At 50.2% G+C, this 124,606-nt stretch overlaps 13 protein-coding genes and 1 pseudogene across 13 annotated transcripts; 3 read left to right on the forward strand and 11 right to left on the reverse strand.

Annotated features, from left to right (window-relative positions):
• Positions 1 to 26,669: 26,669 nt before the first annotated feature.
• LOC147665892 (histone H4) lies at positions 26,670 to 27,087 on the reverse strand. The gene has a single exon (XM_086949411.1). The coding sequence runs from the start codon at positions 27,049 to 27,051 to the stop codon at positions 26,740 to 26,742; it is 312 nt and encodes a 103-aa protein (XP_086805537.1). The 5' UTR covers positions 27,052 to 27,087; the 3' UTR covers positions 26,670 to 26,739.
• Positions 27,088 to 29,406: 2,319 nt separating this feature from the next.
• On the forward strand, positions 29,407 to 29,955 carry LOC147665893 (histone H2B 1.2-like). The gene has a single exon (XM_086949412.1). It carries the CDS (start codon positions 29,410 to 29,412, stop codon positions 29,905 to 29,907), a length of 498 nt encoding a protein of 165 aa, XP_086805538.1. The 5' UTR covers positions 29,407 to 29,409; the 3' UTR covers positions 29,908 to 29,955.
• Positions 29,956 to 30,930: 975 nt separating this feature from the next.
• On the reverse strand, positions 30,931 to 31,385 carry LOC147665894 (histone H3). Its single transcript, XM_086949413.1, has one exon. It carries the CDS (start codon positions 31,359 to 31,361, stop codon positions 30,951 to 30,953), a length of 411 nt encoding a protein of 136 aa, XP_086805539.1. The 5' UTR covers positions 31,362 to 31,385; the 3' UTR covers positions 30,931 to 30,950.
• A 763-nt stretch (positions 31,386 to 32,148) lies between these two features.
• LOC147665895 (histone H1.01-like) lies at positions 32,149 to 32,964 on the reverse strand. The gene has a single exon (XM_086949414.1). It carries the CDS (start codon positions 32,942 to 32,944, stop codon positions 32,297 to 32,299), a length of 648 nt encoding a protein of 215 aa, XP_086805540.1. The 5' UTR covers positions 32,945 to 32,964; the 3' UTR covers positions 32,149 to 32,296.
• A 22,298-nt stretch (positions 32,965 to 55,262) lies between these two features.
• Positions 55,263 to 55,683, reverse strand: LOC147665896 (histone H4). The gene has a single exon (XM_086949415.1). It carries the CDS (start codon positions 55,645 to 55,647, stop codon positions 55,336 to 55,338), a length of 312 nt encoding a protein of 103 aa, XP_086805541.1. The 5' UTR covers positions 55,648 to 55,683; the 3' UTR covers positions 55,263 to 55,335.
• Positions 55,684 to 57,394: 1,711 nt separating this feature from the next.
• On the reverse strand, positions 57,395 to 57,845 carry LOC147665897 (histone H2A type 2-C-like). Its single transcript, XM_086949416.1, has one exon. The coding sequence runs from the start codon at positions 57,791 to 57,793 to the stop codon at positions 57,395 to 57,397; it is 399 nt and encodes a 132-aa protein (XP_086805542.1). The 5' UTR covers positions 57,794 to 57,845.
• Positions 57,846 to 58,004: 159 nt separating this feature from the next.
• On the forward strand, positions 58,005 to 58,479 carry LOC147665898 (histone H2B 1.2-like; annotated as a pseudogene).
• Positions 58,480 to 59,502: 1,023 nt separating this feature from the next.
• LOC147665899 (histone H3) lies at positions 59,503 to 59,957 on the reverse strand. Its single transcript, XM_086949417.1, has one exon. The coding sequence runs from the start codon at positions 59,931 to 59,933 to the stop codon at positions 59,523 to 59,525; it is 411 nt and encodes a 136-aa protein (XP_086805543.1). The 5' UTR covers positions 59,934 to 59,957; the 3' UTR covers positions 59,503 to 59,522.
• A 763-nt stretch (positions 59,958 to 60,720) lies between these two features.
• Positions 60,721 to 61,536, reverse strand: LOC147665900 (histone H1.01-like). Its single transcript, XM_086949418.1, has one exon. The coding sequence runs from the start codon at positions 61,514 to 61,516 to the stop codon at positions 60,869 to 60,871; it is 648 nt and encodes a 215-aa protein (XP_086805544.1). The 5' UTR covers positions 61,517 to 61,536; the 3' UTR covers positions 60,721 to 60,868.
• A 22,782-nt stretch (positions 61,537 to 84,318) lies between these two features.
• On the reverse strand, positions 84,319 to 84,729 carry LOC147665901 (histone H4). The gene has a single exon (XM_086949426.1). The coding sequence runs from the start codon at positions 84,691 to 84,693 to the stop codon at positions 84,382 to 84,384; it is 312 nt and encodes a 103-aa protein (XP_086805552.1). The 5' UTR covers positions 84,694 to 84,729; the 3' UTR covers positions 84,319 to 84,381.
• A 1,711-nt stretch (positions 84,730 to 86,440) lies between these two features.
• On the reverse strand, positions 86,441 to 86,891 carry LOC147665902 (histone H2A type 2-C-like). Its single transcript, XM_086949428.1, has one exon. It carries the CDS (start codon positions 86,837 to 86,839, stop codon positions 86,441 to 86,443), a length of 399 nt encoding a protein of 132 aa, XP_086805554.1. The 5' UTR covers positions 86,840 to 86,891.
• A 159-nt stretch (positions 86,892 to 87,050) lies between these two features.
• LOC147665903 (histone H2B 1.2-like) lies at positions 87,051 to 87,599 on the forward strand. Its single transcript, XM_086949427.1, has one exon. The coding sequence runs from the start codon at positions 87,054 to 87,056 to the stop codon at positions 87,549 to 87,551; it is 498 nt and encodes a 165-aa protein (XP_086805553.1). The 5' UTR covers positions 87,051 to 87,053; the 3' UTR covers positions 87,552 to 87,599.
• A 975-nt stretch (positions 87,600 to 88,574) lies between these two features.
• LOC147665904 (histone H3) lies at positions 88,575 to 89,029 on the reverse strand. Its single transcript, XM_086949419.1, has one exon. It carries the CDS (start codon positions 89,003 to 89,005, stop codon positions 88,595 to 88,597), a length of 411 nt encoding a protein of 136 aa, XP_086805545.1. The 5' UTR covers positions 89,006 to 89,029; the 3' UTR covers positions 88,575 to 88,594.
• Positions 89,030 to 89,792: 763 nt separating this feature from the next.
• Positions 89,793 to 90,608, reverse strand: LOC147665905 (histone H1.01-like). The gene has a single exon (XM_086949420.1). The coding sequence runs from the start codon at positions 90,586 to 90,588 to the stop codon at positions 89,941 to 89,943; it is 648 nt and encodes a 215-aa protein (XP_086805546.1). The 5' UTR covers positions 90,589 to 90,608; the 3' UTR covers positions 89,793 to 89,940.
• Positions 90,609 to 124,606: the final 33,998 nt, after the last annotated feature.

Genomic DNA, 124,606 nt, shown 5'->3' on the forward strand with positions numbered 1-124,606 from the left:
CAAGATTCATAAAAACTGCTGCCTGGAGGCTGGAGGTAGGCCCAAGGCCTTGCACGACTACCCTGATACTGTGAAGAGGTTGAAAACACTTTATTGGGCATGTGAAGTGTTTTGCTTTCACATCTCCAGCCAGGGGGATAACCTGAAATCTTACCCTGCGCTGGGCTCCTTAACCCTGGGCAGAAGGTGTGACTTCTTCCCCTTAAAGCTTGACACCACCAAATGTCACAGGTATCAGTAAAACTTGTGCCTGGAGGCTGGAAGTAGGCCCAAGGCCTTGCAGGCCTTTCCTGATACTGCGAATGGGTGGAATACACTTTACTGGGCATGTGAGGTGTGTTGCTTTAACACCTCCAGCCAGGGGTGACATCTGAAATCTTACCCTGCGCGGAGCTCCATAACCCTGGGTAGAAGGTACAACTTCATCCCCTTGAAGCTTAACACCTCCAAATGTCACAAGATTCATTACAACTGCTGCCTGGAGGCTGGAGGTAGGCCCAAGGCCTTGCAGACCTTTCCCTGTAACTGTAAATGGGTTACGTACACTTTGTGGTGTCTGTAATGTGTTGGTTATTCACACCTCCAGCCAGGGGTGACATCTGAAATCTTACCCTGCGCGGAGCTCCATAACCCTGGGTAGAAGGGACAACTTCATCCCCTTGAAGGTTAACACCTCCAAGTGGCACAATAATCAGTAAAACTGTTGCCTGGAGGCTGTAAGTAGTGACAAGGCCTTGCAGACCTTTCCCTGTAACTGTAAAGGGGTTAAATACACGTTGTGGTGTCTGTAATGTGTTGGTTATTCACACAACCAGGCAGGGATGATACCTGAAATCTTACCCTGCGTGGAGCTCCATATCCCTGGGTAGAAGGGACAACTTCATCCCCTTGAAGCTTTACACCTCCAAATGTCACAAGATTCTTTAAAACTGCTGCCTGGAGGCTGGAGGTAGGCCCAAGGCCTTGCAGACCTTTCCCTGTAACTGTACAGGGGTTAAATACACTCTGTTGTGTATGTGATTTGTTGGGTTTTCACACATCTAGGCAGGGGTGATACCTGCAATCTTACCCTGCGCGGAGCTCCATAACCCTGGGTAGAAGGTACAACTTCATCCCCTGGAAGCTTAACACCTACAATTGTCACAAGTATCAGTAAAACCGGTGCCTGGATGCTGGAAGTAGGCCCAAGGCCTTGCACGACTACCCTGATACTGTGAAGGGGTGGAATACACTTTATTGGGCATGTGAAGTGTTTTGCTTTCACATCTCCAGCCAGGGGTGAAACCTGAAAACGTACCCTGCGCTGAGCTCCATAACCCTGGGTAGAAGATGTGACTTCTTCCCCTTAAAGCTTGACACCACCAAATGTCACAGGTATCAGTAAAACTTGTGACTGGAGGCTGGAAGTAGGCCCAAGGCCTTGCAGGCCTTTCCTGATACTGTGAATGGGTGGAATACACTTTACTGGGCATGTGAGGTGTTTTGCTTTAACACCTCCAGCCAGGGGTGACACCTAAAATCTTACCGTGCGCGGAGCTCCATAACCCTGGGTAGAATGTACAACTTCATCCCCTTGAAGCTTAACACCTCCAAATGTCACAAGTATCAGTAAAACTGGTGCCTGGATGCTGGAAGTAGGCCTAATGCCATGCAGGCCTTTTACTGTAACTGTACAGGGGTTAAACACACTCTGTTGTGTATGTGATTTGTTGGGTTTTCGCACATCTAGGCAGGGGTGATACCTGCAATCTTACCCTGCGCGGAGCTCCATAACCCTGGGCAGAAGGTACAACTTCACCCCCTTGAAGATTAACACCTCCAAATGTCGCAAGATTCATGAAAACTACTGCCTGGAGGCTGGAGGTAGGCCAAAGGCCTTGCAGACCTTTCCCTGTAACTGTAAAGGGGTTAAATACACGTTGTGGTGTCTGAGATGTGTTGGTTATTCACACATCCAGGCAGGGGTGATACCTGAAATCTTACCCTGCGTGGAGATCCATATCCCTGGGTAGAAGGGACAACTTCATCCCCTTGAAGCTTTACACCTCCAAATGTCACAAGATTCTTTAAAACTGCTGCCTGGAGGCTGGAGGTAGGCCCAAGGCCTTGCAGACCTTTCCCTGTAACTGTACAGGGGTTAAATACACTCTGTTGTGTATGTGATTTGTTGGGTTTTCACACATCTAGGCAGGGGTGATACCTGCAATCTTACCCTGCGCGGAGCTCCATAACCCTGGGTAGAAGGTACAACTTCATCCCCTGGAAGCTTAACACCTACAATTGTCACAAGTATCAGTAAAACCGGTGCCTGGATGCTGGAAGTAGGCCCAAGGCCTTGCACAACTACCCTGATACTGTGAAGGGGTGGAATACACTTTATTCGGCATGTGAAGTGTTTTGCTTTCACATCTCCAGCCAGGGGTGAAACCTGAAAACCTACCTTGCGCTGAGCTCCATAACCCTGGGCAGACGATGTGACTTCTTCCCCTTAAAGCTTGACACCACCAAATGTCACAGGTATCAGTAAAACTTGTGCCTGGAGGCTGGAAGTAGGCCCAAGGCCTTGCAGGCCTTTCCTGATACTGCAAATGGGTGGAATACACTTTACCGGGCTTGTGAGATGTTTTGCTTTAACACCTCCAGCCAGGGGTGACATCTGAAATCTTACCCTGCGCGGAGCTCCATAACCCTGGGTAGAAGGGACAACTTCATCCCCTTGAAGGTTAACACCTCCAAGTGGCACAATAATCAGTAAAACTGTTGCCTGGAGGCTGTAAGTAGTGACAAGGCCTTGCAGACCTTTCCCTGTAACTGTAAAGGGGTTAAATACACGTTGTGGTGTCTGTAATGTGTTGGTTATTCACACAACCAGGCAGGGATGATACCTGAAATCTTACCCTGCGTGGAGCTCCATATCCCTGGGTAGAAGGGACAACTTCATCCCCTTGAAGCTTTACACCTCCAAATGTCACAAGATTCTTTAAAACTGCTGCCTGGAGGCTGGAGGTAGGCCCAAGGCCTTGCAGACCTTTCCCTGTAACTGTACAGGGGTTAAATACACTCTGTTGTGTATGTGATTTGTTGGGTTTTCACACATCTAGGCAGGGGTGATACCTGCAATCTTACCCTGCGCGGAGCTCCATAACCCTGGGTAGAAGGTACAACTTCATCCCCTGGAAGCTTAACACCTACAATTGTCACAAGTATCAGTAAAACCGGTGCCTGGATGCTGGAAGTAGGCCCAAGGCCTTGCACGACTACCCTGATACTGTGAAGGGGTGGAATACACTTTATTGGGCATGTGAAGTGTTTTGCTTTCACATCTCCAGCCAGGGGTGAAACCTGAAAACGTACCCTGCGCTGAGCTCCATAACCCTGGGTAGAAGATGTGACTTCTTCCCCTTAAAGCTTGACACCACCAAATGTCACAGGTATCAGTAAAACTTGTGACTGGAGGCTGGAAGTAGGCCCAAGGCCTTGCAGGCCTTTCCTGATACTGTGAATGGGTGGAATACACTTTACTGGGCATGTGAGGTGTTTTGCTTTAACACCTCCAGCCAGGGGTGACACCTAAAATCTTACCGTGCGCGGAGCTCCATAACCCTGGGTAGAATGTACAACTTCATCCCCTTGAAGCTTAACACCTCCAAATGTCACAAGTATCAGTAAAACTGGTGCCTGGATGCTGGAAGTAGGCCTAATGCCATGCAGGCCTTTTACTGTAACTGTACAGGGGTTAAACACACTCTGTTGTGTATGTGATTTGTTGGGTTTTCGCACATCTAGGCAGGGGTGATACCTGCAATCTTACCCTGCGCGGAGCTCCATAACCCTGGGCAGAAGGTACAACTTCACCCCCTTGAAGATTAACACCTCCAAATGTCGCAAGATTCATGAAAACTACTGGCTGGAGGTAGGCCAAAGGCCTTGCAGACCTTTCCCTGTAACTGTAAAGGGGTTAAATACACGTTGTGGTGTCTGAGATGTGTTGGTTATTCACACATCCAGGCAGGGGTGATACCTGAAATCTTACCCTGCGTGGAGCTCCATATCCCTGGGTAGAAGGGACAACTTCATCCCCTTGAAGCTTTACACCTCCAAATGTCACAAGATTCTTTAAAACTGCTGCCTGGAGGCTGGAGGTAGGCCCAAGGCCTTGCAGACCTTTCCCTGTAACTGTACAGGGGTTAAATACACTCTGTTGTGTATGTGATTTGTTGGGTTTTCACACATCTAGGCAGGGGTGATACCTGCAATCTTACCCTGCGCGGAGCTCCATAACCCTGGGTAGAAGGTACAACTTCATCCCCTGGAAGCTTAACACCTACAATTGTCACAAGTATCAGTAAAACCGGTGCCTGGATGCTGGAAGTAGGCCCAAGGCCTTGCACGACTACCCTGATACTGTGAAGGGGTGGAATACACTTTATTGGGCATGTGAAGTGTTTTGCTTTCACATCTCCAGCCAGGGGTGAAACCTGAAAACCTACCCTGCGCTGAGCTCCATAACCCTGGGCAGACAATGTGACTTCTTCCCCTTAAAGCTTGACACCACCAAATGTCACAGGTATCAGTAAAACTTGTGCCTGGAGGCTGGAAGTAGGCCCAAGGCCTTGCAGGCCTTTCCTGATACTGCAAATGGGTGGAATACACTTTACCGGGCTTGTGAGATGTTTTGCTTTAACACCTCCAGCCAGGGGTGACATCTGAAATCTTACCCTGCGCGGAGCTCCATAACCCTGGGTAGAAGGGACAACTTCATCCCCTTGAAGGTTAACACCTCCAAGTGGCACAATAATCAGTAAAACTGTTGCCTGGAGGCTGTAAGTAGTGACACGGCCTTGCAGACCTTTCCCTGTAACTGTAAAGGGGTTAAATACACTTTGTGGTTTCTGTAATGTGTTGGTTATTCTCACATCCAGGCAGGGGTGATACCTGAAATCTTACCCTGCGCGGAGCTCCGTAACCCTGGGTAGAAGGTACAACTTCATCCCCTTGAAGCTTAACACCTCCAAATGTCACAAGTATCAGTAAAACTGGTGCCTGGATGCAGGGAGTAGGCCCAGGGCCTTGCAGGCCTTTTCCTGGAACTGCAAAGGAGATAAATACACTTTGCTGAGTATGTAAAGTGCTTTCTTTTCAAACGTGCAGCTAGGGGTGACATCTGAAATCTTACCCTGCGCGGAGCTCCATAACCCTGGGTAGAAGGTACAACTTCATCCCCTTGAAGCTTAACACCTCCAAATGTCACAAGATTTATTAAAACTGCTGCCTGGAGGCAGGCCCAAGGCCTTGCAGACCTTTCCCTGTAACTGTAAAGGGGTTACGTACACTTTGTGGTGTCTGTAATGTGTTGGTTATTCACACATCCAGCTAGGGGTGATACCTGCAATCTTACCCTGCGCGGAGCTCCATAACCCTGGGTAGAAGGTACAACTTCATCCCCTGGAAGCTTAACACCTACAATTGTCACAAGTATCAGTAAAACCGGTGCCTGGATGCTGGAAGTAGGCCCAAGGCCTTGCACGACTACCCTGATACTGTGAAGGGGTGGAATACACTTTATTGGGCATGTGAAGTGTTTTGCTTTCACATCTCCAGCCAGGGGTGAAACCTGAAAACCTACCCTGCGCTGAGCTCCATAACCCCGGGCAGAAGATGTGACTTCTTCCCCTTAAAGCTTGACACCACCAAATGTCACAGGTATCAGTAAAACTTGTGCCTGGAGGCTGGAAGTAGGCCCAAGGCCTTGCAGGCCTTTCCTGATACTGCAAATGGGTGGAATACACTTTACTGGGCTTGTGAGATGTTTTGCTTTAACACCTCCAGCCAGGGGTGACATCTGAAATCTTACCCTGCGCGGAGCACCATAACCCTGGGTAGAAGGGACACCTTCATCCCCTTGAAGGTTAACACCTCCAAGTGGCACAATAATTAGTAAAACTGTTGCCTGGAGGCTGTAAGTAGTGACAAGGCCTTGCAGACCTTTCCCTGCAACTGTAAAGGGGTTAAATACACTTTGTGGTGTCTGTAATGTGTTGGTTATTCTCACATCCAGGCAGGGGTGATACCTGAAATCTTGCCCTGCGCGGAGCTCCGTAACCCTGGGTAGAAGGGACACCTTCATCCCCTTGAAGGTTAACACCTCCAAGTGGCACAATAATTAGTAAAACTGTTGCCTGGAGGCTGTAAGTAGTGACAAGGCCTTGCAGACCTTTCCCTGCAACTGTAAAGGGGTTAAATACACTTTGTGGTGTCTGTAATGTGTTGGTTATTCTCACATCCAGGCAGGGGTGATACCTGAAATCTTGCCCTGCGCGGAGCTCCGTAACCCTGGGTAGAAGGTACAACTTCATCCCCTTGAAGCTTAACACCTCCAAATGTCACAAGTATCAGTAAAACTGGTGCCTGGATGCAGGAAGTAGGCCCAGGGCCTTGCAGGCCTTTTCCTGGAACTGCAAAGGAGATAAATACACTTTGCTGAGTGTGTAAAGTGCTTTCTTTTCAAACGTGCAGCTAGGGGTGACATCTAAAATCTTACCCTGCGCGGAGCTCCATAACCCTGGGTAGAAGGTACAATTTCATCCCCTTGAAGCTTAACACCTCCAAATGTCACAAGATTCATTAAAACTGCTGCCTGGAGGCTGGAGGTAGGCCTAAGGCCTTGCAGACCTTTCCCTGTAACTGTAAAGGGGTTACATACACTTTGTGGTGTCTGTAATGTGTTGGTTATTCACACATCCAGCTAGGGGTGACATCTGAAATCTTACCCTGCGCGGAGCTCCATAACCCTGGGTAGAAGGTACAACTTCATCCCCTTGAAGGTTAACACCTCCAAGTGGCACAATAATCAGTAAAACTGTTGCCTGGAGGCTGTAAGTAGTGACAAGGCCTTGCAGGCCTTTTCCTGGAACTGCAAAGGAGTTAAATACACTTTGCTGAGTTTGTGAAGTGCTTTGATTTCAAACCTCCAGCCAGGGGCAAAATCTGAAATCTTACCCTGCGCGGAGTTTCATAACCCTGGGTAGAAGGTACAACTTCATCCCCTTGAAGCTTAACACCTCCCAATGTCACAAGTATCAGTATAACTGCTGCTTGGAGGCTGGAGGTAGGACCAAGGCCTTGCAGGCCTTTCCCTGTAACTGTAAAGGGGTTAAATACACTTTGTGGTGTCTGAGATGTGATGGTTTTTCACACATCCAGGCAGGGGGGATACCTGAAATCTGACCCTGCGCGGAGCTCCATAACCCTGGGTAGAAGGTACAACTTCATCCCCTTGAAGCTTTACACCTCCAAATGTCACAAGATTCTTTAAAACTGCTGCCTGGAGGCTGGAGGTAGGCCCAAGGCCTTGCAGACCTTTCCCTGTAACTGTACAGGGGTTAAATACACTCTGTTGTGTATGTGATTTGTTGGGTTTTCACACATCTAGGCAGGGGTGATACCTGCAATCTTACCCTGCGCGGAGCTCCATAACCCTGGGTAGAAGGTACAACTTCATCCCCTGGAAGCTTAACACCTACAATTGTCACAAGTATCAGTAAAACCGGTGCCTGGATGCTGGAAGTAGGCCCAAGGCCTTGCACGACTACCCTGATACTGTGAAGGGGTGGAATACACTTTATTGGGCATGTGAAGTGTTTTGCTTTCACATCTCCAGCCAGGGGTGAAACCTGAAAACTTACCCTGCGCTGAGCTCCATAACCCTGGGTAGAAGATGTGACTTCTTCCCCTTAAAGCTTGACACCACCAAATGTCACAGGTATCAGTAAAACTTGTGCCTGGAGGCTGGAAGTAGGCCCAAGGCCTTGCAGGCCTTTCCTGATACTGTGAATGGGTGGAATACACTTTACTGGGCATGTGAGGTGTTTTGCTTTAACACCTCCAGCCAGGGGTGACACCTAAAATCTTACCCTGCGCGGAGCTCCATAACCCTGGGTAGAATGTACAACTTCATCCCCTTGAAGCTTAACACCTCCAAATTTCACAAGTATCAGTAAAACTGGTGCCTGGATGCTGGAAGCAGGCCCAGGGCCTTGCAGGCCTTTTCCTGTTACTCTAAAGGAGTTAAATAAACTTTGCTGAGTATGTAAAGTGCTTTGTTTTCATACCTCCATCTAGGGGTAAAATCTGAAATCTTACCCTCTGCGGAGCTCCATAACCCTGGGTAGAAGGTACAACTTCATCCCCTAGGAGCTTAACACCTCCAATTGTCACAAGTATCAGTAAAACTGGTGCCTGGATGCTGGAAGTAGGCCTAATGCCATGCAGGCCTTTTCCTGTAATGGTACCGGGGTTAAACACACTCTGGTGTGTATGTGATTTGTTGGGTTTACGCACATCTAGGCAGGGGTGATACCTGCAATCTTACCCTGCGCGGAGCTCCATAACCCTGGGCAGAAGGTACAACTTCACCCCCTTGAAGATTAACACCTCCAAATGTCGCAAGATTCATGAAAACTGCTGCCTGGAGGCTGGAGGTAGGCCCAAGGCCTTGCAGACCTTTCCCTGTAACTGTAAAGGTGTTAAATACACTTTGTGGTGTCTGAGATGTGTTGGTTATTCACACATCCAGGCAGGGGTGATACCTGACATCTTACCCTCCGTGGAGCTCCATACCCCTGGGTAGAAGGTACACCTTCATCCCCTTGAAGGTTAACACCTCCAAATGTCACAAGTATCAGTAAAACTGGTGCCTGGATGCTGGAAGTAGGCCCAAGGCCTTGCGGGCCTTTTCCTGTTACTGCAAAGGAGTTAAAAACACTTTGCTGAGTATGTGAAATGCTTTGTTTTCAAACGTGCAGCTAGGGGTGAATTCTGGAATGTTACCCTGTGCGGAGCTTCATAACTCTGGGTGGAAGGTACAACTTCATCCCCTTGAAGCTTAACACCTCCAAATGTCACAAGATTCATTAAAATTGCTGCTTGGAGGCTGGAGGTGGGCCCAAGGCCTTGCAGACCTTTCCCTGTAACTGTAAAAGGGTTAAATACAGTCTGTGGTGTCTGAGATGTGTTGGTTATTCACACATCCAGGCAGGGGTGATTCCTGAAATCTTACCCTGCGGGGAGCTCCGTAACCCTGGGTAGAAGGTACAACTTCATCCCCTTGAAGGTTAACACCTCAAAATGTCACAAGTATCAGTAAAACTGGTGCCTGGATGCTGGAAGTAGGCCCAAGGCCTTGCAGGCCTTTTCCTGTAACTGCAAAGGAGTTAACTACACTTTGCTGAGTATATGAAGTCGTTTGTTTTCAAACCTCCATCTAGGGGTGAAATCTGAAATCTTACCCTGCGCGGAGCTCCATAACCCTGGGTAGAAGGTACAACTTCATCCCCTTGAAGCTTAACACCTCCAAATGTCACAGGACTCACTAAAACTGCTGCCTGGAGGCTGGGGGTAGGCCCAAGGCCTTGCAGACCTTTCCCTGTAACTGTACAGGGGTTAAATACACTCTGTTGTGTATGTGACTAGTTGGGTTTTCACACATCTAGGCAGGGGTGATACCTGCAATCTTACCCTGCGCGGAGCTCCATAACCCTGGGCAGAAGGTACAACTTCACCCCCTTGAAGATTAACACCTCCAAATGTCGCAAGATTCATGAAAACTACTGCCTGGAGGCTGGAGGTAGGCCAAAGGCCTTGCAGACCTTTCCCTGTAACTGTAAAGGGGTTAAATACACGTTGTGGTGTCTGAGATGTGTTGGTTATTCACACATCCAGGCAGGGGTGATACCTGAAATCTTACCCTGCGTGGAGCTCCAAATCCCTGGGTAGAAGGGACAACTTCATCCCCTTGAAGCTTTACACCTCCAAATGTCACAAGATTCTTTAAAACTGCTGCCTGGAGGCTGGAGGTAGGCCCAAGGCCTTGCAGACCTTTCCCTGTAACTGTACAGGGGTAAATACACTCTGTTGTGTATGTGATTTGTTGGGTTTTCACACATCTAGGCAGGGGTGATACCTGCAATCTTACCCTGCCCGGAGCTCCATAACCCTGGGTAGAAGGTACAACTTTATCCCCTTGAAGCTTAACACCTCCAAATTTCACAAGTATCTGTAAAACTGGTGCCTGGATGCTGGAGGTAGGCCCAGGGCCTTGCAGGCCTTTTCCTGTTACTCTAAAGGAGTTAAATACACTTTGCTGACTATGTAAAGTGCTTTGTTTTCATACCTCCATCTAGGGGTGAAATCTGAAATCTTGCCCTGCGCGGAGCTCCATAACCCTGGGTAGAAGGTACAACGTCATCCCCTTGAAGCTTAACACCTCCAAATGTCACAAGATTCATTAAAATTGCTGCTTGGAGGCTGGAGGTGGGCCCAAGGCCTTGCAGACCTTTCCCTGTAACTGTAAAAGGGTTAAATACACTCTGTGGTGTCTGAGATGTGTTGGTTATTCACACATCCAGGCAGGGGTGATTCCTGAAATCTTACCCTGCGGGGAGCTCCATAACCCTGGGTAGAAGGTACAACTTCATCCCCCTTGAAGCTTAACACCTCCACGTGTCACAAGATTCATGAAAACTGCTGCCTGGAGGCTGGAGGTAGGCCCAAGGCCTCGCAGACCTTTCCCTGTAACCGTACAGGGGTTAAATACACTCTGTTGTGTATGTTATTTGTTGGGTTTCACACATCTAGGCAGGGTTGATACCTGCAATCTCACCCTGCGCGGAGCTCCATACGGTGGGTAGAAGGTACAACTTCATCCCCTTGAAGCTGAACACCTCCAAATGTCACAAGTATCACAACAACAGGTGCCTGGATGCTGGAAACAGGCACAAGGTCATGCAGGCCTTGTCCTGATACTGTAAAGGAGTGAAATACACTTTGTTGGGTATGGTAAGTGTTTTATTTTCACATCTCCATCCTGGGGTGCAACCTGAAATCTTACCCTGCGCAGAGCTCCATAAACCTGGGTAGAAGGTACAACTTCATCCCCTTGAAGCTGAACACCTCCAAATGTCTCAAGTATCACAAAAACAGGTGCCTGGAGGATGGAAACAGGCACAAGGCCATGCAGGCCTTGTCATGATACTGTAAAGGAGTGAAATACACTTTGTCGTGTATGGTTGGTGTTCTATTTTCACACCTCCAGTTTGGGGTTAAACCTGAAATCTTACCCTGCGCGGAGCTCCATAACCCTGGGTAGAAGGTGGGACTTCATCCCCTTGAAGCTGAACACACTCCAAATGTCTCAAGTATCACAAAAACAGGTGCCTGGAGGCTGGAAACAGGCACAAGGCCTTGCAGGCCTTTTTCTGATACTGTGAAGTGGTGAAATACACAATATTGGGCTTGTGAAGTGTTTTGCTTTAAAACATCCAGCTAGGGGTGAAACTTAAAATCTTACCCTGCGCTGAGATCCATAACCCTGGGTAGAAGGTGCGACTTCATCCCCGTGAAGTTGAAAACCACCAAATGTCACAGGTATCCGTAAAACTGGTGCCTGGATGCTGGAAGTAGGCCCAAGGCCTTGCAGGACTACCCCAATACTGTCAAGGGGTGAAAAACACTTTATTGGGCATGTGAAGTGTTTTTCTTTAACACCTTCAGCCAGGGGTGAAACCTGAAAACTTACCCTGCACTGAGCTCCATAACCCTGTGTAGAAGGTGTGACTTCCTTCCCTTGAAGCTTAACACCACCAAATGTCACAGATATCAGTAACATTGGTGCCTGTTGTCTGGAAGTAGGCCCAAGGCCTAGCAGACCTTTTCCGGTTACTGCAAAGGAGTTCAATACACTTTGCTGAGTATGTAAAGTGCTTTCTTTTCAAACGTGCAGCTAGGGGTGAAATCTGCAATCTTACCCTTCGCGGAGCTCCATAACCCTGGGTAGATGGAGTGACTTCCTCCCCTTGAAGCTTAACACCTCCAAATGTCACAAGATTCATAAAAACTGCTGCCTGGAGGCTGGAGGTAGGCCCAAGGCCTTGCACGACTACCCTGATACTGTGAAGAGGTTGAAAACACTTTATTGGGCATGTGAAGTGTTTTGCTTTCACATCTCCAGCCAGGGGGATAACCTGAAATCTTACCCTGCGCTGGGCTCCTTAACCCTGGGCAGAAGGTGTGACTTCTTCCCCTTAAAGCTTGACACCACCAAATGTCACAGGTATCAGTAAAACTTGTGCCTGGAGGCTGGAAGTAGGCCCAAGGCCTTGCAGGCCTTTCCTGATACTGCGAATGGGTGGAATACACTTTACTGGGCATGTGAGGTGTGTTGCTTTAACACCTCCAGCCAGGGGTGACATCTGAAATCTTACCCTGCGCGGAGCTCCATAACCCTGGGTAGAAGGTACAACTTCATCCCCTTGAAGCTTAACACCTCCAAATGTCACAAGATTCATTACAACTGCTGCCTGGAGGCTGGAGGTAGGCCCAAGGCCTTGCAGACCTTTCCCTGTAACTGTAAATGGGTTACGTACACTTTGTGGTGTCTGTAATGTGTTGGTTATTCACACCTCCAGCCAGGGGTGACATCTGAAATCTTACCCTGCGCGGAGCTCCATAACCCTGGGTAGAAGGGACAACTTCATCCCCTTGAAGGTTAACACCTCCAAGTGGCACAATAATCAGTAAAACTGTTGCCTGGAGGCTGTAAGTAGTGACAAGGCCTTGCAGACCTTTCCCTGTAACTGTAAAGGGGTTAAATACACGTTGTGGTGTCTGTAATGTGTTGGTTATTCACACAACCAGGCAGGGATGATACCTGAAATCTTACCCTGCGTGGAGCTCCATATCCCTGGGTAGAAGGGACAACTTCATCCCCTTGAAGCTTTACACCTCCAAATGTCACAAGATTCTTTAAAACTGCTGCCTGGAGGCTGGAGGTAGGCCCAAGGCCTTGCAGACCTTTCCCTGTAACTGTACAGGGGTTAAATACACTCTGTTGTGTATGTGATTTGTTGGGTTTTCACACATCTAGGCAGGGGTGATACCTGCAATCTTACCCTGCGCGGAGCTCCATAACCCTGGGTAGAAGGTACAACTTCATCCCCTGGAAGCTTAACACCTACAATTGTCACAAGTATCAGTAAAACCGGTGCCTGGATGCTGGAAGTAGGCCCAAGGCCTTGCACGACTACCCTGATACTGTGAAGGGGTGGAATACACTTTATTGGGCATGTGAAGTGTTTTGCTTTCACATCTCCAGCCAGGGGTGAAACCTGAAAACGTACCCTGCGCTGAGCTCCATAACCCTGGGTAGAAGATGTGACTTCTTCCCCTTAAAGCTTGACACCACCAAATGTCACAGGTATCAGTAAAACTTGTGACTGGAGGCTGGAAGTAGGCCCAAGGCCTTGCAGGCCTTTCCTGATACTGTGAATGGGTGGAATACACTTTACTGGGCATGTGAGGTGTTTTGCTTTAACACCTCCAGCCAGGGGTGACACCTAAAATCTTACCGTGCGCGGAGCTCCATAACCCTGGGTAGAATGTACAACTTCATCCCCTTGTAGCTTAACACCTCCAAATGTCACAAGTATCAGTAAAACTGGTGCCTGGATGCTGGAAGTAGGCCTAATGCCATGCAGGCCTTTTACTGTAACTGTACAGGGGTTAAACACACTCTGTTGTGTATGTGATTTGTTGGGTTTTCGCACATCTAGGCAGGGGTGATACCTGCAATCTTACCCTGCGCGGAGCTCCATAACCCTGGGCAGAAGGTACAACTTCACCCCCTTGAAGATTAACACCTCCAAATGTCGCAAGATTCATGAAAACTACTGCCTGGAGGCTGGAGGTAGGCCAAAGGCCTTGCAGACCTTTCCCTGTAACTGTAAAGGGGTTAAATACACGTTGTGGTGTCTGAGATGTGTTGGTTATTCACACATCCAGGCAGGGGTGATACCTGAAATCTTACCCTGCGTGGAGATCCATATCCCTGGGTAGAAGGGACAACTTCATCCCCTTGAAGCTTTACACCTCCAAATGTCACAAGATTCTTTAAAACTGCTGCCTGGAGGCTGGAGGTAGGCCCAAGGCCTTGCAGACCTTTCCCTGTAACTGTACAGGGGTTAAATACACTCTGTTGTGTATGTGATTTGTTGGGTTTTCACACATCTAGGCAGGGGTGATACCTGCAATCTTACCCTGCGCGGAGCTCCATAACCCTGGGTAGAAGGTACAACTTCATCCCCTGGAAGCTTAACACCTACAATTGTCACAAGTATCAGTAAAACCGGTGCCTGGATGCTGGAAGTAGGCCCAAGGCCTTGCACAACTACCCTGATACTGTGAAGGGGTGGAATACACTTTATTCGGCATGTGAAGTGTTTTGCTTTCACATCTCCAGCCAGGGGTGAAACCTGAAAACCTACCTTGCGCTGAGCTCCATAACCCTGGGCAGACGATGTGACTTCTTCCCCTTAAAGCTTGACACCACCAAATGTCACAGGTATCAGTAAAACTTGTGCCTGGAGGCTGGAAGTAGGCCCAAGGCCTTGCAGGCCTTTCCTGATACTGCAAATGGGTGGAATACACTTTACCGGGCTTGTGAGATGTTTTGCTTTAACACCTCCAGCCAGGGGTGACATCTGAAATCTTACCCTGCGCGGAGCTCCATAACCCTGGGTAGAAGGGACAACTTCATCCCCTTGAAGGTTAACACCTCCAAGTGGCACAATAATCAGTAAAACTGTTGCCTGGAGGCTGTAAGTAGTGACAAGGCCTTGCAGACCTTTCCCTGTAACTGTAAAGGGGTTAAATACACGTTGTGGTGTCTGTAATGTGTTGGTTATTCACACAACCAGGCAGGGATGATACCTGAAATCTTACCCTGCGTGGAGCTCCATATCCCTGGGTAGAAGGGACAACTTCATCCCCTTGAAGCTTTACACCTCCAAATGTCACAAGATTCTTTAAAACTGCTGCCTGGAGGCTGGAGGTAGGCCCAAGGCCTTGCAGACCTTTCCCTGTAACTGTACAGGGGTTAAATACACTCTGTTGTGTATGTGATTTGTTGGGTTTTCACACATCTAGGCAGGGGTGATACCTGCAATCTTACCCTGCGCGGAGCTCCATAACCCTGGGTAGAAGGTACAACTTCATCCCCTGGAAGCTTAACACCTACAATTGTCACAAGTATCAGTAAAACCGGTGCCTGGATGCTGGAAGTAGGCCCAAGGCCTTGCACGACTACCCTGATACTGTGAAGGGGTGGAATACACTTTATTGGGCATGTGAAGTGTTTTGCTTTCACATCTCCAGCCAGGGGTGAAACCTGAAAACGTACCCTGCGCTGAGCTCCATAACCCTGGGTAGAAGATGTGACTTCTTCCCCTTAAAGCTTGACACCACCAAATGTCACAGGTATCAGTAAAACTTGTGACTGGAGGCTGGAAGTAGGCCCAAGGCCTTGCAGGCCTTTCCTGATACTGTGAATGGGTGGAATACACTTTACTGGGCATGTGAGGTGTTTTGCTTTAACACCTCCAGCCAGGGGTGACACCTAAAATCTTACCGTGCGCGGAGCTCCATAACCCTGGGTAGAATGTACAACTTCATCCCCTTGAAGCTTAACACCTCCAAATGTCACAAGTATCAGTAAAACTGGTGCCTGGATGCTGGAAGTAGGCCTAATGCCATGCAGGCCTTTTACTGTAACTGTACAGGGGTTAAACACACTCTGTTGTGTATGTGATTTGTTGGGTTTTCGCACATCTAGGCAGGGGTGATACCTGCAATCTTACCCTGCGCGGAGCTCCATAACCCTGGGCAGAAGGTACAACTTCACCCCCTTGAAGATTAACACCTCCAAATGTCGCAAGATTCATGAAAACTACTGGCTGGAGGTAGGCCAAAGGCCTTGCAGACCTTTCCCTGTAACTGTAAAGGGGTTAAATACACGTTGTGGTGTCTGAGATGTGTTGGTTATTCACACATCCAGGCAGGGGTGATACCTGAAATCTTACCCTGCGTGGAGCTCCATATCCCTGGGTAGAAGGGACAACTTCATCCCCTTGAAGCTTTACACCTCCAAATGTCACAAGATTCTTTAAAACTGCTGCCTGGAGGCTGGAGGTAGGCCCAAGGCCTTGCAGACCTTTCCCTGTAACTGTACAGGGGTTAAATACACTCTGTTGTGTATGTGATTTGTTGGGTTTTCACACATCTAGGCAGGGGTGATACCTGCAATCTTACCCTGCGCGGAGCTCCATAACCCTGGGTAGAAGGTACAACTTCATCCCCTGGAAGCTTAACACCTACAATTGTCACAAGTATCAGTAAAACCGGTGCCTGGATGCTGGAAGTAGGCCCAAGGCCTTGCACGACTACCCTGATACTGTGAAGGGGTGGAATACACTTTATTGGGCATGTGAAGTGTTTTGCTTTCACATCTCCAGCCAGGGGTGAAACCTGAAAACCTACCCTGCGCTGAGCTCCATAACCCTGGGCAGACAATGTGACTTCTTCCCCTTAAAGCTTGACACCACCAAATGTCACAGGTATCAGTAAAACTTGTGCCTGGAGGCTGGAAGTAGGCCCAAGGCCTTGCAGGCCTTTCCTGATACTGCAAATGGGTGGAATACACTTTACCGGGCTTGTGAGATGTTTTGCTTTAACACCTCCAGCCAGGGGTGACATCTGAAATCTTACCCTGCGCGGAGCTCCATAACCCTGGGTAGAAGGGACAACTTCATCCCCTTGAAGGTTAACACCTCCAAGTGGCACAATAATCAGTAAAACTGTTGCCTGGAGGCTGTAAGTAGTGACACGGCCTTGCAGACCTTTCCCTGTAACTGTAAAGGGGTTAAATACACTTTGTGGTTTCTGTAATGTGTTGGTTATTCTCACATCCAGGCAGGGGTGATACCTGAAATCTTACCCTGCGCGGAGCTCCGTAACCCTGGGTAGAAGGTACAACTTCATCCCCTTGAAGCTTAACACCTCCAAATGTCACAAGTATCAGTAAAACTGGTGCCTGGATGCAGGGAGTAGGCCCAGGGCCTTGCAGGCCTTTTCCTGGAACTGCAAAGGAGATAAATACACTTTGCTGAGTATGTAAAGTGCTTTCTTTTCAAACGTGCAGCTAGGGGTGACATCTGAAATCTTACCCTGCGCGGAGCTCCATAACCCTGGGTAGAAGGTACAACTTCATCCCCTTGAAGCTTAACACCTCCAAATGTCACAAGATTTATTAAAACTGCTGCCTGGAGGCAGGCCCAAGGCCTTGCAGACCTTTCCCTGTAACTGTAAAGGGGTTACGTACACTTTGTGGTGTCTGTAATGTGTTGGTTATTCACACATCCAGCTAGGGGTGATACCTGCAATCTTACCCTGCGCGGAGCTCCATAACCCTGGGTAGAAGGTACAACTTCATCCCCTGGAAGCTTAACACCTACAATTGTCACAAGTATCAGTAAAACCGGTGCCTGGATGCTGGAAGTAGGCCCAAGGCCTTGCACGACTACCCTGATACTGTGAAGGGGTGGAATACACTTTATTGGGCATGTGAAGTGTTTTGCTTTCACATCTCCAGCCAGGGGTGAAACCTGAAAACCTACCCTGCGCTGAGCTCCATAACCCCGGGCAGAAGATGTGACTTCTTCCCCTTAAAGCTTGACACCACCAAATGTCACAGGTATCAGTAAAACTTGTGCCTGGAGGCTGGAAGTAGGCCCAAGGCCTTGCAGGCCTTTCCTGATACTGCAAATGGGTGGAATACACTTTACTGGGCTTGTGAGATGTTTTGCTTTAACACCTCCAGCCAGGGGTGACATCTGAAATCTTACCCTGCGCGGAGCACCATAACCCTGGGTAGAAGGGACACCTTCATCCCCTTGAAGGTTAACACCTCCAAGTGGCACAATAATTAGTAAAACTGTTGCCTGGAGGCTGTAAGTAGTGACAAGGCCTTGCAGACCTTTCCCTGCAACTGTAAAGGGGTTAAATACACTTTGTGGTGTCTGTAATGTGTTGGTTATTCTCACATCCAGGCAGGGGTGATACCTGAAATCTTGCCCTGCGCGGAGCTCCGTAACCCTGGGTAGAAGGGACACCTTCATCCCCTTGAAGGTTAACACCTCCAAGTGGCACAATAATTAGTAAAACTGTTGCCTGGAGGCTGTAAGTAGTGACAAGGCCTTGCAGACCTTTCCCTGCAACTGTAAAGGGGTTAAATACACTTTGTGGTGTCTGTAATGTGTTGGTTATTCTCACATCCAGGCAGGGGTGATACCTGAAATCTTGCCCTGCGCGGAGCTCCGTAACCCTGGGTAGAAGGTACAACTTCATCCCCTTGAAGCTTAACACCTCCAAATGTCACAAGTATCAGTAAAACTGGTGCCTGGATGCAGGAAGTAGGCCCAGGGCCTTGCAGGCCTTTTCCTGGAACTGCAAAGGAGATAAATACACTTTGCTGAGTGTGTAAAGTGCTTTCTTTTCAAACGTGCAGCTAGGGGTGACATCTAAAATCTTACCCTGCGCGGAGCTCCATAACCCTGGGTAGAAGGTACAATTTCATCCCCTTGAAGCTTAACACCTCCAAATGTCACAAGATTCATTAAAACTGCTGCCTGGAGGCTGGAGGTAGGCCTAAGGCCTTGCAGACCTTTCCCTGTAACTGTAAAGGGGTTACATACACTTTGTGGTGTCTGTAATGTGTTGGTTATTCACACATCCAGCTAGGGGTGACATCTGAAATCTTACCCTGCGCGGAGCTCCATAACCCTGGGTAGAAGGTACAACTTCATCCCCTTGAAGGTTAACACCTCCAAGTGGCACAATAATCAGTAAAACTGTTGCCTGGAGGCTGTAAGTAGTGACAAGGCCTTGCAGGCCTTTTCCTGGAACTGCAAAGGAGTTAAATACACTTTGCTGAGTTTGTGAAGTGCTTTGATTTCAAACCTCCAGCCAGGGGCAAAATCTGAAATCTTACCCTGCGCGGAGTTTCATAACCCTGGGTAGAAGGTACAACTTCATCCCCTTGAAGCTTAACACCTCCCAATGTCACAAGTATCAGTATAACTGCTGCTTGGAGGCTGGAGGTAGGACCAAGGCCTTGCAGGCCTTTCCCTGTAACTGTAAAGGGGTTAAATACACTTTGTGGTGTCTGAGATGTGATGGTTTTTCACACATCCAGGCAGGGGGGATACCTGAAATCTGACCCTGCGCGGAGCTCCATAACCCTGGGTAGAAGGTACAACTTCATCCCCTTGAAGCTTTACACCTCCAAATGTCACAAGATTCTTTAAAACTGCTGCCTGGAGGCTGGAGGTAGGCCCAAGGCCTTGCAGACCTTTCCCTGTAACTGTACAGGGGTTAAATACACTCTGTTGTGTATGTGATTTGTTGGGTTTTCACACATCTAGGCAGGGGTGATACCTGCAATCTTACCCTGCGCGGAGCTCCATAACCCTGGGTAGAAGGTACAACTTCATCCCCTGGAAGCTTAACACCTACAATTGTCACAAGTATCAGTAAAACCGGTGCCTGGATGCTGGAAGTAGGCCCAAGGCCTTGCACGACTACCCTGATACTGTGAAGGGGTGGAATACACTTTATTGGGCATGTGAAGTGTTTTGCTTTCACATCTCCAGCCAGGGGTGAAACCTGAAAACTTACCCTGCGCTGAGCTCCATAACCCTGGGTAGAAGATGTGACTTCTTCCCCTTAAAGCTTGACACCACCAAATGTCACAGGTATCAGTAAAACTTGTGCCTGGAGGCTGGAAGTAGGCCCAAGGCCTTGCAGGCCTTTCCTGATACTGTGAATGGGTGGAATACACTTTACTGGGCATGTGAGGTGTTTTGCTTTAACACCTCCAGCCAGGGGTGACACCTAAAATCTTACCCTGCGCGGAGCTCCATAACCCTGGGTAGAATGTACAACTTCATCCCCTTGAAGCTTAACACCTCCAAATTTCACAAGTATCAGTAAAACTGGTGCCTGGATGCTGGAAGCAGGCCCAGGGCCTTGCAGGCCTTTTCCTGTTACTCTAAAGGAGTTAAATAAACTTTGCTGAGTATGTAAAGTGCTTTGTTTTCATACCTCCATCTAGGGGTAAAATCTGAAATCTTACCCTCTGCGGAGCTCCATAACCCTGGGTAGAAGGTACAACTTCATCCCCTTGGAGCTTAACACCTCCAATTGTCACAAGTATCAGTAAAACTGGTGCCTGGATGCTGGAAGTAGGCCTAATGCCATGCAGGCCTTTTCCTGTAATGGTACCGGGGTTAAACACACTCTGGTGTGTATGTGATTTGTTGGGTTTACGCACATCTAGGCAGGGGTGATACCTGCAATCTTACCCTGCGCGGAGCTCCATAACCCTGGGCAGAAGGTACAACTTCACCCCCTTGAAGATTAACACCTCCAAATGTCGCAAGATTCATGAAAACTGCTGCCTGGAGGCTGGAGGTAGGCCCAAGGCCTTGCAGACCTTTCCCTGTAACTGTAAAGGTGTTAAATACACTTTGTGGTGTCTGAGATGTGTTGGTTATTCACACATCCAGGCAGGGGTGATACCTGACATCTTACCCTCCGTGGAGCTCCATACCCCTGGGTAGAAGGTACACCTTCATCCCCTTGAAGGTTAACACCTCCAAATGTCACAAGTATCAGTAAAACTGGTGCCTGGATGCTGGAAGTAGGCCCAAGGCCTTGCGGGCCTTTTCCTGTTACTGCAAAGGAGTTAAAAACACTTTGCTGAGTATGTGAAATGCTTTGTTTTCAAACGTGCAGCTAGGGGTGAATTCTGGAATGTTACCCTGTGCGGAGCTTCATAACTCTGGGTGGAAGGTACAACTTCATCCCCTTGAAGCTTAACACCTCCAAATGTCACAAGATTCATTAAAATTGCTGCTTGGAGGCTGGAGGTGGGCCCAAGGCCTTGCAGACCTTTCCCTGTAACTGTAAAAGGGTTAAATACAGTCTGTGGTGTCTGAGATGTGTTGGTTATTCACACATCCAGGCAGGGGTGATTCCTGAAATCTTACCCTGCGGGGAGCTCCGTAACCCTGGGTAGAAGGTACAACTTCATCCCCTTGAAGGTTAACACCTCAAAATGTCACAAGTATCAGTAAAACTGGTGCCTGGATGCTGGAAGTAGGCCCAAGGCCTTGCAGGCCTTTTCCTGTAACTGCAAAGGAGTTAACTACACTTTGCTGAGTATATGAAGTCGTTTGTTTTCAAACCTCCATCTAGGGGTGAAATCTGAAATCTTACCCTGCGCGGAGCTCCATAACCCTGGGTAGAAGGTACAACTTCATCCCCTTGAAGCTTAACACCTCCAAATGTCACAGGACTCACTAAAACTGCTGCCTGGAGGCTGGGGGTAGGCCCAAGGCCTTGCAGACCTTTCCCTGTAACTGTACAGGGGTTAAATACACTCTGTTGTGTATGTGACTAGTTGGGTTTTCACACATCTAGGCAGGGGCGATACTTGCGATCTTACCCTTCGCGGAGCTCCATAACCCTGGGTAGAAGCTACAACCTAATCCCCTTGAAGCTTAACACTTCCAAATGTCACAAGTATCAGTAAAACTGGTGCCTGAATGCTGGAAGTAGGCCCAAGGCCTTGCAGGCCTTTTCCTGTTACAGCAAAGGAGTGACATACATTTTGCTGAGTATGTAAAGTGCTTTATTTTCAAACGTGCAGCTAGGGGTGAAATCTGGAATCGTACCCTGTGCGGAGCTCCATAACCCTGGGTAGGAGGTACAACTTCATCCCCTTGAAGCTTAACACCTCCAAATGTCACAAGTATCAGTAAAACTGGTGACTGGATGCTGCAAGTAGGCCCAAGGCCTGCAGGCCTTTTCCTGTTACTGCAAAGGAGTTAAATACACTTTGCTGAGTATGTAAAGTGCTTACTTTTCATACCTCCATCTAGGGGTGAAATCTGAAATCTTACCCTGTGCGGAGCTCCATAACCCTGGGTAGAAGGTACACTGTCATCCCCTTGAAGCTTAACACCTCCAAATGTCACAAGATTCATTAAAACTGGTGCCTGGAGGCAGGCCCAAGGCCTTGCAGACCTTTCCCTGTAACTGTACAGGGGTTAAATACACTTTGTGGTGTCTGAGTTGTGTTGGTTATTCACACATCCAGGCGGGGGTGATACCTGAAATCTTACCCTGCGCGGAGCTCAATAACCCTGGGTAGAAGGTACAACTTCATCCCCTTGAAGCTTAACACCTCCAAATGTCACAAGTATCAGTAAAACTGGAGCCTGGATGCTGGAAGTGGGCCCAAGGCCTTGCAGGCCTTTTCCTGTAACTGCAAAGGAGTTACATACACTTTGCTGAGTATGTCAAGTGCTTTGTTTTCATTCCTCCATCTAGGGGTGAAATCTGAAATCTTACCCTGCGAGGAGCTCCATAACCCTGGGTAGAAGGTACAACTTCATCCGCTTGAAGCTTAACACCTCCAAATGTCACAAGTATCAGTAAAACTGGTGCCTGGATGCTGGAAGTAGGCCCAAGGCCTTGCAGGCCTTTTCCTGGCACTGCAAAGGAGTTAACTACACTTTTCAGAGTATATGAAGTGGTTTGTTTTCAAACCTCCATCTAGGGGTGAAATCTGAAATCTTACCCTGCGCGGAGCTCCGTAACCCTGGGTAGAAGGGACAACTTCATCCCCTTGAAGCTTAACACCTCCAAATGTCACAAGATTCATCAAAACTGGTGCCTGGATGCTGGAAGTAGGCCCAAGGCCTTGCAGGCCTTTTCCTGGAACTGCAAAGGAGATAAATACTCTTTGCTGAGTTTGTAAAGTGCTTTCTTTTCAAACGTGCAGCTAGGGGTGATATCTGAAATCTTATCCTGCGCGGACCTCCATAACCCTGGGTAGAAGGTACAACTTCATCCCCTTGAAGCTTAACACCTCCAAATGTCACAAGATTCACTAAAACTGCTACCTGGAGGCTGGAGGTAGTCCCAAAGCCGTGCAGACCTTTCCCTGTAACTGTTCAGGGGTTAAATACTCTCTGTTGTGTATGTGACTAGTTGGGTTTTCACACATCTAGGCAGGGGTGATACCTGCAATCTTACCCTGCGCGGAGCTCCATAACCCTGGGTAGAAGCGACAACTTCATCCCCTTGAAGCTTAACACCACCAAATGTCACTGGTTTCTGTAAAACTGGTGCCAGGAGGCTGGAAACACACCCAGGGCCTTGCAGGCCTTGCTCTGACACCGTAAAGGAGTTAAATACACTTTTTCGTGTATGGTAAGTGTTCTATGTTCACACCTCCAGCCTGGGATGAAACCTCAAATCTTACCCTGCGCTGAGCTCCATAACCCTGGGTAGAAGGTGCGACTTCATCCCCTTGAAGCTTAACACCTCCAAATGTCACAAGTATCACAAAAGCAGGTGCCTGGAGGCTGGACAAAAGGCACAAGGCCTTGCAGGCCTTTCCTGATACTGTGAAGGGGTGAAATACACTATATTGGGCTTGTGAAGTGTTTTGCTTTAAAACATCCAGCTAGGGGTGAAACTTTAAATCTTACCCTGCGCTGAGCTCCATGACCCTGGGTAGACAGTGTGACTTCATCCCTTGTAGCTTAACACCACCAAATGTCACTGGTTTCTGTAAAACTGGAGCCAGGAGGCTGGAAACACACCCAGGGCCTTGCAGGCCTGGCTCTGACACTGTAAAGGAGTTAAATACATTTTTTCGTGTATGGTAAGTGTTCTATTTTCACACCTCCAGCCTGGGATGAAACCTCAAATCTTACCCTGCGCTGAGCTCCATAACCCTGGGTAGAAGGTGCGACTTCATCCCCTTGAAGCTTAACACCTCCAAATGTCACAAAATTCATGAAAACTGCTGCCTGGAGGCTGGAGGTAGGCCCAAGGCCTTGCAGACCTTTCCCTGTAACTGTACAGGGGTTAAATACACTCTGTTGTCTATGTGATTTGTTGGGTTTCACGCATTAAGGCAGGGGTGATACCTGCAATCTTACCCTGCGCGGAGCTCCATGACGGTGGGTAGAAGGTACAACATCATCCCCTTGAAGCTTAACACCTCCAAATGTCACAAGTATCAGGAAAACTGGTGCCTGGAGGCTGGAAGTAGGCCCAAGGCCATGTTGGCCTTTCCTGATACTGTGAAGGGGTGACACACACTTCATTGGACTTGTGAAGTGTGTTGTTTTCACACCCCCAGCCAAGAGTATAACCCAAAATCTTACCCTGCGCGAAGTTCCTTAACCCTGGGTAGAGGGAGTGACTTTGTCCCCTTGAAGCTGGAGGCTTCATGTGGTCACAAGTATCACTAAAACAGGTGCCTGGGGGCTGGAAATGTGCCTACGGTCTTGCAGACCTAGGTCTGATACTGTGAGGGGGTTAGATACATTGTTGGAATAAAGAAGTCTTTCGTTTCCCCACCTCCAGCCAGGGGTGGAACCTCAAATCTTACCCTGCGCGGAGCTCCATAGCCAAGGTTAGTAGGAGCAACTGTATCCCTTTGAAGATTAACTCAACCGAATGTTACAATTATCACTAAACAGGCCCACAGCCTTGTGCTGATACTGTAACAGGGGTGCATCTCATCCTGCGCGGAGCTCCATAGCCCTGTGTAGAAATAGCCACTTTGTGCCTGCAGGCTAGAAATGGGTTTGGGACACTGAAGGCTAGGATCTGATAATGTAAAGGGCTTTGTATACCTTTTAAATTAAGTTATGTGTTTTTTTCTCCACCTCCAGCCAAGAGGTAAATCCTGAAATATTACCCTAATCGGAGCTCCATAGCCCTGTGTAGAAAAAGTGACTTAGTCCCCTAGAACCTAAACATTTAGCAATATATATATTTTTAAAATTAACAGTCTTAAATGGGTAAATTGTACCCGGATCGGAACTCCATAGGCCGGGTAGAAAAAGTGAATTCGTACCCTTGAACCTAAAGATTTATTTAAATAAATAAAAAAAAATGTGTATATATAGTTTTTTTATTTTTTAGACCACCTTCAGCTTAGGGGGAAAACCTGAAGTTTTAACCGGATCGGAGCTCCATAGCCTCAGGTAGAAACAGTGACTTTGTCCCCTTGAACCAAGAGAGTTAGTAAAAAAAAAAAAAAAAATGTTTATATATAGTTGTTTGTTTTTTTGCAGACCTCCAGCTAAGGGGGAAAACCGGAAATGTTACCCGAATCGGAGCTCACCAGCCCTGGGCAGGAAAAGTGACTTTGTCCCCTTGAACCTAAAGAGTTAGTATAAAATTAATAAAAATAATAAAAAAAAATGTATATATATATTTTTTTGCTTACCTTCAGCTAAGGGGAAAAACCGGAAATTTTGCCCGAATCGGAGCTCCATAGCCTCGGGTAGAAACAGTGACTTTGTCCCCTTGAACCTAGAGTTATTTAAAAAAAAAAAAAAAATGTTTATATATAGTTTTAAAAAAAAGCAATACAATAAAAATGTGTATATATACTTTTTTTTTTTTTTTCGGGGGGCCGACCTCCAGCTAAGGGGGAAAACCGGAAATTTTACCCGGAAAGGAGCTCCATAGCCTCGGGTAGAAACAGTGACTTTGTCCCCTTGAACCTAGAGAGTTAGTAAAAAAAAAAAAAACATTAAAAAAAATTATAATGTTTATTATATATAGTTTTAAAAAAAAGCAATACGATAAAAATGTGTATATATCGTTTTTCTTTTTTTTTTTGGGCCGACCTCCAGCTAAGGGGGAAAACCGGAAATGCTACCCGAATCGGAGCTCACCAGCCCTGGGTAGGAAAAGTGACTTTGTCCACTTGAACCTAAAGAGTTAGTATAACATTAATTAAAAAAAAAAAATGTGTATATGTAGATTTTTTTTTTTTTGCTTACCTCCAGCTAAGGGGGGAAACCGGAAATTGTACCCGAATCGGAGCTCCCCAGCCCTGGGTACAAGTAGTGCCATTGTCCCCTTGAACCAAACTGTCCACACAGGAGGGGGGGGGGGGGGGGGGGGGGGGAGAAAGGAAACGGGTGCTTAAAGACCCACAGGGACCCGTAAACGGTCATGATGGTTCGCCACAAACATTAGGATCCCACACCCACTTCCTATGGGCCGGCATGGGAACACTACTTTATGGACTATTAAGCCCCCACGCAGTGGGGGCTTACAGCGCCTGGACGGGAGACAAAGTTGGATTTAGCGCGGCCGTTCCGCCGCTCGGCCATCTGGTCGCACTGCACACTGGGCCATCTGGTCACCGCACGATAGTGCGACCAGATGGCCCACTGAGCTGTGCGACCAGATGGCCCACTGAGCTCTGCGACCAGATGGCCCACTGAGCTCTGCGACCAGATGGCCGGGCGGCGAAACGGCCGCGCTAACTCCAACTTTGTCCCTCTTCCGTGTTATGCTGCAAGCCCCCGGGGGGCTTAATAGTCGGGGAAACGGCAGGCCCGTAGGGCCCAGGGCCGGGCTAAACCCACCGTAGGTCCCCGGGCAAGGGCTCCATGATGGCGGGCCCCTGGGCCGGGCTTAACCTGCCTCATCTCCCCGGTTTCGGGCCCCAGGATAACGGGCCAAACACGCCTTAGGTACCCAGTCCAAGGCTCCATGGTGGCGGGCCCCTGGGCTGGGCTGAACCCGCCTTCCCTGCCGTGCCTTCCATAGCAGAGTGGCTGCGGAGCAAATCCCCGGGCTCCCCCCTCCTCCCCTCCCGGGCGAGTGTGGGCCTAGATAGCAGCCCTGCGCTGCGGAAATAATAGTTCATAGACACAGCTCTCACAAGACATGGTGGTCGGCTCTTAAAAGAGCCTTTGAGTTGTTTTTTTTTTCTCTTTTTTTATCCGTGGGCAAGTCGAGTGTTTAACCGCCGAATCCGTAGAGGGTGCGGCCCTGGCGCTTCAGAGCATAGACCACATCCATGGCGGTGACGGTCTTCCTCTTGGCGTGCTCGGTGTAGGTGACGGCGTCCCGGATCACGTTCTCCAGGAAAACCTTCAGCACTCCGCGGGTCTCCTCGTAGATGAGGCCGGAGATGCGCTTGACTCCGCCACGGCGCGCCAGGCGGCGAATGGCCGGCTTGGTGATGCCCTGGATGTTGTCCCGGAGCACCTTGCGGTGCCTCTTGGCGCCGCCTTTACCGAGCCCCTTCCCTCCTTTGCCGCGTCCAGACATGTTCTCTTCTCGGTGCTGTGAGCAGAAATGGAGGCGAGGCTAGCACCGGATGCATAAATAGAGGAGCTGCAGACCGGCGCGGAGGCTCCAAGCCATGTGACGCACTCGGAGGCGGGAGAGAGCCCGGCCTGCCCTCTGCAGGGAGCGGGGGGCTCGAGAGGCCGTTGCCTTTTGAAAAAGAGCGGGCTCCCAGCCCGCCTTTGTCATGGGCTGGCTCAGCAGCTGCCGCCGGTGCACAGACCACAGTCAAACACACGCACACGCCTCCCTTCCCGCCCCCCACTTGTGACCGCAGCCCGCCTAACCCTCTCGTTCCGTGCCCCCTCCTTTCATATGAACAGAAGCCCATGGAGATGTTTTAATGGAGATAACACCCGTTAACGGCCTCTCCCCGCTGTGTGTGGCCGCCCGCACCCCCGTAACACTGTCCACGTCTCGCGCTTAAGGTACCTGGCTCAGCAGCTGCCGCCGATGCACAGACCACAGTCAAACACACGCACACGCCTCCCTTCCCGGCCCCCACGTGTGACCGCAGCCCGCCTAACCCTCTCGTTCCGTGCCCCCTCCTTTCATGTGAACAGAAGCCCATGGAGATGTTTTAATGGAGATAACACCCGTTAACGGCCTCTCCCGCTGTGTCTGGCCGCCCGCACCCCCGTAACACTGTCCACACCTCGCGCTTAAGGTACCTGGCTCAGCAGCTGCCGCCGGTGCACAGACCACAGTCAAGCCCACGGCTCCCTTCCCGGCCCCCACTTGTGACCGCAGCCCGCCTAACCCTCTCGTTCCGTGCCCCCTCACGCACACGCCTCCCTTCCCGGCCCCCACTTGTGACCGCAGCCCGCCTAACCCTCTCGTACCGCGCCCCCTCACGCACACGCCTCCCGGCCCCCACTTGTGACCGCAGCCCGCCTAACCCTCTCGTTCCATGCCCCCTCCTTTCATGTGAACAGAAGCCCCGGAGATGTTTTAATGGAGATAACACCCGGTAACGGCCTCTCCCCGCTGTGTGTGGCCGCCCGCACCCCCGTAACACTGTCCACGTCTCGCGCTTAAGGCACCTCCCTTCCCGCCCACACCCCACTTGTGACCGCGGCTCACCTAACCCCCTCGTTCGGTGCCCCCTCCCAATTCTGAGCAGAAGGCTCTGAAATTTTTTAATGGAGGCAACACGTTCACGGCCTCACCCCGCTGCGTTTGGACGCCTGCGACCTCGTAACACTGCCCACATCTCACGCCCGGCTGGGGCAAGCCTGCAAAATGTGTCGTCGCCCCCCCCCCCCCCCCCCCAAATGTATATGGTATGAAAAAGAGCGCGCTCCCAGCCCGCCTCTTTGTCAGGGGCTCCCGATCGGACTCAGCAGCTGCAGCCGATCACAGCCAAACACAGACACTCCTCCCTTCCAGGCCCCCACTTGTTACCGCGGCCCGCCTAACCCTCGCGTTCGGTGCCCGCTCGGCTGGGGCAAGTCTGCAAAAAGTGTCCCATATAATTAAAATGATATACGTATATAAAGAAAAAACATTAATATGGTCGGCCTCATGCTAGGCTTTGGGACGTGGCAACATTTATGTGTATGGCCGAGAGCTTGGGCATGCCCTCCCCTATGAAGCTACGGTTGCGGGCGCTGCCGCATCTAAGAGGCCGCCAGAGTAACACCATGGCACGGATACGCTCTTTGATGGAGTCTGTGGATGGCCCTGAAAAGAGCCTTTGTGTTTAGGGTGTGTTTCCACGGTGGTCTGCGGGCCCTTACTTGCTTGCTTTGCCCTGTGCCTTGTGGCTCTCGGTTTTCTTGGGCAGCAGCACGGCCTGGATGTTGGGCAGGACTCCTCCCTGGGCGATGGTGACTCGGCCTAGCAGCTTGTTCAGCACCTCGTCGTTGCGGATGGCCAGCTGGAGGTGTCTGGGGATGATGCGGGTCTTCTTGTTGTCCCGAGCGGCGTTGCCAGCCAACTCCAGGATCTCAGCGGTGAGGTACTGCAGCCAAGTAGACGGGGGCACCAGCGCCCACCCTCTCGGCGTAGCTTCCCTTCCGGAGCAGCCTGTGCACACGGCCCACGGGGAACTGGAGCCCGGCCCTGGAAGAGCGTGTCTTGGCCTTGGCGCGGGCCTTTCCTCCCTGCTTTCCGCGTCCAGACATGGCGATCGATCTAGGGTCTCAGTCACACAACAGCGAGAATGATACTGCTCTTCCTGCTGGCCTCCGGTAATATAAAGACTTCGGGAGCGTCTGATTGGTTGACAGCTAGTCGCTGATAGTACTTCTCATTGGAGGGAGGCGAGCTTCTGTTTAGCCAATCAGAGTCCCAGAACCGCATCACTCTAGGAACTGGGGGCCCTGCCTATGACTGCCAATGAGAAGAGAGAGCCGGGAGGAAGCTGCTTTGCACGCCCAGCCTATAAATACAAGTGACGGGCGCCCCGCATTTATTTCTCTCGGCTCCACAGCACGCGGTGAAAGATTCTCGACCATGCCTGAACCAGCCAAGTCCGCGCCGGCTCCCAAGAAGGGCTCCAAGAAAGCGCTCTCCAAGCCGCCCAAGAAGGACGGGAAGAAGCGCAAGAGGAGCAGGAAGGAAAGCTATGCCATCTACATTTACAAAGTGATGAAGCAGGTGCACCCGGACACCGGCATCTCCTCCAAGGCCATGGGCATCATGAACTCCTTCGTGAACGACATCTTCGAGCGCATCGCTGCAGAGGCTTCCAAGCTGGCCCACTACAACTCGCGGCGCACCATCACCTCACGGGAGATCCAGACCGCAGTCCGCCTTCTGCTGCCCGGAGAGCTGGCCAAGCACGCCGTGTCGGAGGGCACCAAGGCCGTCACCAAGTACACCAGCGCCAAGTAAGGCTTCCAGGCGCACCCCAACGAACACAACGGCTCTTTTAAGGGCCAACCACCTCCTCCCCTAAGAGCTAATGTGCTTCTAATATGACAAAAGAATGTGTTTTACAAGGGTAATGTTGAGCGCAGAAAGGGCCGCTCTCCCGGGGTTTGCTGCAGACCGAGGGACGACGGAGCAGGCAACCCGTTTTGCCTCTGTAAATTAACAAGTCTATATGAATGAGCCCTCTTTGGGACCACGTTTTGCCTCTGTAAATAAACATGTCTATATGAATGAGCCCTCTTTGGGACCACGTGCCACCTAAGCACTGTAATGTAGCGATCACGTTAAATAAACCTGCTAGCAAGTCACACAGCTACTCCCGGGCAATTTGCTTTCCATGTTATGGGCGAACAGCTTTATTGTGTGCGGGTTTAACGTTGTGTTTGCATTTCCAAACCCAGGGGAACGGCTACAATCCGCCGCGGGGCAAACGCTCCCGAAATCACACACATGAACCCGATGTACCGGGGGCAGAGATGCCTCATAGCGCTGGCTTGTGACCAGCGGATCCCTGCAAAACCCTCTACCCTACCCCTCCCCCAAACAAAGCTCTCTATTAAATGAAGGGTACATTGACGAGCTTTTTGTGCACTGTGAACACGGAATTCTCTGGTCACCCCCAGAGCCTGTAAAAGTTGCCCAGTACTCGTGGTACTCTAAGAACCCGATGTACCGGGAGCACAGATGCCCAATCGCGGTGGCTTATGACCCGCGCACAGATGCCCAATAGCGGTGGCTTATGACCCTCGGATCCCTACCACAACCCTCTACCCAAACAACGCTTCAAATGAAGGGCACGTTGAAGAGGTGTTTGTGCACTGTGAACACAGAGTTCTCTGGTTTCCGCAGAGCCGGTATCAGTTGCCCGGTGCTCGTGGTACTCACAGCCCACCCTCCCTAACCTGTAGACCATGCCATGGCAGATAAGAGTAGCTCGTAGATGACAGGGTGGTGGCCCTTAAAAGAGCCGTTGTGGTGGTGGTGGTTCGTGTCGGTCTGTCACCTTAGGCCCTCTCGCCTCGGATGCGACGGGCCAGCTGGATGTCCTTGGGCATGATGGTCACCCTCTTGGCGTGGATGGCGCACAGGTTGGTGTCCTCGAAGAGCCCGACCAGGTAGGCCTCGCTGGCCTCCTGCAGGGCCATGACGGCGGAGCTCTGGAAGCGCAGGTCGGTCTTGAAGTCCTGGGCGATCTCCCTCACCAAGCGCTGGAAGGGCAGCTTGCGGATGAGGAGCTCGGTGGACTTCTGGTAGCGGCGGATCTCGCGGAGAGCCACGGTGCCGGGCCGGTAACGGTGAGGCTTCTTGACTCCGCCGGTGGCAGGCGCGCTCTTGCGGGCTGCCTTGGTGGCCAGCTGCTTGCGGGGCGCTTTGCCGCCGGTGGACTTGCGGGCTGTCTGCTTGGTGCGGGCCATGGCGGGAGCGGTCTCTCTCAGTCAGCGAGGAAGAATGGCGTCTACCGGGGAAAGAGCCCTATTTATTGCCTCACAGACGGAGGGCTGCTCTGGTTGGCTGAAGAGACCGCCCCACGTTCGAAAATAGCCCGCGGTGCGCACCGATTGGTTACTGAACTGAAGGCTGCAGTCTAACTGTCCAATGAGCTCTGGATCAAAGAGAACCCTCCGGTTGGATGATTGCACGATGGAGCCGGCCGGAGCCCGCGCCTCGGCCAGCCTTTGTCTCCGTCCATCCACTTGTAGTCAGGCGGACGACTCGACCCCGGTCAACCCGGAGAGGAGCCCCCGATGTCATAAGCACACTGCCCTTGGTCACCCTGGAACACTCCCCCGTTACCAGCGCTCGATTGAAAGTTCACAGTCGTCTGCTTTATGCAGACACCATATCGAGTCTGCCCGGGTACAGTGAAAGCACCAACACACACACGTTATTGCACATGTATTATAAACGGAGGTCTTATAACCCCCAGACCCCCTTTTTACCCGCCCCTGCTCACCCTGGAACACTCCCCCGTTACCAGCGCTCGATTGAAAGTTCACAGTCGTCTGCTTTATGCAGACACTATTTCGAGTCTAGCCGGGTACAGTGAAAGCACAGAGACACACACGTTATTGCACATGTATTATAAACGGAGGTCTTATAACTCCCAGACCCCCTTATTTTCTATGCTATACCGATTTCAATCCACGCAGCACCGAAAGAGCCGTTTATATGGCCAAGATCACACGCGGCACTCGCGTGTGGAAAGGTGCGCTAGGGATGTATTGTGCTGTTTATTTTTGAGGAGTGGGGCATTGGGTGGGTGCAAAGGTGGGGATGAACACGCTCTCTTCTAGACAGGGTGGTGGCCCTTAAAAGAGCCGTTGTGTTTGCAGTGTCTCGGTGCAAGCCCTTACTTCTTCTTGGGCGCTGCCTTTTTGGGCTTCGCTGCTTTGGGCTTGGCTGCCTTGGGTTTGACTACCTTGGCAGGGCTTTTCTTGGCTACTTTGGGCTTCGCCGCCTTGGCTTTCGCTGGGCTCTTGGCAGCCTTTTTGGCGGGGGCAGCCTTGGGCTTCTTGGGGCTCTTGGCTGCTGCTGGCTTCTTGACCTTCTTCGGGCTCTTCTTGACCCCCGCGGGAGCCTTTTTGGGCTTCTTGGCGGCAGGGGCTGCTTTCTTGGCCGCTGGCTTCTTGGTCTTGGAGGCTGACTTCTTGGCCGCCTTCTTGCCCTCCAGCTGCTTCTTATTGACCTTGAAGGATCCTGAGGCCCCGGTGCCCTTCAGCTGGGCTAGGGCGCCTTTGCTGACCAGGCTCTTGAGGGAGACCTTAACGCGGCTCTTGTTCTTGTCCGCATCGTAGCCGGCGGCGGTCAGCGCTTTCTTCAGGGCCACCAGGGAGACTCCCTTCCTCTCGGCCGAGGCGGTCACGCACTTCAAAATCAGATCGGACACGCTGGGACCGGAAGGCTTCTTGGCCTTAGAGGCCCCCGCTGCTTTCTTCTGCTTCTTCTTGGGGGCGACCTCAGCGGGAGGAGCCGCGGCGGCTGGAGCGGTTTCTGCCATTGCAATACAAGTCTCGACGCTGTCACAGAAAAGAAATGTACCTCCCAGCCCGAGCCCCATGCATATATAGGGAGGAGCCAGCCCCTGATTGGTCCCGAGGAGAGAGGGCTGTGCGAGGCGCCCTCGGCTCTCTGCTCCGAGCTGACTTTTGTGTTTCCTACCACCGGAGTATCTAAGTTTTAAAGCACAATCAGTTAAACATATGCTAACATGAACACATGTAAAGAAGCCCAGCTTCAGCCCCTTCCCGTGCCCGCCCCCGTTTCAGCCCACCCCGTCCTCAGAAGCTTGCCATCCGCCGTGAATCTCTGCCCTCCCCCGATGGCTGACGCCTCCGTGCCTGGATTCCTGTGATCCGGGCCCCTTTTTCCCGGTGCACCCTCGCGCTCTGAGGCCGGGAGCGGCGGCCCGCGGGCGGGAGGGGCCTCCTGCAGGGAGCGGGCCCTGTGCCGTCACAATGGGGCTCCAGGGTCCGCCTGGAGCGCGTTCTGCACCGGGCCGAAGTAACACAGGGCCCCGGCGGCCGTGCGCGGGGAGCGGAGACAACGCCAGGGAGACCCGGCCCGGGGGCCAGGGAGGGGGGGGGGGGGGGGACTCGCCGAGCGCCTGCACCCTCGGCTGTTGCATCCAAGTCTGGAGGGGGGGGCAGTCGGGGGACTTTTACAAGCAGCGGGGCACGGTCCGGCATCAAGACTCACGGGCATCACAAGGCGGCTGCGCGCTGGTAGCTTCGCATGCAGGCAGAGGGCATTCACTGCCAAGCACCGAGCTGGAGGAGACGGGGGCGCACTAAACACAATAAACACACAGTGACTCAATAGAGGCAGGCGGCCGAGTTAGACCTTCATGTTTAATGGCACCCAGAGTGAGAGCAGAGGGTATGAATGCACCTGAAATGGTGACCCCAGTACCTTCATGGAGGCCCTCTGGTGAGCTGATTTTTACAGCTGGACTTAGGTTTACATCTCAGGTGACATCTTTGGACGGGACCCGACCATAGCAACGCGGTCAAAACACCGCAGTACATTTCGATTGCTGCATTTACAACGCAAGTCTTTTCCACGACTTGCACGGGAGGGCGCTCTAGACTAAGGAATAGGGCGATTTACTATTCCAACACCTTCCCTACCTTACTTAGGCTGGAGTTGGAATAGTAAATCATACCATTCCTAAGTGTAGAGCGCCCTCCCGTGCAAGTCGTGGAAACCCCTAAAACAGCAATGTAATGTACCGCAATCTAATTGTTACATCCTACATCCCACAGTACAGAGTGAGGCCTTTGACTATCACTGTTGTATTGAGCTCGATGGCTGGGGTGGGGACCACTCCTGAATCAAATGGTATGTCAAGAGTGCGACCTGTGCCCACAAATCAGATTCTGCGCCTGGCAGCCTGATTGAGGTCTACTGTTAATTACAGGTTTTCGCCTTATATGTAGGTAGAGGGGAAAAAAAAAAAAAGAAAACACTTCACATAGTCCAAAACGTACATGAACACCATTCACAGTTTCAGATCTTAGCCTTCAGGTACCCTGGCCCATCCCTAGCTTCCAGGAACCTGTTTAAGTAATATGTCTGACACTATGAGGTTTCCAGAATAAAGGGGACAACGTCAGTCCTTCTACCCAGAGATATGGAGCTCCGCACATGGAAAGATTTCACGTCTTTCCCTGGGATGGAGGTGTAAGAATAAAATTCTTCACATAGCCCAAAACTGCACAAAAACCCCAGTCACCATATCAGAATAGAGCCTTCAGGGCACTGGGGCATTTCTAGCCTCCAGGGACCCGCTTTAGTGATATTTGTGACATTATGAGGTTTTCAGATTCAAGGGCGCTAAGTCACTCTTTCTACCCAGGGATTTGGAGCTCCACGCAGGGTAAGATTCAAGATTTCCCTCACGGGTGGAGGTGAAGAAATGAAAACACTTCACCTAGCCTAAAAGGTACATGCACCCATTTGAAATATCAGGCCTTGGCCTGCAGAGACATGGGCACATTTGTATCCACCAAACACACGTTTTAATGATAATTGTGAAATTATGATGTGCCCCTCTGCAAGGGGACAATGGCACACCTTCTACCCAGAACTACGGAGCTCGGCATAGGGTAAGATTTCCGCCTTTACCCTTGGATTTGAGAGAAGTGTTTTACTTCTCCGCCTCCTTCCAAGGGGACAACCTGCGATCTCCCCCTGTGCGTAGTTCCATAGCCCTGGGTAGACGGAGCAACTGTATCCCTTTGAAGATTAACATCTCCAAATGTTACAGGTATCAGAAAAACTGGTGCCTGGGGGCTGGAAGTAGTCCCAATGCCTTGCAGGCCTTTCCTGATACTGTGAAGGGGTGAAATACACTTTATTGGGCATGTGAAGTGTTTTGCTTTAACACCTCCAGCCAGGGGTGAAACCTGAAATCTAACCCTGCGCTGAGCTCCATAACCCTGGGTAGAAGGTGCGACTTCATCCCCTTGAAGTTGAACACCTACAAATGTCACAAGTATCAGTAAAACTGGTGCCTGGAGGCTGGAAGTAGGCCCAAGGCCTTGCAGGCCATTCCTGACACTGTGAAGGGGTGAAATACACTTTATTGGGCATGTGAAGTGCTTTGCTTTAACACCTCAAAACAGGGGTGAAACCTGAAAACTTACCCTGCGCTGAGCTCCATGACCCTGGGTAGACAGTGTGACTTCATCCCCTTGTAGCTCAACACCACCAAATGTCCCAGGAATCAGTATAACTGGTGCCAGGAGGCTGGAAACAGACCCAGTGCCTTGCAGGCCTTGCTCTGACACTGTAAAGGAGTTAAATACACTTGTTTGGTGTTTGGTATGTATTCTATTTTCACACCTCCAGCCTGGGGTGAAACCTGAAATCTTACCTTGCGCGGAGCTCCATAACACTGGGTAGACGGTGCAACTACATCCCCTTGAAGCTGAACACCTCCAAATGTCACAAGTTTTACAACAACAGGTGCCTGGAGGCTGGAAACAGGCACAAGGCCATGCAGGCCTTTTCCTGAAACTGTAAAGGAGTGAAGTACACTTTATTGAGCATGTGAAGTGTTGTGCTTTATCAGCTCCAGCCAGCGGAATAACCTGAAATCTTACCCTGCGCTGAGCTCCTTAACCCTGGGTAGAAGGTGTGACTTCTTCCCCTTGAAGCTTAACACCACTAAATGTCACAGGTATCAGTACAATTGGTGCCTGGAGGCTGGAAGTAGGCCCATGGCCTTGCAGACCGTTCCTGATACCGTAAAGGGGTTAAATACACTCTGTCGTGTATGTGATTTGGTGGGTTTTCACACATCTAGGCAGGGGCGATACCTGCAATCTTACCCTGCGCAGAGCTCCATAACCCTGGGTAGAAGGTACCACTTCACCCCCTTGAAGCTTAACACCTCCAAATGTCACAAGTATCAGTACAACTGGTGCCTGGATGCTGGAAGTAGGCCCTATGCCATGCAGGCCCTTTCCTGTAACTGTACAGGGGTTAAACACATTCTGTTGTGTATGTGATTTGTTGGGTTTTCACACCTCCAGCCAGGGGTGAAACCTTTAATCATACCCTGCGCTGAGCTTCATGACCCTGGGTAGACAGTGTAACTTCATACCTTGTAGCTTAACACCACCAAATGTCACTGGTTTCTGTAAAGCTGGTGCCAGGAGGCTGGAAACACACCCAGGGCCTTGCAGGCCTTGCTCTGACACTGTAAAGGAGTTAAATACACTTTGTCGTTTATGGTAAGTGTTCTACTTTCACACCTCCAGCCTGGGATGAAACCTCAAATATTACCCTGCGCTGAGCTCCATAACCCTGGGTAGAAGGTGCGACTTCATCCCCTTGAACCTTAACACCTCACAATGTCACAAGATTCATTAAAACTGCTGCCTGGAGGCTGGAGGTAGGCCCAAGGCCTTGCAGACCTTTCCCTGTAACTGTAAAGGGGTTAAATACACTTTGTGGTGTCTGAGATGTGTTGGTTATTCACACCTCCAGGCAGGGGTGATACCTGAAATCTTACCCTGCACGGAGCTCCATAACCCTGGGTAGAAGGTACACCTTCATCCCCTTGAAGGTTAACACCTCCAAATGTCACAAGTATCAGTAAAACTGGTGCCTGGATGCTGGAAGTAGGCCCAAGGCCTTGCAGGCCTTTTCCTGGAACTGCAAAGGAGTTAAATACACTTTGCTGAGTATATGAAGTGCTTTGTTTTCAAACCTCCAGCTAGGGGTGTAATCTGGAATCTTACCCTGCGCGGAGCTCCATAACCCTGGGTAGAAGGGACAACTTCTTCCCCTTGCAGCTAAACACCTCCAAATGTCACAAGATTCATTAAAACTACTGCCTGGAGGCTGGAGGTAGGCCCAAGGCCTTGCAGACCTTTCCCTGTAACTGTACAGGGGTAAATACACTCTGTTGTGTATGTGATTTGTTGGGTTTTCACACATCTAGGCAGGGGTGATACCTGCAATCTTACCCTGCGCGGAGCTCTATAACCCTGGGTAGAACGGACAACTTCATCCCCTTGAAGCTTAACGCCTCCAAATGTCAAAAGTATCAGTAAAACTGGTGCCTGGATGCCGGGAGTTGGCCCAAGGCCTTGCATGCTTTTCCCTGTAACTGTAAAGGGGTTAAAAACACTTTGTTGTGTATGTGATGTGTTGGGTTTTTACACATCTAGGAAGGGGTGATACCTGCAATCTTACCCTGCCCGGAGCTCCATAACCCTGGGTAGAAGGTACAACTTTATCCCCTTGAAGCTTAACACCTCCAAATGTCGCAAGATTCATGAAAACTGCTGCCTGGAGGCTGGAGGTAGGCCCAAGGCCTCGCAGACCTTTCCCTGTAACTGTACAGGGGTTAAATACACTCTGTTGTGTATGTTATTTGTTGGGTTTCACACATCTAGGCAGGGTTGATACCTGCAATCTCACCCTGCGCGGAGCTCCATAACGGTGGGTAGAAGGTACAACTTCATCCCCTTGAAGCTGAACACCTCCAAATGTCACAAGTATCACAACAACAGGTGCCTGGATGCTGGAAACAGGCACAAGGTCATGCAGGCCTTGTCCTGATACTGTAAAGGAGTGAAATACACTTTGTTGGGTATGGTAAGTGTTTTATTTTCACATCTCCATCCTGGGGTGCAACCTGAAATCTTACCCTGCGCAGAGCTCCATAAACCTGGGTAGAAGGTACAACTTCATCCCCTTGAAGCTGAACACCTCCAAATGTCTCAAGTATCACAAAAACAGGTGCCTGGAGGATGGAAACAGGCACAAGGCCATGCAGGCCTTGTCATGATACTGTAAAGGAGTGAAATACACTTTGTCGTGTATGGTTGGTGTTCTATTTTCACACCTCCAGTTTGGGGTTAAACCTGAAATCTTACCCTGCGCGGAGCTCCATAACCCTGGGTAGAAGGTGGGACTTCATCCCCTTGAAGCTGAACACACTCCAAATGTCTCAAGTATCACAAAAACAGGTGCCTGGAGGCTGGAAACAGGCACAAGGCCTTGCAGGCCTTTTTCTGATACTGTGAAGTGGTGAAATACACAATATTGGGCTTGTGAAGTGTTTTGCTTTAAAACATCCAGCTAGGGGTGAAACTTAAAATCTTACCCTGCGCTGAGATCCATAACCCTGGGTAGAAGGTGCGACTTCATCCCCGTGAAGTTGAAAACCACCAAATGTCACAGGTATCCGTAAAACTGGTGCCTGGATGCTGGAAGTAGGCCCAAGGCCTTGCAGGACTACCCCAATACTGTCAAGGGGTGAAAAACACTTTATTGGGCATGTGAAGTGTTTTTCTTTAACACCTTCAGCCAGGGGTGAAACCTGAAAACTTACCCTGCACTGAGCTCCATAACCCTGTGTAGAAGGTGTGACTTCCTCCCCTTGAAGCTTAACACCACCAAATGTCACAGATATCAGTAACATTGGTGCCTGTTGTCTGGAAGTAGGCCCAAGGCCTAGCAGACCTTTTCCGGTTACTGCAAAGGAGTTCAATACACTTTGCTGAGTATGTAAAGTGCTTTCTTTTCAAACGTGCAGCTAGGGGTGAAATCTGCAATCTTACCCTTCGCGGAGCTCCATAACCCTGGGTAGATGGAGTGACTTCCTCCCCTTGAAGCTTAACACCTCCAAATGTCACAAGATTCATAAAAACTGCTGCCTGGAGGCTGGAGGTAGGCCCAAGGCCTTGCACGACTACCCTGATACTGTGAAGAGGTTGAAAACACTTTATTGGGCATGTGAAGTGTTTTGCTTTCACATCTCCAGCCAGGGGGATAACCTGAAATCTTACCCTGCGCTGGGCTCCTTAACCCTGGGCAGAAGGTGTGACTTCTTCCCCTTAAAGCTTGACACCACCAAATGTCACAGGTATCAGTAAAACTTGTGCCTGGAGGCTGGAAGTAGGCCCAAGGCCTTGCAGGCCTTTCCTGATACTGCGAATGGGTGGAATACACTTTACTGGGCATGTGAGGTGTGTTGCTTTAACACCTCCAGCCAGGGGTGACATCTGAAATCTTACCCTGCGCGGAGCTCCATAACCCTGGGTAGAAGGTACAACTTCATCCCCTTGAAGCTTAACACCTCCAAATGTCACAAGATTCATTACAACTGCTGCCTGGAGGCTGGAGGTAGGCCCAAGGCCTTGCAGACCTTTCCCTGTAACTGTAAATGGGTTACGTACACTTTGTGGTGTCTGTAATGTGTTGGTTATTCACACATCCAGCTAGGGGTGACATCTGAAATCTTACCCTGCGCGGAGCTCCATAACCCTGGGTAGAAGGTACAACTTCATCCCCTTGAAGGTTAACACCTCCAAGTGGCACAATAATCAGTAAAACTGTTGCCTGGAGGCTGTAAGTAGTGACAAGGCCTTGCAGGCCTTTTCCTGTAACTGCAAAGTAGTTAAACACACTTTGCTGAGTTTGTGAAGTGCTTTGATTTCAAACCTCCAGCCAGGGGCAAAATCTGAAATCTTACCCTGCGCGGAGTTCCATAACCCTGGGTAGAAGGTACAACTTCATCCCCTTGAAGCTTAACACCTCCCAATGTCACAAGTATCAGTAAAACTGCTGCTTGGAGGCTGGAGGTAGGACCAAGGCCTTGCAGGCCTTTCCCTGTAACTGTAAAGGGGTTAAATACACTTTGTGGTGTCTGAGATGTGATGGTTATTCACACATCCAGGCAGGGGTGATACCTGAAATCTTACCCTGCGCGGAGCTCCGTAACCCTGGGTAGAAGGTACAACTTCATCCCCTTGAAGGTTAACACCTCCAAATGTCACAAGATTCTTTAAAACTGCTGCCTAGAGGATGGAGGTAGGTCCAAGGCCTTGCAGACCTTTCCCTGTAACTGTACAGGGGTTAAATACACTCTGTTGTGTATGTGATTTGTTGGGTTTTCACACATCTAGGCAGGGGTGATACCTGCAATCTTACCCTGCGCGGAGCTCCATAACCCTGGGTAGAAGGTACAACTTCATCCCCTGGAAGCTTAACACCTACAATTGTCACAAGTATCAGTAAAACCGGTGCCTGGGTGCTGGAAGTAGGCCCAAGGCCTTGCATGACTACCCTGATACTGTGAAGGGGTGGAATACACTTTATTGGGCATGTGAAGTGTTTTGCTTTCACATCTCCAGCCAGGGGTGAAACCTGAAAACTTACCCTGCGCTGAGCTCCATAACCCTGGTTAGAAGATGTGACTTCTTCCCCTTAAAGCTTGACACCACCAAATGTCACAGGTATCAGTAAAACTTGTGCCTGGAGGCTGGAAGTAGGCCCAAGGCCTTGCAGGCCTTTCCTGATACTGTGAATGGGTGGAATACACTTTACTGGGCATGTGAGGTGTTTTGCTTTAACACCTCCAGCCAGGGGTGACACCTAAAATCTTACCCTGCCCGGAGCTCCATAACCCTGGGTAGAATGTACAACTTCATCCCCTTGAAGCTTAACACCTCCAAATTTCACACAAGTATCAGTAAAACTGGTGCCTGGATGCTGGAAGCAGGCCCAGGGCCTTGCAGGCCTTTTCCTGTTACTCTAAAGGAGTTAAATAAACTTTGCTGAGTATGTAAAGTGCTTTGTTTTCATACCTCCATCTAGGGGTAAAATCTGAAATCTTACCCTCAGCGGAGCTCCATAACCCTGGGTAGAAGGTACAACTTCATCCCCTTGAAGCTTAACACCTCCAAATGTCACAAGATTCATTAAAACTGTTGCCTGGAGGCTGGAGGTAGGCCAAAGGCCTTGCAGACCTTTCCCTGTAACTGTAAAGGGGTTAAATACACATTGTGGTGTCTGAGATGTGTTGGTTATTCACACATCCAGGCAGGGGTGATACCTGAAATCTTACCCTGCGTGGAGCTCCATATCCCTGGGTAGAAGGGACAACTTCATCCCCTTGAAGCTTTACACCTTCAAATGTCACAAGATTCTTTAAAACTGCTGCCTGGAGTATGGAGGTAGGCCCAAGGCCTTGCAGACCTTTCCCTGTAACTGTACAGGGGTTAAATACACTCTGTTGTGTATGTGATTTGTTGGGTTTTCACACATCTAGGCAGGGGTGATACCTGCAATCTTACCCTGCGCGGAGCTCCATAACCCTGGGTAGAAGGTACAACTTCATCCCCTGGAAGCTTAACACCTACAATTGTCACAAGTATCAGTAAAACCGGTGCCTGGATGCTGGAAGTAGGCCCAAGGCCTTGCACGACTACCCTGATACTGTGAAGGGGTGGAACACACTTTATTGGGCATGTGAAGTGTTTTGCTTTCACATCTCCAGCCAGGGGTGAAACCTGAAAACCTACCCTGCGCTGAGCTCCATAACCCTGGGCAGACAATGTGACTTCTTCCCCTTAAAGCTTGACACCACCAAATGTCACAGGTATCAGTAAAACTTGTGCCTGGAGGCTGGAAGTAGGCCCAAGGCCTTGCAGGCCTTTCCTGATACTGCAAATGGGTGGAATACACTTTACCGGGCTTGTGAGATGTTTTGCTTTAACACCTCCAGCCAGGGGTGACATCTGAAATCTTACCCTGCGCGGAGCTCCATAACCCTGGGTAGAAGGGACAACTTCATCCCCTTGAAGGTTAACACCTCCAAGTGGCACAATAATCAGTAAAACTGTTGCCTGGAGGCTGTAAGTAGTGACAAGGCCTTGCAGACCTTTCCCTGTAACTGTAAAGGGGTTAAATACACTTTGTGGTTTCTGTAATGTGTTGGTTATTCTCACATCCAGGCAGGGGTGATACCTGAAATCTTACCCTGCGCTGAGCTCCGTAACCCTGGGTAGAAGGTACAACTTCATCCCCTTGAAGCTTAACACCTCCAAATGTCACAAGTATCAGTAAAACTGGTGCCTGGATGCTGGAAGCAGGCCCCGGGCCTTGCAGGCCTTTTCCTGTTACTCTAAAGGAGTTAAATAAACTTTGCTGAGTATGTAAAGTGCTTTGTTTTCATACCTCCATCTAGGGGTAACATCTGAAATCTTACCCTCTGCGGAGCTCCATAACCCTGGGTAGAAGGTAAAACTTCATCCCCTTGAAGCTTAACACCTCCAAATGTCACAAGATTCTTTAAAACTGCTGCCTGGAGTATGGAGGTAGGCCCAAGGCCTTGCAGACCTTTCCCTGTAACTGTACAGGGGTTAAATACACTCTGTTGTGTATGTGATTTGTTGGGTTTTCACACATCTAGGCAGGGGTGATACCTGCAATCTTACCCTGCGCGGAGCTCCATAACCCTGGGTAGAAGGTACAACTTCATCCCCTGGAAGCTTAACACCTACAATTGTCACAAGTATCAGTAAAACCGGTGCCTGGATGCTGGAAGTAGGCCCAAGGCCTTGCACGACTACCCTGATACTGTGAAGGGGTGGAACACACTTTATTCGGCATGTGAAGTGTTTTGCTTTCACATCTCCAGCCAGGGGTGAAACCTGAAAACCTACCTTGCGCTGAGCTCCATAACCCTGGGCAGACGATGTGACTTCTTCCCCTTAAAGCTTGACACCACCAAATGTCACAGGTATCAGTAAAACTTGTGCCTGGAGGCTGGAAGTAGGCCCAAGGCCTTGCAGGCCTTTCCTGATACTGCAAATGGGTGGAATACACTTTACCGGGCTTGTGAGATGTTTTGCTTTAACACCTCCAGCCAGGGGTGACATCTGAAATCTTACCCTGCGCGGAGCTCCATAACCCTGGGTAGAAGGGACAACTTCATCCCCTTGAAGGTTAACACCTCCAAGTGGCACAATAATCAGTAAAACTGTTGCCTGGAGGCTGTAAGTAGTGACAAGGCCTTGCAGACCTTTCCCTGTAACTGTAAAGGGGTTAAATACACGTTGTGGTGTCTGTAATGTGTTGGTTATTCACACAACCAGGCAGGGATGATACCTGAAATCTTACCCTGCGTGGAGCTCCATATCCCTGGGTAGAAGGGACAACTTCATCCCCTTGAAGCTTTACACCTCCAAATGTCACAAGATTCTTTAAAACTGCTGCCTGGAGGCTGGAGGTAGGCCCAAGGCCTTGCAGACCTTTCCCTGTAACTGTACAGGGGTTAAATACACTCTGTTGTGTATGTGATTTGTTGGGTTTTCACACATCTAGGCAGGGGTGATACCTGCAATCTTACCCTGCGCGGAGCTCCATAACCCTGGGTAGAAGGTACAACTTCATCCCCTGGAAGCTTAACACCTACAATTGTCACAAGTATCAGTAAAACCGGTGCCTGGATGCTGGAAGTAGGCCCAAGGCCTTGCACGACTACCCTGATACTGTGAAGGGGTGGAATACACTTTATTGGGCATGTGAAGTGTTTTGCTTTCACATCTCCAGCCAGGGGTGAAACCTGAAAACGTACCCTGCGCTGAGCTCCATAACCCTGGGTAGAAGATGTGACTTCTTCCCCTTAAAGCTTGACACCACCAAATGTCACAGGTATCAGTAAAACTTGTGACTGGAGGCTGGAAGTAGGCCCAAGGCCTTGCAGGCCTTTCCTGATACTGTGAATGGGTGGAATACACTTTACTGGGCATGTGAGGTGTTTTGCTTTAACACCTCCAGCCAGGGGTGACACCTAAAATCTTACCGTGCGCGGAGCTCCATAACCCTGGGTAGAATGTACAACTTCATCCCCTTGAAGCTTAACACCTCCAAATGTCACAAGTATCAGTAAAACTGGTGCCTGGATGCTGGAAGTAGGCCTAATGCCATGCAGGCCTTTTACTGTAACTGTACAGGGGTTAAACACACTCTGTTGTGTATGTGATTTGTTGGGTTTTCGCACATCTAGGCAGGGGTGATACCTGCAATCTTACCCTGCGCGGAGCTCCATAACCCTGGGCAGAAGGTACAACTTCACCCCCTTGAAGATTAACACCTCCAAATGTCGCAAGATTCATGAAAACTACTGCCTGGAGGCTGGAGGTAGGCCAAAGGCCTTGCAGACCTTTCCCTGTAACTGTAAAGGGGTTAAATACACGTTGTGGTGTCTGAGATGTGTTGGTTATTCACACATCCAGGCAGGGGTGATACCTGAAATCTTACCCTGCGTGGAGCTCCATATCCCTGGGTAGAAGGGACAACTTCATCCCCTTGAAGCTTTACACCTCTAAATGTCACAAGATTCTTTAAAACTGCTGCCTGGAGGCTGGAGGTAGGCCCAAGGCCTTGCAGACCTTTCCCTGTAACTGTACAGGGGTTAAATACACTCTGTTGTGTATGTGATTTGTTGGGTTTTCACACATCTAGGCAGGGGTGATACCTGCAATCTTACCCTGCGCGGAGCTCCATAACCCTGGGTAGAAGGTACAACTTCATCCCCTGGAAGCTTAACACCTACAATTGTCACAAGTATCAGTAAAACCGGTGCCTGGATGCTGGAAGTAGGCCCAAGGCCTTGCACGACTACCCTGATACTGTGAAGGGGTGGAATACACTTTATTGGGCATGTGAAGTGTTTTGCTTTCACATCTCCAGCCAGGGGTGAAACCTGAAAACCTACCCTGCGCTGAGCTCCATAACCCTGGGCAGACAATGTGACTTCTTCCCCTTAAAGCTTGACACCACCAAATGTCACAGGTATCAGTAAAACTTGTGCCTGGAGGCTGGAAGTAGGCCCAAGGCCTTGCAGGCCTTTCCTGATACTGCAAATGGGTGGAATACACTTTACCGGGCTTGTGAGATGTTTTGCTTTAACACCTCCAGCCAGGGGTGACATCTGAAATCTTACCCTGCGCGGAGCTCCATAACCCTGGGTAGAAGGGACAACTTCATCCCCTTGAAGGTTAACACCTCCAAGTGGCACAATAATCAGTAAAACTGTTGCCTGGAGGCTGTAAGTAGTGACACGGCCTTGCAGACCTTTCCCTGTAACTGTAAAGGGGTTAAATACACTTTGTGGTTTCTGTAATGTGTTGGTTATTCTCACATCCAGGCAGGGGTGATACCTGAAATCTTACCCTGCGCGGAGCTCCGTAACCCTGGGTAGAAGGTACAACTTCATCCCCTTGAAGCTTAACACCTCCAAATGTCACAAGTATCAGTAAAACTGGTGCCTGGATGCAGGGAGTAGGCCCAGGGCCTTGCAGGCCTTTTCCTGGAACTGCAAAGGAGATAAATACACTTTGCTGAGTATGTAAAGTGCTTTCTTTTCAAACGTGCAGCTAGGGGTGACATCTGAAATCTTACCCTGCGCGGAGCTCCATAACCCTGGGTAGAAGGTACAACTTCATCCCCTTGAAGCTTAACACCTCCAAATGTCACAAGATTTATTAAAACTGCTGCCTGGAGGCAGGCCCAAGGCCTTGCAGACCTTTCCCTGTAACTGTAAAGGGGTTACGTACACTTTGTGGTGTCTGTAATGTGTTGGTTATTCACACATCCAGCTAGGGGTGATACCTGCAATCTTACCCTGCGCGGAGCTCCATAACCCTGGGTAGAAGGTACAACTTCATCCCCTGGAAGCTTAACACCTACAATTGTCACAAGTATCAGTAAAACCGGTGCCTGGATGCTGGAAGTAGGCCCAAGGCCTTGCACGACTACCCTGATACTGTGAAGGGGTGGAATACACTTTATTGGGCATGTGAAGTGTTTTGCTTTCACATCTCCAGCCAGGGGTGAAACCTGAAAACCTACCCTGCGCTGAGCTCCATAACCCCGGGCAGAAGATGTGACTTCTTCCCCTTAAAGCTTGACACCACCAAATGTCACAGGTATCAGTAAAACTTGTGCCTGGAGGCTGGAAGTAGGCCCAAGGCCTTGCAGGCCTTTCCTGATACTGCAAATGGGTGGAATACACTTTACTGGGCTTGTGAGATGTTTTGCTTTAACACCTCCAGCCAGGGGTGACATCTGAAATCTTACCCTGCGCGGAGCACCATAACCCTGGGTAGAAGGGACACCTTCATCCCCTTGAAGGTTAACACCTCCAAGTGGCACAATAATTAGTAAAACTGTTGCCTGGAGGCTGTAAGTAGTGACAAGGCCTTGCAGACCTTTCCCTGCAACTGTAAAGGGGTTAAATACACTTTGTGGTGTCTGTAATGTGTTGGTTATTCTCACATCCAGGCAGGGGTGATACCTGAAATCTTGCCCTGCGCGGAGCTCCGTAACCCTGGGTAGAAGGGACACCTTCATCCCCTTGAAGGTTAACACCTCCAAGTGGCACAATAATTAGTAAAACTGTTGCCTGGAGGCTGTAAGTAGTGACAAGGCCTTGCAGACCTTTCCCTGCAACTGTAAAGGGGTTAAATACACTTTGTGGTGTCTGTAATGTGTTGGTTATTCTCACATCCAGGCAGGGGTGATACCTGAAATCTTGCCCTGCGCGGAGCTCCGTAACCCTGGGTAGAAGGTACAACTTCATCCCCTTGAAGCTTAACACCTCCAAATGTCACAAGTATCAGTAAAACTGGTGCCTGGATGCAGGAAGTAGGCCCAGGGCCTTGCAGGCCTTTTCCTGGAACTGCAAAGGAGATAAATACACTTTGCTGAGTGTGTAAAGTGCTTTCTTTTCAAACGTGCAGCTAGGGGTGACATCTAAAATCTTACCCTGCGCGGAGCTCCATAACCCTGGGTAGAAGGTACAATTTCATCCCCTTGAAGCTTAACACCTCCAAATGTCACAAGATTCATTAAAACTGCTGCCTGGAGGCTGGAGGTAGGCCTAAGGCCTTGCAGACCTTTCCCTGTAACTGTAAAGGGGTTACATACACTTTGTGGTGTCTGTAATGTGTTGGTTATTCACACATCCAGCTAGGGGTGACATCTGAAATCTTACCCTGCGCGGAGCTCCATAACCCTGGGTAGAAGGTACAACTTCATCCCCTTGAAGGTTAACACCTCCAAGTGGCACAATAATCAGTAAAACTGTTGCCTGGAGGCTGTAAGTAGTGACAAGGCCTTGCAGGCCTTTTCCTGGAACTGCAAAGGAGTTAAATACACTTTGCTGAGTTTGTGAAGTGCTTTGATTTCAAACCTCCAGCCAGGGGCAAAATCTGAAATCTTACCCTGCGCGGAGTTTCATAACCCTGGGTAGAAGGTACAACTTCATCCCCTTGAAGCTTAACACCTCCCAATGTCACAAGTATCAGTATAACTGCTGCTTGGAGGCTGGAGGTAGGACCAAGGCCTTGCAGGCCTTTCCCTGTAACTGTAAAGGGGTTAAATACACTTTGTGGTGTCTGAGATGTGATGGTTTTTCACACATCCAGGCAGGGGGGATACCTGAAATCTGACCCTGCGCGGAGCTCCATAACCCTGGGTAGAAGGTACAACTTCATCCCCTTGAAGCTTTACACCTCCAAATGTCACAAGATTCTTTAAAACTGCTGCCTGGAGGCTGGAGGTAGGCCCAAGGCCTTGCAGACCTTTCCCTGTAACTGTACAGGGGTTAAATACACTCTGTTGTGTATGTGATTTGTTGGGTTTTCACACATCTAGGCAGGGGTGATACCTGCAATCTTACCCTGCGCGGAGCTCCATAACCCTGGGTAGAAGGTACAACTTCATCCCCTGGAAGCTTAACACCTACAATTGTCACAAGTATCAGTAAAACCGGTGCCTGGATGCTGGAAGTAGGCCCAAGGCCTTGCACGACTACCCTGATACTGTGAAGGGGTGGAATACACTTTATTGGGCATGTGAAGTGTTTTGCTTTCACATCTCCAGCCAGGGGTGAAACCTGAAAACTTACCCTGCGCTGAGCTCCATAACCCTGGGTAGAAGATGTGACTTCTTCCCCTTAAAGCTTGACACCACCAAATGTCACAGGTATCAGTAAAACTTGTGCCTGGAGGCTGGAAGTAGGCCCAAGGCCTTGCAGGCCTTTCCTGATACTGTGAATGGGTGGAATACACTTTACTGGGCATGTGAGGTGTTTTGCTTTAACACCTCCAGCCAGGGGTGACACCTAAAATCTTACCCTGCGCGGAGCTCCATAACCCTGGGTAGAATGTACAACTTCATCCCCTTGAAGCTTAACACCTCCAAATTTCACAAGTATCAGTAAAACTGGTGCCTGGATGCTGGAAGCAGGCCCAGGGCCTTGCAGGCCTTTTCCTGTTACTCTAAAGGAGTTAAATAAACTTTGCTGAGTATGTAAAGTGCTTTGTTTTCATACCTCCATCTAGGGGTAAAATCTGAAATCTTACCCTCTGCGGAGCTCCATAACCCTGGGTAGAAGGTACAACTTCATCCCCTTGGAGCTTAACACCTCCAATTGTCACAAGTATCAGTAAAACTGGTGCCTGGATGCTGGAAGTAGGCCTAATGCCATGCAGGCCTTTTCCTGTAATGGTACCGGGGTTAAACACACTCTGGTGTGTATGTGATTTGTTGGGTTTACGCACATCTAGGCAGGGGTGATACCTGCAATCTTACCCTGCGCGGAGCTCCATAACCCTGGGCAGAAGGTACAACTTCACCCCCTTGAAGATTAACACCTCCAAATGTCGCAAGATTCATGAAAACTGCTGCCTGGAGGCTGGAGGTAGGCCCAAGGCCTTGCAGACCTTTCCCTGTAACTGTAAAGGTGTTAAATACACTTTGTGGTGTCTGAGATGTGTTGGTTATTCACACATCCAGGCAGGGGTGATACCTGACATCTTACCCTCCGTGGAGCTCCATACCCCTGGGTAGAAGGTACACCTTCATCCCCTTGAAGGTTAACACCTCCAAATGTCACAAGTATCAGTAAAACTGGTGCCTGGATGCTGGAAGTAGGCCCAAGGCCTTGCGGGCCTTTTCCTGTTACTGCAAAGGAGTTAAAAACACTTTGCTGAGTATGTGAAATGCTTTGTTTTCAAACGTGCAGCTAGGGGTGAATTCTGGAATGTTACCCTGTGCGGAGCTTCATAACTCTGGGTGGAAGGTACAACTTCATCCCCTTGAAGCTTAACACCTCCAAATGTCACAAGATTCATTAAAATTGCTGCTTGGAGGCTGGAGGTGGGCCCAAGGCCTTGCAGACCTTTCCCTGTAACTGTAAAAGGGTTAAATACAGTCTGTGGTGTCTGAGATGTGTTGGTTATTCACACATCCAGGCAGGGGTGATTCCTGAAATCTTACCCTGCGGGGAGCTCCGTAACCCTGGGTAGAAGGTACAACTTCATCCCCTTGAAGGTTAACACCTCAAAATGTCACAAGTATCAGTAAAACTGGTGCCTGGATGCTGGAAGTAGGCCCAAGGCCTTGCAGGCCTTTTCCTGTAACTGCAAAGGAGTTAACTACACTTTGCTGAGTATATGAAGTCGTTTGTTTTCAAACCTCCATCTAGGGGTGAAATCTGAAATCTTACCCTGCGCGGAGCTCCATAACCCTGGGTAGAAGGTACAACTTCATCCCCTTGAAGCTTAACACCTCCAAATGTCACAGGACTCACTAAAACTGCTGCCTGGAGGCTGGGGGTAGGCCCAAGGCCTTGCAGACCTTTCCCTGTAACTGTACAGGGGTTAAATACACTCTGTTGTGTATGTGACTAGTTGGGTTTTCACACATCTAGGCAGGGGCGATACTTGCGATCTTACCCTGCGCGGAGCTCCATAACCCTGGGTAGAAGCTACAACCTAATCCCCTTGAAGCTTAACACTTCCAAATGTCACAAGTATCAGTAAAACTGGTGCCTGAATGCTGGAAGTAGGCCCAAGGCCTTGCAGGCCTTTTCCTGTTACAGCAAAGGAGTGACATACATTTTGCTGAGTATGTAAAGTGCTTTATTTTCAAACGTGCAGCTAGGGGTGAAATCTGGAATCGTACCCTGTGCGGAGCTCCATAACCCTGGGTAGGAGGTACAACTTCATCCCCTTGAAGCTTAACACCTCCAAATGTCACAAGTATCAGTAAAACTGGTGACTGGATGCTGCAAGTAGGCCCAAGGCCTGCAGGCCTTTTCCTGTTACTGCAAAGGAGTTAAATACACTTTGCTGAGTATGTAAAGTGCTTACTTTTCATACCTCCATCTAGGGGTGAAATCTGAAATCTTACCCTGTGCGGAGCTCCATAACCCTGGGTAGAAGGTACACTGTCATCCCCTTGAAGCTTAACACCTCCAAATGTCACAAGATTCATTAAAACTGGTGCCTGGAGGCAGGCCCAAGGCCTTGCAGACCTTTCCCTGTAACTGTACAGGGGTTAAATACACTTTGTGGTGTCTGAGTTGTGTTGGTTATTCACACATCCAGGCGGGGGTGATACCTGAAATCTTACCCTGCGCGGAGCTCAATAACCCTGGGTAGAAGGTACAACTTCATCCCCTTGAAGCTTAACACCTCCAAATGTCACAAGTATCAGTAAAACTGGAGCCTGGATGCTGGAAGTGGGCCCAAGGCCTTGCAGGCCTTTTCCTGTAACTGCAAAGGAGTTACATACACTTTGCTGAGTATGTCAAGTGCTTTGTTTTCATTCCTCCATCTAGGGGTGAAATCTGAAATCTTACCCTGCGAGGAGCTCCATAACCCTGGGTAGAAGGTACAACTTCATCCGCTTGAAGCTTAACACCTCCAAATGTCACAAGTATCAGTAAAACTGGTGCCTGGATGCTGGAAGTAGGCCCAAGGCCTTGCAGGCCTTTTCCTGGCACTGCAAAGGAGTTAACTACACTTTTCAGAGTATATGAAGTGGTTTGTTTTCAAACCTCCATCTAGGGGTGAAATCTGAAATCTTACCCTGCGCGGAGCTCCGTAACCCTGGGTAGAAGGGACAACTTCATCCCCTTGAAGCTTAACACCTCCAAATGTCACAAGATTCATCAAAACTGGTGCCTGGATGCTGGAAGTAGGCCCAAGGCCTTGCAGGCCTTTTCCTGGAACTGCAAAGGAGATAAATACTCTTTGCTGAGTTTGTAAAGTGCTTTCTTTTCAAACGTGCAGCTAGGGGTGATATCTGAAATCTTATCCTGCGCGGACCTCCATAACCCTGGGTAGAAGGTACAACTTCATCCCCTTGAAGCTTAACACCTCCAAATGTCACAAGATTCACTAAAACTGCTACCTGGAGGCTGGAGGTAGTCCCAAAGCCGTGCAGACCTTTCCCTGTAACTGTTCAGGGGTTAAATACTCTCTGTTGTGTATGTGACTAGTTGGGTTTTCACACATCTAGGCAGGGGTGATACCTGCAATCTTACCCTGCGCGGAGCTCCATAACCCTGGGTAGAAGCGACAACTTCATCCCCTTGAAGCTTAACACCACCAAATGTCACTGGTTTCTGTAAAACTGGTGCCAGGAGGCTGGAAACACACCCAGGGCCTTGTAGGCCTTGCTCTGACACCGTAAAGGAGTTAAATACACTTTTTCGTGTATGGTAAGTGTTCTATGTTCACACCTCCAGCCTGGGATGAAACCTCAAATCTTACCCTGCGCTGAGCTCCATAACCCTGGGTAGAAGGTGCGACTTCATCCCCTTGAAGCTTAACACCTCCAAATGTCACAAGTATCACAAAAGCAGGTGCCTGGAGGCTGGACAAAAGGCACAAGGCCTTGCAGGCCTTTCCTGATACTGTGAAGGGGTGAAATACACTATATTGGGCTTGTGAAGTGTTTTGCTTTAAAACATCCAGCTAGGGGTGAAACTTTAAATCTTACCCTGCGCTGAGCTCCATGACCCTGGGTAGACAGTGTGACTTCATCCCTTGTAGCTTAACACCACCAAATGTCACTGGTTTCTGTAAAACTGGAGCCAGGAGGCTGGAAACACACCCAGGGCCTTGCAGGCCTGGCTCTGACACTGTAAAGGAGTTAAATAAATTTTTTCGTGTATGGTAAGTGTTCTATTTTCACACCTCCAGCCTGGGATGAAACCTCAAATCTTACCCTGCGCTGAGCTCCATAACCCTGGGTAGAAGGTGCGACTTCATCCCCTTGAAGCTTAACACCTCCAAATGTCACAGAATTCATGAAAACTGCTGCCTGGAGGCTGGAGGTAGGCCCAAGGCCTTGCAGACCTTTCCCTGTAACTGTACAGGGGTTAAATACACTCTGTTGTCTATGTGATTTGTTGGGTTTCACGCATTAAGGCAGGGGTGATACCTGCAATCTTACCCTGCGCGGAGCTCCATGACGGTGGGTAGAAGGTACAACATCATCCCCTTGAAGCTTAACACCTCCAAATGTCACAAGTATCAGGAAAACTGGTGCCTGGAGGCTGGAAGTAGGCCCAAGGCCATGTTGGCCTTTCCTGATACTGTGAAGGGGTGACACACACTTCATTGGACTTGTGAAGTGTGTTGTTTTCACACCCCCAGCCAAGAGTATAACCCAAAATCTTACCCTGCGCGAAGTTCCTTAACCCTGGGTAGAGGGAGTGACTTTGTCCCCTTGAAGCTGGAGGCTTCATGTGGTCACAAGTATCACTAAAACAGGTGCCTGGGGGCTGGAAATGTGCCTACGGTCTTGCAGACCTAGGTCTGATACTGTGAGGGGGTTAGATACATTGTTGGAATAAAGAAGTCTTTCGTTTCCCCACCTCCAGCCAGGGGTGGAACCTCAAATCTTACCCTGCGCGGAGCTCCATAGCCAAGGTTAGTAGGAGCAACTGTATCCCTTTGAAGATTAACTCAACCGAATGTTACAATTATCACTAAACAGGCCCACAGCCTTGTGCTGATACTGTAACAGGGGTGCATCTCATCCTGCGCGGAGCTCCATAGCCCTGTGTAGAAATAGCCACTTTGTGCCTGCAGGCTAGAAATGGGTTTGGGACACTGAAGGCTAGGATCTGATAATGTAAAGGGCTTTGTATACCTTTTAAATTAAGTTATGTGTTTTTTTCTCCACCTCCAGCCAAGAGGTAAATCCTGAAATATTACCCTAATCGGAGCTCCATAGCCCTGTGTAGAAAAAGTGACTTAGTCCCCTAGAACCTAAACATTTAGCAATATATATATTTTTAAAATTAACAGTCTTAAATGGGTAAATTGTACCCGGATCGGAACTCCATAGGCCGGGTAGAAAAAGTGAATTCGTACCCTTGAACCTAAAGATTTATTTAAATAAATAAAAAAAAATGTGTATATATAGTTTTTTTATTTTTTAGACCACCTTCAGCTTAGGGGGAAAACCTGAAGTTTTAACCGGATCGGAGCTCCATAGCCTCAGGTAGAAACAGTGACTTTGTCCCCTTGAACCAAGAGAGTTAGTAAAAAAAAAAAAAAAATGTTTATATATAGTTGTTTGTTTTTTTGCAGACCTCCAGCTAAGGGGGAAAACCGGAAATGTTACCCGAATCGGAGCTCACCAGCCCTGGGCAGGAAAAGTGACTTTGTCCCCTTGAACCTAAAGAGTTAGTATAAAATTAATAAAAATAATAAAAAAAAATGTATATATATATTTTTTTGCTTACCTTCAGCTAAGGGGAAAAACCGGAAATTTTGCCCGAATCGGAGCTCCATAGCCTCGGGTAGAAACAGTGACTTTGTCCCCTTGAACCTAGAGTTATTTAAAAAAAAAAAAAAAAATGTTTATATATAGTTTTAAAAAAAAGCAATACAATAAAAATGTGTATATATACTTTTTTTTTTTTTTTTCGGGGGGCCGACCTCCAGCTAAGGGGGAAAACCGGAAATTTTACCCGGAAAGGAGCTCCATAGCCTCGGGTAGAAACAGTGACTTTGTCCCCTTGAACCTAGAGAGTTAGTAAAAAAAAAAAAAACATTAAAAAAAATTATAATGTTTATTATATATAGTTTTAAAAAAAAGCAATACGATAAAAATGTGTATATATCGTTTTTCTTTTTTTTTTTGGGCCGACCTCCAGCTAAGGGGGAAAACCGGAAATGCTACCCGAATCGGAGCTCACCAGCCCTGGGTAGGAAAAGTGACTTTGTCCACTTGAACCTAAAGAGTTAGTATAACATTAATTAAAAAAAAAAAATGTGTATATGTAGATTTTTTTTTTTTTGCTTACCTCCAGCTAAGGGGGGAAACCGGAAATTGTACCCGAATCGGAGCTCCCCAGCCCTGGGTACAAGTAGTGCCATTGTCCCCTTGAACCAAACTGTCCACACAGGAGGGGGGGGGGGGGGGGGGGGAGAAAGGAAACGGGTGCTTAAAGACCCACAGGGACCCGTAAACGGTCATGATGGTTCGCCACAAACATTAGGATCCCACACCCACTTCCTATGGGCCGGCATGGGAACACTACTTTATGGACTATTAAGCCCCCACGCAGTGGGGGCTTACAGCGCCTGGACGGGAGACAAAGTTGGAGTTAGCGCGGCCGTTCCGCCGCTCGGCCATCTGGTCGCACTGCACACTGGGCCATCTGGTCACCGCACGATAGTGCGACCAGATGGCCCACTGAGCTGTGCGACCAGATGGCCCACTGAGCTCTGCGACCAGATGGCCCACTGAGCTCTGCGACCAGATGGCCGGGCGGCGAAACGGCCGCGCTAACTCCAACTTTGTCCCTCTTCCGTGTTATGCTGCAAGCCCCCGGGGGGCTTAATAGTCGGGGAAACGGCAGGCCCGTAGGGCCCAGGGCCGGGCTAAACCCACCGTAGGTCCCCGGGCAAGGGCTCCATGATGGCGGGCCCCTGGGCCGGGCTTAACCTGCCTCATCTCCCCGGTTTCGGGCCCCAGGATAACGGGCCAAACACGCCTTAGGTACCCAGTCCAAGGCTCCATGGTGGCGGGCCCCTGGGCTGGGCTGAACCCGCCTTCCCTGCCGTGCCTTCCATAGCAGAGTGGCTGCGGAGCAAATCCCCGGGCTCCCCCCTCCTCCCCTCCCGGGCGAGTGTGGGCCTAGATAGCAGCCCTGCGCTGCGGAAATAATAGTTCATAGACACAGCTCTCACAAGACATGGTGGTCGGCTCTTAAAAGAGCCTTTGAGTTGTTTTTTTTTCTCTTTTTTTATCCGTGGGCAAGTCGAGTGTTTAACCGCCGAATCCGTAGAGGGTGCGGCCCTGGCGCTTCAGAGCATAGACCACATCCATGGCGGTGACGGTCTTCCTCTTGGCGTGCTCGGTGTAGGTGACGGCGTCCCGGATCACGTTCTCCAGGAAAACCTTCAGCACTCCGCGGGTCTCCTCGTAGATGAGGCCGGAGATGCGCTTGACTCCGCCACGGCGCGCCAGGCGGCGAATGGCCGGCTTGGTGATGCCCTGGATGTTGTCCCGGAGCACCTTGCGGTGCCTCTTGGCGCCGCCTTTACCGAGCCCCTTCCCTCCTTTGCCGCGTCCAGACATGTTCTCTTCTCGGTGCTGTGAGCAGAAATGGAGGCGAGGCTAGCACCGGATGCATAAATAGAGGAGCTGCGGACCGGCGCGGAGGCTCCAAGCCATGTGACGCACTCGGAGGCGGGAGAGAGCCCGGCCTGCCCTCTGCAGGGAGCGGGGGGCTCGAGAGGCCGTTGCCGTTTGAAAAAGAGCGGGCTCCCAGCCCGCCTTTGTCATGGGCTGGCTCAGCAGCTGCCGCCGGTGCACAGACCACAGTCAAACACACGCACACGCCTCCCTTCCCGCCCCCCACTTGTGACCGCAGCCCGCCTAACCCTCTCGTTCCGTGCCCCCTCCTTTCATATGAACAGAAGCCCATGGAGATGTTTTAATGGAGATAACACCCGTTAACGGCCTCTCCCCGCTGTGTGTGGCCGCCCGCACCCCCGTAACACTGTCCACGTCTCGCGCTTAAGGTACCTGGCTCAGCAGCTGCCGCCGATGCACAGACCACAGTCAAACACACGCACACGCCTCCCTTCCCGGCCCCCACGTGTGACCGCAGCCCGCCTAACCCTCTCGTTCCGTGCCCCCTCCTTTCATGTGAACAGAAGCCCATGGAGATGTTTTAATGGAGATAACACCCGTTAACGGCCTCTCCCGCTGTGTCTGGCCGCCCGCACCCCCGTAACACTGTCCACACCTCGCGCTTAAGGTACCTGGCTCAGCAGCTGCCGCCGGTGCACAGACCACAGTCAAGCCCACGGCTCCCTTCCCGGCCCCCACTTGTGACCGCAGCCCGCCTAACCCTCTCGTTCCGTGCCCCCTCACGCACACGCCTCCCTTCCCGGCCCCCACTTGTGACCGCAGCCCGCCTAACCCTCTCGTACCGCGCCCCCTCACGCACACGCCTCCCGGCCCCCACTTGTGACCGCAGCCCGCCTAACCCTCTCGTTCCATGCCCCCTCCTTTCATGTGAACAGAAGCCCCGGAGATGTTTTAATGGAGATAACACCCGTTAACGGCCTCTCCCCGCTGTGTGTGGCCGCCCGCACCCCCGTAACACTGTCCACGTCTCGCGCTTAAGGCACCTCCCTTCCCGCCCACACCCCACTTGTGACCGCGGCTCACCTAACCCCCTCGTTCGGTGCCCCCTCCCAATTCTGAGCAGAAGGCTCTGAAAATTTTTAATGGAGGCAACACGTTCACGGCCTCACCCCGCTGCGTTTGGACGCCTGCGACCTCGTAACACTGCCCACATCTCACGCCCGGCTGGGGCAAGCCAGCAAAATGTGTCGTCGTCTCCCCCCCCCCAAATTTATATGGTATGAAAAAGAGCGCGCTCCCAGCCCGCCTCTTTGTCAGGGGCTCCCGATCGGACTCAGCAGCTGCAGCCGATCACAGCCAAACACAGACACTCCTCCCTTCCAGGCCCCCACTTGTTACCGCGGCCCGCCTAACCCTCGCGTTCGGTGCCCGCTCGGCTGGGGCAAGTCTGCAAAAAGTGTCCCATATAATTAAAATGATATACGTATATAAAGAAAAAACATTAATATGGTCGGCCTCATGCTAGGCTTCGGGACGTGGCAACATTTATGTGTATGGCCGAGAGCTTGGGCATGCCCTCCCCTATGAAGCTACGGTTGCGGGCGCTGCCGCATCTAAGAGGCCGCCAGAGTAACACCATGGCACGGATACGCTCTTTGATGGAGTCTGTGGATGGCCCTGAAAAGAGCCTTTGTGTTTAGGGTGTGTTTCCACGGTGGTCTGCGGGCCCTTACTTGCTTGCTTTGCCCTGTGCCTTGTGGCTCTCGGTTTTCTTGGGCAGCAGCACGGCCTGGATGTTGGGCAGGACTCCTCCCTGGGCGATGGTGACTCGGCCTAGCAGCTTGTTCAGCTCCTCGTCGTTGCGGATGGCCAGCTGGAGGTGTCTGGGGATGATGCGGGTCTTCTTGTTGTCCCGAGCGGCGTTGCCAGCCAACTCCAGGATCTCAGCGGTGAGGTACTCCAGCACTGCAGCCAAGTAGACGGGGGCACCAGCGCCCACCCTCTCGGCGTAGCTTCCCTTCCGGAGCAGCCTGTGCACACGGCCCACGGGGAACTGGAGCCCGGCCCTGGAAGAGCGTGTCTTGGCCTTGGCGCGGGCCTTTCCTCCCTGCTTTCCGCGTCCAGACATGGCGATCGATCTAGGGTCTCAGTCACACAACAGCGAGAATGATACTGCTCTTCCTGCTGGCCTCCGGTAATATAAAGACTTCGGGAGCGTCTGATTGGTTGACAGCTAGTCGCTGATAGTACTTCTCATTGGAGGGAGGCGAGCTTCTGTTTAGCCAATCAGAGTCCCAGAACCGCATCACTCTAGGAACTGGGGGCCCTGCCTATGACTGCCAATGAGAAGAGAGAGCCGGGAGGAAGCTGCTTTGCACGCCCAGCCTATAAATACAAGTGACGGGCGCCCCGCATTTATTTCTCTCGGCTCCACAGCACGCGGTGAAAGATTCTCGACCATGCCTGAACCAGCCAAGTCCGCGCCGGCTCCCAAGAAGGGCTCCAAGAAAGCGCTCTCCAAGCCGCCCAAGAAGGACGGGAAGAAGCGCAAGAGGAGCAGGAAGGAAAGCTATGCCATCTACATTTACAAAGTGATGAAGCAGGTGCACCCGGACACCGGCATCTCCTCCAAGGCCATGGGCATCATGAACTCCTTCGTGAACGACATCTTCGAGCGCATCGCTGCAGAGGCTTCCAAGCTGGCCCACTACAACTCGCGGCGCACCATCACCTCACGGGAGATCCAGACCGCAGTCCGCCTTCTGCTGCCCGGAGAGCACCAAGGCCGTCACCAAGTACACCAGCGCCAAGTAAGGCTTCCAGGCGCACCCCAACGAACACAACGGCTCTTTTAAGGGCCAACCACCTCCTCCCCTAAGAGCTAATGTGCTTCTAATATGACAAAAGAATGTGTTTTACAAGGGTAATGTTGAGCGCAGAAAGGGCCGCTCTCCCGGGGTTTGCTGCAGACCGAGGGACGACGGAGCAGGCAACCCGTTTTGCCTCTGTAAATTAACAAGTCTATATGAATGAGCCCTCTTTGGGACCACGTTTTGCCTCTGTAAATAAACATGTCTATATGAATGAGCCCTCTTTGGGACCACGTGCCACCTAAGCACTGTAATGTAGCGATCACGTTAAATAAACCTGCTAGCAAGTCACACAGCTACTCCCGGGCAATTTGCTTTCCATGTTATGGGCGAACAGCTTTATTGTGTGCGGGTTTAACGTTGTGTTTGCATTTCCAAACCCAGGGGAACGGCTACAATCCGCCGCGGGGCAAACGCTCCCGAAATCACACACATGAACCCGATGTACCGGGGGCAGAGATGCCTCATAGCGCTGGCTTGTGACCAGCGGATCCCTGCAAAACCCTCTACCCTACCCCTCCCCCAAACAAAGCTCTCTATTAAATGAAGGGTACATTGACGAGCTTTTTGTGCACTGTGAACACGGAATTCTCTGGTCACCCCCAGAGCCTGTAAAAGTTGCCCAGTACTCGTGGTACTCTAAGAACCCGATGTACCGGGAGCACAGATGCCCAATCGCGGTGGCTTATGACCCGCGCACAGATGCCCAATAGCGGTGGCTTATGACCCTCGGATCCCTACCACAACCCTCTACCCAAACAACGCTTCAAATGAAGGGCACGTTGAAGAGGTGTTTGTGCACTGTGAACACAGAGTTCTCTGGTTTCCGCAGAGCCGGTATCAGTTGCCCGGTGCTCGTGGTACTCACAGCCCACCCTCCCTAACCTGTAGACCATGCCATGGCAGATAAGAGTAGCTCGTAGATGACAGGGTGGTGGCCCTTAAAAGAGCCGTTGTGGTGGTGGTGGTTCGTGTCGGTCTGTCACCTTAGGCCCTCTCGCCTCGGATGCGACGGGCCAGCTGGATGTCCTTGGGCATGATGGTCACCCTCTTGGCGTGGATGGCGCACAGGTTGGTGTCCTCGAAGAGCCCGACCAGGTAGGCCTCGCTGGCCTCCTGCAGGGCCATGACGGCGGAGCTCTGGAAGCGCAGGTCGGTCTTGAAGTCCTGGGCGATCTCCCTCACCAAGCGCTGGAAGGGCAGCTTGCGGATGAGGAGCTCGGTGGACTTCTGGTAGCGGCGGATCTCGCGGAGAGCCACGGTGCCGGGCCGGTAGCGGTGAGGCTTCTTGACTCCGCCGGTGGCAGGCGCGCTCTTGCGGGCTGCCTTGGTGGCCAGCTGCTTGCGGGGCGCTTTGCCGCCGGTGGACTTGCGGGCTGTCTGCTTGGTGCGGGCCATGGCGGGAGCGGTCTCTCTCAGTCAGCGAGGAAGAATGGCGTCTACCGGGGAAAGAGCCCTATTTATTGCCTCACAGACGGAGGGCTGCTCTGGTTGGCTGAAGAGACCGCCCCACGTTCGAAAATAGCCCGCGGTGCGCACCGATTGGTTACTGAACTGAAGGCTGCAGTCTAACTGTCCAATGAGCTCTGGATCAAAGAGAACCCTCCGGTTGGATGATTGCACGATGGAGCCGGCCGGAGCCCGCGCCTCGGCCAGCCTTTGTCTCCGTCCATCCACTTGTAGTCAGGCGGACGACTCGACCCCGGTCAACCCGGAGAGGAGCCCCCGATGTCATAAGCACACTGCCCTTGGTCACCCTGGAACACTCCCCCGTTACCAGCGCTCGATTGAAAGTTCACAGTCGTCTGCTTTATGCAGACACCATATCGAGTCTGCCCGGGTACAGTGAAAGCACCAACACACACACGTTATTGCACATGTATTATAAACGGAGGTCTTATAACCCCCAGACCCCCTTTTTACCCGCCCCTGCTCACCCTGGAACACTCCCCCGTTACCAGCGCTCGATTGAAAGTTCACAGTCGTCTGCTTTATGCAGACACTATTTCGAGTCTAGCCGGGTACAGTGAAAGCACAGAGACACACACGTTATTGCACATGTATTATAAACGGAGGTCTTATAACTCCCAGACCCCCTTATTTTCTATGCTATACCGATTTCAATCCACGCAGCACCGAAAGAGCCGTTTATATGGCCAAGATCACACGCGGCACTCGCGTGTGGAAAGGTGCGCTAGGGATGTATTGTGCTGTTTATTTTTGAGGAGTGGGGCATTGGGTGGGTGCAAAGGTGGGGATGAACACGCTCTCTTCTAGACAGGGTGGTGGCCCTTAAAAGAGCCGTTGTGTTTGCAGTGTCTCGGTGCAAGCCCTTACTTCTTCTTGGGCGCTGCCTTTTTGGGCTTCGCTGCTTTGGGCTTGGCTGCCTTGGGTTTGACTACCTTGGCAGGGCTTTTCTTGGCTACTTTGGGCTTCGCCGCCTTGGCTTTCGCTGGGCTCTTGGCAGCCTTTTTGGCGGGGGCAGCCTTGGGCTTCTTGGGGCTCTTGGCTGCTGCTGGCTTCTTGACCTTCTTCGGGCTCTTCTTGACCCCCGCGGGAGCCTTTTTGGGCTTCTTGGCGGCAGGGGCTGCTTTCTTGGCCGCTGGCTTCTTGGTCTTGGAGGCTGACTTCTTGGCCGCCTTCTTGCCCTCCAGCTGCTTCTTATTGACCTTGAAGGATCCTGAGGCCCCGGTGCCCTTCAGCTGGGCTAGGGCGCCTTTGCTGACCAGGCTCTTGAGGGAGACCTTAACGCGGCTCTTGTTCTTGTCCGCATCGTAGCCGGCGGCGGTCAGCGCTTTCTTCAGGGCCACCAGGGAGACTCCCTTCCTCTCGGCCGAGGCGGTCACGCACTTCAAAATCAGATCGGACACGCTGGGACCGGAAGGCTTCTTGGCCTTAGAGGCCCCCGCTGCTTTCTTCTGCTTCTTCTTGGGGGCGACCTCAGCGGGAGGAGCCGCGGCGGCTGGAGCGGTTTCTGCCATTGCAATACAAGTCTCGACGCTGTCACAGAAAAGAAATGTACCTCCCAGCCCGAGCCCCATGCATATATAGGGAGGAGCCAGCCCCTGATTGGTCCCGAGGAGAGAGGGCTGTGCGAGGCGCCCTCGGCTCTCTGCTCCCTGCTCCGAGCTGACTTTTGTGTTTCCTACCACCGGAGTATCTAAGTTTTAAAGCACAATCAGTTAAACATATGCTAACATGAACACATGTAAAGAAGCCCAGCTTCAGCCCCTTCCCGTGCCCGCCCCCGTTTCAGCCCACCCCGTCCTCAGAAGCTTGCCATCCGCCGTGAATCTCTGCCCTCCCCCGATGGCTGACGCCTCCGTGCCTGGATTCCTGTGCTCCGGGCCCCTTTTTCCCGGTGCACCCTCGCGCTCTGAGGCCGGGAGCGGCGGCCCGCGGGCGGGAGGGGCCTCCTGCAGGGAGCGGGCCCTGTGCCGTCACAATGGGGCTCCAGGGTCCGCCTGGAGCGCGTTCTGCACCGGGCCGAAGTAACACAGGGCCCCGGCGGCCGTGCGCGGGGAGCGGAGACAACGCCAGGGAGACCCGGCCCGGGGGCCAGGGAGGGGGGGGGGGGGGGGGGGGGGGGGGGGGGGACTCGCCGAGCGCCTGCACCCTCGGCTGTTGCATCCAAGTCTGGAGGGGGGGGCAGTCGGGGGACTTTTACAAGCAGCGGGGCACGGTCCGGCATCAAGACTCACGGGCATCACAAGGCGGCTGCGCGCTGGTAGCTTCGCATGCAGGCAGAGGGCATTCACTGCCAAGCACCGAGCTGGAGGAGACGGGGGCGCACTAAACACAATAAACACACAGTGACTCAATAGAGGCAGGCGGCCGAGTTAGACCTTCATGTTTAATGGCACCCAGAGTGAGAGCAGAGGGTATGAATGCACCTGAAATGGTGACCCCAGTACCTGCATGGAGGCCCTCTGGTGAGCTGATTTTTACAGCTGGACTTAGGTTTACATCTCAGGTGACATCTTTGGACGGGACCCGACCATAGCAACGCGGTCAAAACACCGCAGTACATTTCGATTGCTGCATTTACAACGCAAGTCTTTTCCACGACTTGCACGGGAGGGCGCTCTAGACTAAGGAATAGGGCGATTTACTATTCCAACACCTTCCCTACCTTACTTAGGCTGGAGTTGGAATAGTAAATCATACCATTCCTAAGTGTAGAGCGCCCTCCCGTGCAAGTCGTGGAAACCCCTAAAACAGCAATGTAATGTACCGCAATCTAATTGTTACATCCTACATCCCACAGTACAGAGTGAGGCCTTTGACTATCACTGTTGTATTGAGCTCGATGGCTGGGGTGGGGACCACTCCTGAATCAAATGGTATGTCAAGAGTGCGACCTGTGCCCACAAATCAGATTCTGCGCCTGGCAGCCTGATTGAGGTCTACTGTTAATTACAGGTTTTCGCCTTATATGTAGGTAGAGGGGGAAAAAAAAAAAAGAAAACACTTCACATAGTCCAAAACGTACATGAACACCATTCACAGTTTCAGATCTTAGCCTTCAGGTACCCTGGCCCATCCCTAGCTTCCAGGAACCTGTTTAAGTAATATGTCTGACACTATGAGGTTTCCAGAATAAAGGGGACAACGTCAGTCCTTCTACCCAGAGATATGGAGCTCCGCACATGGAAAGATTTCACGTCTTTCCCTGGGATGGAGGTGTAAGAATAAAATTCTTCACATAGCCCAAAACTGCACAAAAACCCCAGTCACCATATCAGAATAGAGCCTTCAGGGCACTGGGGCATTTCTAGCCTCCAGGGACCCGCTTTAGTGATATTTGTGACATTATGAGGTTTTCAGATTCAAGGGCGCTAAGTCACTCTTTCTACCCAGGGATTTGGAGCTCCACGCAGGGTAAGATTCAAGATTTCCCTCACGGGTGGAGGTGAAGAAATGAAAACACTTCACCTAGCCTAAAAGGTACATGCACCCATTTGAAATATCAGGCCTTGGCCTGCAGAGACATGGGCACATTTGTATCCACCAAACACACGTTTTAATGATAATTGTGAAATTATGATGTGCCCCTCTGCAAGGGGACAATGGCACACCTTCTACCCAGAACTACGGAGCTCGGCATAGGGTAAGATATCCCCGTTTACCCTTGGATTTGAGAGAAGTGTTTTACTTCTCCGCCTCCTTCCAAGGGGACAACCTGCGATCTCCCCCTGTGCGTAGTTCCATAGCCCTGGGTAGACGGAGCAACTGTATCCCTTTGAAGATTAACATCTCCAAATGTTACAGGTATCAGAAAAACTGGTGCCTGGGGGCTGGAAGTAGTCCCAATGCCTTGCAGGCCTTTCCTGATACTGTGAAGGGGTGAAATACACTTTATTGGGCATGTGAAGTGTTTTGCTTTAACACCTCCAGCCAGGGGTGAAACCTGAAATCTAACCCTGCGCTGAGCTCCATAACCCTGGGTAGAAGGTGCGACTTCATCCCCTTGAAGTTGAACACCTACAAATGTCACAAGTATCAGTAAAACTGGTGCCTGGAGGCTGGAAGTAGGCCCAAGGCCTTGCAGGCCATTCCTGACACTGTGAAGGGGTGAAATACACTTTATTGGGCATGTGAAGTGCTTTGCTTTAACACCTCAAAACAGGGGTGAAACCTGAAAACTTACCCTGCGCTGAGCTCCATGACCCTGGGTAGACAGTGTGACTTCATCCCCTTGTAGCTCAACACCACCAAATGTCCCAGGAATCAGTATAACTGGTGCCAGGAGGCTGGAAACAGACCCAGTGCCTTGCAGGCCTTGCTCTGACACTGTAAAGGAGTTAAATACACTTGTTTGGTGTTTGGTATGTATTCTATTTTCACACCTCCAGCCTGGGGTGAAACCTGAAATCTTACCTTGCGCGGAGCTCCATAACACTGGGTAGACGGTGCAACTACATCCCCTTGAAGCTGAACACCTCCAAATGTCACAAGTTTTACAACAACAGGTGCCTGGAGGCTGGAAACAGGCACAAGGCCATGCAGGCCTTTTCCTGAAACTGTAAAGGAGTGAAGTACACTTTATTGAGCATGTGAAGTGTTGTGCTTTATCAGCTCCAGCCAGCGGAATAACCTGAAATCTTACCCTGCGCTGAGCTCCTTAACCCTGGGTAGAAGGTGTGACTTCTTCCCCTTGAAGCTTAACACCACTAAATGTCACAGGTATCAGTACAATTGGTGCCTGGAGGCTGGAAGTAGGCCCATGGCCTTGCAGACCGTTCCTGATACCGTAAAGGGGTTAAATACACTCTGTCGTGTATGTGATTTGGTGGGTTTTCACACATCTAGGCAGGGGCGATACCTGCAATCTTACCCTGCGCAGAGCTCCATAACCCTGGGTAGAAGGTACCACTTCACCCCCTTGAAGCTTAACACCTCCAAATGTCACAAGTATCAGTACAACTGGTGCCTGGATGCTGGAAGTAGGCCCTATGCCATGCAGGCCCTTTCCTGTAACTGTACAGGGGTTAAACACATTCTGTTGTGTATGTGATTTGTTGGGTTTTCACACCTCCAGCCAGGGGTGAAACCTTTAATCATACCCTGCGCTGAGCTTCATGACCCTGGGTAGACAGTGTAACTTCATACCTTGTAGCTTAACACCACCAAATGTCACTGGTTTCTGTAAAGCTGGTGCCAGGAGGCTGGAAACACACCCAGGGCCTTGCAGGCCTTGCTCTGACACTGTAAAGGAGTTAAATACACTTTGTCGTTTATGGTAAGTGTTCTACTTTCACACCTCCAGCCTGGGATGAAACCTCAAATATTACCCTGCGCTGAGCTCCATAACCCTGGGTAGAAGGTGCGACTTCATCCCCTTGAACCTTAACACCTCACAATGTCACAAGATTCATTAAAACTGCTGCCTGGAGGCTGGAGGTAGGCCCAAGGCCTTGCAGACCTTTCCCTGTAACTGTAAAGGGGTTAAATACACTTTGTGGTGTCTGAGATGTGTTGGTTATTCACACCTCCAGGCAGGGGTGATACCTGAAATCTTACCCTGCACGGAGCTCCATAACCCTGGGTAGAAGGTACACCTTCATCCCCTTGAAGGTTAACACCTCCAAATGTCACAAGTATCAGTAAAACTGGTGCCTGGATGCTGGAAGTAGGCCCAAGGCCTTGCAGGCCTTTTCCTGGAACTGCAAAGGAGTTAAATACACTTTGCTGAGTATATGAAGTGCTTTGTTTTCAAACCTCCAGCTAGGGGTGTAATCTGGAATCTTACCCTGCGCGGAGCTCCATAACCCTGGGTAGAAGGGACAACTTCTTCCCCTTGCAGCTAAACACCTCCAAATGTCACAAGATTCATTAAAACTACTGCCTGGAGGCTGGAGGTAGGCCCAAGGCCTTGCAGACCTTTCCCTGTAACTGTACAGGGGTAAATACACTCTGTTGTGTATGTGATTTGTTGGGTTTTCACACATCTAGGCAGGGGTGATACCTGCAATCTTACCCTGCGCGGAGCTCTATAACCCTGGGTAGAACGGACAACTTCATCCCCTTGAAGCTTAACGCCTCCAAATGTCAAAAGTATCAGTAAAACTGGTGCCTGGATGCCGGGAGTTGGCCCAAGGCCTTGCATGCTTTTCCCTGTAACTGTAAAGGGGTTAAAAACACTTTGTTGTGTATGTGATGTGTTGGGTTTTTACACATCTAGGAAGGGGTGATACCTGCAATCTTACCCTGCCCGGAGCTCCATAACCCTGGGTAGAAGGTACAACTTTATCCCCTTGAAGCTTAACACCTCCAAATGTCGCAAGATTCATGAAAACTACTGCCTGGAGGCTGGAGGTAGGCCAAAGGCCTTGCAGACCTTTCCCTGTAACTGTAAAGGGGTTAAATACACGTTGTGGTGTCTGAGATGTGTTGGTTATTCACACATCCAGGCAGGGGTGATACCTGAAATCTTACCCTGCGTGGAGCTCCAAATCCCTGGGTAGAAGGGACAACTTCATCCCCTTGAAGCTTTACACCTCCAAATGTCACAAGATTCTTTAAAACTGGTGCCTGGATGCTGGAAGTAGGCCTAATGCCATGCAGGCCTTTTACTGTAACTGTACAGGGGTTAAACACACTCTGTTGTGTATGTGATTTGTTGGGTTTTCGCACATCTAGGCAGGGGTGATACCTGCAATCTTACCCTGCGCGGAGCTCCATAACCCTGGGCAGAAGGTACAACTTCACCCCCTTGAAGATTAACACCTCCAAATGTCGCAAGATTCATGAAAACTACTGCCTGGAGGCTGGAGGTAGGCCAAAGGCCTTGCAGACCTTTCCCTGTAACTGTAAAGGGGTTAAATACACGTTGTGGTGTCTGAGATGTGTTGGTTATTCACACATCCAGGCAGGGGTGATACCTGAAATCTTACCCTGCGTGGAGCTCCAAATCCCTGGGTAGAAGGGACAACTTCATCCCCTTGAAGCTTTACACCTCCAAATGTCACAAGATTCTTTAAAACTGCTGCCTGGAGGCTGGAGGTAGGCCCAAGGCCTTGCAGACCTTTCCCTGTAACTGTACAGGGGTAAATACACTCTGTTGTGTATGTGATTTGTTGGGTTTTCACACATCTAGGCAGGGGTGATACCTGCAATCTTACCCTGCCCGGAGCTCCATAACCCTGGGTAGAAGGTACAACTTTATCCCCTTGAAGCTTAACACCTCCAAATTTCACAAGTATCTGTAAAACTGGTGCCTGGATGCTGGAGGTAGGCCCAGGGCCTTGCAGGCCTTTTCCTGTTACTCTAAAGGAGTTAAATACACTTTGCTGACTATGTAAAGTGCTTTGTTTTCATACCTCCATCTAGGGGTGAAATCTGAAATCTTGCCCTGCGCGGAGCTCCATAACCCTGGGTAGAAGGTACAACGTCATCCCCTTGAAGCTTAACACCTCCAAATGTCACAAGATTCATTAAAATTGCTGCTTGGAGGCTGGAGGTGGGCCCAAGGCCTTGCAGACCTTTCCCTGTAACTGTAAAAGGGTTAAATACACTCTGTGGTGTCTGAGATGTGTTGGTTATTCACACATCCAGGCAGGGGTGATTCCTGAAATCTTACCCTGCGGGGAGCTCCATAACCCTGGGTAGAAGGTACAACTTCATCCCCCTTGAAGCTTAACACCTCCACGTGTCACAAGATTCATGAAAACTGCTGCCTGGAGGCAGGCCCAAGGCCTCGCAGACCTTTCCCTGTAACTGTACAGGGGTTAAATACACTCTGTTGTGTATGTTATTTGTTGGGTTTCACACATCTAGGCAGGGTTGATACCTGCAATCTCACCCTGCGCGGAGCTCCATAACGGTGGGTAGAAGGTACAACTTCATCCCCTTGAAGCTGAACACCTCCAAATGTCACAAGTATCACAACAACAGGTGCCTGGATGCTGGAAACAGGCACAAGGTCATGCAGGCCTTGTCCTGATACTGTAAAGGAGTGAAATACACTTTGTTGGGTATGGTAAGTGTTTTATTTTCACATCTCCATCCTGGGGTGCAACCTGAAATCTTACCCTGCGCAGAGCTCCATAAACCTGGGTAGAAGGTACAACTTCATCCCCTTGAAGCTGAACACCTCCAAATGTCTCAAGTATCACAAAAACAGGTGCCTGGAGGATGGAAACAGGCACAAGGCCATGCAGGCCTTGTCATGATACTGTAAAGGAGTGAAATACACTTTGTCGTGTATGGTTGGTGTTCTATTTTCACACCTCCAGTTTGGGGTTAAACCTGAAATCTTACCCTGCGCGGAGCTCCATAACCCTGGGTAGAAGGTGGGACTTCATCCCCTTGAAGCTGAACACACTCCAAATGTCTCAAGTATCACAAAAACAGGTGCCTGGAGGCTGGAAACAGGCACAAGGCCTTGCAGGCCTTTTTCTGATACTGTGAAGTGGTGAAATACACAATATTGGGCTTGTGAAGTGTTTTGCTTTAAAACATCCAGCTAGGGGTGAAACTTAAAATCTTACCCTGCGCTGAGATCCATAACCCTGGGTAGAAGGTGCGACTTCATCCCCGTGAAGTTGAAAACCACCAAATGTCACAGGTATCCGTAAAACTGGTGCCTGGATGCTGGAAGTAGGCCCAAGGCCTTGCAGGACTACCCCAATACTGTCAAGGGGTGAAAAACACTTTATTGGGCATGTGAAGTGTTTTTCTTTAACACCTTCAGCCAGGGGTGAAACCTGAAAACTTACCCTGCACTGAGCTCCATAACCCTGTGTAGAAGGTGTGACTTCCTCCCCTTGAAGCTTAACACCACCAAATGTCACAGATATCAGTAACATTGGTGCCTGTTGTCTGGAAGTAGGCCCAAGGCCTAGCAGACCTTTTCCGGTTACTGCAAAGGAGTTCAATACACTTTGCTGAGTATGTAAAGTGCTTTCTTTTCAAACGTGCAGCTAGGGGTGAAATCTGCAATCTTACCCTTCGCGGAGCTCCATAACCCTGGGTAGATGGAGTGACTTCCTCCCCTTGAAGCTTAACACCTCCAAATGTCACAAGATTCATAAAAACTGCTGCCTGGAGGCTGGAGGTAGGCCCAAGGCCTTGCACGACTACCCTGATACTGTGAAGAGGTTGAAAACACTTTATTGGGCATGTGAAGTGTTTTGCTTTCACATCTCCAGCCAGGGGGATAACCTGAAATCTTACCCTGCGCTGGGCTCCTTAACCCTGGGCAGAAGGTGTGACTTCTTCCCCTTAAAGCTTGACACCACCAAATGTCACAGGTATCAGTAAAACTTGTGCCTGGAGGCTGGAAGTAGGCCCAAGGCCTTGCAGGCCTTTCCTGATACTGCGAATGGGTGGAATACACTTTACTGGGCATGTGAGGTGTGTTGCTTTAACACCTCCAGCCAGGGGTGACATCTGAAATCTTACCCTGCGCGGAGCTCCATAACCCTGGGTAGAAGGTACAACTTCATCCCCTTGAAGCTTAACACCTCCAAATGTCACAAGATTCATTACAACTGCTGCCTGGAGGCTGGAGGTAGGCCCAAGGCCTTGCAGACCTTTCCCTGTAACTGTAAATGGGTTACGTACACTTTGTGGTGTCTGTAATGTGTTGGTTATTCACACATCCAGCTAGGGGTGACATCTGAAATCTTACCCTGCGCGGAGCTCCATAACCCTGGGTAGAAGGTACAACTTCATCCCCTTGAAGGTTAACACCTCCAAGTGGCACAATAATCAGTAAAACTGTTGCCTGGAGGCTGTAAGTAGTGACAAGGCCTTGCAGGCCTTTTCCTGTAACTGCAAAGTAGTTAAACACACTTTGCTGAGTTTGTGAAGTGCTTTGATTTCAAACCTCCAGCCAGGGGCAAAATCTGAAATCTTACCCTGCGCGGAGTTCCATAACCCTGGGTAGAAGGTACAACTTCATCCCCTTGAAGCTTAACACCTCCCAATGTCACAAGTATCAGTAAAACTGCTGCTTGGAGGCTGGAGGTAGGACCAAGGCCTTGCAGGCCTTTCCCTGTAACTGTAAAGGGGTTAAATACACTTTGTGGTGTCTGAGATGTGATGGTTATTCACACATCCAGGCAGGGGTGATACCTGAAATCTTACCCTGCGCGGAGCTCCGTAACCCTGGGTAGAAGGTACAACTTCATCCCCTTGAAGGTTAACACCTCCAAATGTCACAAGATTCTTTAAAACTGCTGCCTAGAGGATGGAGGTAGGTCCAAGGCCTTGCAGACCTTTCCCTGTAACTGTACAGGGGTTAAATACACTCTGTTGTGTATGTGATTTGTTGGGTTTTCACACATCTAGGCAGGGGTGATACCTGCAATCTTACCCTGCGCGGAGCTCCATAACCCTGGGTAGAAGGTACAACTTCATCCCCTGGAAGCTTAACACCTACAATTGTCACAAGTATCAGTAAAACCGGTGCCTGGGTGCTGGAAGTAGGCCCAAGGCCTTGCATGACTACCCTGATACTGTGAAGGGGTGGAATACACTTTATTGGGCATGTGAAGTGTTTTGCTTTCACATCTCCAGCCAGGGGTGAAACCTGAAAACTTACCCTGCGCTGAGCTCCATAACCCTGGTTAGAAGATGTGACTTCTTCCCCTTAAAGCTTGACACCACCAAATGTCACAGGTATCAGTAAAACTTGTGCCTGTAGGCTGGAAGTAGGCCCAAGGCCTTGCAGGCCTTTCCTGATACTGTGAATGGGTGGAATACACTTTACTGGGCATGTGAGGTGTTTTGCTTTAACACCTCCAGCCAGGGGTGACACCTAAAATCTTACCCTGCCCGGAGCTCCATAACCCTGGGTAGAATGTACAACTTCATCCCCTTGAAGCTTAACACCTCCAAATTTCACACAAGTATCAGTAAAACTGGTGCCTGGATGCTGGAAGCAGGCCCAGGGCCTTGCAGGCCTTTTCCTGTTACTCTAAAGGAGTTAAATAAACTTTGCTGAGTATGTAAAGTGCTTTGTTTTCATACCTCCATCTAGGGGTAAAATCTGAAATCTTACCCTCAGCGGAGCTCCATAACCCTGGGTAGAAGGTACAACTTCATCCCCTTGAAGCTTAACACCTCCAAATGTCACAAGATTCATTAAAACTGTTGCCTGGAGGCTGGAGGTAGGCCAAAGGCCTTGCAGACCTTTCCCTGTAACTGTAAAGGGGTTAAATACACATTGTGGTGTCTGAGATGTGTTGGTTATTCACACATCCAGGCAGGGGTGATACCTGAAATCTTACCCTGCGTGGAGCTCCATATCCCTGGGTAGAAGGGACAACTTCATCCCCTTGAAGCTTTACACCTTCAAATGTCACAAGATTCTTTAAAACTGCTGCCTGGAGTATGGAGGTAGGCCCAAGGCCTTGCAGACCTTTCCCTGTAACTGTACAGGGGTTAAATACACTCTGTTGTGTATGTGATTTGTTGGGTTTTCACACATCTAGGCAGGGGTGATACCTGCAATCTTACCCTGCGCGGAGCTCCATAACCCTGGGTAGAAGGTACAACTTCATCCCCTGGAAGCTTAACACCTACAATTGTCACAAGTATCAGTAAAACCGGTGCCTGGATGCTGGAAGTAGGCCCAAGGCCTTGCACGACTACCCTGATACTGTGAAGGGGTGGAACACACTTTATTGGGCATGTGAAGTGTTTTGCTTTCACATCTCCAGCCAGGGGTGAAACCTGAAAACCTACCCTGCGCTGAGCTCCATAACCCTGGGCAGACAATGTGACTTCTTCCCCTTAAAGCTTGACACCACCAAATGTCACAGGTATCAGTAAAACTTGTGCCTGGAGGCTGGAAGTAGGCCCAAGGCCTTGCAGGCCTTTCCTGATACTGCAAATGGGTGGAATACACTTTACCGGGCTTGTGAGATGTTTTGCTTTAACACCTCCAGCCAGGGGTGACATCTGAAATCTTACCCTGCGCGGAGCTCCATAACCCTGGGTAGAAGGGACAACTTCATCCCCTTGAAGGTTAACACCTCCAAGTGGCACAATAATCAGTAAAACTGTTGCCTGGAGGCTGTAAGTAGTGACAAGGCCTTGCAGACCTTTCCCTGTAACTGTAAAGGGGTTAAATACACTTTGTGGTTTCTGTAATGTGTTGGTTATTCTCACATCCAGGCAGGGGTGATACCTGAAATCTTACCCTGCGCTGAGCTCCGTAACCCTGGGTAGAAGGTACAACTTCATCCCCTTGAAGCTTAACACCTCCAAATGTCACAAGTATCAGTAAAACTGGTGCCTGGATGCTGGAAGCAGGCCCCGGGCCTTGCAGGCCTTTTCCTGTTACTCTAAAGGAGTTAAATAAACTTTGCTGAGTATGTAAAGTGCTTTGTTTTCATACCTCCATCTAGGGGTAACATCTGAAATCTTACCCTCTGCGGAGCTCCATAACCCTGGGTAGAAGGTAAAACTTCATCCCCTTGAAGCTTAACACCTCCAAATGTCACAAGATTCTTTAAAACTGCTGCCTGGAGGCTGGAGGTAGGCCCAAGGCCTTGCAGACCTTTCCCTGTAACTGTACAGGGGTTAAATACACTCTGTTGTGTATGTGATTTGTTGGGTTTTCACACATCTAGGCAGGGGTGATACCTGCAATCTTACCCTGCGCGGAGCTCCATAACCCTGGGTAGAAGGTACAACTTCATCCCCTGGAAGCTTAACACCTACAATTGTCACAAGTATCAGTAAAACCGGTGCCTGGATGCTGGAAGTAGGCCCAAGGCCTTGCACGACTACCCTGATACTGTGAAGGGGTGGAATACACTTTATTGGGCATGTGAAGTGTTTTGCTTTCACATCTCCAGCCAGGGGTGAAACCTGAAAACGTACCCTGCGCTGAGCTCCATAACCCTGGGTAGAAGATGTGACTTCTTCCCCTTAAAGCTTGACACCACCAAATGTCACAGGTATCAGTAAAACTTGTGACTGGAGGCTGGAAGTAGGCCCAAGGCCTTGCAGGCCTTTCCTGATACTGTGAATGGGTGGAATACACTTTACTGGGCATGTGAGGTGTTTTGCTTTAACACCTCCAGCCAGGGGTGACACCTAAAATCTTACCGTGCGCGGAGCTCCATAACCCTGGGTAGAATGTACAACTTCATCCCCTTGAAGCTTAACACCTCCAAATGTCACAAGTATCAGTAAAACTGGTGCCTGGATGCTGGAAGTAGGCCTAATGCCATGCAGGCCTTTTACTGTAACTGTACAGGGGTTAAACACACTCTGTTGTGTATGTGATTTGTTGGGTTTTCGCACATCTAGGCAGGGGTGATACCTGCAATCTTACCCTGCGCGGAGCTCCATAACCCTGGGCAGAAGGTACAACTTCACCCCCTTGAAGATTAACACCTCCAAATGTCGCAAGATTCATGAAAACTACTGCCTGGAGGCTGGAGGTAGGCCAAAGGCCTTGCAGACCTTTCCCTGTAACTGTAAAGGGGTTAAATACACGTTGTGGTGTCTGAGATGTGTTGGTTATTCACACATCCAGGCAGGGGTGATACCTGAAATCTTACCCTGCGTGGAGCTCCATATCCCTGCGTAGAAGGGACAACTTCATCCCCTTGAAGCTTTACACCTCTAAATGTCACAAGATTCTTTAAAACTGCTGCCTGGAGGCTGGAGGTAGGCCCAAGGCCTTGCAGACCTTTCCCTGTAACTGTACAGGGGTTAAATACACTCTGTTGTGTATGTGATTTGTTGGGTTTTCACACATCTAGGCAGGGGTGATACCTGCAATCTTACCCTGCGCGGAGCTCCATAACCCTGGGTAGAAGGTACAACTTCATCCCCTGGAAGCTTAACACCTACAATTGTCACAAGTATCAGTAAAACCGGTGCCTGGATGCTGGAAGTAGGCCCAAGGCCTTGCACGACTACCCTGATACTGTGAAGGGGTGGAATACACTTTATTGGGCATGTGAAGTGTTTTGCTTTCACATCTCCAGCCAGGGGTGAAACCTGAAAACCTACCCTGCGCTGAGCTCCATAACCCTGGGCAGACAATGTGACTTCTTCCCCTTAAAGCTTGACACCACCAAATGTCACAGGTATCAGTAAAACTTGTGCCTGGAGGCTGGAAGTAGGCCCAAGGCCTTGCAGGCCTTTCCTGATACTGCAAATGGGTGGAATACACTTTACCGGGCTTGTGAGATGTTTTGCTTTAACACCTCCAGCCAGGGGTGACATCTGAAATCTTACCCTGCGCGGAGCTCCATAACCCTGGGTAGAAGGGACAACTTCATCCCCTTGAAGGTTAACACCTCCAAGTGGCACAATAATCAGTAAAACTGTTGCCTGGAGGCTGTAAGTAGTGACACGGCCTTGCAGACCTTTCCCTGTAACTGTAAAGGGGTTAAATACACTTTGTGGTTTCTGTAATGTGTTGGTTATTCTCACATCCAGGCAGGGGTGATACCTGAAATCTTACCCTGCGCGGAGCTCCGTAACCCTGGGTAGAAGGTACAACTTCATCCCCTTGAAGCTTAACACCTCCAAATGTCACAAGTATCAGTAAAACTGGTGCCTGGATGCAGGGAGTAGGCCCAGGGCCTTGCAGGCCTTTTCCTGGAACTGCAAAGGAGATAAATACACTTTGCTGAGTATGTAAAGTGCTTTCTTTTCAAACGTGCAGCTAGGGGTGACATCTGAAATCTTACCCTGCGCGGAGCTCCATAACCCTGGGTAGAAGGTACAACTTCATCCCCTTGAAGCTTAACACCTCCAAATGTCACAAGATTTATTAAAACTGCTGCCTGGAGGCAGGCCCAAGGCCTTGCAGACCTTTCCCTGTAACTGTAAAGGGGTTACGTACACTTTGTGGTGTCTGTAATGTGTTGGTTATTCACACATCCAGCTAGGGGTGATACCTGCAATCTTACCCTGCGCGGAGCTCCATAACCCTGGGTAGAAGGTACAACTTCATCCCCTGGAAGCTTAACACCTACAATTGTCACAAGTATCAGTAAAACCGGTGCCTGGATGCTGGAAGTAGGCCCAAGGCCTTGCACGACTACCCTGATACTGTGAAGGGGTGGAATACACTTTATTGGGCATGTGAAGTGTTTTGCTTTCACATCTCCAGCCAGGGGTGAAACCTGAAAACCTACCCTGCGCTGAGCTCCATAACCCCGGGCAGAAGATGTGACTTCTTCCCCTTAAAGCTTGACACCACCAAATGTCACAGGTATCAGTAAAACTTGTGCCTGGAGGCTGGAAGTAGGCCCAAGGCCTTGCAGGCCTTTCCTGATACTGCAAATGGGTGGAATACACTTTGCTGGGCTTGTGAGATGTTTTGCTTTAACACCTCCAGCCAGGGGTGACATCTGAAATCTTACCCTGCGCGGAGCACCATAACCCTGGGTAGAAGGGACACCTTCATCCCCTTGAAGGTTAACACCTCCAAGTGGCACAATAATTAGTAAAACTGTTGCCTGGAGGCTGTAAGTAGTGACAAGGCCTTGCAGACCTTTCCCTGCAACTGTAAAGGGGTTAAATACACTTTGTGGTGTCTGTAATGTGTTGGTTATTCTCACATCCAGGCAGGGGTGATACCTGAAATCTTGCCCTGCGCGGAGCTCCGTAACCCTGGGTAGAAGGGACACCTTCATCCCCTTGAAGGTTAACACCTCCAAGTGGCACAATAATTAGTAAAACTGTTGCCTGGAGGCTGTAAGTAGTGACAAGGCCTTGCAGACCTTTCCCTGCAACTGTAAAGGGGTTAAATACACTTTGTGGTGTCTGTAATGTGTTGGTTATTCTCACATCCAGGCAGGGGTGATACCTGAAATCTTGCCCTGCGCGGAGCTCCGTAACCCTGGGTAGAAGGTACAACTTCATCCCCTTGAAGCTTAACACCTCCAAATGTCACAAGTATCAGTAAAACTGGTGCCTGGATGCAGGAAGTAGGCCCAGGGCCTTGCAGGCCTTTTCCTGGAACTGCAAAGGAGATAAATACACTTTGCTGAGTGTGTAAAGTGCTTTCTTTTCAAACGTGCAGCTAGGGGTGACATCTAAAATCTTACCCTGCGCGGAGCTCCATAACCCTGGGTAGAAGGTACAATTTCATCCCCTTGAAGCTTAACACCTCCAAATGTCACAAGATTCATTAAAACTGCTGCCTGGAGGCTGGAGGTAGGCCTAAGGCCTTGCAGACCTTTCCCTGTAACTGTAAAGGGGTTACATACACTTTGTGGTGTCTGTAATGTGTTGGTTATTCACACATCCAGCTAGGGGTGACATCTGAAATCTTACCCTGCGCGGAGCTCCATAACCCTGGGTAGAAGGTACAACTTCATCCCCTTGAAGGTTAACACCTCCAAGTGGCACAATAATCAGTAAAACTGTTGCCTGGAGGCTGTAAGTAGTGACAAGGCCTTGCAGGCCTTTTCCTGGAACTGCAAAGGAGTTAAATACACTTTGCTGAGTTTGTGAAGTGCTTTGATTTCAAACCTCCAGCCAGGGGCAAAATCTGAAATCTTACCCTGCGCGGAGTTTCATAACCCTGGGTAGAAGGTACAACTTCATCCCCTTGAAGCTTAACACCTCCCAATGTCACAAGTATCAGTATAACTGCTGCTTGGAGGCTGGAGGTAGGACCAAGGCCTTGCAGGCCTTTCCCTGTAACTGTAAAGGGGTTAAATACACTTTGTGGTGTCTGAGATGTGATGGTTTTTCACACATCCAGGCAGGGGGGATACCTGAAATCTGACCCTGCGCGGAGCTCCATAACCCTGGGTAGAAGGTACAACTTCATCCCCTTGAAGCTTTACACCTCCAAATGTCACAAGATTCTTTAAAACTGCTGCCTGGAGGCTGGAGGTAGGCCCAAGGCCTTGCAGACCTTTCCCTGTAACTGTACAGGGGTTAAATACACTCTGTTGTGTATGTGATTTGTTGGGTTTTCACACATCTAGGCAGGGGTGATACCTGCAATCTTACCCTGCGCGGAGCTCCATAACCCTGGGTAGAAGGTACAACTTCATCCCCTGGAAGCTTAACACCTACAATTGTCACAAGTATCAGTAAAACCGGTGCCTGGATGCTGGAAGTAGGCCCAAGGCCTTGCACGACTACCCTGATACTGTGAAGGGGTGGAATACACTTTATTGGGCATGTGAAGTGTTTTGCTTTCACATCTCCAGCCAGGGGTGAAACCTGAAAACTTACCCTGCGCTGAGCTCCATAACCCTGGGTAGAAGATGTGACTTCTTCCCCTTAAAGCTTGACACCACCAAATGTCACAGGTATCAGTAAAACTTGTGCCTGGAGGCTGGAAGTAGGCCCAAGGCCTTGCAGGCCTTTCCTGATACTGTGAATGGGTGGAATACACTTTACTGGGCATGTGAGGTGTTTTGCTTTAACACCTCCAGCCAGGGGTGACACCTAAAATCTTACCCTGCGCGGAGCTCCATAACCCTGGGTAGAATGTACAACTTCATCCCCTTGAAGCTTAACACCTCCAAATTTCACAAGTATCAGTAAAACTGGTGCCTGGATGCTGGAAGCAGGCCCAGGGCCTTGCAGGCCTTTTCCTGTTACTCTAAAGGAGTTAAATAAACTTTGCTGAGTATGTAAAGTGCTTTGTTTTCATACCTCCATCTAGGGGTAAAATCTGAAATCTTACCCTCTGCGGAGCTCCATAACCCTGGGTAGAAGGTACAACTTCATCCCCTTGGAGCTTAACACCTCCAATTGTCACAAGTATCAGTAAAACTGGTGCCTGGATGCTGGAAGTAGGCCTAATGCCATGCAGGCCTTTTCCTGTAATGGTACCGGGGTTAAACACACTCTGGTGTGTATGTGATTTGTTGGGTTTACGCACATCTAGGCAGGGGTGATACCTGCAATCTTACCCTGCGCGGAGCTCCATAACCCTGGGCAGAAGGTACAACTTCACCCCCTTGAAGATTAACACCTCCAAATGTCGCAAGATTCATGAAAACTGCTGCCTGGAGGCTGGAGGTAGGCCCAAGGCCTTGCAGACCTTTCCCTGTAACTGTAAAGGTGTTAAATACACTTTGTGGTGTCTGAGATGTGTTGGTTATTCACACATCCAGGCAGGGGTGATACCTGACATCTTACCCTCCGTGGAGCTCCATACCCCTGGGTAGAAGGTACACCTTCATCCCCTTGAAGGTTAACACCTCCAAATGTCACAAGTATCAGTAAAACTGGTGCCTGGATGCTGGAAGTAGGCCCAAGGCCTTGCGGGCCTTTTCCTGTTACTGCAAAGGAGTTAAAAACACTTTGCTGAGTATGTGAAATGCTTTGTTTTCAAACGTGCAGCTAGGGGTGAATTCTGGAATGTTACCCTGTGCGGAGCTTCATAACTCTGGGTGGAAGGTACAACTTCATCCCCTTGAAGCTTAACACCTCCAAATGTCACAAGATTCATTAAAATTGCTGCTTGGAGGCTGGAGGTGGGCCCAAGGCCTTGCAGACCTTTCCCTGTAACTGTAAAAGGGTTAAATACAGTCTGTGGTGTCTGAGATGTGTTGGTTATTCACACATCCAGGCAGGGGTGATTCCTGAAATCTTACCCTGCGGGGAGCTCCGTAACCCTGGGTAGAAGGTACAACTTCATCCCCTTGAAGGTTAACACCTCAAAATGTCACAAGTATCAGTAAAACTGGTGCCTGGATGCTGGAAGTAGGCCCAAGGCCTTGCAGGCCTTTTCCTGTAACTGCAAAGGAGTTAACTACACTTTGCTGAGTATATGAAGTCGTTTGTTTTCAAACCTCCATCTAGGGGTGAAATCTGAAATCTTACCCTGCGCGGAGCTCCATAACCCTGGGTAGAAGGTACAACTTCATCCCCTTGAAGCTTAACACCTCCAAATGTCACAGGACTCACTAAAACTGCTGCCTGGAGGCTGGGGGTAGGCCCAAGGCCTTGCAGACCTTTCCCTGTAACTGTACAGGGGTTAAATACACTCTGTTGTGTATGTGACTAGTTGGGTTTTCACACATCTAGGCAGGGGCGATACTTGCGATCTTACCCTGCGCGGAGCTCCATAACCCTGGGTAGAAGCTACAACCTAATCCCCTTGAAGCTTAACACTTCCAAATGTCACAAGTATCAGTAAAACTGGTGCCTGAATGCTGGAAGTAGGCCCAAGGCCTTGCAGGCCTTTTCCTGTTACAGCAAAGGAGTGACATACATTTTGCTGAGTATGTAAAGTGCTTTATTTTCAAACGTGCAGCTAGGGGTGAAATCTGGAATCGTACCCTGTGCGGAGCTCCATAACCCTGGGTAGGAGGTACAACTTCATCCCCTTGAAGCTTAACACCTCCAAATGTCACAAGTATCAGTAAAACTGGTGACTGGATGCTGCAAGTAGGCCCAAGGCCTGCAGGCCTTTTCCTGTTACTGCAAAGGAGTTAAATACACTTTGCTGAGTATGTAAAGTGCTTACTTTTCATACCTCCATCTAGGGGTGAAATCTGAAATCTTACCCTGTGCGGAGCTCCATAACCCTGGGTAGAAGGTACACTGTCATCCCCTTGAAGCTTAACACCTCCAAATGTCACAAGATTCATTAAAACTGGTGCCTGGAGGCAGGCCCAAGGCCTTGCAGACCTTTCCCTGTAACTGTACAGGGGTTAAATACACTTTGTGGTGTCTGAGTTGTGTTGGTTATTCACACATCCAGGCGGGGGTGATACCTGAAATCTTACCCTGCGCGGAGCTCAATAACCCTGGGTAGAAGGTACAACTTCATCCCCTTGAAGCTTAACACCTCCAAATGTCACAAGTATCAGTAAAACTGGAGCCTGGATGCTGGAAGTGGGCCCAAGGCCTTGCAGGCCTTTTCCTGTAACTGCAAAGGAGTTACATACACTTTGCTGAGTATGTCAAGTGCTTTGTTTTCATTCCTCCATCTAGGGGTGAAATCTGAAATCTTACCCTGCGAGGAGCTCCATAACCCTGGGTAGAAGGTACAACTTCATCCGCTTGAAGCTTAACACCTCCAAATGTCACAAGTATCAGTAAAACTGGTGCCTGGATGCTGGAAGTAGGCCCAAGGCCTTGCAGGCCTTTTCCTGGCACTGCAAAGGAGTTAACTACACTTTTCAGAGTATATGAAGTGGTTTGTTTTCAAACCTCCATCTAGGGGTGAAATCTGAAATCTTACCCTGCGCGGAGCTCCGTAACCCTGGGTAGAAGGGACAACTTCATCCCCTTGAAGCTTAACACCTCCAAATGTCACAAGATTCATCAAAACTGGTGCCTGGATGCTGGAAGTAGGCCCAAGGCCTTGCAGGCCTTTTCCTGGAACTGCAAAGGAGATAAATACTCTTTGCTGAGTTTGTAAAGTGCTTTCTTTTCAAACGTGCAGCTAGGGGTGATATCTGAAATCTTATCCTGCGCGGACCTCCATAACCCTGGGTAGAAGGTACAACTTCATCCCCTTGAAGCTTAACACCTCCAAATGTCACAAGATTCACTAAAACTGCTACCTGGAGGCTGGAGGTAGTCCCAAAGCCGTGCAGACCTTTCCCTGTAACTGTTCAGGGGTTAAATACTCTCTGTTGTGTATGTGACTAGTTGGGTTTTCACACATCTAGGCAGGGGTGATACCTGCAATCTTACCCTGCGCGGAGCTCCATAACCCTGGGTAGAAGCGACAACTTCATCCCCTTGAAGCTTAACACCACCAAATGTCACTGGTTTCTGTAAAACTGGTGCCAGGAGGCTGGAAACACACCCAGGGCCTTGCAGGCCTTGCTCTGACACCGTAAAGGAGTTAAATACACTTTTTCGTGTATGGTAAGTGTTCTATGTTCACACCTCCAGCCTGGGATGAAACCTCAAATCTTACCCTGCGCTGAGCTCCATAACCCTGGGTAGAAGGTGCGACTTCATCCCCTTGAAGCTTAACACCTCCAAATGTCACAAGTATCACAAAAGCAGGTGCCTGGAGGCTGGACAAAAGGCACAAGGCCTTGCAGGCCTTTCCTGATACTGTGAAGGGGTGAAATACACTATATTGGGCTTGTGAAGTGTTTTGCTTTAAAACATCCAGCTAGGGGTGAAACTTTAAATCTTACCCTGCGCTGAGCTCCATGACCCTGGGTAGACAGTGTGACTTCATCCCTTGTAGCTTAACACCACCAAATGTCACTGGTTTCTGTAAAACTGGAGCCAGGAGGCTGGAAACACACCCAGGGCCTTGCAGGCCTGGCTCTGACACTGTAAAGGAGTTAAATACATTTTTTCGTGTATGGTAAGTGTTCTATTTTCACACCTCCAGCCTGGGATGAAACCTCAAATCTTACCCTGCGCTGAGCTCCATAACCCTGGGTAGAAGGTGCGACTTCATCCCCTTGAAGCTTAACACCTCCAAATGTCACAGAATTCATGAAAACTGCTGCCTGGAGGCTGGAGGTAGGCCCAAGGCCTTGCAGACCTTTCCCTGTAACTGTACAGGGGTTAAATACACTCTGTTGTCTATGTGATTTGTTGGGTTTCACGCATTAAGGCAGGGGTGATACCTGCAATCTTACCCTGCGCGGAGCTCCATGACGGTGGGTAGAAGGTACAACATCATCCCCTTGAAGCTTAACACCTCCAAATGTCACAAGTATCAGGAAAACTGGTGCCTGGAGGCTGGAAGTAGGCCCAAGGCCATGTTGGCCTTTCCTGATACTGTGAAGGGGTGACACACACTTCATTGGACTTGTGAAGTGTGTTGTTTTCACACCCCCAGCCAAGAGTATAACCCAAAATCTTACCCTGCGCGAAGTTCCTTAACCCTGGGTAGAGGGAGTGACTTTGTCCCCTTGAAGCTGGAGGCTTCATGTGGTCACAAGTATCACTAAAACAGGTGCCTGGGGGCTGGAAATGTGCCTACGGTCTTGCAGACCTAGGTCTGATACTGTGAGGGGGTTAGATACATTGTTGGAATAAAGAAGTCTTTCGTTTCCCCACCTCCAGCCAGGGGTGGAACCTCAAATCTTACCCTGCGCGGAGCTCCATAGCCAAGGTTAGTAGGAGCAACTGTATCCCTTTGAAGATTAACTCAACCGAATGTTACAATTATCACTAAACAGGCCCACAGCCTTGTGCTGATACTGTAACAGGGGTGCATCTCATCCTGCGCGGAGCTCCATAGCCCTGTGTAGAAATAGCCACTTTGTGCCTGCAGGCTAGAAATGGGTTTGGGACACTGAAGGCTAGGATCTGATAATGTAAAGGGCTTTGTATACCTTTTAAATTAAGTTATGTGTTTTTTTCTCCACCTCCAGCCAAGAGGTAAATCCTGAAATATTACCCTAATCGGAGCTCCATAGCCCTGTGTAGAAAAAGTGACTTAGTCCCCTAGAACCTAAACATTTAGCAATATATATATTTTTAAAATTAACAGTCTTAAATGGGTAAATTGTACCCGGATCGGAACTCCATAGGCCGGGTAGAAAAAGTGAATTCGTACCCTTGAACCTAAAGATTTATTTAAATAAATAAAAAAAAATGTGTATATATAGTTTTTTTATTTTTTAGACCACCTTCAGCTTAGGGGGAAAACCTGAAGTTTTAACCGGATCGGAGCTCCATAGCCTCAGGTAGAAACAGTGACTTTGTCCCCTTGAACCAAGAGAGTTAGTAAAAAAAAAAAAAAAAATGTTTATATATAGTTGTTTGTTTTTTTGCAGACCTCCAGCTAAGGGGGAAAACCGGAAATGTTACCCGAATCGGAGCTCACCAGCCCTGGGCAGGAAAAGTGACTTTGTCCCCTTGAACCTAAAGAGTTAGTATAAAATTAATAAAAATAATAAAAAAAAATGTATATATATATTTTTTTGCTTACCTTCAGCTAAGGGGAAAAACCGGAAATTTTGCCCGAATCGGAGCTCCATAGCCTCGGGTAGAAACAGTGACTTTGTCCCCTTGAACCTAGAGTTATTTAAAAAAAAAAAAAAAATGTTTATATATAGTTTTAAAAAAAAGCAATACAATAAAAATGTGTATATATACTTTTTTTTTTTTTTTTCGGGGGGCCGACCTCCAGCTAAGGGGGAAAACCGGAAATTTTACCCGGAAAGGAGCTCCATAGCCTCGGGTAGAAACAGTGACTTTGTCCCCTTGAACCTAGAGAGTTAGTAAAAAAAAAAAAAACATTAAAAAAAATTATAATGTTTATTATATATAGTTTTAAAAAAAAGCAATACGATAAAAATGTGTATATATCGTTTTTCTTTTTTTTTTTGGGCCGACCTCCAGCTAAGGGGGAAAACCGGAAATGCTACCCGAATCGGAGCTCACCAGCCCTGGGTAGGAAAAGTGACTTTGTCCACTTGAACCTAAAGAGTTAGTATAACATTAATTAAAAAAAAAAAATGTGTATATGTAGATTTTTTTTTTTTTGCTTACCTCCAGCTAAGGGGGGAAACCGGAAATTGTACCCGAATCGGAGCTCCCCAGCCCTGGGTACAAGTAGTGCCATTGTCCCCTTGAACCAAACTGTCCAAACAGGAGGGGGGGGGGGGGGGGGGAGAAAGGAAACGGGTGCTTAAAGACCCACAGGGACCCGTAAACGGTCATGATGGTTCGCCACAAACATTAGGATCCCACACCCACTTCCTATGGGCCGGCATGGGAACACTACTTTATGGACTATTAAGCCCCCACGCAGTGGGGGCTTACAGCGCCTGGACGGGAGACAAAGTTGGAGTTAGCGCGGCCGTTCCGCCGCTCGGCCATCTGGTCGCACTGCACACTGGGCCATCTGGTCACCGCACGATAGTGCGACCAGATGGCCCACTGAGCTGTGCGACCAGATGGCCCACTGAGCTCTGCGACCAGATGGCCCACTGAGCTCTGCGACCAGATGGCCGGGCGGCGAAACGGCCGCGCTAACTCCAACTTTGTCCCTCTTCCGTGTTATGCTGCAAGCCCCCGGGGGGCTTAATAGTCGGGGAAACGGCAGGCCCGTAGGGCCCAGGGCCGGGCTAAACCCACCGTAGGTCCCCGGGCAAGGGCTCCATGATGGCGGGCCCCTGGGCCGGGCTTAACCTGCCTCATCTCCCCGGTTTCGGGCCCCAGGATAACGGGCCAAACACGCCTTAGGTACCCAGTCCAAGGCTCCATGGTGGCGGGCCCCTGGGCTGGGCTGAACCCGCCTTCCCTGCCGTGCCTTCCATAGCAGAGTGGCTGCGGAGCAAATCCCCGGGCTCCCCCCTCCTCCCCTCCCGGGCGAGTGTGGGCCTAGATAGCAGCCCTGCGCTGCGGAAATAATAGTTCATAGACACAGCTCTCACAAGACATGGTGGTCGGCTCTTAAAAGAGCCTTTGAGTTGTTTTTTTTTTCTCTTTTTTTATCCGTGGGCAAGTCGAGTGTTTAACCGCCGAATCCGTAGAGGGTGCGGCCCTGGCGCTTCAGAGCATAGACCACATCCATGGCGGTGACGGTCTTCCTCTTGGCGTGCTCGGTGTAGGTGACGGCGTCCCGGATCACGTTCTCCAGGAAAACCTTCAGCACTCCGCGGGTCTCCTCGTAGATGAGGCCGGAGATGCGCTTGACTCCGCCACGGCGCGCCAGGCGGCGAATGGCCGGCTTGGTGATGCCCTGGATGTTGTCCCGGAGCACCTTGCGGTGCCTCTTGGCGCCGCCTTTACCGAGCCCCTTCCCTCCTTTGCCGCGTCCAGACATGTTCTCTTCTCGGTGCTGTGAGCAGAAATGGAGGCGAGGCTAGCACCGGATGCATAAATAGAGGAGCTGCGGACCGGCGCGGAGGCTCCAAGCCATGTGACGCACTCGGAGGCGGGAGAGAGCCCGGCCTGCCCTCTGCAGGGAGCGGGGGGCTCGAGAGGCCGTTGCCGTTTGAAAAAGAGCGGGCTCCCAGCCCGCCTTTGTCATGGGCTGGCTCAGCAGCTGCCGCCGGTGCACAGACCACAGTCAAACACACGCACACGCCTCCCTTCCCGCCCCCCACTTGTGACCGCAGCCCGCCTAACCCTCTCGTTCCGTGCCCCCTCCTTTCATATGAACAGAAGCCCATGGAGATGTTTTAATGGAGATAACACCCGTTAACGGCCTCTCCCCGCTGTGTGTGGCCGCCCGCACCCCCGTAACACTGTCCACGTCTCGCGCTTAAGGTACCTGGCTCAGCAGCTGCCGCCGATGCACAGACCACAGTCAAACACACGCACACGCCTCCCTTCCCGGCCCCCACGTGTGACCGCAGCCCGCCTAACCCTCTCGTTCCGTGCCCCCTCCTTTCATGTGAACAGAAGCCCATGGAGATGTTTTAATGGAGATAACACCCGTTAACGGCCTCTCCCGCTGTGTCTGGCCGCCCGCACCCCCGTAACACTGTCCACACCTCGCGCTTAAGGTACCTGGCTCAGCAGCTGCCGCCGGTGCACAGACCACAGTCAAGCCCACGGCTCCCTTCCCGGCCCCCACTTGTGACCGCAGCCCGCCTAACCCTCTCGTTCCGTGCCCCCTCACGCACACGCCTCCCTTCCCGGCCCCCACTTGTGACCGCAGCCCGCCTAACCCTCTCGTACCGCGCCCCCTCACGCACACGCCTCCCGGCCCCCACTTGTGACCGCAGCCCGCCTAACCCTCTCGTTCCATGCCCCCTCCTTTCATGTGAACAGAAGCCCCGGAGATGTTTTAATGGAGATAACACCCGTTAACGGCCTCTCCCCGCTGTGTGTGGCCGCCCGCACCCCCGTAACACTGTCCACGTCTCGCGCTTAAGGCACCTCCCTTCCCGCCCACACCCCACTTGTGACCGCGGCTCACCTAACCCCCTCGTTCGGTGCCCCCTCCCAATTCTGAGCAGAAGGCTCTGAAAATTTTTAATGGAGGCAACACGTTCACGGCCTCACCCCGCTGCGTTTGGACGCCTGCGACCTCGTAACACTGCCCACATCTCACGCCCGGCTGGGGCAAGCCAGCAAAATGTGTCGTCGTCTCCCCCCCCCCAAATTTATATGGTATGAAAAAGAGCGCGCTCCCAGCCCGCCTCTTTGTCAGGGGCTCCCGATCGGACTCAGCAGCTGCAGCCGATCACAGCCAAACACAGACACTCCTCCCTTCCAGGCCCCCACTTGTTACCGCGGCCCGCCTAACCCTCGCGTTCGGTGCCCGCTCGGCTGGGGCAAGTCTGCAAAAAGTGTCCCATATAATTAAAATGATATACGTATATAAAGAAAAAACATTAATATGGTCGGCCTCATGCTAGGCTTCGGGACGTGGCAACATTTATGTGTATGGCCGAGAGCTTGGGCATGCCCTCCCCTATGAAGCTACGGTTGCGGGCGCTGCCGCATCTAAGAGGCCGCCAGAGTAACACCATGGCACGGATACGCTCTTTGATGGAGTCTGTGGATGGCCCTGAAAAGAGCCTTTGTGTTTAGGGTGTGTTTCCACGGTGGTCTGCGGGCCCTTACTTGCTTGCTTTGCCCTGTGCCTTGTGGCTCTCGGTTTTCTTGGGCAGCAGCACGGCCTGGATGTTGGGCAGGACTCCTCCCTGGGCGATGGTGACTCGGCCTAGCAGCTTGTTCAGCTCCTCGTCGTTGCGGATGGCCAGCTGGAGGTGTCTGGGGATGATGCGGGTCTTCTTGTTGTCCCGAGCGGCGTTGCCAGCCAACTCCAGGATCTCAGCGGTGAGGTACTCCAGCACTGCAGCCAAGTAGACGGGGGCACCAGCGCCCACCCTCTCGGCGTAGCTTCCCTTCCGGAGCAGCCTGTGCACACGGCCCACGGGGAACTGGAGCCCGGCCCTGGAAGAGCGTGTCTTGGCCTTGGCGCGGGCCTTTCCTCCCTGCTTTCCGCGTCCAGACATGGCGATCGATCTAGGGTCTCAGTCACACAACAGCGAGAATGATACTGCTCTTCCTGCTGGCCTCCGGTAATATAAAGACTTCGGGAGCGTCTGATTGGTTGACAGCTAGTCGCTGATAGTACTTCTCATTGGAGGGAGGCGAGCTTCTGTTTAGCCAATCAGAGTCCCAGAACCGCATCACTCTAGGAACTGGGGGCCCTGCCTATGACTGCCAATGAGAAGAGAGAGCCGGGAGGAAGCTGCTTTGCACGCCCAGCCTATAAATACAAGTGACGGGCGCCCCGCATTTATTTCTCTCGGCTCCACAGCACGCGGTGAAAGATTCTCGACCATGCCTGAACCAGCCAAGTCCGCGCCGGCTCCCAAGAAGGGCTCCAAGAAAGCGCTCTCCAAGCCGCCCAAGAAGGACGGGAAGAAGCGCAAGAGGAGCAGGAAGGAAAGCTATGCCATCTACATTTACAAAGTGATGAAGCAGGTGCACCCGGACACCGGCATCTCCTCCAAGGCCATGGGCATCATGAACTCCTTCGTGAACGACATCTTCGAGCGCATCGCTGCAGAGGCTTCCAAGCTGGCCCACTACAACTCGCGGCGCACCATCACCTCACGGGAGATCCAGACCGCAGTCCGCCTTCTGCTGCCCGGAGAGCTGGCCAAGCACGCCGTGTCGGAGGGCACCAAGGCCGTCACCAAGTACACCAGCGCCAAGTAAGGCTTCCAGGCGCACCCCAACGAACACAACGGCTCTTTTAAGGGCCAACCACCTCCTCCCCTAAGAGCTAATGTGCTTCTAATATGACAAAAGAATGTGTTTTACAAGGGTAATGTTGAGCGCAGAAAGGGCCGCTCTCCCGGGGTTTGCTGCAGACCGAGGGACGACGGAGCAGGCAACCCGTTTTGCCTCTGTAAATTAACAAGTCTATATGAATGAGCCCTCTTTGGGACCACGTTTTGCCTCTGTAAATAAACATGTCTATATGAATGAGCCCTCTTTGGGACCACGTGCCACCTAAGCACTGTAATGTAGCGATCACGTTAAATAAACCTGCTAGCAAGTCACACAGCTACTCCCGGGCAATTTGCTTTCCATGTTATGGGCGAACAGCTTTATTGTGTGCGGGTTTAACGTTGTGTTTGCATTTCCAAACCCAGGGGAACGGCTACAATCCGCCGCGGGGCAAACGCTCCCGAAATCACACACATGAACCCGATGTACCGGGGGCAGAGATGCCTCATAGCGCTGGCTTGTGACCAGCGGATCCCTGCAAAACCCTCTACCCTACCCCTCCCCCAAACAAAGCTCTCTATTAAATGAAGGGTACATTGACGAGCTTTTTGTGCACTGTGAACACGGAATTCTCTGGTCACCCCCAGAGCCTGTAAAAGTTGCCCAGTACTCGTGGTACTCTAAGAACCCGATGTACCGGGAGCACAGATGCCCAATCGCGGTGGCTTATGACCCGCGCACAGATGCCCAATAGCGGTGGCTTATGACCCTCGGATCCCTACCACAACCCTCTACCCAAACAACGCTTCAAATGAAGGGCACGTTGAAGAGGTGTTTGTGCACTGTGAACACAGAGTTCTCTGGTTTCCGCAGAGCCGGTATCAGTTGCCCGGTGCTCGTGGTACTCACAGCCCACCCTCCCTAACCTGTAGACCATGCCATGGCAGATAAGAGTAGCTCGTAGATGACAGGGTGGTGGCCCTTAAAAGAGCCGTTGTGGTGGTGGTGGTTCGTGTCGGTCTGTCACCTTAGGCCCTCTCGCCTCGGATGCGACGGGCCAGCTGGATGTCCTTGGGCATGATGGTCACCCTCTTGGCGTGGATGGCGCACAGGTTGGTGTCCTCGAAGAGCCCGACCAGGTAGGCCTCGCTGGCCTCCTGCAGGGCCATGACGGCGGAGCTCTGGAAGCGCAGGTCGGTCTTGAAGTCCTGGGCGATCTCCCTCACCAAGCGCTGGAAGGGCAGCTTGCGGATGAGGAGCTCGGTGGACTTCTGGTAGCGGCGGATCTCGCGGAGAGCCACGGTGCCGGGCCGGTAACGGTGAGGCTTCTTGACTCCGCCGGTGGCAGGCGCGCTCTTGCGGGCTGCCTTGGTGGCCAGCTGCTTGCGGGGCGCTTTGCCGCCGGTGGACTTGCGGGCTGTCTGCTTGGTGCGGGCCATGGCGGGAGCGGTCTCTCTCAGTCAGCGAGGAAGAATGGCGTCTACCGGGGAAAGAGCCCTATTTATTGCCTCACAGACGGAGGGCTGCTCTGGTTGGCTGAAGAGACCGCCCCACGTTCGAAAATAGCCCGCGGTGCGCACCGATTGGTTACTGAACTGAAGGCTGCAGTCTAACTGTCCAATGAGCTCTGGATCAAAGAGAACCCTCCGGTTGGATGATTGCACGATGGAGCCGGCCGGAGCCCGCGCCTCGGCCAGCCTTTGTCTCCGTCCATCCACTTGTAGTCAGGCGGACGACTCGACCCCGGTCAACCCGGAGAGGAGCCCCCGATGTCATAAGCACACTGCCCTTGGTCACCCTGGAACACTCCCCCGTTACCAGCGCTCGATTGAAAGTTCACAGTCGTCTGCTTTATGCAGACACCATATCGAGTCTGCCCGGGTACAGTGAAAGCACCAACACACACACGTTATTGCACATGTATTATAAACGGAGGTCTTATAACCCCCAGACCCCCTTTTTACCCGCCCCTGCTCACCCTGGAACACTCCCCCGTTACCAGCGCTCGATTGAAAGTTCACAGTCGTCTGCTTTATGCAGACACTATTTCGAGTCTAGCCGGGTACAGTGAAAGCACAGAGACACACACGTTATTGCACATGTATTATAAACGGAGGTCTTATAACTCCCAGACCCCCTTATTTTCTATGCTATACCGATTTCAATCCACGCAGCACCGAAAGAGCCGTTTATATGGCCAAGATCACACGCGGCACTCGCGTGTGGAAAGGTGCGCTAGGGATGTATTGTGCTGTTTATTTTTGAGGAGTGGGGCATTGGGTGGGTGCAAAGGTGGGGATGAACACGCTCTCTTCTAGACAGGGTGGTGGCCCTTAAAAGAGCCGTTGTGTTTGCAGTGTCTCGGTGCAAGCCCTTACTTCTTCTTGGGCGCTGCCTTTTTGGGCTTCGCTGCTTTGGGCTTGGCTGCCTTGGGTTTGACTACCTTGGCAGGGCTTTTCTTGGCTACTTTGGGCTTCGCCGCCTTGGCTTTCGCTGGGCTCTTGGCAGCCTTTTTGGCGGGGGCAGCCTTGGGCTTCTTGGGGCTCTTGGCTGCTGCTGGCTTCTTGACCTTCTTCGGGCTCTTCTTGACCCCCGCGGGAGCCTTTTTGGGCTTCTTGGCGGCAGGGGCTGCTTTCTTGGCCGCTGGCTTCTTGGTCTTGGAGGCTGACTTCTTGGCCGCCTTCTTGCCCTCCAGCTGCTTCTTATTGACCTTGAAGGATCCTGAGGCCCCGGTGCCCTTCAGCTGGGCTAGGGCGCCTTTGCTGACCAGGCTCTTGAGGGAGACCTTAACGCGGCTCTTGTTCTTGTCCGCATCGTAGCCGGCGGCGGTCAGCGCTTTCTTCAGGGCCACCAGGGAGACTCCCTTCCTCTCGGCCGAGGCGGTCACGCACTTCAAAATCAGATCGGACACGCTGGGACCGGAAGGCTTCTTGGCCTTAGAGGCCCCCGCTGCTTTCTTCTGCTTCTTCTTGGGGGCGACCTCAGCGGGAGGAGCCGCGGCGGCTGGAGCGGTTTCTGCCATTGCAATACAAGTCTCGACGCTGTCACAGAAAAGAAATGTACCTCCCAGCCCGAGCCCCATGCATATATAGGGAGGAGCCAGCCCCTGATTGGTCCCGAGGAGAGAGGGCTGTGCGAGGCGCCCTCGGCTCTCTGCTCCCTGCTCCGAGCTGACTTTTGTGTTTCCTACCACCGGAGTATCTAAGTTTTAAAGCACAATCAGTTAAACATATGCTAACATGAACACATGTAAAGAAGCCCAGCTTCAGCCCCTTCCCGTGCCCGCCCCCGTTTCAGCCCACCCCGTCCTCAGAAGCTTGCCATCCGCCGTGAATCTCTGCCCTCCCCCGATGGCTGACGCCTCCGTGCCTGGATTCCTGTGCTCCGGGCCCCTTTTTCCCGGTGCACCCTCGCGCTCTGAGGCCGGGAGCGGCGGCCCGCGGGCGGGAGGGGCCTCCTGCAGGGAGCGGGCCCTGTGCCGTCACAATGGGGCTCCAGGGTCCGCCTGGAGCGCGTTCTGCACCGGGCCGAAGTAACACAGGGCCCCGGCGGCCGTGCGCGGGGAGCGGAGACAACGCCAGGGAGACCCGGCCCGGGGGCCAGGGAGGGGGGGGGGGGGGGGGGGACTCGCCGAGCGCCTGCACCCTCGGCTGTTGCATCCAAGTCTGGAGGGGGGGGCAGTCGGGGGACTTTTACAAGCAGCGGGGCACGGTCCGGCATCAAGACTCACGGGCATCACAAGGCGGCTGCGCGCTGGTAGCTTCGCATGCAGGCAGAGGGCATTCACTGCCAAGCACCGAGCTGGAGGAGACGGGGGCGCACTAAACACAATAAACACACAGTGACTCAATAGAGGCAGGCGGCCGAGTTAGACCTTCATGTTTAATGGCACCCAGAGTGAGAGCAGAGGGTATGAATGCACCTGAAATGGTGACCCCAGTACCTGCATGGAGGCCCTCTGGTGAGCTGATTTTTACAGCTGGACTTAGGTTTACATCTCAGGTGACATCTTTGGACGGGACCCGACCATAGCAACGCGGTCAAAACACCGCAGTACATTTCGATTGCTGCATTTACAACGCAAGTCTTTTCCACGACTTGCACGGGAGGGCGCTCTAGACTAAGGAATAGGGCGATTTACTATTCCAACACCTTCCCTACCTTACTTAGGCTGGAGTTGGAATAGTAAATCATACCATTCCTAAGTGTAGAGCGCCCTCCCGTGCAAGTCGTGGAAACCCCTAAAACAGCAATGTAATGTACCGCAATCTAATTGTTACATCCTACATCCCACAGTACAGAGTGAGGCCTTTGACTATCACTGTTGTATTGAGCTCGATGGCTGGGGTGGGGACCACTCCTGAATCAAATGGTATGTCAAGAGTGCGACCTGTGCCCACAAATCAGATTCTGCGCCTGGCAGCCTGATTGAGGTCTACTGTTAATTACAGGTTTTCGCCTTATATGTAGGTAGAGGGGGAAAAAAAAAAAAGAAAACACTTCACATAGTCCAAAACGTACATGAACACCATTCACAGTTTCAGATCTTAGCCTTCAGGTACCCTGGCCCATCCCTAGCTTCCAGGAACCTGTTTAAGTAATATGTCTGACACTATGAGGTTTCCAGAATAAAGGGGACAACGTCAGTCCTTCTACCCAGAGATATGGAGCTCCGCACATGGAAAGATTTCACGTCTTTCCCTGGGATGGAGGTGTAAGAATAAAATTCTTCACATAGCCCAAAACTGCACAAAAACCCCAGTCACCATATCAGAATAGAGCCTTCAGGGCACTGGGGCATTTCTAGCCTCCAGGGACCCGCTTTAGTGATATTTGTGACATTATGAGGTTTTCAGATTCAAGGGCGCTAAGTCACTCTTTCTACCCAGGGATTTGGAGCTCCACGCAGGGTAAGATTCAAGATTTCCCTCACGGGTGGAGGTGAAGAAATGAAAACACTTCACCTAGCCTAAAAGGTACATGCACCCATTTGAAATATCAGGCCTTGGCCTGCAGAGACATGGGCACATTTGTATCCACCAAACACACGTTTTAATGATAATTGTGAAATTATGATGTGCCCCTCTGCAAGGGGACAATGGCACACCTTCTACCCAGAACTACGGAGCTCGGCATAGGGTAAGATTTCCGCCTTTACCCTTGGATTTGAGAGAAGTGTTTTACTTCTCCGCCTCCTTCCAAGGGGACAACCTGCGATCTCCCCCTGTGCGTAGTTCCATAGCCCTGGGTAGACGGAGCAACTGTATCCCTTTGAAGATTAACATCTCCAAATGTTACAGGTATCAGAAAAACTGGTGCCTGGGGGCTGGAAGTAGTCCCAATGCCTTGCAGGCCTTTCCTGATACTGTGAAGGGGTGAAATACACTTTATTGGGCATGTGAAGTGTTTTGCTTTAACACCTCCAGCCAGGGGTGAAACCTGAAATCTAACCCTGCGCTGAGCTCCATAACCCTGGGTAGAAGGTGCGACTTCATCCCCTTGAAGTTGAACACCTACAAATGTCACAAGTATCAGTAAAACTGGTGCCTGGAGGCTGGAAGTAGGCCCAAGGCCTTGCAGGCCATTCCTGACACTGTGAAGGGGTGAAATACACTTTATTGGGCATGTGAAGTGCTTTGCTTTAACACCTCAAAACAGGGGTGAAACCTGAAAACTTACCCTGCGCTGAGCTCCATGACCCTGGGTAGACAGTGTGACTTCATCCCCTTGTAGCTCAACACCACCAAATGTCCCAGGAATCAGTATAACTGGTGCCAGGAGGCTGGAAACAGACCCAGTGCCTTGCAGGCCTTGCTCTGACACTGTAAAGGAGTTAAATACACTTGTTTGGTGTTTGGTATGTATTCTATTTTCACACCTCCAGCCTGGGGTGAAACCTGAAATCTTACCTTGCGCGGAGCTCCATAACACTGGGTAGACGGTGCAACTACATCCCCTTGAAGCTGAACACCTCCAAATGTCACAAGTTTTACAACAACAGGTGCCTGGAGGCTGGAAACAGGCACAAGGCCATGCAGGCCTTTTCCTGAAACTGTAAAGGAGTGAAGTACACTTTATTGAGCATGTGAAGTGTTGTGCTTTATCAGCTCCAGCCAGCGGAATAACCTGAAATCTTACCCTGCGCTGAGCTCCTTAACCCTGGGTAGAAGGTGTGACTTCTTCCCCTTGAAGCTTAACACCACTAAATGTCACAGGTATCAGTACAATTGGTGCCTGGAGGCTGGAAGTAGGCCCATGGCCTTGCAGACCGTTCCTGATACCGTAAAGGGGTTAAATACACTCTGTCGTGTATGTGATTTGGTGGGTTTTCACACATCTAGGCAGGGGCGATACCTGCAATCTTACCCTGCGCAGAGCTCCATAACCCTGGGTAGAAGGTACCACTTCACCCCCTTGAAGCTTAACACCTCCAAATGTCACAAGTATCAGTACAACTGGTGCCTGGATGCTGGAAGTAGGCCCTATGCCATGCAGGCCCTTTCCTGTAACTGTACAGGGGTTAAACACATTCTGTTGTGTATGTGATTTGTTGGGTTTTCACACCTCCAGCCAGGGGTGAAACCTTTAATCATACCCTGCGCTGAGCTTCATGACCCTGGGTAGACAGTGTAACTTCATACCTTGTAGCTTAACACCACCAAATGTCACTGGTTTCTGTAAAGCTGGTGCCAGGAGGCTGGAAACACACCCAGGGCCTTGCAGGCCTTGCTCTGACACTGTAAAGGAGTTAAATACACTTTGTCGTTTATGGTAAGTGTTCTACTTTCACACCTCCAGCCTGGGATGAAACCTCAAATATTACCCTGCGCTGAGCTCCATAACCCTGGGTAGAAGGTGCGACTTCATCCCCTTGAACCTTAACACCTCACAATGTCACAAGATTCATTAAAACTGCTGCCTGGAGGCTGGAGGTAGGCCCAAGGCCTTGCAGACCTTTCCCTGTAACTGTAAAGGGGTTAAATACACTTTGTGGTGTCTGAGATGTGTTGGTTATTCACACCTCCAGGCAGGGGTGATACCTGAAATCTTACCCTGCACGGAGCTCCATAACCCTGGGTAGAAGGTACACCTTCATCCCCTTGAAGGTTAACACCTCCAAATGTCACAAGTATCAGTAAAACTGGTGCCTGGATGCTGGAAGTAGGCCCAAGGCCTTGCAGGCCTTTTCCTGGAACTGCAAAGGAGTTAAATACACTTTGCTGAGTATATGAAGTGCTTTGTTTTCAAACCTCCAGCTAGGGGTGTAATCTGGAATCTTACCCTGCGCGGAGCTCCATAACCCTGGGTAGAAGGGACAACTTCTTCCCCTTGCAGCTAAACACCTCCAAATGTCACAAGATTCATTAAAACTACTGCCTGGAGGCTGGAGGTAGGCCCAAGGCCTTGCAGACCTTTCCCTGTAACTGTACAGGGGTAAATACACTCTGTTGTGTATGTGATTTGTTGGGTTTTCACACATCTAGGCAGGGGTGATACCTGCAATCTTACCCTGCGCGGAGCTCTATAACCCTGGGTAGAACGGACAACTTCATCCCCTTGAAGCTTAACGCCTCCAAATGTCAAAAGTATCAGTAAAACTGGTGCCTGGATGCCGGGAGTTGGCCCAAGGCCTTGCATGCTTTTCCCTGTAACTGTAAAGGGGTTAAAAACACTTTGTTGTGTATGTGATGTGTTGGGTTTTTACACATCTAGGAAGGGGTGATACCTGCAATCTTACCCTGCCCGGAGCTCCATAACCCTGGGTAGAAGGTACAACTTTATCCCCTTGAAGCTTAACACCTCCAAATGTCGCAAGATTCATGAAAACTACTGCCTGGAGGCTGGAGGTAGGCCAAAGGCCTTGCAGACCTTTCCCTGTAACTGTAAAGGGGTTAAATACACGTTGTGGTGTCTGAGATGTGTTGGTTATTCACACATCCAGGCAGGGGTGATACCTGAAATCTTACCCTGCGTGGAGCTCCAAATCCCTGGGTAGAAGGGACAACTTCATCCCCTTGAAGCTTTACACCTCCAAATGTCACAAGATTCTTTAAAACTGGTGCCTGGATGCTGGAAGTAGGCCTAATGCCATGCAGGCCTTTTACTGTAACTGTACAGGGGTTAAACACACTCTGTTGTGTATGTGATTTGTTGGGTTTTCGCACATCTAGGCAGGGGTGATACCTGCAATCTTACCCTGCGCGGAGCTCCATAACCCTGGGCAGAAGGTACAACTTCACCCCCTTGAAGATTAACACCTCCAAATGTCGCAAGATTCATGAAAACTACTGCCTGGAGGCTGGAGGTAGGCCAAAGGCCTTGCAGACCTTTCCCTGTAACTGTAAAGGGGTTAAATACACGTTGTGGTGTCTGAGATGTGTTGGTTATTCACACATCCAGGCAGGGGTGATACCTGAAATCTTACCCTGCGTGGAGCTCCAAATCCCTGGGTAGAAGGGACAACTTCATCCCCTTGAAGCTTTACACCTCCAAATGTCACAAGATTCTTTAAAACTGCTGCCTGGAGGCTGGAGGTAGGCCCAAGGCCTTGCAGACCTTTCCCTGTAACTGTACAGGGGTAAATACACTCTGTTGTGTATGTGATTTGTTGGGTTTTCACACATCTAGGCAGGGGTGATACCTGCAATCTTACCCTGCCCGGAGCTCCATAACCCTGGGTAGAAGGTACAACTTTATCCCCTTGAAGCTTAACACCTCCAAATTTCACAAGTATCTGTAAAACTGGTGCCTGGATGCTGGAGGTAGGCCCAGGGCCTTGCAGGCCTTTTCCTGTTACTCTAAAGGAGTTAAATACACTTTGCTGACTATGTAAAGTGCTTTGTTTTCATACCTCCATCTAGGGGTGAAATCTGAAATCTTGCCCTGCGCGGAGCTCCATAACCCTGGGTAGAAGGTACAACGTCATCCCCTTGAAGCTTAACACCTCCAAATGTCACAAGATTCATTAAAATTGCTGCTTGGAGGCTGGAGGTGGGCCCAAGGCCTTGCAGACCTTTCCCTGTAACTGTAAAAGGGTTAAATACACTCTGTGGTGTCTGAGATGTGTTGGTTATTCACACATCCAGGCAGGGGTGATTCCTGAAATCTTACCCTGCGGGGAGCTCCATAACCCTGGGTAGAAGGTACAACTTCATCCCCCTTGAAGCTTAACACCTCCACGTGTCACAAGATTCATGAAAACTGCTGCCTGGAGGCAGGCCCAAGGCCTCGCAGACCTTTCCCTGTAACTGTACAGGGGTTAAATACACTCTGTTGTGTATGTTATTTGTTGGGTTTCACACATCTAGGCAGGGTTGATACCTGCAATCTCACCCTGCGCGGAGCTCCATAACGGTGGGTAGAAGGTACAACTTCATCCCCTTGAAGCTGAACACCTCCAAATGTCACAAGTATCACAACAACAGGTGCCTGGATGCTGGAAACAGGCACAAGGTCATGCAGGCCTTGTCCTGATACTGTAAAGGAGTGAAATACACTTTGTTGGGTATGGTAAGTGTTTTATTTTCACATCTCCATCCTGGGGTGCAACCTGAAATCTTACCCTGCGCAGAGCTCCATAAACCTGGGTAGAAGGTACAACTTCATCCCCTTGAAGCTGAACACCTCCAAATGTCTCAAGTATCACAAAAACAGGTGCCTGGAGGATGGAAACAGGCACAAGGCCATGCAGGCCTTGTCATGATACTGTAAAGGAGTGAAATACACTTTGTCGTGTATGGTTGGTGTTCTATTTTCACACCTCCAGTTTGGGGTTAAACCTGAAATCTTACCCTGCGCGGAGCTCCATAACCCTGGGTAGAAGGTGGGACTTCATCCCCTTGAAGCTGAACACACTCCAAATGTCTCAAGTATCACAAAAACAGGTGCCTGGAGGCTGGAAACAGGCACAAGGCCTTGCAGGCCTTTTTCTGATACTGTGAAGTGGTGAAATACACAATATTGGGCTTGTGAAGTGTTTTGCTTTAAAACATCCAGCTAGGGGTGAAACTTAAAATCTTACCCTGCGCTGAGATCCATAACCCTGGGTAGAAGGTGCGACTTCATCCCCGTGAAGTTGAAAACCACCAAATGTCACAGGTATCCGTAAAACTGGTGCCTGGATGCTGGAAGTAGGCCCAAGGCCTTGCAGGACTACCCCAATACTGTCAAGGGGTGAAAAACACTTTATTGGGCATGTGAAGTGTTTTTCTTTAACACCTTCAGCCAGGGGTGAAACCTGAAAACTTACCCTGCACTGAGCTCCATAACCCTGTGTAGAAGGTGTGACTTCCTCCCCTTGAAGCTTAACACCACCAAATGTCACAGATATCAGTAACATTGGTGCCTGTTGTCTGGAAGTAGGCCCAAGGCCTAGCAGACCTTTTCCGGTTACTGCAAAGGAGTTCAATACACTTTGCTGAGTATGTAAAGTGCTTTCTTTTCAAACGTGCAGCTAGGGGTGAAATCTGCAATCTTACCCTTCGCGGAGCTCCATAACCCTGGGTAGATGGAGTGACTTCCTCCCCTTGAAGCTTAACACCTCCAAATGTCACAAGATTCATAAAAACTGCTGCCTGGAGGCTGGAGGTAGGCCCAAGGCCTTGCACGACTACCCTGATACTGTGAAGAGGTTGAAAACACTTTATTGGGCATGTGAAGTGTTTTGCTTTCACATCTCCAGCCAGGGGGATAACCTGAAATCTTACCCTGCGCTGGGCTCCTTAACCCTGGGCAGAAGGTGTGACTTCTTCCCCTTAAAGCTTGACACCACCAAATGTCACAGGTATCAGTAAAACTTGTGCCTGGAGGCTGGAAGTAGGCCCAAGGCCTTGCAGGCCTTTCCTGATACTGCGAATGGGTGGAATACACTTTACTGGGCATGTGAGGTGTGTTGCTTTAACACCTCCAGCCAGGGGTGACATCTGAAATCTTACCCTGCGCGGAGCTCCATAACCCTGGGTAGAAGGTACAACTTCATCCCCTTGAAGCTTAACACCTCCAAATGTCACAAGATTCATTACAACTGCTGCCTGGAGGCTGGAGGTAGGCCCAAGGCCTTGCAGACCTTTCCCTGTAACTGTAAATGGGTTACGTACACTTTGTGGTGTCTGTAATGTGTTGGTTATTCACACATCCAGCTAGGGGTGACATCTGAAATCTTACCCTGCGCGGAGCTCCATAACCCTGGGTAGAAGGTACAACTTCATCCCCTTGAAGGTTAACACCTCCAAGTGGCACAATAATCAGTAAAACTGTTGCCTGGAGGCTGTAAGTAGTGACAAGGCCTTGCAGGCCTTTTCCTGTAACTGCAAAGTAGTTAAACACACTTTGCTGAGTTTGTGAAGTGCTTTGATTTCAAACCTCCAGCCAGGGGCAAAATCTGAAATCTTACCCTGCGCGGAGTTCCATAACCCTGGGTAGAAGGTACAACTTCATCCCCTTGAAGCTTAACACCTCCCAATGTCACAAGTATCAGTAAAACTGCTGCTTGGAGGCTGGAGGTAGGACCAAGGCCTTGCAGGCCTTTCCCTGTAACTGTAAAGGGGTTAAATACACTTTGTGGTGTCTGAGATGTGATGGTTATTCACACATCCAGGCAGGGGTGATACCTGAAATCTTACCCTGCGCGGAGCTCCGTAACCCTGGGTAGAAGGTACAACTTCATCCCCTTGAAGGTTAACACCTCCAAATGTCACAAGATTCTTTAAAACTGCTGCCTAGAGGATGGAGGTAGGTCCAAGGCCTTGCAGACCTTTCCCTGTAACTGTACAGGGGTTAAATACACTCTGTTGTGTATGTGATTTGTTGGGTTTTCACACATCTAGGCAGGGGTGATACCTGCAATCTTACCCTGCGCGGAGCTCCATAACCCTGGGTAGAAGGTACAACTTCATCCCCTGGAAGCTTAACACCTACAATTGTCACAAGTATCAGTAAAACCGGTGCCTGGGTGCTGGAAGTAGGCCCAAGGCCTTGCATGACTACCCTGATACTGTGAAGGGGTGGAATACACTTTATTGGGCATGTGAAGTGTTTTGCTTTCACATCTCCAGCCAGGGGTGAAACCTGAAAACTTACCCTGCGCTGAGCTCCATAACCCTGGTTAGAAGATGTGACTTCTTCCCCTTAAAGCTTGACACCACCAAATGTCACAGGTATCAGTAAAACTTGTGCCTGTAGGCTGGAAGTAGGCCCAAGGCCTTGCAGGCCTTTCCTGATACTGTGAATGGGTGGAATACACTTTACTGGGCATGTGAGGTGTTTTGCTTTAACACCTCCAGCCAGGGGTGACACCTAAAATCTTACCCTGCCCGGAGCTCCATAACCCTGGGTAGAATGTACAACTTCATCCCCTTGAAGCTTAACACCTCCAAATTTCACACAAGTATCAGTAAAACTGGTGCCTGGATGCTGGAAGCAGGCCCAGGGCCTTGCAGGCCTTTTCCTGTTACTCTAAAGGAGTTAAATAAACTTTGCTGAGTATGTAAAGTGCTTTGTTTTCATACCTCCATCTAGGGGTAAAATCTGAAATCTTACCCTCAGCGGAGCTCCATAACCCTGGGTAGAAGGTACAACTTCATCCCCTTGAAGCTTAACACCTCCAAATGTCACAAGATTCATTAAAACTGTTGCCTGGAGGCTGGAGGTAGGCCAAAGGCCTTGCAGACCTTTCCCTGTAACTGTAAAGGGGTTAAATACACATTGTGGTGTCTGAGATGTGTTGGTTATTCACACATCCAGGCAGGGGTGATACCTGAAATCTTACCCTGCGTGGAGCTCCATATCCCTGGGTAGAAGGGACAACTTCATCCCCTTGAAGCTTTACACCTTCAAATGTCACAAGATTCTTTAAAACTGCTGCCTGGAGTATGGAGGTAGGCCCAAGGCCTTGCAGACCTTTCCCTGTAACTGTACAGGGGTTAAATACACTCTGTTGTGTATGTGATTTGTTGGGTTTTCACACATCTAGGCAGGGGTGATACCTGCAATCTTACCCTGCGCGGAGCTCCATAACCCTGGGTAGAAGGTACAACTTCATCCCCTGGAAGCTTAACACCTACAATTGTCACAAGTATCAGTAAAACCGGTGCCTGGATGCTGGAAGTAGGCCCAAGGCCTTGCACGACTACCCTGATACTGTGAAGGGGTGGAACACACTTTATTGGGCATGTGAAGTGTTTTGCTTTCACATCTCCAGCCAGGGGTGAAACCTGAAAACCTACCCTGCGCTGAGCTCCATAACCCTGGGCAGACAATGTGACTTCTTCCCCTTAAAGCTTGACACCACCAAATGTCACAGGTATCAGTAAAACTTGTGCCTGGAGGCTGGAAGTAGGCCCAAGGCCTTGCAGGCCTTTCCTGATACTGCAAATGGGTGGAATACACTTTACCGGGCTTGTGAGATGTTTTGCTTTAACACCTCCAGCCAGGGGTGACATCTGAAATCTTACCCTGCGCGGAGCTCCATAACCCTGGGTAGAAGGGACAACTTCATCCCCTTGAAGGTTAACACCTCCAAGTGGCACAATAATCAGTAAAACTGTTGCCTGGAGGCTGTAAGTAGTGACAAGGCCTTGCAGACCTTTCCCTGTAACTGTAAAGGGGTTAAATACACTTTGTGGTTTCTGTAATGTGTTGGTTATTCTCACATCCAGGCAGGGGTGATACCTGAAATCTTACCCTGCGCTGAGCTCCGTAACCCTGGGTAGAAGGTACAACTTCATCCCCTTGAAGCTTAACACCTCCAAATGTCACAAGTATCAGTAAAACTGGTGCCTGGATGCTGGAAGCAGGCCCCGGGCCTTGCAGGCCTTTTCCTGTTACTCTAAAGGAGTTAAATAAACTTTGCTGAGTATGTAAAGTGCTTTGTTTTCATACCTCCATCTAGGGGTAACATCTGAAATCTTACCCTCTGCGGAGCTCCATAACCCTGGGTAGAAGGTAAAACTTCATCCCCTTGAAGCTTAACACCTCCAAATGTCACAAGATTCTTTAAAACTGCTGCCTGGAGGCTGGAGGTAGGCCCAAGGCCTTGCAGACCTTTCCCTGTAACTGTACAGGGGTTAAATACACTCTGTTGTGTATGTGATTTGTTGGGTTTTCACACATCTAGGCAGGGGTGATACCTGCAATCTTACCCTGCGCGGAGCTCCATAACCCTGGGTAGAAGGTACAACTTCATCCCCTGGAAGCTTAACACCTACAATTGTCACAAGTATCAGTAAAACCGGTGCCTGGATGCTGGAAGTAGGCCCAAGGCCTTGCACGACTACCCTGATACTGTGAAGGGGTGGAATACACTTTATTGGGCATGTGAAGTGTTTTGCTTTCACATCTCCAGCCAGGGGTGAAACCTGAAAACGTACCCTGCGCTGAGCTCCATAACCCTGGGTAGAAGATGTGACTTCTTCCCCTTAAAGCTTGACACCACCAAATGTCACAGGTATCAGTAAAACTTGTGACTGGAGGCTGGAAGTAGGCCCAAGGCCTTGCAGGCCTTTCCTGATACTGTGAATGGGTGGAATACACTTTACTGGGCATGTGAGGTGTTTTGCTTTAACACCTCCAGCCAGGGGTGACACCTAAAATCTTACCGTGCGCGGAGCTCCATAACCCTGGGTAGAATGTACAACTTCATCCCCTTGAAGCTTAACACCTCCAAATGTCACAAGTATCAGTAAAACTGGTGCCTGGATGCTGGAAGTAGGCCTAATGCCATGCAGGCCTTTTACTGTAACTGTACAGGGGTTAAACACACTCTGTTGTGTATGTGATTTGTTGGGTTTTCGCACATCTAGGCAGGGGTGATACCTGCAATCTTACCCTGCGCGGAGCTCCATAACCCTGGGCAGAAGGTACAACTTCACCCCCTTGAAGATTAACACCTCCAAATGTCGCAAGATTCATGAAAACTACTGCCTGGAGGCTGGAGGTAGGCCAAAGGCCTTGCAGACCTTTCCCTGTAACTGTAAAGGGGTTAAATACACGTTGTGGTGTCTGAGATGTGTTGGTTATTCACACATCCAGGCAGGGGTGATACCTGAAATCTTACCCTGCGTGGAGCTCCATATCCCTGCGTAGAAGGGACAACTTCATCCCCTTGAAGCTTTACACCTCTAAATGTCACAAGATTCTTTAAAACTGCTGCCTGGAGGCTGGAGGTAGGCCCAAGGCCTTGCAGACCTTTCCCTGTAACTGTACAGGGGTTAAATACACTCTGTTGTGTATGTGATTTGTTGGGTTTTCACACATCTAGGCAGGGGTGATACCTGCAATCTTACCCTGCGCGGAGCTCCATAACCCTGGGTAGAAGGTACAACTTCATCCCCTGGAAGCTTAACACCTACAATTGTCACAAGTATCAGTAAAACCGGTGCCTGGATGCTGGAAGTAGGCCCAAGGCCTTGCACGACTACCCTGATACTGTGAAGGGGTGGAATACACTTTATTGGGCATGTGAAGTGTTTTGCTTTCACATCTCCAGCCAGGGGTGAAACCTGAAAACCTACCCTGCGCTGAGCTCCATAACCCTGGGCAGACAATGTGACTTCTTCCCCTTAAAGCTTGACACCACCAAATGTCACAGGTATCAGTAAAACTTGTGCCTGGAGGCTGGAAGTAGGCCCAAGGCCTTGCAGGCCTTTCCTGATACTGCAAATGGGTGGAATACACTTTACCGGGCTTGTGAGATGTTTTGCTTTAACACCTCCAGCCAGGGGTGACATCTGAAATCTTACCCTGCGCGGAGCTCCATAACCCTGGGTAGAAGGGACAACTTCATCCCCTTGAAGGTTAACACCTCCAAGTGGCACAATAATCAGTAAAACTGTTGCCTGGAGGCTGTAAGTAGTGACACGGCCTTGCAGACCTTTCCCTGTAACTGTAAAGGGGTTAAATACACTTTGTGGTTTCTGTAATGTGTTGGTTATTCTCACATCCAGGCAGGGGTGATACCTGAAATCTTACCCTGCGCGGAGCTCCGTAACCCTGGGTAGAAGGTACAACTTCATCCCCTTGAAGCTTAACACCTCCAAATGTCACAAGTATCAGTAAAACTGGTGCCTGGATGCAGGGAGTAGGCCCAGGGCCTTGCAGGCCTTTTCCTGGAACTGCAAAGGAGATAAATACACTTTGCTGAGTATGTAAAGTGCTTTCTTTTCAAACGTGCAGCTAGGGGTGACATCTGAAATCTTACCCTGCGCGGAGCTCCATAACCCTGGGTAGAAGGTACAACTTCATCCCCTTGAAGCTTAACACCTCCAAATGTCACAAGATTTATTAAAACTGCTGCCTGGAGGCAGGCCCAAGGCCTTGCAGACCTTTCCCTGTAACTGTAAAGGGGTTACGTACACTTTGTGGTGTCTGTAATGTGTTGGTTATTCACACATCCAGCTAGGGGTGATACCTGCAATCTTACCCTGCGCGGAGCTCCATAACCCTGGGTAGAAGGTACAACTTCATCCCCTGGAAGCTTAACACCTACAATTGTCACAAGTATCAGTAAAACCGGTGCCTGGATGCTGGAAGTAGGCCCAAGGCCTTGCACGACTACCCTGATACTGTGAAGGGGTGGAATACACTTTATTGGGCATGTGAAGTGTTTTGCTTTCACATCTCCAGCCAGGGGTGAAACCTGAAAACCTACCCTGCGCTGAGCTCCATAACCCCGGGCAGAAGATGTGACTTCTTCCCCTTAAAGCTTGACACCACCAAATGTCACAGGTATCAGTAAAACTTGTGCCTGGAGGCTGGAAGTAGGCCCAAGGCCTTGCAGGCCTTTCCTGATACTGCAAATGGGTGGAATACACTTTACTGGGCTTGTGAGATGTTTTGCTTTAACACCTCCAGCCAGGGGTGACATCTGAAATCTTACCCTGCGCGGAGCACCATAACCCTGGGTAGAAGGGACACCTTCATCCCCTTGAAGGTTAACACCTCCAAGTGGCACAATAATTAGTAAAACTGTTGCCTGGAGGCTGTAAGTAGTGACAAGGCCTTGCAGACCTTTCCCTGCAACTGTAAAGGGGTTAAATACACTTTGTGGTGTCTGTAATGTGTTGGTTATTCTCACATCCAGGCAGGGGTGATACCTGAAATCTTGCCCTGCGCGGAGCTCCGTAACCCTGGGTAGAAGGGACACCTTCATCCCCTTGAAGGTTAACACCTCCAAGTGGCACAATAATTAGTAAAACTGTTGCCTGGAGGCTGTAAGTAGTGACAAGGCCTTGCAGACCTTTCCCTGCAACTGTAAAGGGGTTAAATACACTTTGTGGTGTCTGTAATGTGTTGGTTATTCTCACATCCAGGCAGGGGTGATACCTGAAATCTTGCCCTGCGCGGAGCTCCGTAACCCTGGGTAGAAGGTACAACTTCATCCCCTTGAAGCTTAACACCTCCAAATGTCACAAGTATCAGTAAAACTGGTGCCTGGATGCAGGAAGTAGGCCCAGGGCCTTGCAGGCCTTTTCCTGGAACTGCAAAGGAGATAAATACACTTTGCTGAGTGTGTAAAGTGCTTTCTTTTCAAACGTGCAGCTAGGGGTGACATCTAAAATCTTACCCTGCGCGGAGCTCCATAACCCTGGGTAGAAGGTACAATTTCATCCCCTTGAAGCTTAACACCTCCAAATGTCACAAGATTCATTAAAACTGCTGCCTGGAGGCTGGAGGTAGGCCTAAGGCCTTGCAGACCTTTCCCTGTAACTGTAAAGGGGTTACATACACTTTGTGGTGTCTGTAATGTGTTGGTTATTCACACATCCAGCTAGGGGTGACATCTGAAATCTTACCCTGCGCGGAGCTCCATAACCCTGGGTAGAAGGTACAACTTCATCCCCTTGAAGGTTAACACCTCCAAGTGGCACAATAATCAGTAAAACTGTTGCCTGGAGGCTGTAAGTAGTGACAAGGCCTTGCAGGCCTTTTCCTGGAACTGCAAAGGAGTTAAATACACTTTGCTGAGTTTGTGAAGTGCTTTGATTTCAAACCTCCAGCCAGGGGCAAAATCTGAAATCTTACCCTGCGCGGAGTTTCATAACCCTGGGTAGAAGGTACAACTTCATCCCCTTGAAGCTTAACACCTCCCAATGTCACAAGTATCAGTATAACTGCTGCTTGGAGGCTGGAGGTAGGACCAAGGCCTTGCAGGCCTTTCCCTGTAACTGTAAAGGGGTTAAATACACTTTGTGGTGTCTGAGATGTGATGGTTTTTCACACATCCAGGCAGGGGGGATACCTGAAATCTGACCCTGCGCGGAGCTCCATAACCCTGGGTAGAAGGTACAACTTCATCCCCTTGAAGCTTTACACCTCCAAATGTCACAAGATTCTTTAAAACTGCTGCCTGGAGGCTGGAGGTAGGCCCAAGGCCTTGCAGACCTTTCCCTGTAACTGTACAGGGGTTAAATACACTCTGTTGTGTATGTGATTTGTTGGGTTTTCACACATCTAGGCAGGGGTGATACCTGCAATCTTACCCTGCGCGGAGCTCCATAACCCTGGGTAGAAGGTACAACTTCATCCCCTGGAAGCTTAACACCTACAATTGTCACAAGTATCAGTAAAACCGGTGCCTGGATGCTGGAAGTAGGCCCAAGGCCTTGCACGACTACCCTGATACTGTGAAGGGGTGGAATACACTTTATTGGGCATGTGAAGTGTTTTGCTTTCACATCTCCAGCCAGGGGTGAAACCTGAAAACTTACCCTGCGCTGAGCTCCATAACCCTGGGTAGAAGATGTGACTTCTTCCCCTTAAAGCTTGACACCACCAAATGTCACAGGTATCAGTAAAACTTGTGCCTGGAGGCTGGAAGTAGGCCCAAGGCCTTGCAGGCCTTTCCTGATACTGTGAATGGGTGGAATACACTTTACTGGGCATGTGAGGTGTTTTGCTTTAACACCTCCAGCCAGGGGTGACACCTAAAATCTTACCCTGCGCGGAGCTCCATAACCCTGGGTAGAATGTACAACTTCATCCCCTTGAAGCTTAACACCTCCAAATTTCACAAGTATCAGTAAAACTGGTGCCTGGATGCTGGAAGCAGGCCCAGGGCCTTGCAGGCCTTTTCCTGTTACTCTAAAGGAGTTAAATAAACTTTGCTGAGTATGTAAAGTGCTTTGTTTTCATACCTCCATCTAGGGGTAAAATCTGAAATCTTACCCTCTGCGGAGCTCCATAACCCTGGGTAGAAGGTACAACTTCATCCCCTTGGAGCTTAACACCTCCAATTGTCACAAGTATCAGTAAAACTGGTGCCTGGATGCTGGAAGTAGGCCTAATGCCATGCAGGCCTTTTCCTGTAATGGTACCGGGGTTAAACACACTCTGGTGTGTATGTGATTTGTTGGGTTTACGCACATCTAGGCAGGGGTGATACCTGCAATCTTACCCTGCGCGGAGCTCCATAACCCTGGGCAGAAGGTACAACTTCACCCCCTTGAAGATTAACACCTCCAAATGTCGCAAGATTCATGAAAACTGCTGCCTGGAGGCTGGAGGTAGGCCCAAGGCCTTGCAGACCTTTCCCTGTAACTGTAAAGGTGTTAAATACACTTTGTGGTGTGTGAGATGTGTTGGTTATTCACACATCCAGGCAGGGGTGATACCTGACATCTTACCCTCCGTGGAGCTCCATACCCCTGGGTAGAAGGTACACCTTCATCCCCTTGAAGGTTAACACCTCCAAATGTCACAAGTATCAGTAAAACTGGTGCCTGGATGCTGGAAGTAGGCCCAAGGCCTTGCGGGCCTTTTCCTGTTACTGCAAAGGAGTTAAAAACACTTTGCTGAGTATGTGAAATGCTTTGTTTTCAAACGTGCAGCTAGGGGTGAATTCTGGAATGTTACCCTGTGCGGAGCTTCATAACTCTGGGTGGAAGGTACAACTTCATCCCCTTGAAGCTTAACACCTCCAAATGTCACAAGATTCATTAAAATTGCTGCTTGGAGGCTGGAGGTGGGCCCAAGGCCTTGCAGACCTTTCCCTGTAACTGTAAAAGGGTTAAATACAGTCTGTGGTGTCTGAGATGTGTTGGTTATTCACACATCCAGGCAGGGGTGATTCCTGAAATCTTACCCTGCGGGGAGCTCCGTAACCCTGGGTAGAAGGTACAACTTCATCCCCTTGAAGGTTAACACCTCAAAATGTCACAAGTATCAGTAAAACTGGTGCCTGGATGCTGGAAGTAGGCCCAAGGCCTTGCAGGCCTTTTCCTGTAACTGCAAAGGAGTTAACTACACTTTGCTGAGTATATGAAGTCGTTTGTTTTCAAACCTCCATCTAGGGGTGAAATCTGAAATCTTACCCTGCGCGGAGCTCCATAACCCTGGGTAGAAGGTACAACTTCATCCCCTTGAAGCTTAACACCTCCAAATGTCACAGGACTCACTAAAACTGCTGCCTGGAGGCTGGGGGTAGGCCCAAGGCCTTGCAGACCTTTCCCTGTAACTGTACAGGGGTTAAATACACTCTGTTGTGTATGTGACTAGTTGGGTTTTCACACATCTAGGCAGGGGCGATACTTGCGATCTTACCCTGCGCGGAGCTCCATAACCCTGGGTAGAAGCTACAACCTAATCCCCTTGAAGCTTAACACTTCCAAATGTCACAAGTATCAGTAAAACTGGTGCCTGAATGCTGGAAGTAGGCCCAAGGCCTTGCAGGCCTTTTCCTGTTACAGCAAAGGAGTGACATACATTTTGCTGAGTATGTAAAGTGCTTTATTTTCAAACGTGCAGCTAGGGGTGAAATCTGGAATCGTACCCTGTGCGGAGCTCCATAACCCTGGGTAGGAGGTACAACTTCATCCCCTTGAAGCTTAACACCTCCAAATGTCACAAGTATCAGTAAAACTGGTGACCGCCTAACCTAACCCTCGGGTCCTCAGAAGCTTGCCATCCGCCGTGAATCTCTGCCCTCCCCCGATGGCTGACGCCTCCGTGCCTGGATTCCTGTGCTCCGGGCCCCTTTTTCCCGGTGCACCCTCGCGCTCTGAGGCCGGGAGCGGCGGCCCGCGGGCGGGAGGGGCCTCCTGCAGGGAGCGGGCCCTGTGCCGTCACAATGGGGCTCCAGGGTCCGCCTGGAGCGCGTTCTGCACCGGGCCGAAGTAACACAGGGCCCCGGCGGCCGTGCGCGGGGAGCGGAGACAACGCCAGGGAGACCCGGCCCGGGGGCCAGGGAGGGGGGGGGGGGGGGGGGGGGGGGGGGGGGGGACTCGCCGAGCGCCTGCACCCTCGGCTGTTGCATCCAAGTCTGGAGGGGGGGGCAGTCGGGGGACTTTTACAAGCAGCGGGGCACGGTCCGGCATCAAGACTCACGGGCATCACAAGGCGGCTGCGCGCTGGTAGCTTCGCATGCAGGCAGAGGGCATTCACTGCCAAGCACCGAGCTGGAGGAGACGGGGGCGCACTAAACACAATAAACACACAGTGACTCAATAGAGGCAGGCGGCCGAGTTAGACCTTCATGTTTAATGGCACCCAGAGTGAGAGCAGAGGGTATGAATGCACCTGAAATGGTGACCCCAGTACCTGCATGGAGGCCCTCTGGTGAGCTGATTTTTACAGCTGGACTTAGGTTTACATCTCAGGTGACATCTTTGGACGGGACCCGACCATAGCAACGCGGTCAAAACACCGCAGTACATTTCGATTGCTGCATTTACAACGCAAGTCTTTTCCACGACTTGCACGGGAGGGCGCTCTAGACTAAGGAATAGGGCGATTTACTATTCCAACACCTTCCCTACCTTACTTAGGCTGGAGTTGGAATAGTAAATCATACCATTCCTAAGTGTAGAGCGCCCTCCCGTGCAAGTCGTGGAAACCCCTAAAACAGCAATGTAATGTACCGCAATCTAATTGTTACATCCTACATCCCACAGTACAGAGTGAGGCCTTTGACTATCACTGTTGTATTGAGCTCGATGGCTGGGGTGGGGACCACTCCTGAATCAAATGGTATGTCAAGAGTGCGACCTGTGCCCACAAATCAGATTCTGCGCCTGGCAGCCTGATTGAGGTCTACTGTTAATTACAGGTTTTCGCCTTATATGTAGGTAGAGGGGGAAAAAAAAAAAAGAAAACACTTCACATAGTCCAAAACGTACATGAACACCATTCACAGTTTCAGATCTTAGCCTTCAGGTACCCTGGCCCATCCCTAGCTTCCAGGAACCTGTTTAAGTAATATGTCTGACACTATGAGGTTTCCAGAATAAAGGGGACAACGTCAGTCCTTCTACCCAGAGATATGGAGCTCCGCACATGGAAAGATTTCACGTCTTTCCCTGGGATGGAGGTGTAAGAATAAAATTCTTCACATAGCCCAAAACTGCACAAAAACCCCAGTCACCATATCAGAATAGAGCCTTCAGGGCACTGGGGCATTTCTAGCCTCCAGGGACCCGCTTTAGTGATATTTGTGACATTATGAGGTTTTCAGATTCAAGGGCGCTAAGTCACTCTTTCTACCCAGGGATTTGGAGCTCCACGCAGGGTAAGATTCAAGATTTCCCTCACGGGTGGAGGTGAAGAAATGAAAACACTTCACCTAGCCTAAAAGGTACATGCACCCATTTGAAATATCAGGCCTTGGCCTGCAGAGACATGGGCACATTTGTATCCACCAAACACACGTTTTAATGATAATTGTGAAATTATGATGTGCCCCTCTGCAAGGGGACAATGGCACACCTTCTACCCAGAACTACGGAGCTCGGCATAGGGTAAGATTTCCGCCTTTACCCTTGGATTTGAGAGAAGTGTTTTACTTCTCCGCCTCCTTCCAAGGGGACAACCTGCGATCTCCCCCTGTGCGTAGTTCCATAGCCCTGGGTAGACGGAGCAACTGTATCCCTTTGAAGATTAACATCTCCAAATGTTACAGGTATCAGAAAAACTGGTGCCTGGGGGCTGGAAGTAGTCCCAATGCCTTGCAGGCCTTTCCTGATACTGTGAAGGGGTGAAATACACTTTATTGGGCATGTGAAGTGTTTTGCTTTAACACCTCCAGCCAGGGGTGAAACCTGAAATCTAACCCTGCGCTGAGCTCCATAACCCTGGGTAGAAGGTGCGACTTCATCCCCTTGAAGTTGAACACCTACAAATGTCACAAGTATCAGTAAAACTGGTGCCTGGAGGCTGGAAGTAGGCCCAAGGCCTTGCAGGCCATTCCTGACACTGTGAAGGGGTGAAATACACTTTATTGGGCATGTGAAGTGCTTTGCTTTAACACCTCAAAACAGGGGTGAAACCTGAAAACTTACCCTGCGCTGAGCTCCATGACCCTGGGTAGACAGTGTGACTTCATCCCCTTGTAGCTCAACACCACCAAATGTCCCAGGAATCAGTATAACTGGTGCCAGGAGGCTGGAAACAGACCCAGTGCCTTGCAGGCCTTGCTCTGACACTGTAAAGGAGTTAAATACACTTGTTTGGTGTTTGGTATGTATTCTATTTTCACACCTCCAGCCTGGGGTGAAACCTGAAATCTTACCTTGCGCGGAGCTCCATAACACTGGGTAGACGGTGCAACTACATCCCCTTGAAGCTGAACACCTCCAAATGTCACAAGTTTTACAACAACAGGTGCCTGGAGGCTGGAAACAGGCACAAGGCCATGCAGGCCTTTTCCTGAAACTGTAAAGGAGTGAAGTACACTTTATTGAGCATGTGAAGTGTTGTGCTTTATCAGCTCCAGCCAGCGGAATAACCTGAAATCTTACCCTGCGCTGAGCTCCTTAACCCTGGGTAGAAGGTGTGACTTCTTCCCCTTGAAGCTTAACACCACTAAATGTCACAGGTATCAGTACAATTGGTGCCTGGAGGCTGGAAGTAGGCCCATGGCCTTGCAGACCGTTCCTGATACCGTAAAGGGGTTAAATACACTCTGTCGTGTATGTGATTTGGTGGGTTTTCACACATCTAGGCAGGGGCGATACCTGCAATCTTACCCTGCGCAGAGCTCCATAACCCTGGGTAGAAGGTACCACTTCACCCCCTTGAAGCTTAACACCTCCAAATGTCACAAGTATCAGTACAACTGGTGCCTGGATGCTGGAAGTAGGCCCTATGCCATGCAGGCCCTTTCCTGTAACTGTACAGGGGTTAAACACATTCTGTTGTGTATGTGATTTGTTGGGTTTTCACACCTCCAGCCAGGGGTGAAACCTTTAATCATACCCTGCGCTGAGCTTCATGACCCTGGGTAGACAGTGTAACTTCATACCTTGTAGCTTAACACCACCAAATGTCACTGGTTTCTGTAAAGCTGGTGCCAGGAGGCTGGAAACACACCCAGGGCCTTGCAGGCCTTGCTCTGACACTGTAAAGGAGTTAAATACACTTTGTCGTTTATGGTAAGTGTTCTACTTTCACACCTCCAGCCTGGGATGAAACCTCAAATATTACCCTGCGCTGAGCTCCATAACCCTGGGTAGAAGGTGCGACTTCATCCCCTTGAACCTTAACACCTCACAATGTCACAAGATTCATTAAAACTGCTGCCTGGAGGCTGGAGGTAGGCCCAAGGCCTTGCAGACCTTTCCCTGTAACTGTAAAGGGGTTAAATACACTTTGTGGTGTCTGAGATGTGTTGGTTATTCACACCTCCAGGCAGGGGTGATACCTGAAATCTTACCCTGCACGGAGCTCCATAACCCTGGGTAGAAGGTACACCTTCATCCCCTTGAAGGTTAACACCTCCAAATGTCACAAGTATCAGTAAAACTGGTGCCTGGATGCTGGAAGTAGGCCCAAGGCCTTGCAGGCCTTTTCCTGGAACTGCAAAGGAGTTAAATACACTTTGCTGAGTATATGAAGTGCTTTGTTTTCAAACCTCCAGCTAGGGGTGTAATCTGGAATCTTACCCTGCGCGGAGCTCCATAACCCTGGGTAGAAGGGACAACTTCTTCCCCTTGCAGCTAAACACCTCCAAATGTCACAAGATTCATTAAAACTACTGCCTGGAGGCTGGAGGTAGGCCCAAGGCCTTGCAGACCTTTCCCTGTAACTGTACAGGGGTAAATACACTCTGTTGTGTATGTGATTTGTTGGGTTTTCACACATCTAGGCAGGGGTGATACCTGCAATCTTACCCTGCGCGGAGCTCTATAACCCTGGGTAGAACGGACAACTTCATCCCCTTGAAGCTTAACGCCTCCAAATGTCAAAAGTATCAGTAAAACTGGTGCCTGGATGCCGGGAGTTGGCCCAAGGCCTTGCATGCTTTTCCCTGTAACTGTAAAGGGGTTAAAAACACTTTGTTGTGTATGTGATGTGTTGGGTTTTTACACATCTAGGAAGGGGTGATACCTGCAATCTTACCCTGCCCGGAGCTCCATAACCCTGGGTAGAAGGTACAACTTTATCCCCTTGAAGCTTAACACCTCCAAATGTCGCAAGATTCATGAAAACTACTGCCTGGAGGCTGGAGGTAGGCCAAAGGCCTTGCAGACCTTTCCCTGTAACTGTAAAGGGGTTAAATACACGTTGTGGTGTCTGAGATGTGTTGGTTATTCACACATCCAGGCAGGGGTGATACCTGAAATCTTACCCTGCGTGGAGCTCCAAATCCCTGGGTAGAAGGGACAACTTCATCCCCTTGAAGCTTTACACCTCCAAATGTCACAAGATTCTTTAAAACTGGTGCCTGGATGCTGGAAGTAGGCCTAATGCCATGCAGGCCTTTTACTGTAACTGTACAGGGGTTAAACACACTCTGTTGTGTATGTGATTTGTTGGGTTTTCGCACATCTAGGCAGGGGTGATACCTGCAATCTTACCCTGCGCGGAGCTCCATAACCCTGGGCAGAAGGTACAACTTCACCCCCTTGAAGATTAACACCTCCAAATGTCGCAAGATTCATGAAAACTACTGCCTGGAGGCTGGAGGTAGGCCAAAGGCCTTGCAGACCTTTCCCTGTAACTGTAAAGGGGTTAAATACACGTTGTGGTGTCTGAGATGTGTTGGTTATTCACACATCCAGGCAGGGGTGATACCTGAAATCTTACCCTGCGTGGAGCTCCAAATCCCTGGGTAGAAGGGACAACTTCATCCCCTTGAAGCTTTACACCTCCAAATGTCACAAGATTCTTTAAAACTGCTGCCTGGAGGCTGGAGGTAGGCCCAAGGCCTTGCAGACCTTTCCCTGTAACTGTACAGGGGTAAATACACTCTGTTGTGTATGTGATTTGTTGGGTTTTCACACATCTAGGCAGGGGTGATACCTGCAATCTTACCCTGCCCGGAGCTCCATAACCCTGGGTAGAAGGTACAACTTTATCCCCTTGAAGCTTAACACCTCCAAATTTCACAAGTATCTGTAAAACTGGTGCCTGGATGCTGGAGGTAGGCCCAGGGCCTTGCAGGCCTTTTCCTGTTACTCTAAAGGAGTTAAATACACTTTGCTGACTATGTAAAGTGCTTTGTTTTCATACCTCCATCTAGGGGTGAAATCTGAAATCTTGCCCTGCGCGGAGCTCCATAACCCTGGGTAGAAGGTACAACGTCATCCCCTTGAAGCTTAACACCTCCAAATGTCACAAGATTCATTAAAATTGCTGCTTGGAGGCTGGAGGTGGGCCCAAGGCCTTGCAGACCTTTCCCTGTAACTGTAAAAGGGTTAAATACACTCTGTGGTGTCTGAGATGTGTTGGTTATTCACACATCCAGGCAGGGGTGATTCCTGAAATCTTACCCTGCGGGGAGCTCCATAACCCTGGGTAGAAGGTACAACTTCATCCCCCTTGAAGCTTAACACCTCCACGTGTCACAAGATTCATGAAAACTGCTGCCTGGAGGCAGGCCCAAGGCCTCGCAGACCTTTCCCTGTAACTGTACAGGGGTTAAATACACTCTGTTGTGTATGTTATTTGTTGGGTTTCACACATCTAGGCAGGGTTGATACCTGCAATCTCACCCTGCGCGGAGCTCCATAACGGTGGGTAGAAGGTACAACTTCATCCCCTTGAAGCTGAACACCTCCAAATGTCACAAGTATCACAACAACAGGTGCCTGGATGCTGGAAACAGGCACAAGGTCATGCAGGCCTTGTCCTGATACTGTAAAGGAGTGAAATACACTTTGTTGGGTATGGTAAGTGTTTTATTTTCACATCTCCATCCTGGGGTGCAACCTGAAATCTTACCCTGCGCAGAGCTCCATAAACCTGGGTAGAAGGTACAACTTCATCCCCTTGAAGCTGAACACCTCCAAATGTCTCAAGTATCACAAAAACAGGTGCCTGGAGGATGGAAACAGGCACAAGGCCATGCAGGCCTTGTCATGATACTGTAAAGGAGTGAAATACACTTTGTCGTGTATGGTTGGTGTTCTATTTTCACACCTCCAGTTTGGGGTTAAACCTGAAATCTTACCCTGCGCGGAGCTCCATAACCCTGGGTAGAAGGTGGGACTTCATCCCCTTGAAGCTGAACACACTCCAAATGTCTCAAGTATCACAAAAACAGGTGCCTGGAGGCTGGAAACAGGCACAAGGCCTTGCAGGCCTTTTTCTGATACTGTGAAGTGGTGAAATACACAATATTGGGCTTGTGAAGTGTTTTGCTTTAAAACATCCAGCTAGGGGTGAAACTTAAAATCTTACCCTGCGCTGAGATCCATAACCCTGGGTAGAAGGTGCGACTTCATCCCCGTGAAGTTGAAAACCACCAAATGTCACAGGTATCCGTAAAACTGGTGCCTGGATGCTGGAAGTAGGCCCAAGGCCTTGCAGGACTACCCCAATACTGTCAAGGGGTGAAAAACACTTTATTGGGCATGTGAAGTGTTTTTCTTTAACACCTTCAGCCAGGGGTGAAACCTGAAAACTTACCCTGCACTGAGCTCCATAACCCTGTGTAGAAGGTGTGACTTCCTCCCCTTGAAGCTTAACACCACCAAATGTCACAGATATCAGTAACATTGGTGCCTGTTGTCTGGAAGTAGGCCCAAGGCCTAGCAGACCTTTTCCGGTTACTGCAAAGGAGTTCAATACACTTTGCTGAGTATGTAAAGTGCTTTCTTTTCAAACGTGCAGCTAGGGGTGAAATCTGCAATCTTACCCTTCGCGGAGCTCCATAACCCTGGGTAGATGGAGTGACTTCCTCCCCTTGAAGCTTAACACCTCCAAATGTCACAAGATTCATAAAAACTGCTGCCTGGAGGCTGGAGGTAGGCCCAAGGCCTTGCACGACTACCCTGATACTGTGAAGAGGTTGAAAACACTTTATTGGGCATGTGAAGTGTTTTGCTTTCACATCTCCAGCCAGGGGGATAACCTGAAATCTTACCCTGCGCTGGGCTCCTTAACCCTGGGCAGAAGGTGTGACTTCTTCCCCTTAAAGCTTGACACCACCAAATGTCACAGGTATCAGTAAAACTTGTGCCTGGAGGCTGGAAGTAGGCCCAAGGCCTTGCAGGCCTTTCCTGATACTGCGAATGGGTGGAATACACTTTACTGGGCATGTGAGGTGTGTTGCTTTAACACCTCCAGCCAGGGGTGACATCTGAAATCTTACCCTGCGCGGAGCTCCATAACCCTGGGTAGAAGGTACAACTTCATCCCCTTGAAGCTTAACACCTCCAAATGTCACAAGATTCATTACAACTGCTGCCTGGAGGCTGGAGGTAGGCCCAAGGCCTTGCAGACCTTTCCCTGTAACTGTAAATGGGTTACGTACACTTTGTGGTGTCTGTAATGTGTTGGTTATTCACACATCCAGCTAGGGGTGACATCTGAAATCTTACCCTGCGCGGAGCTCCATAACCCTGGGTAGAAGGTACAACTTCATCCCCTTGAAGGTTAACACCTCCAAGTGGCACAATAATCAGTAAAACTGTTGCCTGGAGGCTGTAAGTAGTGACAAGGCCTTGCAGGCCTTTTCCTGTAACTGCAAAGTAGTTAAACACACTTTGCTGAGTTTGTGAAGTGCTTTGATTTCAAACCTCCAGCCAGGGGCAAAATCTGAAATCTTACCCTGCGCGGAGTTCCATAACCCTGGGTAGAAGGTACAACTTCATCCCCTTGAAGCTTAACACCTCCCAATGTCACAAGTATCAGTAAAACTGCTGCTTGGAGGCTGGAGGTAGGACCAAGGCCTTGCAGGCCTTTCCCTGTAACTGTAAAGGGGTTAAATACACTTTGTGGTGTCTGAGATGTGATGGTTATTCACACATCCAGGCAGGGGTGATACCTGAAATCTTACCCTGCGCGGAGCTCCGTAACCCTGGGTAGAAGGTACAACTTCATCCCCTTGAAGGTTAACACCTCCAAATGTCACAAGATTCTTTAAAACTGCTGCCTAGAGGATGGAGGTAGGTCCAAGGCCTTGCAGACCTTTCCCTGTAACTGTACAGGGGTTAAATACACTCTGTTGTGTATGTGATTTGTTGGGTTTTCACACATCTAGGCAGGGGTGATACCTGCAATCTTACCCTGCGCGGAGCTCCATAACCCTGGGTAGAAGGTACAACTTCATCCCCTGGAAGCTTAACACCTACAATTGTCACAAGTATCAGTAAAACCGGTGCCTGGGTGCTGGAAGTAGGCCCAAGGCCTTGCATGACTACCCTGATACTGTGAAGGGGTGGAATACACTTTATTGGGCATGTGAAGTGTTTTGCTTTCACATCTCCAGCCAGGGGTGAAACCTGAAAACTTACCCTGCGCTGAGCTCCATAACCCTGGTTAGAAGATGTGACTTCTTCCCCTTAAAGCTTGACACCACCAAATGTCACAGGTATCAGTAAAACTTGTGCCTGTAGGCTGGAAGTAGGCCCAAGGCCTTGCAGGCCTTTCCTGATACTGTGAATGGGTGGAATACACTTTACTGGGCATGTGAGGTGTTTTGCTTTAACACCTCCAGCCAGGGGTGACACCTAAAATCTTACCCTGCCCGGAGCTCCATAACCCTGGGTAGAATGTACAACTTCATCCCCTTGAAGCTTAACACCTCCAAATTTCACACAAGTATCAGTAAAACTGGTGCCTGGATGCTGGAAGCAGGCCCAGGGCCTTGCAGGCCTTTTCCTGTTACTCTAAAGGAGTTAAATAAACTTTGCTGAGTATGTAAAGTGCTTTGTTTTCATACCTCCATCTAGGGGTAAAATCTGAAATCTTACCCTCAGCGGAGCTCCATAACCCTGGGTAGAAGGTACAACTTCATCCCCTTGAAGCTTAACACCTCCAAATGTCACAAGATTCATTAAAACTGTTGCCTGGAGGCTGGAGGTAGGCCAAAGGCCTTGCAGACCTTTCCCTGTAACTGTAAAGGGGTTAAATACACATTGTGGTGTCTGAGATGTGTTGGTTATTCACACATCCAGGCAGGGGTGATACCTGAAATCTTACCCTGCGTGGAGCTCCATATCCCTGGGTAGAAGGGACAACTTCATCCCCTTGAAGCTTTACACCTTCAAATGTCACAAGATTCTTTAAAACTGCTGCCTGGAGTATGGAGGTAGGCCCAAGGCCTTGCAGACCTTTCCCTGTAACTGTACAGGGGTTAAATACACTCTGTTGTGTATGTGATTTGTTGGGTTTTCACACATCTAGGCAGGGGTGATACCTGCAATCTTACCCTGCGCGGAGCTCCATAACCCTGGGTAGAAGGTACAACTTCATCCCCTGGAAGCTTAACACCTACAATTGTCACAAGTATCAGTAAAACCGGTGCCTGGATGCTGGAAGTAGGCCCAAGGCCTTGCACGACTACCCTGATACTGTGAAGGGGTGGAACACACTTTATTGGGCATGTGAAGTGTTTTGCTTTCACATCTCCAGCCAGGGGTGAAACCTGAAAACCTACCCTGCGCTGAGCTCCATAACCCTGGGCAGACAATGTGACTTCTTCCCCTTAAAGCTTGACACCACCAAATGTCACAGGTATCAGTAAAACTTGTGCCTGGAGGCTGGAAGTAGGCCCAAGGCCTTGCAGGCCTTTCCTGATACTGCAAATGGGTGGAATACACTTTACCGGGCTTGTGAGATGTTTTGCTTTAACACCTCCAGCCAGGGGTGACATCTGAAATCTTACCCTGCGCGGAGCTCCATAACCCTGGGTAGAAGGGACAACTTCATCCCCTTGAAGGTTAACACCTCCAAGTGGCACAATAATCAGTAAAACTGTTGCCTGGAGGCTGTAAGTAGTGACAAGGCCTTGCAGACCTTTCCCTGTAACTGTAAAGGGGTTAAATACACTTTGTGGTTTCTGTAATGTGTTGGTTATTCTCACATCCAGGCAGGGGTGATACCTGAAATCTTACCCTGCGCTGAGCTCCGTAACCCTGGGTAGAAGGTACAACTTCATCCCCTTGAAGCTTAACACCTCCAAATGTCACAAGTATCAGTAAAACTGGTGCCTGGATGCTGGAAGCAGGCCCCGGGCCTTGCAGGCCTTTTCCTGTTACTCTAAAGGAGTTAAATAAACTTTGCTGAGTATGTAAAGTGCTTTGTTTTCATACCTCCATCTAGGGGTAACATCTGAAATCTTACCCTCTGCGGAGCTCCATAACCCTGGGTAGAAGGTAAAACTTCATCCCCTTGAAGCTTAACACCTCCAAATGTCACAAGATTCTTTAAAACTGCTGCCTGGAGGCTGGAGGTAGGCCCAAGGCCTTGCAGACCTTTCCCTGTAACTGTACAGGGGTTAAATACACTCTGTTGTGTATGTGATTTGTTGGGTTTTCACACATCTAGGCAGGGGTGATACCTGCAATCTTACCCTGCGCGGAGCTCCATAACCCTGGGTAGAAGGTACAACTTCATCCCCTGGAAGCTTAACACCTACAATTGTCACAAGTATCAGTAAAACCGGTGCCTGGATGCTGGAAGTAGGCCCAAGGCCTTGCACGACTACCCTGATACTGTGAAGGGGTGGAATACACTTTATTGGGCATGTGAAGTGTTTTGCTTTCACATCTCCAGCCAGGGGTGAAACCTGAAAACGTACCCTGCGCTGAGCTCCATAACCCTGGGTAGAAGATGTGACTTCTTCCCCTTAAAGCTTGACACCACCAAATGTCACAGGTATCAGTAAAACTTGTGACTGGAGGCTGGAAGTAGGCCCAAGGCCTTGCAGGCCTTTCCTGATACTGTGAATGGGTGGAATACACTTTACTGGGCATGTGAGGTGTTTTGCTTTAACACCTCCAGCCAGGGGTGACACCTAAAATCTTACCGTGCGCGGAGCTCCATAACCCTGGGTAGAATGTACAACTTCATCCCCTTGAAGCTTAACACCTCCAAATGTCACAAGTATCAGTAAAACTGGTGCCTGGATGCTGGAAGTAGGCCTAATGCCATGCAGGCCTTTTACTGTAACTGTACAGGGGTTAAACACACTCTGTTGTGTATGTGATTTGTTGGGTTTTCGCACATCTAGGCAGGGGTGATACCTGCAATCTTACCCTGCGCGGAGCTCCATAACCCTGGGCAGAAGGTACAACTTCACCCCCTTGAAGATTAACACCTCCAAATGTCGCAAGATTCATGAAAACTACTGCCTGGAGGCTGGAGGTAGGCCAAAGGCCTTGCAGACCTTTCCCTGTAACTGTAAAGGGGTTAAATACACGTTGTGGTGTCTGAGATGTGTTGGTTATTCACACATCCAGGCAGGGGTGATACCTGAAATCTTACCCTGCGTGGAGCTCCATATCCCTGCGTAGAAGGGACAACTTCATCCCCTTGAAGCTTTACACCTCTAAATGTCACAAGATTCTTTAAAACTGCTGCCTGGAGGCTGGAGGTAGGCCCAAGGCCTTGCAGACCTTTCCCTGTAACTGTACAGGGGTTAAATACACTCTGTTGTGTATGTGATTTGTTGGGTTTTCACACATCTAGGCAGGGGTGATACCTGCAATCTTACCCTGCGCGGAGCTCCATAACCCTGGGTAGAAGGTACAACTTCATCCCCTGGAAGCTTAACACCTACAATTGTCACAAGTATCAGTAAAACCGGTGCCTGGATGCTGGAAGTAGGCCCAAGGCCTTGCACGACTACCCTGATACTGTGAAGGGGTGGAATACACTTTATTGGGCATGTGAAGTGTTTTGCTTTCACATCTCCAGCCAGGGGTGAAACCTGAAAACCTACCCTGCGCTGAGCTCCATAACCCTGGGCAGACAATGTGACTTCTTCCCCTTAAAGCTTGACACCACCAAATGTCACAGGTATCAGTAAAACTTGTGCCTGGAGGCTGGAAGTAGGCCCAAGGCCTTGCAGGCCTTTCCTGATACTGCAAATGGGTGGAATACACTTTACCGGGCTTGTGAGATGTTTTGCTTTAACACCTCCAGCCAGGGGTGACATCTGAAATCTTACCCTGCGCGGAGCTCCATAACCCTGGGTAGAAGGGACAACTTCATCCCCTTGAAGGTTAACACCTCCAAGTGGCACAATAATCAGTAAAACTGTTGCCTGGAGGCTGTAAGTAGTGACACGGCCTTGCAGACCTTTCCCTGTAACTGTAAAGGGGTTAAATACACTTTGTGGTTTCTGTAATGTGTTGGTTATTCTCACATCCAGGCAGGGGTGATACCTGAAATCTTACCCTGCGCGGAGCTCCGTAACCCTGGGTAGAAGGTACAACTTCATCCCCTTGAAGCTTAACACCTCCAAATGTCACAAGTATCAGTAAAACTGGTGCCTGGATGCAGGGAGTAGGCCCAGGGCCTTGCAGGCCTTTTCCTGGAACTGCAAAGGAGATAAATACACTTTGCTGAGTATGTAAAGTGCTTTCTTTTCAAACGTGCAGCTAGGGGTGACATCTGAAATCTTACCCTGCGCGGAGCTCCATAACCCTGGGTAGAAGGTACAACTTCATCCCCTTGAAGCTTAACACCTCCAAATGTCACAAGATTTATTAAAACTGCTGCCTGGAGGCAGGCCCAAGGCCTTGCAGACCTTTCCCTGTAACTGTAAAGGGGTTACGTACACTTTGTGGTGTCTGTAATGTGTTGGTTATTCACACATCCAGCTAGGGGTGATACCTGCAATCTTACCCTGCGCGGAGCTCCATAACCCTGGGTAGAAGGTACAACTTCATCCCCTGGAAGCTTAACACCTACAATTGTCACAAGTATCAGTAAAACCGGTGCCTGGATGCTGGAAGTAGGCCCAAGGCCTTGCACGACTACCCTGATACTGTGAAGGGGTGGAATACACTTTATTGGGCATGTGAAGTGTTTTGCTTTCACATCTCCAGCCAGGGGTGAAACCTGAAAACCTACCCTGCGCTGAGCTCCATAACCCCGGGCAGAAGATGTGACTTCTTCCCCTTAAAGCTTGACACCACCAAATGTCACAGGTATCAGTAAAACTTGTGCCTGGAGGCTGGAAGTAGGCCCAAGGCCTTGCAGGCCTTTCCTGATACTGCAAATGGGTGGAATACACTTTACTGGGCTTGTGAGATGTTTTGCTTTAACACCTCCAGCCAGGGGTGACATCTGAAATCTTACCCTGCGCGGAGCACCATAACCCTGGGTAGAAGGGACACCTTCATCCCCTTGAAGGTTAACACCTCCAAGTGGCACAATAATTAGTAAAACTGTTGCCTGGAGGCTGTAAGTAGTGACAAGGCCTTGCAGACCTTTCCCTGCAACTGTAAAGGGGTTAAATACACTTTGTGGTGTCTGTAATGTGTTGGTTATTCTCACATCCAGGCAGGGGTGATACCTGAAATCTTGCCCTGCGCGGAGCTCCGTAACCCTGGGTAGAAGGGACACCTTCATCCCCTTGAAGGTTAACACCTCCAAGTGGCACAATAATTAGTAAAACTGTTGCCTGGAGGCTGTAAGTAGTGACAAGGCCTTGCAGACCTTTCCCTGCAACTGTAAAGGGGTTAAATACACTTTGTGGTGTCTGTAATGTGTTGGTTATTCTCACATCCAGGCAGGGGTGATACCTGAAATCTTGCCCTGCGCGGAGCTCCGTAACCCTGGGTAGAAGGTACAACTTCATCCCCTTGAAGCTTAACACCTCCAAATGTCACAAGTATCAGTAAAACTGGTGCCTGGATGCAGGAAGTAGGCCCAGGGCCTTGCAGGCCTTTTCCTGGAACTGCAAAGGAGATAAATACACTTTGCTGAGTGTGTAAAGTGCTTTCTTTTCAAACGTGCAGCTAGGGGTGACATCTAAAATCTTACCCTGCGCGGAGCTCCATAACCCTGGGTAGAAGGTACAATTTCATCCCCTTGAAGCTTAACACCTCCAAATGTCACAAGATTCATTAAAACTGCTGCCTGGAGGCTGGAGGTAGGCCTAAGGCCTTGCAGACCTTTCCCTGTAACTGTAAAGGGGTTACATACACTTTGTGGTGTCTGTAATGTGTTGGTTATTCACACATCCAGCTAGGGGTGACATCTGAAATCTTACCCTGCGCGGAGCTCCATAACCCTGGGTAGAAGGTACAACTTCATCCCCTTGAAGGTTAACACCTCCAAGTGGCACAATAATCAGTAAAACTGTTGCCTGGAGGCTGTAAGTAGTGACAAGGCCTTGCAGGCCTTTTCCTGGAACTGCAAAGGAGTTAAATACACTTTGCTGAGTTTGTGAAGTGCTTTGATTTCAAACCTCCAGCCAGGGGCAAAATCTGAAATCTTACCCTGCGCGGAGTTTCATAACCCTGGGTAGAAGGTACAACTTCATCCCCTTGAAGCTTAACACCTCCCAATGTCACAAGTATCAGTATAACTGCTGCTTGGAGGCTGGAGGTAGGACCAAGGCCTTGCAGGCCTTTCCCTGTAACTGTAAAGGGGTTAAATACACTTTGTGGTGTCTGAGATGTGATGGTTTTTCACACATCCAGGCAGGGGGGATACCTGAAATCTGACCCTGCGCGGAGCTCCATAACCCTGGGTAGAAGGTACAACTTCATCCCCTTGAAGCTTTACACCTCCAAATGTCACAAGATTCTTTAAAACTGCTGCCTGGAGGCTGGAGGTAGGCCCAAGGCCTTGCAGACCTTTCCCTGTAACTGTACAGGGGTTAAATACACTCTGTTGTGTATGTGATTTGTTGGGTTTTCACACATCTAGGCAGGGGTGATACCTGCAATCTTACCCTGCGCGGAGCTCCATAACCCTGGGTAGAAGGTACAACTTCATCCCCTGGAAGCTTAACACCTACAATTGTCACAAGTATCAGTAAAACCGGTGCCTGGATGCTGGAAGTAGGCCCAAGGCCTTGCACGACTACCCTGATACTGTGAAGGGGTGGAATACACTTTATTGGGCATGTGAAGTGTTTTGCTTTCACATCTCCAGCCAGGGGTGAAACCTGAAAACTTACCCTGCGCTGAGCTCCATAACCCTGGGTAGAAGATGTGACTTCTTCCCCTTAAAGCTTGACACCACCAAATGTCACAGGTATCAGTAAAACTTGTGCCTGGAGGCTGGAAGTAGGCCCAAGGCCTTGCAGGCCTTTCCTGATACTGTGAATGGGTGGAATACACTTTACTGGGCATGTGAGGTGTTTTGCTTTAACACCTCCAGCCAGGGGTGACACCTAAAATCTTACCCTGCGCGGAGCTCCATAACCCTGGGTAGAATGTACAACTTCATCCCCTTGAAGCTTAACACCTCCAAATTTCACAAGTATCAGTAAAACTGGTGCCTGGATGCTGGAAGCAGGCCCAGGGCCTTGCAGGCCTTTTCCTGTTACTCTAAAGGAGTTAAATAAACTTTGCTGAGTATGTAAAGTGCTTTGTTTTCATACCTCCATCTAGGGGTAAAATCTGAAATCTTACCCTCTGCGGAGCTCCATAACCCTGGGTAGAAGGTACAACTTCATCCCCTTGGAGCTTAACACCTCCAATTGTCACAAGTATCAGTAAAACTGGTGCCTGGATGCTGGAAGTAGGCCTAATGCCATGCAGGCCTTTTCCTGTAATGGTACCGGGGTTAAACACACTCTGGTGTGTATGTGATTTGTTGGGTTTACGCACATCTAGGCAGGGGTGATACCTGCAATCTTACCCTGCGCGGAGCTCCATAACCCTGGGCAGAAGGTACAACTTCACCCCCTTGAAGATTAACAC

The sequence above is a fragment of the Lissotriton vulgaris genome, unplaced genomic scaffold (genome assembly GCF_964263255.1).
Source record: "Lissotriton vulgaris unplaced genomic scaffold, aLisVul1.2 SCAFFOLD_1798, whole genome shotgun sequence".
In the NCBI taxonomy this organism is placed as follows: Eukaryota; Metazoa; Chordata; class Amphibia; order Caudata; family Salamandridae; genus Lissotriton; species Lissotriton vulgaris.

Coding starts and splice junctions, on each gene's coding strand:
- LOC147665899 (XM_086949417.1), bottom strand. CDS start 59,933: ATGGCCCGCACCAAGCAGACAGCCCGCAAGTCCACCGGCGGCAAAGCG.
- LOC147665892 (XM_086949411.1), bottom strand. CDS start 27,051: ATGTCTGGACGCGGCAAAGGAGGGAAGGGGCTCGGTAAAGGCGGCGCC.
- LOC147665903 (XM_086949427.1), top strand. CDS start 87,054: ATGAGAAGAGAGAGCCGGGAGGAAGCTGCTTTGCACGCCCAGCCTATA.
- LOC147665902 (XM_086949428.1), bottom strand. CDS start 86,839: ATGTCTGGACGCGGAAAGCAGGGAGGAAAGGCCCGCGCCAAGGCCAAG.
- LOC147665896 (XM_086949415.1), bottom strand. CDS start 55,647: ATGTCTGGACGCGGCAAAGGAGGGAAGGGGCTCGGTAAAGGCGGCGCC.
- LOC147665897 (XM_086949416.1), bottom strand. CDS start 57,793: ATGTCTGGACGCGGAAAGCAGGGAGGAAAGGCCCGCGCCAAGGCCAAG.
- LOC147665904 (XM_086949419.1), bottom strand. CDS start 89,005: ATGGCCCGCACCAAGCAGACAGCCCGCAAGTCCACCGGCGGCAAAGCG.
- LOC147665895 (XM_086949414.1), bottom strand. CDS start 32,944: ATGGCAGAAACCGCTCCAGCCGCCGCGGCTCCTCCCGCTGAGGTCGCC.
- LOC147665894 (XM_086949413.1), bottom strand. CDS start 31,361: ATGGCCCGCACCAAGCAGACAGCCCGCAAGTCCACCGGCGGCAAAGCG.
- LOC147665901 (XM_086949426.1), bottom strand. CDS start 84,693: ATGTCTGGACGCGGCAAAGGAGGGAAGGGGCTCGGTAAAGGCGGCGCC.
- LOC147665900 (XM_086949418.1), bottom strand. CDS start 61,516: ATGGCAGAAACCGCTCCAGCCGCCGCGGCTCCTCCCGCTGAGGTCGCC.
- LOC147665893 (XM_086949412.1), top strand. CDS start 29,410: ATGAGAAGAGAGAGCCGGGAGGAAGCTGCTTTGCACGCCCAGCCTATA.
- LOC147665905 (XM_086949420.1), bottom strand. CDS start 90,588: ATGGCAGAAACCGCTCCAGCCGCCGCGGCTCCTCCCGCTGAGGTCGCC.